Source organism: Giraffa tippelskirchi, chromosome 7, assembly GCF_054371585.1.
Source record: "Giraffa tippelskirchi isolate mGirTip1 chromosome 7, T2T-mGirTip1v1.2.pri, whole genome shotgun sequence".
NCBI lineage: Eukaryota > Metazoa > Chordata > Mammalia > Artiodactyla > Giraffidae > Giraffa > Giraffa tippelskirchi.
The window spans coordinates 124,556,654-124,700,832 of NC_137281.1; the positions used below are offsets into that span (position 1 = coordinate 124,556,654).

The window sequence follows — 144,179 nt, forward strand, 5'->3', positions numbered from 1 at the left end:
ACATGTATACATATAGTAGGATTTCTTTATACAGCAACATTTTAACAGGAAAAATTGCAAACGACTTGACCTTTTAATAACGAGATATATTTAATCAACCAAATATTACACTGAAATCAAAGTGATTTAACTAGCTCTACTGGGTTTTTCTCTGGGTGAGGCTAGACTGCAGAGCCTGTCTTGGTGTGGGAACTCTCGGAGGCTGTGTTCTGGGCAGAGCTCAGGGACAAACCACGCCCACCCAAGACTGCCCCTGCCCTTCCGCTCTTCCTGTTGCTCCTCAGCTGGTTGATAGCGTCTCCAGGTGCAACGGTCACTTGTGGTGCTCTCTGGACGCAGCTGTGACCGCTTCTCTGTGAGTGCCTGCCGTGTGAGCGTCCTGCCGCCATGACGACTTGGTCTTGGCGCCCGAAGTCCTGTGGTCCTTGGTCGGCGTCTACAAGTGTGACTCCCTATCTTCTGAGCTCTGGGTCAGGTATGTGGGACACGCAGGAGGGGGAATGGGAGGAGACGAGGTTTTCCACCCCGCGCCTTTGCCCAGGCAATACTTCTGGAGCCTCCCCACAATTCCTAGTCTGGATGCGTGAGTTCTGAGCCCTCAGATGTCTTCTCCTCAGGTTGTCCCCTCAGGTTGTCTTGTCAGGCTGACTGCTCAGCTTGGCTCCGGTAACCTAGCCAGACTCAGACGAGGTTTCTTGGTTTTCTGGTTTTTTTCAAATCTATGCAAATAAAACTCAAAAACCTGATACAGAGTGAATAAAGTTTTAAAAAAAGAGAAATGCCCTTTATGTAAATAGCCTCCCCTCATGTATTGTTTCAAGATGCCTACATACTTAATAGAATTATATAAACATGAGTTAAAATCATATTTCCTGGCTTTAGGATAGTAGTTCCTTTTGAGAAGAGAAGAGAAATGATCTGTTGTGGGTTTAGCTGTAGCTGTACATTTTTATTGCTATTAAATGAAGAGTATAATCTGAAATAAATACAGTGAACTATAAGCGTGGCTTAAATATGAATAGTTTTTGTTACATAATTTGTTATCTAATAAATAGTATTGTGCGCTTTAAAATGAAAGGTACATTAAATAAATAACCTGTAACTTAACATATCAATGTATTTGCATGTCCAGTTGGAAGTTTCCAGATACCTTTGTATTCCACTTATTTTGAGAGCACAACCCTTAGTGGTCTTACAGTACATTAAGTCAGTTTTTAAAATTCATTCATTCATTTTTGGCCATCCTGGGGCTTCATTGCTGTGTGCAGGCTTTCTCTAGTTGTGCCAAATGGGGGCTACTCTTCCTAGGGGTGAGTGGGCTTCTCCTTGCAGTGGCTTCTCTTGTTGCAGAACAAAAGGTGCATGACTTTCAGTAGTTGTGGGGCAGGAGCTTAGCTGCCCTGAGGCATGTGGGGTCTTCCCAGACCAGAAATACAGCACATGTCCCCACATTGGCAGGTGGATTCTTAACCGCTGGACCATGAGGGAAGTCCTCAATTTTTTTATTGTCGTAAAATACATGTACAATTTTATCTTAAGCATTTTTTTTAAGTGTGCAATTCAGTGGCATTAGTTAGGTAACATTCACATTTTTGTGCAACCTTTATCACTATCCTTCCCAGAACTCTTTTCCACTTTTCATCTTACAATACTGAAACTGTGCCATTAAACAATAACTCCCCACCCCCCCACCCCCACTTCCCTGAGTATTAATACTAGTTCATTTTCTATCTATATGATTTTGACATCATATAAATGGACTTACGTAGTATTTGTCTTTTTGTAACTGGCATATTTTACTTAGCATATGCCCTCAGTGTTTATTCATACTGTAGCATATTGCAGTATTTCCTTCCATTTCCTTCCTTCTTTTACTGCATTTGCTTATCTGTTCATCCACCAATGGAGACTTCAATTGCTTCCACTTGTTAGCTATTGTGAGCAATGTTGCTATGACCATGGATGTACAAATATCTCTCTGAGATTCTGCTTCAAATACTTTTCAGTATACATCCAGAAGTGAAATTGTTTCGATCATTTTTATGATAATTTTTAATTTTTTTGAGGAAACATCATACTGTTTTCCTCAATGGTTATATCATTTTACGTTCTCATTAACAGTGCACAAGTGTTTACAGTTTCTCCACATTCTCACCAATGTTTATTATTTTCTGTTTTTGTTTTGATAGCAACAGTCCTACTAGGTGTGTGGTAGTATTTCATTGTATTGAATAGTTTCGCTTTGCATATTCCTAATGATTGATGATGTTGAGCATCTTTTTATGTGTTTATTGGTAATTTGTATATCTTCTTTGGAGAAATGATTGTTCAAGTTCTTTCCCTATGTTTGAATTGGGTTGTTTTATGTTTGTTTTTGAGTGTTAGAAGTTATCTATATATTTTAAATATTAATTCCTTATCAGAAATGTGATTTGCAAATATTTTCTCCCATTCTCAAGGTTGTCTTTGTACTCTGTGCATAGTGTCTTTGGATATACAATTTTTTAAAAAAAATCATGAATATGTTTATTTTTCCTCTTGTTGTCTGTGCCTCTGGTGTCATACCCAAGAAATTGTTGCTAATCTGACATTGTAAAGCTTGGATTATGGATCTGTTTTGAAGTAGTTTTTGTATATGGTGTTAGGTGAAAATGCAACTTTTTTTGCATGTGAATATCCAGTATTCCTGCCACCATCTGTTGTAAAAACTGTCTTTTTTCTTAATGGTTTTAGCATCCTTATTGAAAATCATTTGACTATATTGACCAGTACTATAGTCTTCATATTACTGTAGTTTTGTTTTGCATTTAGCTTTAAAATCAGGAAATGTAAGCCCTCTAGCTTTCTTAATCTGTTTTAGGATTCTTTTAGCTATTCAGTGTCCCTTGAGATTTCATATGAATTTTAGCATGGGTTTTCCATTTCTGCAAAAAACTCAATGGGACTTTGATAAGTATTATATAAAATCTGTAAATCATTTCAGGTAATATTATCATTTTAAGAGTGCTAAGTATATTAAGTCTTTTAATCCACTAACATGAGCTTTATTTCTATTTTTAAGAATATCTTTAATTTCTTTCACCTGTTTTATAGTTTTCTTTGTATGTTTTTCAATTCTTTGGTTAAATTAATTCCTAAGTATTTTAATCTTTTTGATACTCATGAATGGAATCATTTTCCTAATTTCTTTTTAATTGTGTTCATTATTACTGTATAAAAATGGAACTGAGTTTTGGGTGTTCACTTTCTATACAGTTACTTTGCTGAATTTATTAGTTCTAACAGGGTTTTTTGTAAACCTTTTTTTTTTTTTAATATTTGAAGTTTTATATATGAAAGATCATATCATTTGTTAACAGGGATCATTGGACTTCTTCCTTCCTATCTGGACGCTTTTAATTTGTTTTTCTTGCCTTATTGCTCTGATCAAGCGTTTCAGTACTATGTTGAGTAGAAGTGGTAAAAGCAGGTTAACTGCTCTGGCTCATGACTTTGTAGGAAAAGCTTTCAGTCTTTTATAATGAGTATTATATTTTCTGTGAGTTTTTCATATATTGGTTTTGTTATGTTGAGGTAGTTTTCTTCTATTCCTAATATTTAGAGTGTTTTATTGTGAAAATGTGTTGAGTTTGGTCAGATGCTTTTTATTTTTATTTTTGGCATATATTGAGTTGATTGTGTTGTTTTAGTCTTCTGTTCTGTTAATATGGTCTATTTCATCAACTGGTTTTCATATGTTAACCATCTTTGCATTCCAGAAATAAATCACACTTGGTCATAGTGTATAATATTTTAATATGTGATCAAATTCCATTTGCTAGTACTTTATGAAGGTTTTGCCTCACAATATTCTTAAGGGATATTGATCTGTAGTTTTTTTCCCAGTGTCTTTGTCTGACTTTGCTATCAAGGTAATGCTGGCCTCACAGAACTAGTTGGGAAGATTTCTCTTCAATTTTTGGATAAGTTTGAGAAAGAATTTTAGTTCTTTAAATGTTTGATACATAGCTCGTTTCTAATTATATGTCTATTCAGATATTCTATATCTGGTTAGTCTTATAGATTTTCTGATAGGTTTTATGTTTCTAAGATTTTCATCTAGATTATATAACTTATTCTTGTATAATTGCTCTTAACACTTTCGTACAGTCCTTTTTATTTCTATAGAATTGTTAGTAATTATTTTGGGTTTCTGGATTCAATCCCAATGTTTATATGGGGATTTCCCACATAAAACATCAAGCAATTCTCAGGGATCAGCAGGTTATCACAGGTGTTTCTGCTCCATTTGCTATAGATTGGAGGTTCCAAAAATACCTTTCTTGAAGGTACCAGTGACAAGTCCAGGTTGTTGCCTGTATTTCTGAATGACTGAGTGTAATTCAGAAGTTTCCATGACTTTCTCTGTAGGTTTGACTAATTTGCTAGTGCATGTGTGTGTGTTCAGTCACTCAGTTATATTTGACTTTTTGTGACACCATGAACTGTGTCTCACCAGGCTCCTCTGTACATAGGATTTTTTAGGCAAGAATACTGGAGCAGGTAGCAGGTTCTCATTTCCTCCTCCAGGGGATCTTCCCCACCCAGGGATCGAACCCATGTCTCCTGCATCTCCTGCACTGGCAGGTGATTCTTTACCACTGAGCCACCTGAGAAGCCCTCAATTTGCTAGAGTAGCTCACAGAACTCAGAGAAACGTTTTACTTACTAGATCACTGGTTTATTATAAAAGGATATAACTTGGGGGTAGCCAGGTAGAAGAGATGTATGGTACAAGGTATGGGGGTAGTATGTGGCACTTTTATGCCCTCTTTAGCTGCACTGCTGTCCCCTAAATTGCAAGGTGTTTGCCAACCTGGAATCTCTCCAATCCCCATTATTTTGAGTTTTTATGGAGGCTTCATTACATAGATGGGGAAGGCAATGGCAACCCACGCCAGTACTCTTGCGTGAAAAATCCCATGGATGGAGGAGCTTGGTAGGCTGCAGTCCATGGGGTTGCTAAGAGTCAGACACGGCTGGGTGACTTCACTTTCACTTTCCACTTTCATGCATCGGAGGAGGAAATGGCAACCCACTCCAGTATTCTTGCCTGGAGAATCCCAGGGATGGGGGAGCCTGGTGGGCTGCAGTCTATGGGGTCGCACAGAGTCAGACACGACTGAAGTGACTTAGCAGCAGCAGCAGCATTACATAAGCAGGATTGATTATGTCCTTGGCCATTGGTGATTGATTAATCTCCAGTCCCTCTCCTCTCCCTGGAAGTTGGGAATGGGACTGACTAAAAGTTGGGAGTGGGAAGTTGGCTCCACTGACAACCAACCAATCCTGTTCCCAAAGTAACCTCATTAACATAACAAAGGACACATTTATTGCAAGAAATCTCAAGGATTTTAGGAATTCTGTGTCAGAAACTGGGCCAAAGATCAAATATGTATTTCTTATTATAGATCTCAATACCACAGTAATGGCCTCACTTTCATTTCTGGTTTTAATATTTTGAGTCTTTTGTCCTCTTTTCTTGGTACATCTAGCTAAAGGTTTGCTAATTTTGTTAATCTTTTCTGAGAACCAACTTTTGGTTTTGTTTATGTTTATATTGTCCATATTATTTCTCTTTGTACTAACCTTTCATCTTTATTATATTTTTTCTTCTGTTAGCTTTGGGTTTAGTTTGTTATTCTTTTTCTAGTCTTTTAAGTTGTAAAGTTAGGTTGCTGATTTGAGATCTTGTTTCTTTATATAGCATTTATAGCTATAAATTTCCTCCTTAGCACTCCTTTCACTGTGTCCCATCAATTTGATATATTGTATTTTTGTTTTCATTGGTCTATAAGTATTTTCTAATTTCTCTTTTGAATTCTTTGATTGATTTTTTAAAAATTTCTACTGATTTGTGAATTCTGCAGTTTTCTCTGTTATTGGCTTCTAACTTCAGATCATTGTGTTGGAGACTTTATTTGTGTCCTAACATTGTCCTGTATGGAAAAATGACCCATGTGCACTTGAGAAGAATATGTATTTGGTTGTTATTTGGTAAAGAATTCTGCATATACCTGTTATATCTGGTTGGCTTATTGTGCTGTTCAAGTCCTCTATTATCTTTTGTCTGTTTATTTTATCTATTATTGCAAGCTGCTAAGTCGCTTCAGTCGTGCCCAACTCTGTGTGACCCCATAGACGGCAGCCCACCAGGCTCCCCCGTCCCTGGGATTCTCCAGGCAAGAACACTGGAGTGGGTTGCCATTTCCTTCTCCAATGCATGAAAGTGAAAAGTGAAAGTGAAGTCGCTCAGTCGTGTCTGACCCTTAGCGACCCCATGGTCTGCAGCCTACCGGGCTCCTCCGACCATGGGATTTTCCAGGCAAGAGTACTGGAGTGGGGTGCCATTGCCTTCTCCGATTATTGCAAGAGGGATATTGAAATATCCAATTCCCCTTGTAGAACTGTTCATTTCTCTGTTCAGTTCTGCTAAAACTTCTTCCTTGCCTCCAAAACCTCACAGTTGTGAAATAATACTCAAAATTTGTGTAAAAAGTTGCCAATTTTTAATGCTTTTTTAAAGCTGTATTTTCGTAGTTTGGTTAAAGTTGATGGCTTCTGTATTAATTCGTTAATTCATTAGTGTTAAATTATATAAAAAGCTTCACTTTTTTGTGTATATATAGTATATAATAATAATTATTTTGGTAATTATCTAAATTTTTTAATCAATTAAGCTAGATTGATTTAATTTTATTTAAATATGCAAAACAATCATTTTTATTTTTAACAAATAAATAAAATAAGAGTTTAAAAAATAAAACTAGAAGAAATAGAAAATACCTCATTTTAAAGTTCATGTTTTCAATCTTTACTTTACAATTCGTTAGCTTCCAGACAATAGATATTCTTGTTGAGAAAAGAAATAATAACAATTTCATATATGTATATATATATATATATTTTCTTCATCAATGTTCGAAAATTTTGTCATCTTTCCATGACCCCTGACAGCTTTGCCAATTACTCTGGAGAAGCTTGCAAACAGGAAATACAGCAATCTCTGGTGTCAATCATGAAAATTAGGATTCAACTCCATGAGCAGCTCATGTGAGAACCTATAGACCAGGAGACACCGCAGTGAGATAGGAGACAGAAATTATTATTCCATTTTAATTATCCTCAGGAGACTGAAGGTATAAGAGAATAGTCCACTTGACTAATGCAGAGATAGGACGGTGAGAACCTAGTATAATTTTCCTAAGGCTGAGAAGAAATCTCCAATATGCTCTGGAAGGCCCTAGGGTAGCTCTGTTTAAAAGTAAAGCATTGTTCAACCTATCAACAAATTTTAAAGTGTGATCTAAGAGTTACCCCACTGAAGATCAAATTGTAGATTTGAGGACTTCATCCTCCTATATCTCCTGAATTAGTATCCCTGATATTGAGTTTTAATAATTTGCATTTCTAACTAGATAGCCAGTAGATTATTTTTTAAGTAGTACTTTATGGAGACATAACTGTATGTAGTAAATTATGTGTGGTGACCACCCAGAACAAGATGTAGAACAACTTTGTTATCCCAGAAAGTTCATCTTGCTCTTTTTAAGTTAATTCTCAGTACTCCAACTGTGTTAAACACAATTCTGACTTTTCTCAACATATGTTGGTTATATCTGTTCTTGAGCCTTATCAACATGGAACCTACCATAGATAATTGTTTCTGTTTTCCTGCTCTCAGCATACTATTTTTGAAGCAAAGTAATTTTTAGGTACACTAGAAGTTGAAAACCAAAGTTCTCTGAAACAGAAATTATCATAAGGAAGCCTGTTTTTGGAGCTCCTCTGTAATGGGATGGACTCTTTTCAATCTATTCCATTTTAAGGCTGTATTGCATCTGAAACAAAATCCATTACATGGTTGCTAAATAGTCTGTTGTGTTCCTCCTGCATTCATGATTTCACACACAGAAGCCAAATCAGCTTAAGAAATCAACCACTGATTTTTGTCATCCTGCTTTTCACATTTCTAAAGTTATTCTTGTCTACATCCTGAAATTCTTCAAGAAGTTTAATAATAGTACAATGGCAGCTTATCAAAATTTTAGTAATATTTGGCTTTAAATAAAATAATCACAAGTGGCTGAATAACTCAGCATTCACCATTTCTTCTCAGAGTCCTCTCAGCTTGATTTCTGCAAGATTTCACTCAAGAATTCTAAGTAGTTTCTCAGAATGGGAAGTATAACATAGCAGGAAAGCAAAGTTACAAGTATCAGAGAAGCATGAAAATTATGATGGACTATACCTATTAGACCACCTAGGCTTCAGCCCTACGGGGGAGATTTTGGTTATTGTGGTAGGTTGCCAGGTGTTTTGCTGAATTTAGTTATTTGAGCAATTTGGTTTCTGCTACTCTTTCGTCTAAATTTTCTGTAATTGATTAATTGTTCCAGGATCAAAGTTTTACCAGGTATGTAACTCATTTTTTTCTTCTAAGTTGGAAAAATATGCTGTATTTCTCCTCTATTCTCACACTACTACCTCCTTCACTTCTGACATCAGAAATGTGGGTTTTCCACACATCAAGCAGTTCTCCAACACCAGATGGATGTCCCATAATTCAATTCAGTTCTGACACTATCTGCCTCGATATATCAATAGCTTCATATCTCACAAGTAAAGGGCTCTGTCCCACAAGAATTCCCCTACTTCAGATGCCAATCATAAATTCAGGTTGTCACTGTACTTCTGTCAGGCTGTATACACCAAGATTCCTATAATCCCTTCCTTGAGTTTTATTATTTGTTAGAATGGCTCACAGAACTCAAGGGAAACTTACTTATGTTGACTGGTTTATTATAAAATATATAATTAATGATATAGATAAATAGCCAGATGAAGAGATATGTAGAGCAAGGCACAGGAGAGTTCTGAGTACACTAGCTTCTGTCTCCCTGTAGTTGGAGTGTGCCACCCTCCCAGCACCTGGATGTATTCATCAACCCAGAAGCTCTCCCAGCTCTGTATTTTGGGGTTTTTTTATGGAGGCTTCATCACATAGACTTCCCTTGTGCCTCAGCTGGCAAAGAATACCCCTGCAATGCAGAAGACCTGGGTTTGATCCCTGGTTTGGGAAGATCCCCTGGAGAAGGGAAAGGCTACCCACTCTAGTATTCTGGCCTGGAGAACTCCATAGACTGTATAGTCTGTGGGGTCTCAAAGAGTCGGACATGACTGAGCGACTTTCACTTCACTTCACTTCATCACATAGACATGATTAATGATTAACTCAGTCTCCAGTCCCTCTCCCCTTCCCAGAGTATAAAAGGTGAGGCCATGAGTTCCAAGCTTCTAATCATGGCTTGGTCTCTAGTGGTTAGCCCCCAACCTGAAGTTATTGATGGGCCCAGCAAGAGTTGTCTCATTAGAACTAAAGACGCTATTGTCATCCAGTGAATTCCAAGGAATTTGGGAGCTTCAGAAACCAAGGTCAAAGAGACCAAATATTAGAAAAAGAAAGATATTTCTACTTCTCTTCGCTGTGGTTTTTCTAGTAGTCATGAATGGATCTGTGAGTTGTACCATAAAGAAGACTGAGTACTGAAGAATCGATGCTTTTGAATTGTGGTGGAGAAGACTCTTGAGAGTCATTTGTACTGCAAGGAGATCAAACCAGTGAATCTTAAAAGAAATCAACCCTGAATGTTCATTGGAAGGACTGATGCTAAATCTGAAGCTCTAATACTTTGGCCACCTGCTATGAAGAATTGACTCATTGGAAAAGACCCTGATGCTGGGAAAGATTGAAGGCAAAAGGAGAAGGGGGCAGCAGAGGATGAGATGATTAGACAGCATCACTGATTCAGTGGACATGGATTTAAGCAAATTCCGTGAGATAGTGGATGACAGGGGTGACTGGTATGCTGCAGTCCATGAGGTCACAAATAGTTGGACACAATTTAGTGACTGAACAGCAACAACAAAACTTGTCTTAGGCCATCATAAAGAATTTAGGAGCAACGTGCCAAATACAGGGGGCAGAGACCAGACTATATATTTTTCATTATTTCACACCTTCTCATATATTTCCTTCTACATACTAAAATACTAAATACTACATAAAATACTAAATACTACATACTAAAATAATGTCAATTTGCTTTTCATTAAATAATCATCTCTTGGCCTCTGATGTCTGAAGACTTGATGATGGAAGTTGGAAGCGACCTGTCTCACTAGTGAGAGAGGGCCATTAAAGATAATATGAGCTAAAATTGACCCTATCAGGAAAATATGGGGTAATTTGGAACCTTAAATATTCCCTTTTTCACTTGCATCATTAGCACAAAGAGCCTTTTTTTTTTATAATAATCTTACCATAAATTTATATTTTATTTTATTTAGTTTCTTTGTTAAACTAGCTATCAGTGTTTTCAGAAGATATATAAACTATCATTCAATTTATAGATTTGTAAATTGTTCTTAACCTGAAGCAACTATTATCCACACTGGATCATTAACACTATCATGTTCTAAACATATTTCACCAAGAGATGTATCGACTTGTATATCTGGGACTTTTAAAATGGTCAATAAGAGGCTCACAGATTACCATCACAGTTCTACAGGATGCAATGGTGTCTGCTCTCATTTATTGTAGGTATAAAGGAATGAAAGCCACTATAATTCTGGGTCACTTGAATGTCCTAGTAGCCCCATTACCTTCTGCTTCAAAGAAGAATACCTCATTGAAATTGTTACTAATTCTAAGCTGAGGTCTTTTCCATCTCTTTGACCTTTGATGCTTTCCCATTGATTCAGCATGAATTCTATTTCATAGAGATGGAGATAAAATGCACATTTTCACTCTGTGTTCCATTTTGTACATTTCAGAGAAATGGACATTTTATAACTTTGAAGTTTGTGCTAAAAGATTAGGTATCAAAAAAAAAAAAGGAGAAATATTTGATTTCCAGAAATCTTAAAATGGGTAAACCCTCCAAAGTGATCTATAAAAACAGAACATTTGAATTAGGAACAAAAAATGTATGGGTCAGAATTGTGGCTTTGCTGTCTGAACCTCATTTTGTTCTTCTGTGAACTGGAAATAGTAATACTTGTTCTACCTGTTGCAGAGGTTTTGACTCTTTTTGTGTGTTTGGTGTGTGTGTGTGTGTGTGTATAAGAAGATCAAATGACGTAATCTATGTGAATGCACCTTGTGTACTAAGAAGTACTGTGGAAATGCTGCCTGTTGCTTTTACTGCTCCTGGTCCTGGTGCTGTTGATGATAGCAAGCCTTCTGCCATACTGAAAGTCAGACAGATTGGAATTAAAGCCCAAGTTGCTTTTGTACTTACTGCATGTCATATTTTTATGTCATAGTTTCCTCATCTATAAAACAGCATTAAAAATTAGTATCTATAACCAACTCACAAAAGTGTAACTATTTAAATAATATATAAAGCATATAGTTCTTAATAAATGCTAAAGAGATAAGAGATAAATGTTACTTTTCTTTCTCATTCCTTCCTCCACACCATGTACACATATGCACACATACTGTAAAAAATAAATTTGAAACTAGGGCAAGAGTTGGTCATTTATAGTCTGTGGCTAAATCTGGCCCACCATCTATCTTAGTAAACAAAGTTTTATTTGAATAACACTGCACTCATTTGCTTACATTCAGTTAAGTTCAGTCACTCAGTCGTGTCAGACTCTCTGCGACCCCATGAATCGCAGCACGGCAGGCCTCCCTGTCCATCACCAACTCCCGGAGTTTACCCAAACGCATGTCCATCGAGTCGGTGATGCCATCCAACCATCTCATCCTCTGCCGTCCCCTTCTCCTTTGCTTACATAGTTAGTATCTATAGATGCTTCAGCAGTATAATGACAGATTTGACTAGTTGCAACAGAAATTATACAGCCTACAAAGCCTCAAGTATATTTACAGGCCTGTATGGCCAACAGAGGCTTCCCAGCTGGAGCTGATGGTAAAGAATCTGTCTGCCAACACAAGAGATGCAAGAGATGCTAGTTCCATCTCTGAGTTGGGAAGATCCCTTGGAGGAGGAAATGGCAACCCACTCTGGTATTCTTGCCTGGAAAATCCCATGGTCAGAGGAGCCTGGCAGGCTAGAGTCCATGGGGCCACAAAGAGTTGAACACAACTGGCCAAGAGAAGAAATTTGCTTATTTCTGGTCTGGAAGAAGGTCTAGATCTAATATTAAAAACATAAGAAGTAAATAGTCCTGTCACCAAGTGGTTAATTAAACTTGACGGCATAGGTGTACTCAAACTTTTTGGTGTCAGGACGACTTTACAATTAAGAAATCTTTTATTTGTGTTGGTTCTGTATTAATCATATTTGAAATTAAAAGCAATTTTTAAATTACTTGTATATTAATTCATTTAAAATAGAAAATAAACTTATTATACACTAAAAAAATGACTTCTTTGAACAATACCTATTTTTCCAAAGAAAAAAAAAATCAGTAAAAAGATTAACATTGCTTTATGTTTTTGCAAATCTTTTCAAAACTTGGCTTAATGGCATATTCTGGGAATCTTATATTGTGTCTGGATTCAGTCTCTTCTAATATCACATGTATACATCCTCTGTGAAATCCCATTGCACATTTATAGCAGAGTGAGAGAGCAAAAGGAAAAGAATTTCCTAGCATTATTAAACTGTGGTGTTGGCAAAGACTCTTGAGAGTCCCTTGGACTGCAAGGAGATCCAATCACTCAATCCTAGGGGAAATCAGTCCTGAATGTTCATTGGAAGGACTGATGTTGAAACTCCAGTACTTTGGCCATCTGATGCGAAGAACTGACTGATTGGAAAAGACCCTGATGCTGGGAAAGATTGAAGGCAGGAGGAGAAGGAGACAACAGAGGATGAGATAGTTGGATGGCATCACCGACGAGATGCACATGAATTTGAGTGGGCTCAGGGAGTTGGCGATGGACAGGGAAGCCTGTTGTGCTGCAGTCCATGAAGTCGCAGAGTCGGACATGACTGAGCAACTAAAATGAACTGAGCATTATTATGAAAATAGTTTTGAATTTGGGGGCCCCCAGTTGTCCCAGGTTGCACTTTGAGAACCATTTTTATGTGGTTGCATGTATGGGGTTTCCCAGGTGACTCAGTGGTAAAGAATCTGCCTGCCAATGCAGGACACGCAAGAGATGTGAGTTCAATCCCTGGGTCAAGAAGATTCCCCTGGAGAAGGAAATGGCAACCCACTCCAGTATTCTTGCTTGGAGAATTCCATGGAGAGAGGAGCCTGGCGGGCTACATTCTATGGGGTTACAAAGAGTTGGACATGACTGAGCATGCACATACATGAAGTTATAGTGGTGTAAAATCCAAGCAGGGATAATAAATCTATAACTCCTCAAAAAATAAATTTAACTTATGCTTTGGATACTTGATTGATTTTACTCTGCTTCACAGCAAATAATTTTTTTCTGAATACAGATATATTTTGTTAAGCAAAAGAATGTCTAAAATGTAGTCCTTAATTTGAAATCCAACATATAAAACCATGTATTTTCTATTTATCTGCATTAAAAAAAATATGGATAGATACACATATGTTGCACTTAAAATAATTTTATAGCTATAATCCTGTGCTTTCATTACTGAGGAGGCACACTATACTAGCCCAGAATCAGGGTTTTATGAGGATCTATTTTTAAATATAGTTGGTTCTACTATTACAAAGTTTCTGCTGTAAAATGAAAGAAACATGTAAAGTCTGATGTAAATAAAATGATCTTTAAAAATTAAACTATAATAATGCCTGTTGCAGGTGACTTTGAAATATACATGAGCAAACCCCAAACAAAAATATATCTTAAACCACTAGAAACAACTACCTTTTGAATTTTTCTGGTATTATTTATTGTTTTAAATAGATACCTGTGGTTCTGTGTATCCAAAACTTAAAAACTGGTACTGCATTATTTTATCTTAAGATATTCACTTGATTGAAAACCTCCAATACTCTCTTAACAAAATCTCATAATAAATATTCATTTGAAAAAATTAAAATATTATCTTTTAAAATATTTTCCTTAAAAATTATTTTGTTTGGGATCTAGGAAGATTACTTAGGAAAACATTATTTTTGCATTTAAGGTTAAAGTAGTCAGTTCTTTTTTATTAGAGGATAGAAAAAGAAATGAAATTCTTAAGATTTAAATAAAGTAAAATAAACTGGTAAAATGCATGACTGCAGTAAGTTTGACATTATTTCAGTCAGGAAAGATTGGTAGTGAAATGAACAATGTTGGGATCCTGATCAGCTGAACTGTGAAAATTTAATTTTTCAAAAGTAGATTGAATAATGCTAAAAAATAGAAAAGAGAATTTGACTTATAGCCATTAAAATCCCCCAGTCATATTTAGGATAATTAAATTTAAAAATGACAGTGAACTCAAGAATTATATTAATAATAAGCTGCTGTGATGTATGATATGTATCACTGTACATTAGGTGGCTCAGAGGTTAAAGCGTCTGCCTCCAATGCAGGAGACCCGGGTTCGATCCCTGGGTCGGGAAGATCCCCTGGAGAAGGAAATGGCAACCCACTCCAGTATTCTTGCCTGGAGAATCCCATGGACGGAGGAGCCTGGTAGGCTACAGTCCATGGGATCGCAAAGAGTCAGACACGACTGAGCAACTTCACTCACTCACTCATATGTACATTTTCAGTTTTGAAAGTCTGCAGCTTCAAACTACCTCTCACTTCATCAGTATAGTCAACACATAGCAAAGTAATTGTAATAATAGCATACATTAATGAAAGCATATGTTTACTGAATATCTGTTTCATTAAAAATATACTTATTTCAATAAAGCATATAATTTATCTTCTAAAATATTTTCTTTTCTGACAGCCATGTATATCTTTTACAAAACAGATATAATAGCAGTAGTGAATTAATAGTTCATCCTCATAAATATCAATAAAATTAATTATCAAAGGAATGTGAATTAATATAAATTTCTCAGTGAAATGCAGAAGACTGTTTTGGCCTCAGAGACCATCCATTTTGTAACTGAACTAGATTTTGTGCTTCTACTGGATATTGCAGCTATAAACATGAAAAAGAGATTCACATTTCAGAAGAAGGAACCTTAAAGAATCAAGCACAAAGTACAGGGAGCACTAATTCTGCATAGATGGAGTAGGATAGTCTAACAAGTTGTGGCATGTGGAAGAGAATCTTTTCACACATGGGGGATCTACTGGTGTAAGCTAACTTCCATCAAAAAGTGGCTTCCTTCTAGGTATTTCATATGACATAAATATTATCATTTTTTTCCATTCACAAGTCATCTTTTCTTCCAGAGTTTTCTCCTTCTGGAGGAGGAAAGTCCAGGGTAGGAAATGTTTAATTGTTACAGTTGTAAAGTGTGTGTTCATTCACTAAGTCTGCACCAGAGTAAGAGAGACAGAGTCCTACCTTTAGCAATATGTCCATCAAATTCTCTTTTACACTGAAGAAATGATATAAGAGTGAAAGTAAGTGATGTTTTTCTGGGGGTAAACTTGAAAATCCTCTTTAACTCATTAAAACTAAATTGTTCATGATTATGAGACTTAATTAACAGCAGTACATCCTTGTGACACTTTGTGTGCCTCAATTCTGAAGGTTGAGAACATCTGTTAAAAATGATGCTATGTTATTCCCATTCACTTTGGTTCATTATTCTCATAGACTCTTTTACTTCCTAATTCTTCCATGCCTCGTGTAACTGTTTGTCAAGTCTAGCCAGTTCTTACTCCTTTGAAATATATTTAGTATCTATCCTTTTATTATCATTTCCATTGCCACATGTTACTACAAAATTTATTATTTGTTAACTGGAAAATCACAAAGTTTTCAAGCCGTGACACGTTGACAACTGAGAATATCTGTGTGGATATTTTGCGTTTTTAATGCAGTTGAATACCAGTGTATTGATATCTCACAGTGCGTACATGAGGTCATTCTTATTCTGTTACATAAAAGTGATGTTTCAATGGGGACATTGTGTTCAAGTAAAGTAATGTAAAAATTGGAATAAATATTATAGAGCTATTAAGCAAAACTCAAGATTGATTTCTAATTAAAAACAAGACAAAAAATTTCTTGAAAAGTAGAAATACCAGTATCCTTAAACATATATCAAGCATGCCAAAAAAATTTCTAAACAATATCATTTTATTAAATTCACTACTATTGAATGAGCAGGAATCTTAGAGTTAATAAATAGCATTTGATATTTCTGAGAATTCAGATCAAATATAAAACAAAAATAAGTAATTATAAAGAAGTGGTAGCTTTTATTACTTATAAATAATACAGATACCAGTTCAGTTCAGTAACTCATTCGTGTCTGACTCTTTGTGACCCCATGGGCTGCATCATGCCAGGCATCCCTGTCCATCACCAACTCCCAGAGCTTGCTTAAACTCATGTCCATTGAGTTGGTGATGCCATCCAACCATCTCATCCTCTGTCATTCCCTTTCTCTTCCTGCCTTCAATCTTTCCCAGCATCAGGGTCTTTTCTAATGAGTCTGTTCTTCACATCAGATGGCCAAAGTATTGGATCTTCAGCTTCAGCATCAGTCCTCCCAATGAATATTGAGGGTTGATTTCCTTTAGGATTGACTGGTTTGATCTCCTTGCTGTCCAAGGGACTCTTAAGAGTCTTCTCCAACACCACAGTTCAAAAGCATCAATTCTTTGGCACTCAGCTTTCTTTATCGTCCAACATTCACCTCCATATACGACTACTGGAAAAACCATAGCTTTGACTAGATGGACCATTTTCGGTAAATAATGTCTTTGCTCTTTAACATACTATCTAGGTTGGTCATAGCTTTTCTTCCAAGGAGCAAGCGTCTTTTAATTTCGTGGCTGCAGTCACCATCTGCAGTAATTTTGGAGCCCCAGAAAATAACGTTTGCCAATGTTTCCATTGTTTCCTCATCTATTTACCATGAAGTAGTGGGGCTGGATGCCATGATCTTAGTTTTTTGGATGATGAGTTTTAAGCCAACTTTTTCACTCTCCTCTTTTGCTTTCATTAAGAGGCTCTTTAGTTCCTCTTGCTTTCTTCTGTAAGGGTGGTGTCATCTGAGTATCTGAGGTTATTGATATTTCTCCCTGCAATCTTGATTCTAGCTTGTGCTTCATCCAGCCCAGCATTTTGCGTGATGTATAAGTTAAGTAAGCAGGGTGACAATATATGGCCTTGATGTACTCCTTTCGAATTTGGAGCCAGTCTGTTGTTCCCTGTCTGGTTCTAACTGTTGCTTCTTGAGCTGCATACAGATTGCTCAGGAGGCAGGTAAGGTGGTCTGATATACCCATCTCTAAGAATTTTCCTGTTTGTTGTGATCCACACAGTCAAAGGCTTTGGCGTAGTCAATAAAACAGATGCTTTTCTGGAACTCTTGCTTTTTCGATGATCCGACAGATGTTGGCAATTTGATCTCTGGTTCCTCTGCCTTTTCTAAATCCAGCTAAACATCTAGGAGTTCATGGTTTATATATTGTTGAAGCCTAGTTTGGAGAATTTTGAGCATTCTTTGCTAACGTGTGAGAAGAGTGCAACTGTGCGGTAGTGTGAACATTCTTTGGCATTGCCTTTCTTTGGGATTGAAATGAAAATTGACCTTTTCCAGTCCTGTGGCTACTGCTGAGTTTTCTAAATTTGCTGGCATATTGAGTGCAGCACTTTCATAGCATCATCGTTTAGGATTTGAAATAGCTCAACTGGAATTCCATCACCTCCACTAGCTTTGTTCATTTGGTATCTCTAATTTTCTTGAAGAGATCTCTAGTCTTTCCCATTCTATTGCTTTCCTCTATGTCTTTGCATTGATCACTGAGGAAGGTTTTCTTATCTCTCCTTGCTGTTCTTTGGAAGTCTGCATTCAGAGGGGTGTATCTTTCCTTTTCTATTTTGCCTTTAGCTTCTCTTCTTTTCTCAGCTATTTGTAAAGTCTCCTCAGAAAACCATTTTGCTTTTTGCATTTCTTTTTCTTGAGGATGGTCTTGATCACTGCCTCCTCTACAATGTTACAAACCTCTGTTCATAGTTCTTCAGGCACTCTGTCTATCAAACCTAATCCCTTGAATCTATTTGTCATTTCCATTGTATAATTGTAAGGGATTTGATTTAGGTCATACCTGAATGGTCTCGTGGTTTTCCCTACTTTCTTCAATTTAATTCTCAATTTTGCAATAAGGAGTTCATGATCTGAGCCACAGTCAGCTCCCAGTCTTGTTTTTGCTGACTGTATAGAGATATATGGAACCTTAAAATGATCATGACCTCTGATCATGAAGTCTACCTTAAAAATTAGTACTAGGGTAAAAAGGTATCAATAATGATGATTTTTAAAGTTATTTGTCTTATCAGAAAATTTGAAAAACCTAAATGTTCAGATGTAGGCAAATGATTTATGAATATGACACATTTTGAATGGCATTAGACTTTATTTTAATGAAGCATTTGTATCACTAAATGTCTGTATCTTGAGACCCTGCTGAAACATAAAGCATGTTATAATACTAAATATGTAATATTATGGTATCTATGTAAAAAGAAAAATCAGAGAACAAAATGGAAGGAAAATAATGGAATCTGAATAGTGATTATCTTTAGACAGTAGATTATTAATTTATTTCACATATTTTAAATTTGCAAACTTACTACCATGAGAATATATTATTTTTATAGTTAGAAAACATTAATTGAGTGCTAAATAAATAAATATAATTCAGCTTAGAATTCACTTCCTCCAAGGAACCTTTCTTGATTAATCTCACTGGCATTGATCATTGCTTTATACTGTGTCCCTATACTTATGCCTTCAGTTCATATTATATTAATTTGCATGTTTTAAAAATCAATTATGAGCATAATTATGTTATTTCCACACATATAGTGTAGTCTTGACACAGACTTATAAACTTGAGAATACAATGAGCCGCATGTGTATTTCTTACTATATTTCTACAATAATTCATGTGATAGTTTTCACAGATTGAATGTTAACTTACTGAACACTTGATGAAATATGGTACTATCTGACAAGAGGAATAAACATGAAATAAACATAAAATCCAATCCAACATTCTCTAAATTCTTTATTGCCATAAACCCTAGTTGTTGAATTTTAAAGAATACTTATTTAAAAGTTGAATATTATACTTTGTTAGCTGTATATTATCATTTTCAAATCAAAATTATACAAAGTTTATCCAACAATACTGTCCTTGTAAAAAATTTTAAGCTCTCACGCTTCCACTGCTACATTTCTTTTGTATTCATGTATTTCTTAGTTCTTTCTGAGTTTTCATCAAAATTCATCTAAAGTATTTTAATGTAAAATTAGATATTAAAGAAAAAGTGGATAACTGTTTCTAGTTGAGGTAGAAGTTATTACCACTGCATTGCCTATTAACATATATGCGCTGTTTCTTTTTGTCCCAGATGTTCAAGCATATGGGAATGAAAGAAATCAATGAATTGGAACCTCTTGATTCAGTTTTCTGGTGACAAGCAATCTGTATTGCTCATTGATGATTGTTTTACCCTTGACAAAGTGGCTGCAACAGTTGCTTGCAGATGTAGATACACTTAATTTCTTTTCTTCACTTCTCACCCCATTGTATTTGTTATTCTGGATCAGAGAAGAATTTAAGAAACATGGCATTAACTGCATGCACTCCCAACACTTATTGTTTAGCTGAGGAATGCTATTAGTATTTCCTATTGAATCCATATGAGAAAACATGACACATTAAATGCAATAATTTAGTGAAGATTTTTACTCATTTCAGGGAGCAGGAATTTGAACAATAATTGTGAATCACTCTTGAAAAAGGATAAGAAAACAGGCTCCAATGAAAGTATATATTCCCAGAAGCAAAGGAGAATTGTAGATGTATAAATTCAAATAATATTTTAAAGTTAGGTAATATAAGATATGAAATTATTGTGTCATATACAATTGATGTGAAGGTGAACAGTGATGCAGAAATTCAGAAAATAAGAAAGAAAATGAGATAGATGAATAGTGGTTGCAATGCTAATTCTTATGTGATTATTAGCTGTTTAGTTGCTAAGTCATGTCTGACTCTTTGCAACCCCATGGCCTGCAGCACACCAGGCTTCCCTGTCCTTCACCATCTTATGGAGTTTACTCAAACTCATGTCCATTGAGTCAGTGATGCCATCCAACCATCTCATTCTCTGTCATTCCCTTCTCCTCCTGCATTCAATCTTTCCCAGCATCAGAGTCTTTTCCAACAAGACAGCTGTTTGCATCAGGTGGCCAAGTATTAGAGCTTCAGCCATCAGTCCTTCCAAAGAATATTCAGGGTTGATTTCCTTTAGAATTGATTGGTTTGATCTCCTTGCTGTCCAAGGGACTGTCAAGAGTCTTCTCCTACACCACAGTTCTAAAGCATCATATCCTCAGTGCTGAGCCTTCTTTGTGGTCAAACTCTCACATCTGTACATGACTACTAGAAAAACCATAGCTTTGGCTAGACCAACCTTTGTCAGCAAAGTAATGTCTCTGCTTTTTAATATGCTGTCTAGGTTGGTCATAGCTTTTCTTTAAAGAAGCGAACATCTTTTAATTTCATGGCTGCAGTCTCTGTCTGCAATGGTTTTATAAAATCTGTCACGATTTCCATTGTTTCTCCATCTATTTGCCATGAAGTAACAGGACTAGATGCCGTCATCCTAGTTTTTGGAATGTTGAGTTTTAAGCCAGTTTTTTTCACTCTCCTATTTTACATTCATCAAGAGACTCTTTAGTTCCTCTTCATTTTCTGCCATTAGGTTGGTATGATCTGAGTATCTGAGGTTGTTATTCCTCCTGGAAATCTTGATTCCAGCCCAGCATTTCACATGATATACTCTGTATATAAGTTATATAAGCAGGGTGACAATATACAACCTTAATGTACCCCTTTCCAAATTTTGAACCAGTCCATTGTTCCATGTAATGTTCTAACTGTTGCTTCTTGACCTGCATACAGGTTTCTCAGGAGGCAGGTAAGGTGGCCTGGTATTCCCATCTCTTGAAGAAGTTTCCACAGTTTGTTGTGATCTGCACAGTCAAAAGCTATAGCACAGTCAATGAAGCAGAAGTAGATGTCTTCTGGAATTCTCTTGCTTTTTCTATGATCCAATTGATATTGGTAGTTTGATCTCTGGTTCCTCTGCCTTTTCTAAATCCAGCTTTTGCATCTGGAAGTTTTTCGTTCACATACTATTGAAGGCTAGCTTGAAGGATTTTGAGCGTTATCTTGCTAGCATTTGAAAATGAGCTGTGTGGTAGTTTGGACATTCTTTGGCATTGCCCTTCTTTGGGATTGGAATGAAAACTGACCTTTTCCAGGCCTGTGGCCACTGCTGAGTTTTTCAAATTTGCTGGCATATGAGTGCAGCACTTTAACAGCATCTTCTTTTAGGATTTGAAATAGCTCAGCTGGAATTCCATAATTTTCACTAGCTTTGTTTGTAGTGATGCTTCCTAAGGCCCACTTTACTTTGCGATCCAGGGTGTCTGGCTCTAGGTGAGTGACCATACCATTTTGGTTATCTAGGTCATTAAGACCTTTTTTATACATAGCTCAATCCAAATTTGAAAAAGTAGAGTGTTGATAACTACATTTAATGTATATGCGATATTATAAAGGTAAATATTGCAACATAGTTTAAAAAAGAAGTGAAAAACAAGTGAAAGTGGAAATGGAAGACAATTGAACTTGTTCTGCTTGTTTTCATGAAAATTTTCCTATATCCAGCATATATGCTCAAAAATAAAATATTGAGAATAGAGAGCATAGTTGGCCACTGTAAATGTCAATCAGCTATTAGCTGTTTCGGTTGAGGCTGTATTTCTATAGGCAAATTTTTGCTAAAATATGTGAGTCACTACAAATACTATTTGTTTTTCAAAAATGTTTCTAGCCCAAAGGTTGAAACTTTGAGATTCTTATCAAAAATACACATTCAAAAAGAGCAGACAGCTTAGAATATTAAATGGATCATAGTAGCAGAGGCAAATTCTAACAACAAAATGGAAAAGAATACAAACAAAGAATCACATGGAAGAACACTTAATTTTAACATTGAGGAAAAACTTTAAACATGAGTTCTATTCAATTACACTTTAGTTCAATAAGCATAGCAAAACACATTGTTTTTCAAGTGCGATAAGATCTTTCTCATTTGTATGCAATGTCAGGAGAAGGATTGAGGCATTGCGATAAACTAAAGCATTTTTTGGGTTCTGTTTGCACTTGCTACACATTGTTTTTAATATGTATTTTGGCAAGTTTTGATGTCTAATGTGAAGCTTGGGTATGATGTTTGAGCAATTGTTAGCAATATGTAACTGACATAAAAAGTTATCTTATGCTATTGTACATGAGCATAGATATGTGGTTTTTGTGTAGGTTAAGGAACTTGGAACAATTATATGTTCAGTTCAGTTTAATGAACATTTATTGACAATGTGCTAATCTTGGAGAGGAGTGAAGATAACGGTAGAGGATAGAGATAGATTTAACTTTGGAAAACCATATTGCTAACCACAAGGCCTGACAATACATACAAGTCAGAAACACAAATAACTTATTGAAATGCAAGGAAAATTTCTTAGAAAATTTGCATCAGTTTTGATTGGTTCTTAGAGATTGCAGGTTACGTTAGAAGAAAGTCATAGCAAGACATAGAATAATTTCCTTCTTGTGCAATATCATATTTCCTAGTTTCATCAACAGGAAGCTGCTTTTAGTTTCCTTGAACCCTTGAGATTGTCTGGGAGGGTGGTGGTAAGTAAGATTGCTATTGAATGAAGACTTTGGCAGAGAAAGGAATTATCCATCAGTTATTGGATAACAGCTTCTTATAATTATGCTACTTCCCCATTTGAAATGGGACTGATATTAACTCCAGGTCAGGTTTTCCAAGCATTAAATAGTGCTTCTCCTGGCCTCTTACAGCTCCAGGTAGACACCTGCACACTCAACTACCTTCAGTATTGAGCTAGTCCCTGCCAAAGGCTGAAAGCATTTGAGAAGATTGAACAAGAATTCAGGCAGATTTGGAAATAGGATTGCTGCTCTAAGTCCAGTATCAAGGTTCACAATGAATCATCACTTTCTTACTAACCAAGTTTAATGGATTTTTCCATTAGTTATAATTCATTTTGTCTTGATTACATATCAATACAATTCCCCTGCTGGATCTACATTGCTCTCCCAAATGTTTTGATTGATATACTGATAAGTCACCTAGTGCCTTTTGGTTACATGTTCCTGTAACTAGTGTGTCCGTGTATGCTTAGTCACTGCAGTCGTGTCTGACTCTTTGTGACCTCATGGACTGTAGCCTACCAGGCTCCTCTGTCCATGGGATCCTCCAGGCAAGAATACTAGAGTGGGTTGCCATGTCCTCCCCCAGGGGATCTTCCCAACCCAGGGATCAAACTCACACTGTGGGCAGGTTCTTTACTGCTGAGTGACCTGGGAAGCCCTCCAGTAGCTGAAGTCTCATTTAAAATAAAATCACTCACATGGCCATGCTTGTCTGATACTAAAGAGCCTCTTGATGAAAGTGAAAGAGAAGAGTGAAAAAGTTGGCTTAAAGCTCAACATTCAGAAAACTAAGATCATGGCATCTGGTCCCATCACTTCGTGGCAAATATATGGGGAAACAGTGGAAACAGTGGCTGAATTTATTTTTCTGGGCTCCAAAATCACTGTAGATGGTGATTGCAGCCATGAAATTAAAAGATGCTAACTCCTTGGAAGGAAGGTTATGACCAACCTAGACAGCATATTAAAAAGCAGAGACGTTACTTTGCCAACAAAGGTCCATCTAGTCAAGGTTATAGTTTTTCCAGTAGTCATGTATGGATGTGAGAGTTGGACTATAAAGAAAGCTGAATGCCGAAGAAATGATGCTTTTGAACTGTGGTGTTGGAGAAGACTCTTGAGAGTCCCTTGGACTGCAAGGAGATTCAACCAGTTCATCCTAAAGAAGATCAGTCCTGGGTGTTCATTGGAAGGACTGATGTTGAAGCTGAAACTCCAGTACTTTGGCCACCTCATGGGAAGGGCTGACTCATTTGAAAAGACCCTGATGCTGGGAAAGATTGAGGGTAGGCGGAGAAGGGGACAACGGAGGATGAGATGGTTGGATGGCATCACCGACTCGATGGACATGGGTTTGGGTAAACTCTGGCAGTTGGTGACGGACAGGGAGGCCTGGCGTGCTACGGTTCATGAGGTCGCAAAGAGTCGGACATGACTGAACAACTGAACTGAACTGAACTGATGTATCAAATGTTTCAGTATCAATAGCAGCTTCATTCAAGCTTGAATTTGTTTTGCTTTGGGTGACAGATCTGTAACTAAGTTGAATTCACCTTTCCCATCTGGCTCAATGTTATCTTCTTTCTCTTAGTTACCAAGATGCCGTGAGGCTACGTCTGTTAGTATCTGTATTGCTGTTGCTGCTGCTAAGTCACTTCAGTCATGTCCGACTCTGTGTGACCCCACAGACAGCAGCCTACTAGGCTCTTCTGTCCTTGAAATTCTCCAGGCAAGAATACTGGCGTGGGTTGCCATTTGCTTCTCCAATGCATGCATACATGCTAAGTCGCTACAGTCATGTCCGACTCTGTGCGACGCCATGGACAGCAGCCCACCAGGCTCCTCTGTCCACGGGATTCTCTAGGCAAAAATACTTGAGTGGGTTGCCATTTCCTTCTCCAAGTATCTGTATTGAGAACCTCTAAACTATATCTTAGTTGACTCTTTCATAATATTCATTATGAAAAAAATACATTCTAAACATTATTCCCATTCTAAGAACTTCAGCTGTTTCTTTGCAACAAAAATGAAGTGGAAACTTGCCAAGTGCTGTGGTAGATAAAGAAGGTAAAATCATTGTTCTGAATCATTCATAAAATCACAAAATTTAGGGGCAAACACTAAACAAGAAAGCATTACTCAATGACCTGAAACTGAGAGATTTTTCTAGTTTCTCATGTAATTTGAAATGTACTGCAATTCACATTCTTGCTATTATAAATGTATGGATGATTCTCTTTTAGTGAAAAGCACCCAATAGAATTATTAGACAAACAAGATGAGCTTTTCTCCTCTTCCCTTCTCTGAAAGCAATTTTCACACTGACATGTCTACAAATGTGTGTTTTAATAGACCCAGTCTCTCCATGATGTCATTTTCCCCCTGAATATCAGAATATATATTTATTTCTGTAGAATTACTTAGCTCTCAGGTGCTGAGTTACTATTTCCCTGGAGTTGCATTGCCCAAAGTAATGTGGACATTTTTCTCATTTTAACTCTCACCTCATTCTGCTTTCTATGGCTTCCCATTTTATCCAGCATAAAATTCAAAGTTCTTACCGAGCCTATAAATGCCTTTAGGGTTCTATCCCTCAGCTATGTCTCTGAAAAACTCACCAGCCTCCCCACTGATCATTCCTGTCAGTCACACCAGTGTCCTTGATGTTGTTTTGAGGTAAGCCAAGCATGATTTCCCTTCACGGTCTTTATCCTCACAGTTTTCTCTGTATGTCTTACTGGATGCCTTGGGCATTCCACATGGTTTACCTCCTCGCTCCCCAGTTCTTTGCTCATATCCTATTTTAATACAGAAATATTTACGAACTAAAATTGTACTCACACATTCTTGATTCCTCTTTTTTGATATGCTTACAGCATTTAAGACTACTATTTACTAGTTTATTTGTCCTTTCCCATAAAATGTCAGTTCAATAGAAATATTTTATAATGATAAGAAACACATAACATGAAATCTACCCTCTTAACAATTTTTAAGTGTACAGACAGTATTGTAAACTATATTGTCAACTATTTTAATCTTCTTATCTAAAACTCATTGAAAAGCCAACTCCTTATTTCTCTCTCCTGCATAATTTTACTTTATCTTGAGAGTCCCTTGGACTGCAAGGCAATCCAACCAGTCCATCCTAAAGGAGATCAGTCTTGGATGTTCATTGGAAGGACTGATGTTGAAGCTGAAATTCCAATACTTTGGACACCTGATGTGAAGAGCTGACTTATTTGAAAAGATTCTGATGCTGGGAAATATTGAGGGCAGGAGGAGAAGGGGACGACAGAGGATGAGGTGGTTGGATGGCATCACGTACTCAATGAACATGGGTTTGGGTGAACTCCAGGAGTTGGTGATGGACAGGAAGGCCTGGTGTGCTGTGGTTCACGGGGTTGCAAAGAGTTGGACACGAATGAGCAACTGGACTGACTGAACTCTGTAAGTTTGAATAACTTTGTTGTTGTTCAGTTGCTAAGTCGAGTCCTACTACTTGTGACCCCATGGACTGCAGCACACCAGGCCTCCCTGGCCATCTCTATCTCCCAGAGTTTGCCCAATTTCACGTCCATTGAATCAGTGATGCTGTCCAACCATCTCATCCTCTGCCACCCTCTTATCCGTTGATTCTTTTTTATATATTGCACAGATTTCTGCAGTGAAATCATCTGGTTCTGGGATTTTAACCAACATGTAATAAAGATTCATGTAAAAATCAGCTACTTAGAGAAAAGACAATCTCTTTAACAAGTGGTGCTGGGAAAACTGGTCAACCACTTGTAGAAGAATGAAACTAGAACACTTCCTAACACCATACACAAAAATAAACTCTAAATGGATTAAAGATCTAAACGTAAGACCAGAAACTATGAAACTCCTAGAGGAAAACATAGGCAAAACCCTCTCTGACATAAATCACAGCAGGATCCTCCATGACCCACCTCCCAGAATATCGGAAATAAAAGCAAAAATAAACAAATGGGACCTAATTAAAATTAAAAGCTTTTGCACAACAAAGGAAACAATAAGCAAGGTGAAAAGACAGCCTTCAGAATGGGAGAAAATAATAGCAAATGAAGCAACAGACAAACAATTAATCTCAAAAATATACAAGCAACTCTTGTAGCTGAATTCCAGAAAAATAAACGACCCAATCAAAAAATGGGCCAAAGAACTAAACAGACATTTCTCCAAAGAAGACATACAGATGGCTAACAAACACATGAAAAGATGCTCAACATCACTCATTATTAGAGAAATGCAAATCAAAACCACAATGAGGTACCATTTCACGCCAGTCAGAATGCTGCTGCTGCTGCTGCTAAGTCGCTTCAGTCGTGTCCGACTCTGTGCGACCCCATAGACGGCAGCCCACCAGGCTCCGCCGTCCCTGGGATTCTCTAGGCAAGAATACTAGAGTGGGTTGCCATTTCCTCCTCCAGTGCATGAAAGGGAAAAGTGAAAGTGAAGTTGCTCAGTCGTGTCTGACTCTTAGTGACCCCATGGACTGTAGCCTACCAGGTTCCTCTGTCCATGGGATTTTCCAGGAAAGGCCCCTATCCAAAAGTCTACAAGCAATAAATGCTGGAGAGGGTGTGGAGAGAAGGGAACCCTCTTGCATTGTTGGTGGGAATGCAAACTAGTACAGCCACTATGGAGAACAGTGTGGAGATTCCTTAAAAAACTGGAAATAGAACTGCCATATGACCCAGCAATCCCACTGCTGGGCATACACACCAAGGAAACCAGAATTGAAAGAGACGCATGTACCCCAATGTTCATTGCAGCACTGTTTACAATAGCCAGGACATGGAAGCAACCCAGATGTCCATCAGCAGACGAATGGATAAGGAGGCTGGGGTACATATACACAATGGAATATTACTCAGCCATTAAAAAAAATACATTTGAATCGGTTCTATTGAGATGGATGAAACTGGAGCCCATTATACAGAGTGAAGTAAGCCAGAAAGAAAAACACCAATACAGTATACTAATGCATATATATGGAATTTGAAAGATGGTAACCATAACCCTATATGCGAGACAGAATAAGAGACACAGATGCATAGAATAGTCTTATGGACTCTGAGGGAGAAGATGAGGGTGGGACGTTCTGGGAGAATAGCATTGAAACATGTATATTATCATATGTGAAACAGAACACCATTCCATGCTTGATGCATGAGACAAATGCTCAGGACTGGGGCAATGGGATGACCCAGAGGGATGGGATGGAGAGGGAGGTGGGAGGGGGGTCCAGGAAGGGGAACACATGTAAACCTGTGGCTGATTCATGTCAATGTATGGCAAAAACTACTACAATATTGTAAAGTAATTAGCCCCCAACTAAAATAAATAAATTTATTTTAAAAAAACAAAAACAAACAAACAAAAAAAATCAGCTACTTACTAATTGGTTGTGTGTTAATTTGGTGAAAGAATTTATAAATTCTGCTTTTTATGTAAGATCTTCCCTCATTGTCAGGGAAGATCTTATTTCAGATAAGCTCTGGTTCCATCTTTGAGTTTTGACTTTGAACATCTTTTCTTCATTTATCAGGACCTTGTCTATTTTTAATTTAAAATTCACTCAATGTCCATAGTCATTGAGTTAACAGAGAGAGCTGGTTTATCCATAAATACAACAATTTCTTGGGTGAATGTAAGCTATACTTTGCTTTTAAATCTCTAACATATAATTCTAAAAATAAAGTTTGGGCAGTTTGCTTGATTCCTGAACATATGTAGTGAATAATTTTACCAAAGTAAGCAGGCATTCTTAGAACACTTTAATATAATGAATAACTGGAGAAAGTTTTTAATATAATGTTAGCAATTCTATTTACACAAAGAGAATCTACCAAAATTTTCATTTTTTATAAGACTAAAGTTCACATTAAAAGTCATGTAGTACTCTTCATTTGCATTATTTTAGAAAATTTCTATTAGTTTCTGATTTTCTGTGTATATGATGTATAGAACACTAGTGTTATATAAACATGGTAATTCAATATCTGTTTTTCACATTTTATAACAATGAGCTTTTAAAATTCCTTTTTTAACTGTTATATGCCTCTTATCCTTATCCCTCAGAGGGCAGACAGAATGAAAACCACAATCACAGAAAACTAATCTGATCACATGGACCACAGCCTTGTCTAACTCAGTGAAACTATGAGCCATACTGTGTAGGGCCACTCAAGACGGATGGGTCATGGTGGAGAGTTCTGACAAAACATAGTCCACTAGAGAAGGAAATGGCAAACCACTTAGTATTCTTGCCTGGAGAACCCCATGAACAGTATGAAAAGGCAAAAAGATAGGACACTGAAAGATGAACTCCCTCTTGGTAGGTGCCCAATATGCTACTGGAGAAGAGTAGAAAAATAACTCCAGAAAGAATGAAGAGATGGAGCCAAAGCAAAAACAATGCCCAGTGGTGGATGTGACTGGTGATGGAAGTAAAGTCTGATGCTGTAAAGAACAATATTGCATAGGAACTTGGCCATGAATCAAGGTAAACTGGAAGTGGTCAAACAGAGAATGGGAAAGACTAGATAGAGATCTCTTCAAAAAATTAAAGATACCTAGGGAACGTTTCATGTAAAGATGGGCTCAATAAAGGACAGAAATGGTATGGACCTAACAGAAGCAGATGCTATTAAGAAGAGGTGGCAACAATACACAGGAGAACTATACAAAAAATACCTTCATGACCCAGATAATCACCATGGTGTGATCACTGATCTAGAGCTAGACAACCTGGATTGCGAAGTCAACTGGGCATTAGGAAGCATCACTTTGAACAAAGCTAGTGGAGGTGAGGGAATTCCAGTTGAATATTTCAAATCCTAAAAAAAGATGCTGTGAAAGTGCTGCACTCAATATGCCAGCAAATTTGGAAAACTCAGCAGTAGCCACAAGACTGGAAAAGGTCAGTTTTCATTCCAGTCCCAAAGAAGGGCAATGCCAAAGAATGCTCAAACTACCGCACAATTGCACTCATCTCACATGCTAGTAAAGTAATGCTCAAAATTCTCAAAGCCAGGCTTCAACTGTATGTGAACCGTGAGCTTCCAGATGTTCAAGCTGGATTTAGAAAAGGCAGAGGAACCAGAGATTAAATTGCCAACATCTGTTGGATCATCGAAAAAGCAAGAGAGTTCCAGAAAAACGTCTACTTCTGCATTACTGAATACACCAAAGCCTTTGACTGTGTGAATCACAACAAACTGTAGAAAATTCTTAAAGTTATGGGAATACCAGACCACCTGACCTGCCTCCTGAGAAACCTGTATGCAGGTCAAAAGCAACAGGTAGAACTGGATATGGAACAACAGACTGGTTCCAATACAGGAAAGGAATATGTCAAGGCTGTGTATTGTCACCCTGATGCTTTAACTTATATGCAGAGTTCATCATCCAAAATGTCAGGCTGGATGAAGCACAATCAGGAATCAAGACTGCAGGGAGAAGTGTCAATAACCTCAGATACACAGATGACATCACTCTTATGGCAGAAAGCGAAGAAGAACTAAAGGGACACTTGATGAAAGTGAAAGAGGAGAGTGAAAAGTTGGCTTAAAACTCAGCATTCAGAAAACGAGGATCATGGCATCCCGTCCTATCCCTCAATGGTAAATAGATATGGAAACAGTGAGAGACTTTATTTTTGGGGGCTCCCAAATCACTGCATATGGTGACGGCAGCCATAAAATTAAAAGTTGCTTGCTCCTTGGAAGAAAAGCTATGACCAACCTAGAAAGCATATTAAAAAGCAGAGACATTACTTTGCTGACAAAGGTCCATCTAGTCAAAGCTATGGTTTTTCCAGTAGTCATGTATGGATGTGAGAGTTGGACCGTAAAGAAAGCTGAGCGCTGAAGATTTTATGCTTTTAAACTGTGGTGTTGGAGAAGACTTTGAGATTCCTTTGGACTGCAAGGAGATCAAACCAGTCATTCCTAAAGAAAATCAGTCCTAAATATTCATTGGAAGGACTGATGCTAAAGCTGAAACTCCAATACTTTGGCCACCTGATGCAAATAACTAACTCATTGGCAAAGACCTGATGCTGGGAAAGATTGAAGGTGGGAGGAGAAGGGGATGACAGAGGATGAGATGGTTGGATGGCATCACCGACTCAATGGACATGAGTTTGAGTAAACTCCTGGAGTTGATGATTGACAGGGAAGCCTGGCATGCTGCAGTCCACGGGCTGCAAAGAGTCAGACATGACTGAGTGACTGAACTGAATTGAACTGAACTGTTATCAAACTACACATTGGAAAAGTTAAAACATCTCTATTTACATTTTTATGATGATATAGAGGTCTTTACTTTCTTCCCTCGAATGGCATGGGCAAGATCTGTAACTCATACATTGTGATTTTAATTACTTAAGGCTCTTTCCATTCTGTGACAAATTTTAATTTTCTCTTTTGCATTTCACGTCACTAAATTTTAAACATTCAATTTTCACCCAATTTTGTGCACTGTAGGACAAATATTAACCTTCCTGTCATAATAGTTTCTACCTTCTTTGAAGGACTAGCTCTATTATGAAAAGAAAATATTGCATATTCTTTAAAGAAGAATTTTAAAATAATTTCATTTTAGAGACTATAATGAAAATGTAAGTTAATTCTAAAGTAAAGATTCCAGTTAGAAGGGAACCATTTGAAGATGAATGTTTCAATACACAACTGTTGTGTTGAAGCTGAATTTGGCTATGAGCCACATTAATTATGCCCCTTTGGTTTAAATGACAGACCAACAGATAATATCTTTTTGAAAGGAAGTCAAATCTGAAACATGATAGTGAAGTCTAAGCCTTAACCAAGATACTTTTGAGGAAGACATGGGTTAATCTATAATGAACATTACTTGAAGTAATAACAATCCCCTATTTTACTTTTTCAGAAAACATTCAATTAAGAAGTTTTTTAAATGTATACATAGATACTTTTGTGTAAATCCTATACAGAAAATACCTGATTAATTTAGATATGTGAATTCTTTAAGTTCTAAAGCAGACTTATAGTCACTTAAAATAGAAACTTGTGATTAGTTTCTCTTTTATCCCTTTCAATCCATCGTTAATTCTGTAGATAGAATAATTTATAATGTGGCTTTAATCATTGCATATTTTGATCAGAAACCTACAGATATTCTCAATTTTCTTCTTTTTATATTTAAATTCTTCTTCATTGCTTTAATCTTTCTCCTTTCCTTAGCCCCATAGTACTTAAGTAAGTTTGTTTGTTTTTTTTTTTTTTTAGCTTTTTTAACTTTGCTCCTAAGCACATTGAGCATTGAGTATTCTTTTCCTTTCTTCCTATTTGTTATCCTTACGTCAAACTGATGACTTCTCTTTTGTGTTCTCCTGGCCAAGAATGTTCTTTCTTCTCCATCCTGCCATATAACTATTAGCCATCCTTCATTGACTGGATTGCATTTTTTTCCCATTTTTAACTATTCCCTCCTTGATCACTGTCCTTTTTGAATTTTTTCCATACTTATAAACAGTCCCCTAAAACATAGAGCTTAACTGTATACTCTTGGATGTTATTTTAGTATTTATTTTTGTTTAAATTTTAGAATAATAGTGAATAGGTGGGAATACTGCTGCTGCTGCTGCTAAGTCGCTTCAGTCTTGTCCAACTCTGTGTGACCCCATAGACGGCAGCCCACCAGGCTCCACCGTCCCTGGGATTCTCCAGGCAAGAATACTGGAGTGGGAACAAGCAGACCAGAAATCATTCTGAGACAAACTTAGCTTGTCTTATTGCTGTAATTACATGATCTCAAAAGAGACTGAAAATGTCACTGAACCACAGTTTTTCCTTAGCATAGTTAATGTACCTTTTTTTCTTACCTAACATGATGTTTTCACTACAAAGAAAATGTCCTTTGGCAAAAATAACATTTCACTAGTGTATATGGAAATTTGGACTATGTGGCTTCCCAGCTTGGTCAGGAACTGGTAAAGCCAGGGCACATAGATGGGTAATCCTCCTTTTGTTTATTCTTATATCCTCACTGCGTGCAACGTGGAATCTGTCTCTCTTTTTGGGTGAATATGTACCCATTACTATGACATGAAGGCAAGAAATAGTCATTTATGAATATAGAATGGCTGCAGTTGTTACCTGGTATTCCCTTTAAAAAAAAATTGAAATACCATTTTATAAATGATAATTGTAAATACTCTAACAGTCCAGAATGGACTAAGTGGATTAAGTATAAGTTAAAATATCATTTTCTCTGTAATTCCAAGTGGCATATCTTTTTTTCTATCTCTTCATAATTACTGGTAAAAATTTAGATTATATCATGTATATACATACATGTATATAAATACTATTTATGATATGTAGTTTCTGACATTTCATTAAAACATACATTGAACATCTTACCATTATTTGAAAATGTCTATAAAGTGCTATTTTTTAACCTATATTTATTTTGCTAAGTTTTTTCTGATTGGATCTTTTTTTTTAACAGTCTTTCTTGAATTTGTTGCAGCATTGCCTCTGTTTTATGTCTTGACTCTTTAGCCTTGAGGCATGTGGGATCCCAGCTCCCTGCCTGACTAGGGATCAAACCCATATCCCCTGCATTAGAAGGCAAAGTCCCAACCATTGGACCACCATGAAATTCCTTTTACCTGTATTTATATAAGTCATAATGTATGAAAATTTATGACATTTCCATTTTATCCATTTTGTAAACAATTGTATAATGAAAAACCTTTCATATATTGGTTTGCATATTTATTCCATTATTTGATTTGGTCTGAAATGAGAAGAGGAGTTGAGAATTTTCAAATGTTTCTCAGGACTACTCTCCTCACATGCTTTTGGAAATGTAGGTCATCTTAGGTTTAATCAGTGACAAGGAAATGACTAATATTTAGGTTTAATCAATGACAGGGACATGGCTTGCTTTTACCAAGTAGAGGTCAGAGATGGTGTGCCTCCTGCATTGGGCTAGATAGTCCTAGACAAGGAAGAATTGTTTAGTCTGAAGGTCCAATTGTGTAACCTTTGGAGAAACATGACAGCAGGGAGTATTTCACTATCTGCCTTAAGAAATGTTGCAGTAAATATTTATTACTCATAATCTGGAAAACAATATGCTTCCATTTAAAATATTAACCTTCCTCCATAACAACCAATAGAATTTTAACATAAATCAAAGGCTGTTTTTTTTAATACAAATGCATTAGACACCCCCTCACCCAAAAAGAGAAGAATATAAATAGATAAATCAAGAAGAAAGAGAAACTAGATGATTTAAATGGTTCTGAAGAATACAGTATGTAAATATTGGTCAACATATTTCAAGTGCATGTGAAAAGTTAAGTTTTAGAAAAAATGTAAAAGAAAAAGTCTGAATTAAGAGAAATTAAAATTTTTTGAATATTCCAACAACATAGAAGACATGGAAAAATTTGTAAGGTCATATCACCCAAATAGCTTAAGGCCCACATGAATATCTCAAGCAGGTCGTATTAAACTTAACGGAAAAGTTAATTCTTGTGCTGTTTAAAGGTTTTTTCTTGTCAGTGAGAGCACAGGAAATAAATATAGCTCTGCCTTTAAGTGTGTGTGTGTGTGTTTAAGATTGCTTTCTTTTTTATTTTCATTTCCATACCAATATGCATAGCTAATTAAATTGGGGGAAATATTTCCCTTTAACTTGATTACAGAATCCCACAAATTTATTTCCTTTTTTATTTTTAATTAAATTAAAAAATTAACACATTTCTGTTACCCTTTACCTCATGCCTCTGGTAACCAGCAATCTGTTACTGTTATCTGTATCTCTGGGTTTTTCACTTTTTTGTTTTTTTCTTTGATTCCACATAAGGAGAGCTCATATAGTCTTTGTCTTTCTCTTTCTGACTTATTTCATTTAGCATCATGCCCTCAAAGTCCATCTGTGTTGTCTATGTTAAAGATTTCATTGTTTTTTATGAATCAATAATATTCATATATTAAAAAGCAGAGACATTACTTTGCCAACAAAAGATCCATCTAGTCTAGGCTAAGGTTTTTCCAGTAGTCATGTATGGATGTGAGAGTTGGACTATAAAGAAAGCTGAGCGCTGAAGAATTGATGCTTTTGAACTGTGGTGTTGGAGAAGACTCTTGAGATTCCATTGGACAGCAAGGAGATCCAACCAGTCCATCCTAAAGGAGGTCAGTCCTGAGTGTTCATTGGAAGGACTGATGTTGAAGCTAAAACTCCAATACTTTGGCCACCCGATGTGAAGAGATGACTCATTAGAAAAGACTCTGATGTTGGGAAAGATTGAAGGCAGGAGGAGAAGGGGACAACTGAGGATGAGATAGTTGGATGGCATCACTGACTCAGTGGACATGAGTTTGGGTAAACTCAGCGAGTTGGTGATGCACAGGGAGGCCTTGCATGCTGTAGTCCATGGGGTCACAAAGAGTCAGACACAACTGAGTGACTGAACTGGACTGAACTGAATACTCGTATATATATGAACTTGAATAATACTCTTGAACAATATTATATATTGAATAATATTTCTGAATAGGCTGAAATGTATTTCAATTAGGTTATTTTCATATCTTGGCTATTGTAAGTAATACTCAGTGAGCAAGGGACATTGCTGGAACATACGGTAGTTCTATTTTTAACTCTTTGAGGGCCCTCCATACTGTTTTCCATAGTGCCTACACCAGTTTACATTCCCACCAGCAGAGCACAATGGTTCCCTTTTCTCCAGATTCTTGCCAACACTTGTTTCCTGTCTTTTTGATAATAGCCATTCGAAACAGGTGTGAAGTGATACCTCATTGTGGTTTCAATTTACATTTCCCTGACGATTAAAGATGTTTAGCCATCTGTATTTTTTTTTTTTTAGAAAAATGTCTACTCAGATTCTTTGCCCATCTTTTAAGGTGGATTGTTTGATTTTTGGTTATTGTGTTTTATGGATTCTTTATATATTTGGGTCGTTATCCCTTTATCAACTGTATGACTTTCAAATATTTTTTATGTTGTCTTTTTCCTTTGCTGGTTTTTTTTTTTTTTTTTGCTTTTATTGCTCTGGTTTTGTTTTGGTGTTAAATGAAAAAACCATCACCAAGACTTATGTCAAGGAGCTTACCACCTATGTTTTATTCTAGGAGATTTGTGTTTTCAGAAGGTCTTACATTCATGTCTTTAATCCAGTTTGAATTAATTTTGTGTATTGTGTAAGATAGTGGTCTTGTTTCATTCTTTTGCTATAACGATCCCATTTTCCCAACACTGCTTATTGAAAAGACTGTCCTTTTCCCATTGAATATTCCTGGCTCCTTTGTTATAAATTAATTGACAATATATGTGCGGGTTTATTTCTTTTCCACCTGTTTCACTGATCTGTGTTTTTATGCCAGTACATACTTTTATTAATAATTACTATACCTTTGAAATATACTTTGAAATCAGGGACCATGAGGCCTCCACTTTTGTTCTCTTCTCAAGATTCACTTGGCTGTTCTGAGTTGCTTGTGGCCCTTACCAGTTTTAGGATTATTGCTTTGAATCTATAGATTGCTTTGGGTAGTATGTTTATTTTAACAATATTGACTCTTTCAACCCATGAGCATGGAATATATTTTCATTTATTTGTGTTATATTCTTTTCTTTTTGTACGTGTCTTGTACTTGTCATGTCCTTTGTTAATTTATTTATAGATATTTTACTCTTTTTGGTGCAGTTATAAATGGGATTGTTTTCTAAATTTCTCTTTCTGATAATTCATTATTAGTGTGTAGACATGCAACTCATTTTGGCTGTTTATTTTATATACTATAAGTTTACTATAAGAGTGGTGGCTCAGACGGTAAAGCATCTGCCTAAAATGTGGGAGACCCGGGTTTGATCCCTGGGTCGGGAAGATCTTCTGGAGAAGGAAATGGCAACCCACTCCAATACTCTTGCCTGGAAAATCCTGTGGATGGAGGAGCCTGGTGGGCTACAGTCTGTGGGGTTGCAAAGAATTGGACACGACTGAGGGGCTTCACTTGTTCACTACTATAAAATTTATTTGAAAAAAAAAAAAGAGAAAAAATTTTTAAAAAAGATTCATTTGTTCTAACAGCTTTTTGATAAAGCCTTTAGATTTTTCCATATATAATATTATGTAATCTGTTAATAGTGACAAATTTACTTCTTACTTTCCAACGTGAATGTCTTTCATATATTTTTCTTGCCTAAATGCTCTTGCTTATACTTCCAACACTATTTTGTATAAAATCGGTGAGAGTAGCATCCTTATCTTGTTCTGATGTTAGAGGAAAAGCTTTTAGCCTTTGACCGTTTAGTGTGATGTTAGCTGTGGGCTTGCCATGTATGGTATTTATTATGTTGAGATATGTTCCCTCTACACCCACTTTATTTAAAGCTTTTAGTATATATGACTGTTGAATTTTGTCAAATCTTTTATCTCCATCTATTGAAAAGATCATGAGTTTTATCCTCTTATTGGATTGACCCTTTATCTTTATGTAACACCTACCTTGTCTCTTGTTACTCTGTTAAACTCTATTTTGTCTGATATGAGTATGTTACTGAAAGTGGGGTCTGCTACTCATCACTCAAAAGCCAATAAAGAGGCAAGTTTGGTGGAAAGGAAGATTTGGATTATTTCAGATGCAGGCAACCATGGGGGGTGACAGACTCCCGGTCAAAGGCCAACTTCTTCTCCTTTGACAATCAATGGGCAAGAGCTTTTATAGACTGAGGGAGGGGGCTACAGGCAGAAACAGCACAATCAACTCTAATAGTCATCTTGATATTAGTCATGCAATGGTCTGATCAGTGTCATCTTAATTGTTTTAAGAACATTTAGTTGTTAGTTCCAGGGTCAGTTTGTCTCCATCTCTTTGAGACAGGTCATTGGAATTGTGGCAGCTTATATCATAGCCAAAGTCTGGTCATCATAGTTAACTTCTTTTACCTGAAGGAATTTCAGTATCTATAAGATAACTCAAGAATATGGCTCAGAATATTATCTAAAAAGTAGCCTTTGCATAGGAGCTAAAGGTCCTTGACTAAATGACTAAACTATTATTATTTAGTCTTGTTGGACTGTTTTCCTTTGTTTCTGCATTTTCTCATTTCTCTGATTAAAGTTATTCTTTGGCTAATATTTTTCCCCAGACAAAAGTCAGGCTGTAGACATGATCAGGGGAGGACTATAGCTTCCTGGTCCATTTCATATAGCTACCCCAGGTTTTTTTTTTTTGCATGAAATATCTTTTTCCATTCCTTCACTTTCAGTTTGTGTGTATCCTTACATCTGAAGTGAATCTCTTGTAGGCATTATATAGATGGATCTTATTTTTTCACATATTCAGCCATTGTCTTTTTATTGGAGAATTTAGTCCATTTACATTTAAAGTAATTATTGATAGGTTATGTATTTATTGCCATTTTGTTGTTTCTTGACTCTTTTAGTAGTTCCTCTCTTCTGCTCTCTTCTTTTGTGCTTTAGTGACTTTCTTCAGTCGTATGTTTGCATTTCTTTATCTTATTTGTATTTATTACAGGTTTTTGCTTTATGATCACTGTGAATCATATGTATAACAACTTCTCAGAGAAGGAGTACAAAGAGAAAGGGATAGAAATTTTAAATTTGAAGAAATAATAGCTGAAAACTTTCCATATCTTGTGAAGGAAACAAGCATCATGATCCAGGAAACACGGAGAATTTAAAATAAAATGAACTTAAAGAGATTCACATGAAGACATACTAAAATTAAACGTCAAAACTTAAAGAAAAGGAAAGAATATTAAAAGCAGTAAGAGAAAAACAGTTTATTACGTACAAGAGACTAACAACAGGTTTTTCAGCAGAAGCTTTGTAAGCTAGTAGGCACTGGTACAATATATTTAAAGTGCTGAAAGGAGAAAAACAAAAAACAAAACTTTTAACCAGGAAAACCTGGAAAAGCTATAATTCAGAACTGAAGAAAATATAAAGCTTTTTCCAGAAAAGCAAAAGCCAGAGTTCGTCACCATCAAGCCAGTCTTATAAGAAATGTTAAAGGAACTTTTATAAGCTGCAAAGAAAAGGTGCTAGTTAGTAACAATACATTGAAGGAAAAAAAATCTCACTGGAAAAGCAAATACATGGTAAAAGTAGTGTATTCATCACTTATAAAGCTGGTATATTAAAGACAGTTCAGTCACTCAGTCATGTCTGAAGTTTTGCGACTCCATGGACTGCAGCACATCAGGCTTTCCTGTACTTCACCATCTCCTAGAGTTTGCTCAAACTCATGTCCATGGAGTTGGTGATACCATTCAACCATCTCGTCCTCTGTCATCCCCTTCACCTCCTGCCTTCAATACTTCCCTTTCCCAATTTTGAACCAGTATGTTGTTCCATATAAAGTTCTAACTGTTGCTTCTTGGCCCACATACATGTTTGTCAGGAGGCAGGTAAGGTAGTCTGGTATTCTCGTCTCTTGAAGAATTTTCCTCAGTTTGTTGTGATCCACACAGTCAAAGGTTTTAGTGTAGTCAGTGAAGCAGAAGTAGATATTTTCCTGGAACTCTCTTGCTTTTTCTATGATCCAACAGATGTTGGCAATTTGACATCTGGTTTCTCTGCCTTTTCTAAATCCTGCTTGTGCATCTGGAAGTTCTCGGTTCATGTACTACTGAAGCCTAGTTTGAAGGACTTTGAACATTACCTTGCTAGATTGTGAAATGAGTCTAATTTTGCAGTAGTTTGAACGTTCTTTGGCATATAAAAGGCAAAAGTAGTAAAAATAACTGTGATTATAATAGTTAAGGGATACATAAGATAAAAAGAGGTAAAATGTGACTTATAACAGTTTTTCGTCATTAAAACAACTGAAAAAATGAATATAAAAGAGAAAACACAAAACCCAGTTATGTTAAAAATAAACACCATGAAAAAATCCTTAACCTCTGAGAAATAGTTGCTCAATGCTATGACAATTTATTCTGTTCTTCAAAATAAGGCAAGAGTAGGTGCAGACATCTGAACAAATATGTCATATCAAATACATATAGATTAGTCTCTCTTGAAACTCCATAATTTGATGGTAAATAGTTTAATAAAATGATATAAACTGATAGGATCAAAGAGAAAACAGCAATATTTTTGAAGATAGGACATCTAAGTATTAAAGAGACTAAAGAGAATCAAATTTTACACTGACAATGGGGAGATCTGATCTCCCTAAAGTCTCTTGAATTAATGGTGTAAGATACCATTGGAAGTATAGAGAAAAGCAAAGATGAAAACTCAGGAAAATTGGTTAGAAGTATGTTTTTAATGCTCAGATTACCAAGTCTAGTGAATGCCTTTTGGCCCCTATGGCAGAAGAGTGGAGGTTTATCCTCTGAACAGGTAAAAGGGAATCTTGGGATGGGAGATATCAACTTTTTGGTGATACATGAAATAGGGGCTAAACAAACATTTAATACTAAAAGCTGAGATATCTCCAATCTTTAATCCTCTGTGGACTCACAACATCAAGATCTATTAGTCTTGTACCCTCAGAGCAGGAAACTGAATCTGCTTTGAGAATCTACTTTAGTCCAGTGAAATAGACTAAAGGATATGTTATAAGGGGCTGTCCCAAGGAAATAGTCCACTTAGATTAATCTGTAGTGAAGGCACAGTTGAAAAGTACTCCTCATGAACTTAGAGATTATTATCAACGTTTGTTGCACTATTCATAACAGTTATGAGAATCTAGGAATAGCCAGTAAGGTAAAAGAGAGAGACAAAACTAAATAAAATCTCTAGAAATAACACTAAGTTTATACAGGGAGGAATGAGACTTACCATTAATCTCCTCAGAGATAATATGCCTACACAACAAGAATAAGATGTGAATAAAATGATTCATAAAATGAATCACTAAAAATAAAATTATTGAAAATTAAAAATATTGCAATAATATAATTTAATAGTATTATAGATTTGGAAGATAAAGTTGACTGAATTTCCTGAGAAAGTGAGAAAAATATAAGAGATGAATATTGGGAGAGAACTGTTTGGTTAAGTAAAAGATCAGTCCAATAGGGCAGCAACTAAAATATATAGTGAAATGATTCTATAATGAAAGAGCAGATAATACAATTGAGTGTGGTATACATAAATTAAATAATTTTTAATGGATAACAATTAGAGTTCATAAGTTTTCAAACTGAATTTAAACACTGGGATTCAACCCAGTAGATGAAAATAGACCTACCAACACTAAGAATAATAATGAAAAAAATCATCTCACTGAGACAAAACAGAAGATAATTCCTGCTGTTTGAGAGGAAAAACAAAAATAGGTCACTAGAAGTCAATGAAGCAAAAGTTTATAAGTTGGAAAATTAATTCCAATGTAGTATAATATACTTAGCCAAACTATTAAACAGATACAAGAAAAATCACAAAGAGCATTTTCGACATTCAGATTTCCAAAATGATACTTCCAGTGCATAGTATGTTAGAAAGTTACTGAAGAATGTTCTACTAGGTTGAACAGTAAGTGAAGAAAGAGAAGGGCACAGTGTATAAGGAATCTCCAGGTTGTTAAAGAAGTAGAATATATTTAAGTGATAATTTGTGTGTATTAGAAGTAAAGAAAAAATCTTCAAAGAGATAAAATTTGTCTTTTGAATGTATTGATAGACTCATTAGACAATGGGATTGAGCCATTTTTTGATACATATATACAAAACTAAGCAAAACAAAAATAAGAGAATTATCAACTCAAGGAAGGAAAACATTGGAAAGAAATATGATCATTTATACTTAAATGGATCAGTTGTGAGTAGCATTGACATAGTCATAATAATATGAACACTAACTATTGACCAAACAACTTTAAGATATAATTATATTGAGAGGATGGGAAGAAGAATTAAATCTTTAGCTGTCACAGTAGTGATTGATAGAAAATACTTAATGATGAACAATAATGAAGTTTCAGTATTATTAGACTGTTATTTAGAGATACAAAAGCAAAATCCAAAAGCAATGCTAAAGTAATTGAAAGTAGTATTTTCTGAGGAGGGAGAAATGGGATGCAAGGGAAAAGATATTGCCATTTTCCATAATAAGATTCGAATAATTATTTGACTATTTAACCTGTGTGCTATATTAATATAACATTTTAAAATTAAAAATAAAAGAAGAAAGAATTGATGTGTGATCTTCAGATAATGGAGATTAAAATCCATACAGTGTCTGTAGCTAACAAGAGTTTTACAGTAGCTATCAGTGAGCATGTCGAGCTGTTTTTCACTGTGGTTTTTGAATATATAAAGGAGTCTTAACAGTAAGTACAATATTTTAAGTTAACATGCAGCATATTAAAATTTTTAAACACAATTTTATATTTTAAACTAGGAAGCTTTATTCTATATAAATCTAATAAATTTAAAAATAATTTTAAAGGGGGACTTTGATTAATGTTTGGTTCCATTTGCAACTTAATTAGACTCCCTTAAAGTTTTTAAACTGCATTTATAGATTTAGTGTGCTCAATTATCTTTGTGAACATTTTAATTACCTAGCAAACAAAACCTTCCAGAGTACTTAAATAGTCCTTATAAAAATAATAAATCAAACTAATAACATGGTGAATCTTAAGGTGTCTTAAATGTTAAAATACTACTGCCAACTTAGTAAAATTTCTTATATCTTTCAACTCAGAAAGCAATGCTTAAAATAATCACTCAGTTATGTACTTAAAGTGTGAATTTAAAGTGCTAATCTGTAGATATTTAAATTACTAACATCAGTTATTGATGTGTATAGCATCTTTAAAATATGAATATTATAGTTTTGATCTATTTAATTATTTCTCTACTTAAAAAAAATTCTTTTCCCAGGGGAAAAAATACCATGAAAACAATTAAGCTCTCTTAAGCAAATGGGGTTTTTCAACTCAAGTAAATTGTAGCTACCATCACAGGCTGCTTCATTAGTGGACATTTCACTTAGATATTGATTTCTAGAGTTGCAGATGTTCAGGGTGATTTCTTTTATAAATATGGTAAACACATTTGAACCTTTTATAAAGTTATGCTAATAAATAAAGATTCCAAATCTATGAACTCTGAAGAAGGATGACGTGATGGAGGGACACCTCACGTTCATTAGATTCACCATGCCAATGTCTTCTTCACATTATCTTATATCCAGTTTGATTTTAATTAATTTCCCTGCTCGGATTGTTTAAGGACTAAGTTGGGTTAAAAATCTATTTATTGTATGATTCTTGTCAGAGTACTTCTTATATTCTTATTGTCTTCCAAAGTCATAACTTTTCTAGATATTTAAATGACATTAAATGGATTTTTCATCTCATATCTATATTGAGCTCAGTGGTCATAGTTTCCAAGGCTAAATTAATGATATAGCCAGACCAGTTTACTGCTGGCCATGAAAAGAATGATTCCCACAGATTACTGAGTTGCTGAGAAAATGTTCAGGGAAAATAAAACTAAATTGAGGCTGCTTGTTGACATAATTTACTCTGCGAATCTCCTCCTTCACCATAGGTATATCAATAAATGTGATCCTCTCAATACCAAAGCAATTATATAGAGAGCAAAATCCAAACTATAAAATGTTCATCTTTTATAGCAAAATGCTCCCAAACTGGAAATTAGAATACAAAATTTACATAAGGAAATCTGAAACCATCAGTCAAGATTAAGAACTGAAATGATGCTGAATATCAGAAAATTGAGAGATAACAATTTTAAAGTTATAGGTAATCTAGAGGAAATCAAAAGTGAGAGCCCTAAGACTATTGACAAAATGAGACCTCCAAAGGGAAAGCTAAAAGAAAGAGCGTAACTAATGTAATTCAGGAAATTTCCAACACTGAGTTTTAGGATTTTGGTGGAGAGACCATAGCTCTACATAGAATTTTGGGTATAGCATTAAACAGCTGCCATGAGTGAAGAAGAAAATCAAAGCTAAACAGAAGAATTCATAACAGTAATTCAAAACAATCTCAATGACACTAAGAAAAGTAGAATAAAGATGATATTATTTAAAAACACTCTGATATAATACAAAACTGAAAAAATCAAAAATGAACAACTGATAAAACTAATCAGAATTTTTTTAATAACATGACACAAAACCTGAATTTCTCTTCAAACATCTGAACAACTTCTAATAAAGCATAAATCTCCCCAAAAATGTAAACTTAAAGCATAAAGAAATAGAAAGAATGGTAAATAGAGATTCACTTTATAGCTGGAGGAAACTGAAAAAATATATCCTAAGGAAATTATTAGAACTGTATTAAAAGTATATGCTAAAGTTCTCATCATAGCACTATTCATAAATCTAAAATGTTATTAGCAATAATTGGATATGGTTATATTGATTACGATGTTTGAATATCCTGGGACATAGTGCGGTAATTTTTAAAAGTTCATGAAGCATTTTAGTAAATTGGAAAAATATTTTTGATTTGTCAAGTTCAAAATTCTGAAGACTAACTTACATATAGTGTGTAATTTCAACTATTTTCTAAATTGTGTAGAATAAGCCTAAAAGTAAATGCAACAAACTACCAGTAGTGGAATTTTATAGTAAAAAATGAAACAAATCCTTTGAACTACTACTTATGTTCTTTTTTTTTGTATCATAATGCCAAAAGTTTAATCTTTTCACCCATTAGATAAATAACACAATGTTTATAATTTAATCATTTAAATTAGCATTCCACAAATATGCATGTACTTAGCATGTATACTAACATGTATACTTAGCAGCTGCTGCTGCTAAGTCGCTTCAGTCGTGTCTGACTCTGTGCGACCCCATAGATGGCAGCCCACCAGGCTCCGCCGTCCCTGGGATTCTTCAGGCAAGAATACTGGAGTGGGTTGCCGTTTCCTTCTCCAGTGCATGAAAGGGAAAAGTGAAAGTGAAGTTGCTCAGTCATGTCCGACTCTTAGTGACCCCATGGACTATAGCCTACCAGGCTCCGCCGTCCCTGGGATTCTTCAGGCGAGAATACTGGAGTGGGTTGCCATTTCCTTCTTCAGTGCATGAAAGGGAAAAGTGAAAGTGAAGTTGCTCAGTCATGTCCAACTCTTAGCGACCCCATGGACTATAGCCTACCAGGCTCCTCTGTCCATGGGATTTTCCAGGCAAGAGTACTGGAGTGGGGTGCCATTGGCTTCTCCGACAGTGGTCAGAGCAAACACCATCTTCCAACAACCCAAGAGAAGACTCTACACATGGACATCACCAGATGGTCAATGCCGAAATCAGATTGATTATATTCTTTGCAGCCAAAGATGGAGAAACTATACAATCAGCCAAAACAAGACCGGGAGCTGACTGTGGTTCAGATCGTAAACTCCTTATTTCCAAATTCAGACTTAAATTGAAGAAAGTAGGGAAAACCACAGGACCATTCAGATATGACCTAAATCAAATCCCTTACGATTATACACTGGGAGTGACAAATAGATTCAAGGGATTAGATCTGATAGACAGAGTGCTTGAAGAACTATGAGTGAAGGTCTGTGACATTGTACAGAAGGGTGATCAAGACCATCCCCAAGAAAAAGAAATGCAAAAAGGCAAAATGGTTGTCTGAGGAGGCCTTACAAAAGCTGAGAAAAGAAAAGACACAAAAGGCAAAGGAGAAAAGGAAAGATATACCCATTTGAATGCAGAGTTTCAAAGATAGCAAGGAGAGATAAGAAAGCCTTCCTCAGTGATCAGTGCAAAAAAATAGAGAGAAACAATAGAATGGGAAAGACTAGAGATCTCTTCAAGAAAATTAGAGATACCAAGGGAAATTTTCATGCAAAGATGGGCTCAATAAAGGAGAGAAATGGTATGGACCTAAGAGAAACAGAAGATATTAAGATGAGGTGGCAAGAATACACAGAAGAACTATACAAAAAAGATCTTCATAACCAAGATAACCACAATGGTGTGATCACTCACCTAGAGCCAGTTACACTGGAATGCTAAGTCAAGTGGGCCTTAGGAAGCATCAATACGAACAAAGCCAGTGGAGGTGATGGAATTCCTGTTGAGCTCTTTCAAATCCTAAAAGATGATACTGTAAAAGTGCTGCACTCAGTATGCCAGTAAGTTTGGAAAGCTCAACAGTGGCCACAGGATTGGAAAAGGTCAGTGTTCATTCCAATCCCAAAGAAAGACAATGCCAAAGAATGTTCAAACTACTGCACAACTGCACTCATCTCACATGCTAGCAAAGTAATGCTCAAAATTCTCCAACCCAGGGTTCAACAGTACATCAACCACTAAATTCTACATGTTCAAGATGGATTTAGAAAAGGCAGAGGAACCAGAGATAAAATTTCCAACATCCGTTGGATCATTGAAAAAGCAAGAGAATTCCAGTAAAACATCTACTTCTGCTTTATTGACTATGCCAAAGCCTTTGATTGTGTAGATCACAACAGACTGTGGAAAATTCTTCAAGATATGGGAATACCAGACCACCTGACCTGCCTCCTGAGAAATGTGTATTCAGGTCAAGAAGCAACAGTTAGAACCAGACATGGAACAACACACCTCTTCCAAATTGGGAAAGGAGTATGTCAAGGCTGTATATTGTCACCCTGCTTATTTAACTTTATGCAGAGTACATCATGAGAAATGCTGGGCTGGATGAAGCACACGCTGGAGTCAAGATTGTCAGGAGAGGGCTTTCCTGGTGGCTCAGTGGTAAAGAATCCGCCTGCCAATGCAAGAGACACAGGTTCAATCCCTGGTCGGGAAAGATCCCACATGCTACAAAGCAACTCAGCCCGTGCCACACAACTATAGACCCCGTGCTCTAGAGCCTAGGAGCCACAACTACTGAGGCCACACACTGCAACTACTGAAGCCTGCACACCCCAGAGCCTGTGCTCTGCAACAAGAGAAGCCACTGTGATGAGAAGCCCACTTACTACAAAGAAGAGGATCCCCTCCTTGCCACCAGAGAGAAGCCCACACAGCAACAAAGACCCAGCAAAGCCAAAAAACAAATAAAAATTATTAAAAAAAAAAAAAGATTGTCAGGAGAAATATCAATAACCTCAGATACACAGATGACACCACCCTTATGGCAGAATGCAAAGAGGAGCTAAAGAGCCTTTTGATGAAAATGAAAGAGGAGAGTGAAAAAGTTGGCTTAAAACTCAACATTCAGAAAACTAAGACCATGACATCTGGTCCCATCACTTCATGGCAAATAGATGGGAAAACAATGGAAGCAGTGACAGACTTTATATTTTTGGGCTCCAAAATCACTGCAGATAGTGACTGCAGCCATTAAATTAAAAGACACTTGCTCCTTGGAAGAAAAGCTATGACCAACCTAGACAGCATATTGAAAAGCAGAGACATTACTTTGCCAACAAAGGTCCGTCAAGTCAAAGCTATGGTTTTTCTAGTAGTCATGTATGAATATGAGAGTTGGACCATAAATTAAGCTGAGTGCTGAAGAATTGATGCTTCTGAACCGTGTTGTTGGAGAAGACTCTTGAGAGCCCCTTAGACTGCAAGGAGATCCAACCAGTCCATCCTAAAGGAAATCAATCCTGAATATTCATTGGAAGGACTGATGCTGAAGCAGAAACTCCAATACTTTGGCTGCCTGATGCGAAGAACAGACTCAATGGAAAAGACCCTGGTGCTGGGAAAATTGAAGATTGGAAGAGCAGGGGATGACAGAGTAAGAGATGGTTGGATGATATTGCCAACTCAATGGACATGAGTTTGAGTAGCCTCTGCGTGTTGGTAATAGACAGGGAAGCCTAGCCTGCTTCAGTCCATGGGGTCGCAAAGAATCAGACACGACTGAGCAACAGAACTGAACTGATATATATATATATAAGATTTTGGTCCCTATTATAAAACAGAAATAATCTCTGTACTGGTTAACGTCATAGGAATGTTGTAAGAATTGATGAAGATATACTTGGAAAAAAAACTTTGTGTTCCTCAAAGAAAAGTACTATGTCATTTTCACTATTACTTTTCTCTACTAGCTTGCTGAGTGAGAAATCAGAGGAAATCAAGATTTTGTGAGTATCAGCAGTGAAACCATCAATCACACATGTTCTGGCATCACATTTTATACAACTGCTTCAGAACCCAGGAAACCTAAAACTCCCCTAAATATATAAATTAATAGAATCATTTAGACTAAATTTTTACTCTAAATTGGCTGTTCAATTAAGAGTTATGAGTAAACGTATTGAACTTTCCTTTCTGAATGAAAATATTGTGCTCTATCAAGTGTGAACCATAAGGTGTGTTTGGAAGCTGAACAAAGACTGTTCATTAAGCTTGAAAGGGACAGATCTAAGCCTCCGGCACTTTGTAACCTGGCATCAGGCCTCTAAATCAAACTTATTATTTTAGGAGCCAATTAAATGCTTTTCAGTAACTCAGTAGAAAGGCAGCATCTTCACAAAATATTTCCAGCACCTTTTAAATTGGATACCTTGGTCTGGCACTAAAAGATCTTTCTTGAAATTCTTATAATTCAAAATCAAAATCAATAAATCAATCCAGTTCTGAGACAGCAAAGTAGATGAAAGGCAACAACAAAGTCGATTAAAGTTCTAGTGGTGATTTCCCAAGTGTAATGGGTGCTTAGTTTGATTAAGACTCAGGAAGCATCTGGAAGCAGTGCAGCCAAGTCTGGCTCTTGGTCGCTTTGTTCTCCCTAAAACTAACATCCCTTGAGTTAACTATCATACCATACCTGATACTTTGAAGTTGAAGCATAACACTTTATTTTTTCTGACAGTCAAGTGCATTACATATCACCAAGGTTTTTTTTTTTTTCTCTTTTCACAAGAGAAACTGTTCCCCTGTCTATCTAAAATTCATACCTTGACCTTACATGTTTGTCTTTGAGAACAAATCATCTTTCTTCCCACTGTCTGTCAATTTTGTCTCTTACTCTTTGCTGTTTACTGGAAGCAAGGATGGCGTATCTGTGTGTGATAAGTCGCTTCAGTCATGTCTGACTCTGTGAAACCCAATGGACTGTAATCTGCCAGGCTCCTCTGTCCATTGGATTCACCAGGCAAGAATACTGGAATGGATTGCCATGTCCTCCTCCAGGGTATCTTCCTGACTAAGCCATCAAACCTGCGTCTCTTAGGTCTTCTGCATTGACAGTCAGATTCTTTAGAACTAGCGCCAACTTGAAAGCCCTTATCTGTATCATTTGACTATTTGTCAAAAGGAAATGAAGGCTTTCTTGCTAGCTCAGCTGGTAAAGAATCCAACTGCGATGCAGGAGACCCCTGTTTGATTCCTCACTTGGGAAGATCCCCTGGAGAAGGTATAGACTACCCACTCTAGTATTCTTGGGCTTCCCTGGTGGATCAACTGGTAAAGAATCTGCCTGCATTGCGGAAACTGGGTTCGATCCCTGGGTTGGGAAGATACTCTGGAGGAGGGCATGGCAACCCACTCCAGTATTATTGCCTGGAGAATCCACATAGACAGAGGAGCCTGGCAGGCTGCAGTCCATGGGGTTGCAAAGAGTCGGATATGACTGAGCAACTAAGCACAGCACAGAGTGACAGTTGTTCTTGGAGAGTGTTGAGCAGTTATTTATGCAAAAATGAACTAGTTATTTACTATTACACTAGGTGCAAAAGAGACATAAATGCTGAAAACTGGCATTTCTTAAAATACTCATTTTCTTCCATTTTATTTTACTTGGAACACAGATAAAAGGTACATTTTAATTCAATTAGGAGTAATATTTAGTTATTAGTCTGTAAGAATGTTTATATCTTAGAATTCTTTTCACATTTCTAAGAAATTTAATTGAGAACATTATTTTTAGAGCTCAATATTTCTAAATAAGAATTACATGAATATATATAGAAATTAAAAAAAAAAATACAACAATGAGCGTTACCACACCTGGACTCAGGTCTGCTTGCCTGCTGGCAGTAAGTCAACCTACTGACACCAGGTTGTGGTAAAGGCAAGCACGGTGTTTACTGCAGGGTGCAGAGTGAGGAGAATGGACAGCTTATGTTCAAAAGACCCAGCATCCTAATGGCTTTCAGGGAACGGTTTGGAAAAACTCAGTGTGAGGGAGGGGCTTCAGGGCATGTCATCAACTCATGCTCAAGTCAACCAATTTTGTGTGATGTACTGGCATCAAGGTGAAGTTTCAAGAGTCATCAGTCTTCTCGTTTCATCCTATCATGGCCCTACGTGCTTTCAGTTAGCAGTTCTCACCTGGGATGGGGGAGTGGGTCTGCTTCATGTAAAAACAACTGAGGAAGTGTGTCAGTCCTTTATATCTTTCAGGGAACTGGGGATTTCAGTGACTCTGCTGTGTGGTTGGTTTATAGTCTAAATTTTAAACTCTTGAACCAGCTGTTTGAGACTCAGAAGAGGCTTGGGAAAATAAAGGAAAAGCCGCCTACTTCAAAGGAAAGGGACACAAGGTTTTGTATATGGTTTCAATCCCTCCTTTCCCTTGATACTTCTCAATCTTGAGGGGAACAGATTTGGGACAAGAAAGGGAATATTTTTGGATAGAGGGATTAATCATAAGCTCAGCAGACAAACTCAGTTTTAGGGGAAGTTGATTTTATGAGAAGATCATCTGAACTTGAGAAAACATTGCAAATGTGAAAGGAAATCATTTAGTGCATTCATTTTAGTGACTTTTATAAATAAATTTTGTAAATTCTTGCCTTTCAGTTCAGTTCAGTTCAATTGCTCAGTTGTGTCTGACTCTTTGTGACCTCATGGACAGCAGCATGCCAGGCTTCCCTGTCCATCACCAGCTCCTGGAGCTTGCTCAAACTCATGTCCATCAAGTTGGTGATGCCATCCAACCATCTTATCCTCTGTTGTCCCCTTCTCTTCCTGCCTTCAACCTTTCCCAGCATCAGGGTCTTTCCCAATAAGTCAGTTCTTTGTATGAGGTGGCAAAAGTATCAGAGCTTCAGCTTTAGCATTAGTCCCTCCAGTGAATATTCAGGACTGATTTCCTTTAGGATGGACTGGTTGGATCTCCTTGCTATCCAAGGGACTCTTAAGAGTCTTCTCCAACACCACAGTTCAAAAGCATCAGTTCATTGGTGCTCAGCCTTCTTTATGGTCCAATTCACACATCCATATGCGACTACTGGAAAAAACCATAGCTTTGACTAGACAGACCTTTGTTGGCAAACTAATGTATCTACTTTTCAGTATGCTGTCTAGATTGGTCATAGCTTTTCTTCCAAGTAACAAGTGTCTTTTATTTATTTATTTTTTTTTTATAAATTTATTTATTTTACTTGGGGGCTAATTACTTTACAATATTGTAATAGTTTTTGCCATACATTGACAAGAATCAGCCATGGGTTTACATGTGTTCCCCTTCCCGAACCCCCCCCCCACCTCCCTCCCCCTCCCATCCCTCTGGATCATCCCACTGCCCCGGCCCCGAGCCCTTGTCACATGCATCGAACATGGAATGGTGCTCTGTTTCACATATGACAATACACACCAAGTAACAAGTGTCTTTTAATTTAATGGCTGCAGTCACCATCTGTAGTGATTTTGGAGCCCAAAAATATAAAGTCTGTCACTGCTTCCATTGTTTCCCCATCTATTTGCCATGAAGTGATGGGACTGGATGCCATGATCTTTGTTTTTTGAATGTTGAGCTTTAAGCCAGCTTTTTCACTCTCCTCTTTCACCTTCCTCAAGAAGCTCTTTATTCCTCTTTGCTTTCTCCCATAAGGGTGGTGTCATCTGCATATCTGAGGTTATTGGTATTTCTCCAGGCAATCTTGATTCCAGCTTGTGCTTCATCCAGTCTGGCATTTTTCATGATGTACTCTGCATATAATTTAAACAAGTAAGGTGACAGTATATAGCCTTAACGTACTCCTTTCCCAATTTTGTATCAGTCCATTGTTCCTTGTTCTTTTCTAACGGTTGCTTCTTGACCTACATGCTGGTTTCTCAAGAGGCAGATAAGGTGGTCTGGTATTCCCATCTCTTTCAGAATTTTCCACAGTTTGTTGTGATAAGCATTCAAAGGTTTTAGCATAGTCAGTGAAGCAGAAGTAGATGTTTTTCTGGAATTCTCTTGCTTTTTCTATGATCCAGTGGATTTTGGCAATTTGATCTCTGGTTCCTCTGCCTTTTCTAAATCCAGCTTGAACATCTGGAAGTTCTCAGTTCACATAATGTTGAAGCCTAGCTTGGAGAATTCTTGCCTGTAGGGTGTTTTTGTTATTGAAAAGGGCTGCATGCTCTTTCATTGACTGTTACTTACATTGGGATAATTAGGAATATTAAATTTGAGTTCATTGTTTTTATGTTTTCTCATGCAGGTTGAACATTGTGTCTGTATCTGCTTTGCATTCATTTTGGCTTAATAAGTACTAGCTGGAATTCTGTGAAAATACAGACTTATGCACTTTCTCTGAAAAGAGACAGTTTTGGTTCCTGGTGGGTTTTTTTTTGCCTACATTTATATAACACTAATCTCATGAAGTCAAGCTTTAGACTAGCATGTTATTGATTTGCATATTAAACAAGCAATTACCTCTGAATTGCTTTCCTTTATGATATTCTCAGATGTAAATTCTTGAAAGAGAGAACGTGGTCAGAGTCGTATTTGATTTTGTTTGATAATCTTTCTGCCTCTCCTTGGTTTAAATTGACCTCACTTAATGGAAACTATGATAATAGTAGTGAGAGCTTTTATAGTGGCACTGTTGTAACCTCTGGATATTGCAGCTATGGACTTCATGGACTTTGTCTTTTTGTATAGGAAACAGGCAAAAGATTACTTGCCTACTACCCAAGCTCTGGTTTTGGTTCCAGTGCTTCTGCATGTACACACACACAGACACACACAGACACACACACACACACTCATTTGCTTCAGTCATATCTCTTTGTGACCCCATGGACCATAGCCTCCCAGGCTCTTCTGTTCATAGGGTTTTCCTGGCAAGTATACTTGCAGAAAATTCTTTACCCCTAAGCCACCAAGGAACTAATTGTTATTTGTGTGTATTTTGTGGGAGGGGTTAGGTAATGGAGGATGAAGAAGGAGTGCAAGATTTAGTGAGATCACAGAAATGTACATAATTCATGATGGGGTCACTGAACAACTATACCTATGCAATGCCAGCAACCTCATCTGATTCAGTCATAACTGAATCCAAATACTTGTAGGTGGAGCATATCAGAGTCTTTTCGGTTCATTCTGAAGCCAGATGACTCAAGTACCATATCCTAACATATCTGTTTTTTGGTCATGCCACTTTTACTTACAAAGCACTTCTGCTTCCTCACCTATAGCATAGATGAGACATTCTGTTTTACATGTCTCTATTATCAAATTATTTTCACGTTTAGAAAACAATTAAAATCACATAAAATAACTCATAATATACTTTAGGTGCTAAATAAGTTGCTGTGTAAATAGCAATCCCTCTTTTTGTTATTCTCACTGTTATAATCTATGAAAAAAGTGAAAGTGTTAGTCACTCAGTCATGTTTGACTCTTTGTGACTCCATGGACTATATAGTCTGCCAGGCTCCGCTGTCCATGGGATTTCCCAGGCAAGAATATTGGATTGGCTTGGCATTCCTTTCTCCAGGGTACCTTCCTGACACAGGGATCCAAATCCTGGCAGATATTTTTACCATCTGAGCCACCAGAGAAGCCAGTTTCACTTAAGTGATTTTTTTAGTAATAACTTTCCCTTTGAATACTACATGCTTATCATTTTAAAAATTTGAACAATATCCAAAAAGTGCAAAGAAGAAACAAACACATTATCCAAAATTGCCAGATATAATGTCATGTTAAATGTCAAAGTTCATTTTTGGTGATTTTTCTGTTTCCTGTTAGTAGCTTTTGGTATTGTTTGCATTTTAAAAATAATAAGCTTGTACTATTATTATAAGGCTTCTCTGATGGCTCAGTAGTAAAGAATCCGCCTGCCAATAGAGGAGACACGGATTCCCTGGGTCAGGAAGACCTCCTGGAGGAGGAAATGGCAACCCACTCCAGTATTCTTGCTGGGAAAATCCCAAGGATAGAGAAGCCTGGCAGGCTACAGTCCATAGGGTCACAAAGCACTGGACTTGACCGTGTACACATGTGTGCACGTGTGCGTACACATGCACACATACCCACACACACAACTATCATTATAAAAGCTATAAAATTGTATCTGGTTCAAATTTTATATATCATAAAAATTTGAATGGATTAATTGGAGTGTGTGTGTGTGTGTGTGTATGAAAGAGACATATACAGGTAACAAAAGATAAGAGATATTTCTGAGAATCTATTTTAGGTAAAAGTAGTATATTTATTTCCTTTAGTGCATTATTTCCTATAAAAAATCACATTTTCATTAAGAGAAGAAAAATCAGATGATTGAGTCATGATGGTTTGTTAAATTTTAATTATATTTGGTGGTGTTAGTGGTAATGAGGAGAAGGCAATGGCAACCCACTCCAGTGCTCTTGCCTGGAAAGTCCCATGGACGGAGGAGCCTGGTAGGCTTCAGTCCATGGGGTCGCAAAGAGTCAGACACGACTGAGTGACTTTACTTTCACTTTTCACTGTCATGCATTGGAGAAGGAAATGGCAACCCACTCCAGTGTTCTTGCCTGGAGAACCCCAGGGACGGGGGAGCCTGGTGGGCTGCCGTCTACGGGGTCGCACAGAGTCGGACACGACTGAAGCGACTTAGCAGCAGCAGTGGTAATGAACATGCTTACTGATGCAGTTCGATGTAAGAGACTCAGGTTTGATCCCTGGGTTGGGAAAAATCCCCTGGATCTTGCCTGGAGAATCTCATGGACAGAGGAGCCTGGTAGGCCACGGTCTATAGAGTCACAAAGAGTTGGACATAACTGAAGCAACTTAGCACACGCACGCACACACACACACACACACACACACACACACACACACATATAGCAAAAACTTAAAAGTGCACAAAATCTACACTATTAAAGGAACTATCACAAAACAAATACCTCAGAAACAAGTAACTATTAGAAACATTTTCTGCAAAATAGACCATTACTTCTTACTTTGTTTTCAAAGGTAACCACTGTTCAGAGTATTCTTTCCTTGGTGTTGTGGAATTTATATATCTACTATGTGGGAGGCTGACAATGGCTCCCAAAGATATGCCTACATCTTAATCCCTGTAAGGTTTATTTGATAAAAAAAGGGGTCTTTACAAATGTTATTAGTTAAGGATTTTGAGATGAGATTGTCCTGGGTTGTCTTGGTGGTCTTTAAATGTCATCACAAGTTTTTTTTAATAAAAGAAGGCAGGGGGCAATGTGACAGTGAAAGCAAAGATATTTGAAAGTGTGATGCTGTGGGTTTTGAAAATGTAATATAGGGCCACGCATCAAGGAATGTTACTTGATAGGCTGGAAGAGACAATGAGCAGATTATCTTCTAGAGTCTCCATAGGGAGTGCAGCTCTGTGAAAATGAGCTAAGGAAACTGACATTAGAATTCCAGCCTCATCTAGCCTGAGCTATGAAAGAATAAATTTCTGTATTTTAAGCTACTAAATTTGTTGTAATTTTTTAGAAGAAGCACAGTAAACTAGTATAGAGTCCTTTTTTTTTTATCAGTGAAGTTGCATGCTATTCTAATTTGTTGATTTTCATTGTTGTATAATATTCAATATAGAGTTTTAAAATTTTTTCTACCTTTTCTTTTTTAAGGCAAATAATGCTGCTGTGAATATCTGAATATATATCTGAATATATATGCGCATGTCTTATAGTGTAAATGTGTAAGTGGGTAGCTCACACATTTATTTTCTTCCCAACATTGTTTGAGAATTATTGTTGTATATCTTAATTAATAGTTATTATTGTTAGTATTTTAATACAAGTTAGTCTTGTATGTGTACAGTGTTATCTCTTTATAGTTTAAATTGAATTTCCCTAATGAATAGTAACAATTTTTGTGTTTATTGGATATATCAGGACCAATACCAGGATGAGTCAAGAGAAGCATGTAGGTACACAATGTAAGGATGGAATTATTTCTTCTCCTTTCTTTTCCCATTTTTGGTGCATTATTTCTAATTTGCAAGCAAAAAGCACATAACTTATAATACATAACATATTGTTTCTTTTCTCCTTTTTTCCCAACTTTGTTGTACCTTAGATGTACATTAAAGCTAAATCCATATCGGTATCTATGATAAAAGTGTTGAGTATTGGAGGAATAGGCACTTTAATGTTATTCAACCCTCTAATCCTTCAGTATTGTCCATTTTGTTTGTGGATCTTATTAATTTTTTTGAAGTGTTGAGTATTGGAGGAATAGGCACTTTAATGTTATTCAACCCTCTAATCCTTCAGTATTGTCCATTTTGTTTGTGGATCTTATTAATTTTTTCGGTACTCTTTTATAGTTTTCAGTGCAGAGGTCTTACACATCTTTTGTTGATATTGTGTATAAGTATATAATTTTGTTGTTCTTTTAAATGACATTTTAAAAATTTCATTTTCCAATTGCCTGTGTATAGGTAAGCAATTTTTACTTTTTGTGCTTTTGTCATAATTTCAGCTACCATTTTAAACTTACTTTTAATTCTGATTTTAGTTAATTTTGGATCTTCTTTGCACATAGCCAGTTCCTCTTAAAAATATTTACATTTTCTTTGTAGTATTTATAAATGTAAATTCTTTTTATTGTGTAAATTCTTTTTATTTTATTCTTTTATTTACATTCTTTAAGTGTAAATTCTTTTTTATTGCACTAACTGGGACCACTCGGAGAAGGCAATGGCAACCCACTCCAGTACTCTTGCCTGGAAAATCCCATGGACGGAGGAGCCTAGTGGGCCACAGTCCATGGGGTCACTAAGAGTCGGACACAACTGAGTGACTTCACTTTCACTTTTCACTTTCATACATTGGAGAAGGAAATGGCAACCCACTCCAGTGTTCTTGCCTGGAGAATCCCAGGGACGGGGGAGCCTGGTGGGCTGCCGTCTTTGGGGTCGCACAGAGTGAGACACGACTGAAGCAACTTAGCAGCAGCAGCAGCTGGGACCACTAGAATATCTTTGGCAAATTTTTTGCTTTCTATAGAATCTATATAATGTTCTCTCTCATTTGTTGGTAAACTGTGTTCTTTCTCTTTGTCTCCCCATCTTTTTTTCTCTCTCTTTCTGAAATAATTTAAATACACTATTATTCAAGAATTATAAAGGGTATTTATTGATTTTTCAAGGAGAAACTTTTTCTCTTGATTTTTTTTTTATTGTATGTCTTTTTTCTCCTAGTGATTTCTTTTCTTTCATATCTTCACATATGCCTATTTATTTCTACTTGTTTTGAGTACTAGGAACTTGAAAATAATTTGAAGTCAAGAAAAATGTTAACTTTCCTTAGAGTAATTAAATTTACAGGAAGCTAAGGGCACTAGCATTTCAGTGTTATTTTAATGCAACTATAAAAGTACATGATCTAGAAACTGATCTTGTGTACCTGTGTAGGCTGGTGTTTCTAGAATGTGGTTCTTGGCCCCAACTCAAAGCTTTGAGGGCCCTTTACTCTTTACCCCATGCTCACAAACACACAAAAATATATATATTTGGCTGTCAAGATACTCAGCAGTTTCACAGTCTATTTAATGATGCTGTAGAATTAGCAGAAATCTGAAACTGAAAAGAAGTTCTCAATGTCAAGCTCACTTTCTCTTGGATCTTACTTTTGTAATCCTTCATGTTTACACATATTGTCTTGAGGAAAATTTTCTTTTGCTGTCTGAGACAGCTGGTGTCAATGATGTCTCTTATTACTGGTAGTAAAGGTCCTTGTGGTTCCTCTTTTAACTTCAGATTTCACTTTTAGATAGTATAAACTTATATATTGTTATAAGAGATTATTTAGCACTCTTCCAGCTTTTTTTTTTTTCTTAAACTTTCTTTCTGTAACCTGTAGAATTTCGTGCCTTGCATTATTTTTATTTCCCTGATGCTGGGAAAGATTGAAGGCAGGAGGAGAAGGGGATGACAGAGGATAAGATGGTTGGATGGCATCACCAACTCAATGGACATGAATTTGAGTAGGCTCCAGGAGTTGGTGATGGACAGGGAAGCCTGGAGTGATGCAGTCCATGGGGTCACGAAGAGTCGGACATGACTGAGCGACTGAACTGAACTGAAACAGTGATTGCGATATAGGATCCTCTGAGAGACATTCTAATTTCAAATCTGTTAAAACGTAAAAGGGCATAGTTAGTTATTAAACATGGTAATTATCTGAGTTTATAATGTGCCTAATCTTCGACTCAGCCTTTTTGCCTATTATCTCTAGCAGATACTCTTAGTTATCTGACAGGATTGGTAATAGTACCTTGCCAAGCCATGTGGGAGCCTGAAGCAAAAGGAAAAGTCAGTAATATTGATTGTGGTTTTTTTTTTTTTTAAATTGCTATGTTGCTTATCATAGATTTTTTAAAAATGAACTTTGATTTAATAAAATATTACATTAAAATATTGGTTACCTTGAGTGCTTCGCTCTTTTGGTACCGTACCTGTGGCAAGGGCCTCACTGGCCCACCCTAGATCAGGTCCTGCACAAGACGTAGAGATTTTACACTTACATCCACTTAGGAGCATTTAACCAACAGATGAGACCTTGACCTTCTATGTTTCTCTGTAGCTTATTGCAAAGAAATGGTGTATTACAAAGACATGGTAAGAGATACTGGGAGAGGGCTATATTTTCATGTGTAGTAGTTCCAGAAAGATGCCTATATAATCCTGACTGAATTACAGAATTTAGAGATTCCTTACTTCACTGCTGTATTCTTTGTCCTCTCCAGTTTGTTCCCCTTCCAGAGAGCCGGATAATGGGCATTGGTATTAGACAAATATGGATAGAAATTCCACTTAGTATGACCTTGGATAAGTTACTTTACTTGTTTGAGTCTCAATTTTCTTATCATGAGAGTGATTTTCAGCTCATAAGGTTCTTGTGTGAATAAATAAAATGTAAAGAAAAATCCATCACAAGCCTAGTCCATAATGTAAGCAATAAATATCATTTATTTATTGCTTGTTTTATTATTATTATCAAATATCATTCTCTATTCTGCTCTTTTGCTTCCTACTTCTCAACTTGGTACAATATGGTACATGCAGGGTATTCAGTTCTATCATACAGAACTGAAAAAAAAATTCAAATGCTTCTGCTAGTGTCTTTTATTGCTGTGATCATAAAGTGTTATATAGACCTCAATGATAGAATTTCTTCATTTGGAGTTGGCTCAGTTATATATAACAACAGTCTGCTACTTCAAACATAGCAAAAGGAAGGAGTTGGTTTGTTACTGTTCTGTTCTAACAGAAGGAGAGAAATAATCAATAGGATTATTAAACCCACTCTAACTGCTGATATAAACTCCAATATTCAGTTAAATTATTATAGTGATGCACAAGTTTAGGGATTCATATTGCTGTTTCTAAAATCTCAATCTGTTTTTAGTTGTGGAAAGAGAAACAAAGGAAAAAGAGAAAACTTATTTATTTTACTCCCACTCTCTAAGCTTGTTCTCACTCTGTGAGGATATAAAAAGATATTTACATAGAATAACAAAACTATCAGGAATTTTATCTTAAATAAACTTCAGCAAACCATGTTCTAATATTTGTGTAACAAAATATAAACCTCACTTCTTAAATTATTTTGAAATTACATAAGCTTTTGTTTAAAATTTTAATGACAAGACTGACATATCAAATAACTGTAATTAATATCAAAAATATGAAAAATTGACACTGAGTCTCAGATACCCTGTGTAGAAACCCAGCCTCATAGTAAAAAAAAATTAACTGGCCATAATTATTTAAATTTGTTTACAAGTAAAACAACACTATCTGAAAAGGAATTACTAACAAATGTAATGAATGATATTTGAATTAAGAACTAAAAATCTGAAGGACAAATGTGTTAAAATCTTTGCTTTAAAGTAAAAAAAAAATATCAGAAATTTTGTAGTTTTCTTTATCTTATTCAGGTTTACTTGCAATAGAATATGAATATTCGTATGTAGACAGTTAAGTCAATACTAACATGCAAAGAATCTTTTCTGTGGATTGTATGTAAATTACATCAGTTTTGAATAAAAATATATAATTAAAACTAATCAATTGAGGTGTCTTTCTACAATTATCCTTTTAAAAAATGGTAAATAGCAAGCATGTTCATGAATAAACCATCATTTAATGTTTCATCAAGAAAATGTTTCTTCGTTAAAGAAGTTTGTGGCCTAAGCTTGTGATAGTGCTCAGTCATGTCCGACTCTGCAACCTCATAGACTGTTGCCCACTAGGCTCCACTGTCTATGGGATTTCCCAGGCGAGAATACTGGAATGAGTTGCCACTTCCTTCTCCAGGGAATCTTCCTGACCCAGGGATTGAGCCTACGTTTCTCACATCTCCTGCACTGGGACTGTCACCATGCATAGAGATACAAACTTGGGGGTACTGACATGCTTAAGGAGGCAAGAGATGTCCACACACATGCCAATCTTTGTGCCAGTGTGCTTGTATCCATTTATTCCTGTTCTCTGATACATCTATCATACATTTTATTTCTATATATGTTATATACCACACAATAAATGAATATTGTTTTTAATTGAACAGTCATGTTTTTAAATAAATTATGAAAATATATCTTTTTTTATATTATCCACATATCTCCCATTTCTGACACTCTTTATGTCTTTGGTATATTTGAGTTTACATTTTGTATCACTACTCTTCTTATACAAAGATATATTTTAAAATATTTCTTCTAGTGCTGTTCCATTGGTAACAAATTTTCTTACCTTTTATTTTAATCCAAAAATTTTTAATTTTGCCTTTGCTTTTGAAGGTTATTTTTTCTGGGTGTATAATTCTGGAATGATACTTCTTTTCAGTTCTTAAAATATTTTTTCAGTTGTTATCTGGCATAAATTTGTTCTGATGAGAAGTTAGTAGTATTCTTTGTCATTGTTCACTTTTATATTAAGTGTCTTTCCAGCTGGATATATTTACAATATAAAATTCTCATTTCTCTCCTGATATTCCTTATATCTTCTTTCTCTTTCACTTTTTACTTTAAATATTTGCCATATTTTTACTCCTTGGAAGGAAAGTTATGACCAACCTAGATAACATATTAAAAAGCAGAGACATTACTTTGCCAACAAAGGCCTGTCTAGTCAAGTCTATGGTTTTTCCAGTAGTCATGTATGGATGTGAGAGTTGGACTGTGAAGAAAGCTGAACACCAAAGAATTGATGCTTTTGAACTAGGTGTTGGAGAAGACTCTTGAGAGTCCCTCAGACTGCAAGGAGATTCAACCAGTTCATCCTAAAGGAGATCAGTCCTGGGTGTTGATTGGAAGGACTGATGTTGAAGCTGAAACTCCAATACTTTGGCCATCACATGCGAAAAGTTGACTCATTGGAAAAGACCTTGATGCTGGGAAGGATTGGGGGCAGGAGAAGAAGGGGGCGACAGAGGATGAGATGGCTGGATGACATCACCGACTTGATGGACATTAGTTTGGGTAGACGCTGGGAGTTGGTGATGGACAGGGAGGCCTAGCGTGCTGCGATTCATGGGGTTGCAAAGAGTTGGACACAACTGAGCGACTGAACTCAACTGAACTGAACTTTTAATATGAGCTTGTCTTCAACTGACAATATTCTGTTTATCTACAGGTCTACTTCTGTAGCTTATTTGTTCTGATTATGTCACAGTTTCCTCTTTTTTGTTTTTCTCTGTGTTTAATAACTTTTAAAATTTCCTGCTTGATATTTTTCTGGCTGTGTTATCAAATGTCTTGATTTTTGTTTTCTATGAAATTGTGTTGAATTTTTTTCTGAGCAGGTAGTTAGTTTACTATCAGGTAAACTTGATTCAGTTATACTTGATTTTAAGCTTTCTAAAACTTAGATTATTTCTTTTGATAGGGCTAAATAGTCCTTAATTATGCATTACTCTTCTGAATTCTTAAACAATTGAAGATATTTAGTGAGGTCTTTTCACTTTGGCTAGTTGAAACTCTAATATTTCTCAACATTGTACATCCTCTCAGTTAATTGGTGCTCAGTAAATGTTTTCTCTCTGGCCTTGTGAAATCTAACTCACTGTCCATACAATTTAGTATTCAGTCTAAAACTCAAGAAGATTCATATGTATGGTTTTGGATTTCCTCCTTGCTGTAGCTCCTTTCTCTCTGGGACCTTGCTCATATTCATAAATTCCAGTCATCTCAGCTTCATCCTATAATCTCTTTCCCTATCTAGAAAACTTACTTTTATCTATTTGGGCTTCTCCTTCCTTTATTGCAGTTTTAAAAGTAACTATATATAGAAACTCAGCCTTGAATATGGAGTTCACTTTAAGAATCACGACTCTGTATTGTTTGTTGTACAGTGCTTGAAAACTATTGCATCATATATTTTGTCTAGTGTTATAGTCGTTTACTGCAGAAGAATAGTCTGAAATCCATTATTTTGTTATGACTAGAACCAGAAATCAAACACTCTGGCTTTAAAAGAGCATGTATTATGTACCTGCTATCTGCTGTGCACCATACTAAATGTTTTCAAATACATAATCAAATCAGCCTTTACTATTTGCTACTCACCAGATAGAGTTTACATTTTATTATTTTGGGGGAGAGGGAGACCTTGAGCAGACTATTTTCACCACTTTGCGTTTTCTCATGCTGAATATTTTTGGTATGTTATTTGCATGCTGCCTAAATTCTGTTTATATTAAGGGATTTATGGCACCTTTTTTTTCTGCATTTTTCCCCAGTTCATTTCCCAAGCCCACCCTCCTTTCCCAATTTTATATTTTCATAAAATGCTTTTTGATTCACCTCTATTATAGCATTTACCCTGTTGAATTATAGCTATCTTTTATGTGCCATAAACCTTAGCAGAATTTTAGGCTGTAGTTGCATCTTGCTCATCTTTGAGTCTAAGCCTGTAAGGCTGTCTTGCACACATTAGGTCATCTTTAAGTGCTGCTAAATTGAATATGCTCTATTTGAATTAACTCACATAATAATCTTGTGAGACAGATAGTATAATAATCATCATTTTTAGCATAAGAACTAAGGCCCAGATTTGGTAGATATTTCAGTTCCAAGTTGCTAGAGTCAGTGCTATAATTTCATACTATTGCAGAACATCAGAATTGAAAGGGTCAATAAACTGAATTAATCTAACTTCCCAAATGCCCAAATTTCAGTGCCTGAATTTCTTCTACAGCACCTTTTAACAACAAAACTCTATTATGACCTTTCTATTTGTATTCCTAACCCCTTAAAGCAATCAATATCTGATTGTTACCATTAATTCCTTAGAGTAGTTCAAATTTACTACTCTAAAACTCCTATATATCATTCCTTTATCTACTCATTATTGCAATATAAAATTTGTCTCCAAGTTCATCTACTGTCAAGCCTTCAAATATTTGAAGACAGCTCTGATATCATCATAAAATCTTTTTTTCGAGCTAAACATCTCTAGTTGTTTATCTGCCATTGGTATGTATAACCTGGTTTCTACTCCTTACATCAAACATTCCACAGTTGTAGCTCAATTTTTTTAAGTAATCTTAAATTCCAAAACAGACTATTTTATATGATTACACTGATTACTATGAGACTGTTATCTTAGGTGTCATTCCAAAGTTCTTATTTTATCTTTCCAAGTTAAACAATGTACAACATAAATAAAAGAAAGTTTCCTTCTGGTAATTGGGACAATTGGTTATGATTTACAGATGGAAGTGTAGGACAGTCTTCCTGTAGGACAATAGACTACCTTTTCAAGAGATGGATCATACCTAAATTTTTTCTGTTATTTGCCCTCCTCCCCCAGTCCTGTTGCTCCCTGATGCTCCCTTGTCCAGTGAACAAAAGGAAATAAGAGAGGCAGTGAATGAGTTATATGTGAAACACACTCTGTCTTATTTCTAGGTGAATAAGCAGTGAAACAGAGGTGAATATGGATTTTATGAGCCTATAGAATTAGGGAATACATGTTCAAAAATTAATTCTACTATCTTAAAAAATAGCTTCCACTGTAAATTAACAGCTGATGGGTGGGAGTTGTACATAATGGAGAAAATATGGGCTTAAAGAGATTATGAATAGGTATTATAAAGAATTAACATTTTAAGTGGGTGAATTAAGTAAACTCTTGGCTAGATTGAAAGTTTAGATTCTGGTTGGCTGTAGTTTTCTCTTCAGTTCCAGAAATATGACAACTCCTAATTTAGAACAAAGACCCAAATTCACAAAAATTGGAAAAAGCACCCTTCCTCTTACCAGGTGGAGAATATTAACAGAGCCATCAAATCATCCATAATGCCATTATTTTGAGATTTTCCTTCCACTATAATAGGCAGTGAACTTTCAACAACACCTCATTTAATTATTTGATGTGTATTAGAAACTCAGAATCTTTCTCTGTGAGTTTGATTGAGCCCATGAACCAGTATCTCCCATGCATAAAGAAAACGTCAGTGTTCATGTATTCCTGTATAGGCTATCTCAGCCACTACTTTTCCAGGCCCTGGAGAGTTCCTTTCTTGTATAAGCACATGTAGACACTCACATGTATGCACAGTCGCATACAAACCCACACACACATGCTCACACACATAAAGAATGCACCAACATGGACTTCCCTTGGTGGTGCAGTGGTTAGGCATCTGCCTGCCAATGTGAGGGACATCCGTGGTCCAGGAGGATTCCATAAGCCTGGGAGCAACTGAGCCCATGTGCTGCACCTACTGAAGCCCAGGCCTAGAGCCTATGCTCCACAACAAGAGAAGCCACCACAACCAGAAGCCTGTACTCCACAATGAAGAGTACCCCTTTACGCTCCTGCACTGCTCAATGCAACTAGAGAAAGCCTGCACAAAGCAACAAAGACCTAGGGTAGCCAAATATAAATTAAAAGAAAGAAAAAGAAAAAAAAGTTACTGAGTTGGTTGTACCAGCTTTGCAGAAAAACTAAAAAATGTGCAGATTTACAGTTATCTTCCTTTTAAAAAAAAGAGAATGCAGCAACTTTTGGCTTTACACTCGGTGTTGGCTCAAATCTCCATTTGCTTTCAGATTTACCCTCGGACTTTGGGAGACCAAATTAGACAAAACTATTCTACCTTTGGTGTTGACCATCTGATGATGTCCATGTGTAGAGTCTTCTCTTGTTGGAAGAGGGTGTTTGCTATGACCAGTGTGTTCTCTTGGCAAAACCCTTTGCCCTACTTCATTCTGTACTCCAAGGCTAAATTTGCCTGTTACTTCAGGTGTTTCTTGACTTCCTACTTTTTCATTCCAGTCCCCTATAATGAAAAGGACATCTTTTTTGGGTGTTAGTTCTAAAAGGTCTTGTAGGTCTTCATAGAACCGTTCAACTTCAGCTTCTTCAGTGTTACTGCTTGGGGCATAGACTTGGATTACCGTGATATTGAATGGTTGCCTTGGAAACAAACAGAGTTCTTTCTGTTGTTTTTGGGATTGCATCCAAGTACTGCATTTCGGACTCTTTTGTTGACCATGATGGCTACTCCATTTCTTCAAAGGCATTCCTGCCCGCAGTAGTAGATATAATGGTAATCTGAGTTAAATTCACCCAATCCAGTCCATCTTAGTTTGCTGATTCCTAGAATGTCAACGTTCATTCTTGCCATCTCCTGTTTGACCACTTCCAATTTGCCTTGATTCATGGACCTACCATTCCAGGTTCCTATGCAATATTGCTCTTTACAGCATCGGACCTTGCTTATATCACCAGTCACATCCACGGCTGGGTATTGTTTTTGCTTTTGCTCCATCCCTTCATTCTTTCTGGAGTTATTTCTCCACTGATCTCCAGTAGCATATTGGGCACCTACTGACCTGGGGAGTTCATCTTTCAGTGTCCTATGTTTTTGCCTTTTCATACTGTTCATGGGGTTCTCAAGGGAAGAATACTGAAGTGGTTTGCCATTCCCTTCTCCAGTGGACCACATTCTGGCAGACCTCTCCACCATGACCCATCTTTGCAGCCAAATATGGAGAAGCTCTATACAGTCAGCAAAAACAAGACCGGGAGCTGACTGTGGCTCAGATCATGAACTCCTTATTGCCAAATTCAGACTTAAATTGAAGAAAGTAGGGAAAACCACTAGACCATTCAGGTATGACCTAAATCAAATCCCTTATGATTATACCGTGGAAGTGAGGAATAGATTTAAGGAACTAGATCTGTTAGACAGAGTGCCTGATGAACTATGGACGGAAGTTCATGACATTGTACAGGAGACAGGGATCAAGACCATCCCCATAGAAAAGAAATGCAAAAAAGCAAAACGGCTATCTGAGGAGGCCTTACAAATAGCTGTGAAAAGAAGAGAAGTGAAAAGCAAAGGAGAGAAGGAAAGATATTCTCATCTGAATGCAGAGTTCCAAAGAATAGCAAGGAGAGATAACAAAGCCTTCCTTAGCGATCAATGCAAAGAAATAGAGGAAAACAACAGAAAATTCAAGAAAATTTATCTCTAAATTTTCAAGAAAATTAGAGATACCAAGGGAACATTTCATGCAAAGATGGGCTCAATAAAGGACAGAAATGATATGGACGTAACAGAAGCAGAAGATATTAAGAAGAGGTGGCAAGAATACAGAAAAGATCTTCACAACCCAGATAATCACAATGATGTGATCACTCACTTAGAGCCAGACACCCTGTAATGTGGAGTCAAGTGGGCCTTAGAAAGCATCATGATGAACAAAGCTAGTGGAGGTGATGGAATTCCAGTAGAGCTATTTCAAATCCTGAAAGATGATGCTGTGAAAGTGTTGCACTCAATATGTCAGCAAATTTGGAAAACTCAGCAGTGGCCACAGGACTGGAAAATGTCAGTTTCCATTCTGATCCCAAAGAAAGATAATGCCAAAGAATCCTCAAACTACCGCACAGTTGCACTCATCTCACATGCTAGTAAAGTAATGCTCAAAATTCTCCAAAGCAGGCCTCAGCACTGCGTGAACCATGAACTTCCAGATGTTCAAGCTGGTTTTAGAAAAGGCAGAGGAACCAGAGATCAAATTGCCAACATCCGCTGGATCATGGAAAAAGGAAGAGAGTTCCAGAGAAATGTCTACTTCTGCTTTATTGACTATGCCAAAGCCTTTGACTGTGTGGATCACAATAAACTGTGGAAAATTCTGAAAGAGATGGGAATATCAGACCATCTGACCTGCCTCTTGAGAAACCTGTATGCAGGTCAGGAAGCAACAGTTAAAACTGGACATGGAACAACAGACTGGTTCCAAATAGGAAAAGGAGTACGTCAAGGCTGTATATTGTCACCCTGCTTATTTAACTTATATGCAGAGTACATCATGAGAAACGCTGGGCTGGAGGAAGCACAAGCTGGAATCAAGATTGCCAGGAGATTTATCAATAACCTCAGATATGCAGATGACACCACCCATAGGGCAGAACGTGAAGAGGCACTAAAAAGCCTCTTAATGAAAGTGAAAGAGGAGAGTGAAAATGCTGGCTTAAAACTCAACATTCAGAAAACTAAGATCATGGCATCTGTCCCATCACTTCATGGGAAATAGATGGGGAAACAGTGGAAACAGTGTCAGACTTTATATTTTTGGGCTCCAGAATCACTGCAGATGGTGACTGCAGCCATGAAATTAAAAGACACTCTCCTTGGAAGGAAAGTTATGACCAACCTGGATAGCATATTAAAAAGCAGAGACATTGCTTTGCCAACGAAGGCCCGTCTGGTCAAGGCTATGGTTTTTCCAGTAGTCATGTATGGATGTGAGAGTTGGACGGTGAAGAAACCTGAGTGCCGAAGAATTGATGCTTTTGAACTGTGGTGTTGGAGAAGACTCTTGACAGTCTCTTGGACTGCAAGGAGATCCAACCAGTCCATCGTAAAGGAGATCAGTCCTGGGTGTTCATTGGAAAGACTGATGTTGAAGCTGAAACTCCAATACTTTGGCCACCTCATGTGAAGAGTTGACTCATTGGAAAAGACCCTAATGCTGGGGAGGATTGGGGGCAGGAGGAGAAGGGGATGACAGAGGATGAGATGGCTGGATGGCATCACTGACTCGATGGACATGAGTTTGGGTAAACTCCAGGTGTTTATGATGGACAAGGAGGCCTGGCGTGTTGCAATTCATGGGGTTACAAAGAGTCGGACACTACTGAGCGACTGAACTGAACTGAACTGATTCTACCTTCATTTCTGGCATCCTTGAATTTGCCTGGGAACAATGATCTTACCATTCTTCAGATTTACTATAAATATTTGAATATTTACTTTCAAAGGTTGATTTGTCTAGGTGGAACCTTACAATTTTCAGATATACTAAGTGATATGCATACAGTCTCAGAACTGGTTTATCACGAGGCTGTGTAATATGAATCAGCAACAATTACACATTACAATGTCTGCTGGACCATACCTTAATAGCAATACTTTGCATAGAAGGACTTGTTGACATCCAGTGCCTATTTGCAGAGAAGTTAATTATTTGCTGGAATTTGTTGAGAAAATATCCAATGCAATATGCCAATAGAATGTACATGTTTCTTATAAAATACCTGCTGTGAAGACCATCTTGTTATCCTAACCGGGGTAAATTAGTGTGCATGATGAAAGTTTCAGTGTGGCTGAAAACTCAGGGACAAGTGTTTTATCTTGAAAGTCAATTTCATTCTTCCATTGCCACATTTTAAAAACTAAGACTTGTAGACAATTATTCTGAAGTGATTTCATGGAGCAACTAGTCCAGGCAAATATAGAAATAAGATGTAAGTCGGGGTAACAATCCTAGTTCTGCTTCTGAAATTATTGTCATTGTGCAAAGCTTTGGTCGGTGGGACTGTTACCAGAAGGAGGACCCCTTCCAGGGCCCAAAAGTGGGCTCTTGTCTAACGCTTTGAAATTAATTGTCTGAGGAGATACACACACTGACAAAGCAAAAGACTTTATTGTGAAATGGCACCCAGGCAGAGAGCAGCAGGGTAAGGGAACCCAGGAGAACTGCTCTGCCACGTGGCTCATAGTTTCCAGTTACGGTGGTGGTTTGCTTTCTAGGTTGTTTCTGGCCAGTCTTCTTGCTTGTGTCCATATTTGGTCTGACTCAGGTTCCTTCCTGGGGACTCATGCATCTCTCAGCCAAGATGGATTCTAGTGTGAGATGTTCTGGGGGTTGGCAGGACATATTATGGGCTGGCATCTCCTCCGTGCTTGTAGCCCCTCCCAAATTCTGCCAGTTAGTTTTCTGAGGCAGCACCATGTTTCTTATCAGGTCATTCTGTTGTGAGACAACTCATGCAAGTGATTATTATTGTGCCTGGCCAAGGTGGGCGGTTTCAGTCAACAGTTCCCTAACATGATTGCACCAATAAAACTGTATCAGTACCATCAACCACATTTGAGGATCCAGAATGTTCATACCTGTACCCTAGTTCTTTAATATCAAAAAGGGAGAAAATGTAATAATTTGTTGGCAGTGTCATCATAAGTATAATAATGGAAAATGTAGTCATTATGTACGATTACATAAGATGACAAAACTCAAACTAAACATATCTTTACTAGTATATGTAAATGAAATAAAAATGAAAGAAAAAAATACTCATATTGGACAAGAAAAAATGTGTTGGTTTTCCCATTTCTTCCACCAGATCCCTTCTCCAACTTTTGCTGCTCCTTTGTGTACTCTGGGAGGCAAACTTCAAACTCTATCACTTGGTTCTCCTGCCAGCTGGCTTCTAGTCAAATTGGGTTAATTCAAGGTACTAGCAAGAGATTAGAGAGCATGAAGAGAGAGAAAAATCATAGCATTTCTTCTCTATTTCCCTGATGATTCTGCATGACTATACTTTCTACCAAATAACCCTTCTTAACATGACCAGCTCTTCCTGAGCTTAAATAATGCTATCTATACCCTTTGTCTCTTCAGGTCTAAGTTAAAAATATTTCACTATTTTTAGTCTCTGAGTACTGTAGCATCCTTTGCTGAGTCCCTAAATTCTGCTCACACTGAGGAAAATAGACCCTTCACTTAAGTCTGTAAGGTGGACCACTGAAGCAGAAATTGGTTTCTTGCAAGGTTACTGACTGATATAGTGACTGTTACAAAGTGAAGTATGGAAGAATATCTCTTTTACAGAGAACACCAAGAAACAGCATTTTGTGCTGCCCAACATGCAGAAATAGCACTTTGCAGCAGGTCAGTTGGTCCTGTAAGCTCCCCTGCCATGTAGGCATTATGACTCATGATCTAATGGTGCAGAGAGTCTCTGAGACTGAGAGTGATGCTGTTTGAAGTTTCCAGCTAGCTTCTAGAGGAGTATTGCAGTTCATTTGGCTAAGATTTTGAAGCAATGCCGTACCTGCTTTTCAAATATTCTCTATATGAAAAGCAGTTTCTGACTTTCTAATGGGCCCAGGAATAAATAAAATGCTTGAGAATGGGATACTGGGTAACTATGTGATTTGAAGTGTTTATACCAACTGGGTGTTATTGCTGTCTGAGTTATCAAATCCTAAAGTCCAGGTACATTAGCATTATAAGTTATAGAATGGAAATTATTTATATGAAATGGCCTGAACAGGTATGAGAATCACAAATCCATTAAATAAGCAGGTAATTCAGTCTCCTACAGTGTACGCTTACTTATTTGCTGAATCTCCCTCAAACCACATTTGTATTAGAATAATCATCTGAAGAGAAGGTAGGTGTTCAGTAAGCGGGTGAGTCAGATGTATGAGCTCTCCCATGGATGGCTATCTGTAAACTTCTTTTCCCAGTGACTCTGGTGATTACTTATTGGGTCCATGTGGTGATACTGGTAGCACGGATGGTGATTATGCATGAACTGAACAAAATGGACTATGCTTTAGTAAGTCTGATCTGGCAACTATCATCAGTGTCCAACCAACCACTACCAGAGGCAATGTTGAGCTCCTAATATGCTACCATTCCTTAGGAACCACCAGTCTGGTGGCAGGGTGATTACATTGATGGATTACTCTTTTCCTGCCCTCAATGCTTCTACCAGTATCACCATACATAGCCTTATAGAATGCCTTATTCATTGCCATAATATCCAACATTATATTGCCTTTGATCAGGAAACTCATTTTACAGCAAAAGAACTGTTACAACAGATTCATAGCCATAAAATTCAAGTTTCCCCACATGTCCAATCACCACTAAGCTGCTGGCCTGATAGAATGATGGAGTGGCTTCCTGGAGGTTCAGTTGCAGTGCCAGCTGGGAGACAATATTGTTTGAAATTGTAGTACTGCCTAATGGATTATACCATCAGCCAATTCATGTTTCCATATGTCCCAAAGCCAGAACATGAAGGTCCTGGAACTAAGAGGTATAATTGAGAGGAATCTTTCTCATTATTTTACCTAATATCCTAGTTATAAAATTTTGTTTCTCTTCCCTGAAACCTTGTACATACTAGGTGACTTTGGGGGTTTCTTTTTCCAAGGAAGGAAGACTTCTGCCTATGTGTCTATTAAATTGGGTTTTAAAACTGTGCTCTTATGATGTTTCACTTCTAATGCCAGTGACCTAACTGGCAATAATGAAGTTTACTCTATGATTAATTCTGTAACAAGAGAAAATTGAGCTAGAAGGACTAGTCTGGAGTCCAGGGAATTCACTATAGAGCCTTTTATCACTTACATGTCCCATAAAAATAGTCAGTGAAACAACCTGGCCACCAAATACAGACAGACTTGCCAAAGACTGTGAAAGACTATGAGACGAAGATTTGGGTCATCTCATGAGACAAATATTCCTGTCCTTCAGAGGTTTAGCAGAGTGTATTTTGAACATGAAGTGGATAACAGAAAAAAAATTCCAATGACAAAATTGGCTTCATGATCAAAGGCAAGAACAGTAGCATCTAATTAGCTTATTTTATGTTAATTGAGCATTTCTTTCCTCTTACCATACTCTTTGCTATCTTATATGAAGATTACTGATGGTGGGTAACATTAAATTTGAAATTTCAACTGGAATATGGCTGAATTTCTGATACCCTCTCACAGTTTAAGTCATGGAACTGTAGTTTTCCCTGCACTGGGGAGGCAATTTTCTTAATCTCAGTAAAAGCCAAAAATGGATACTGAGTGGGCACAGAGATCTGGTACTTTTCTGTTTGCTTCCTAGATCTATTTTCTTTCCTTCTCCAGCTTTCTTTTAGGTCATGGATGCAGAACTGGTCATCCAGGTCCATTTGTGGTCTGAATTCTAGCAGAATACTCTCAGTGGGTGACTTCAGTAGGGTTCAAGTTAGAAGGAGGGAGAAGAGGATATTTCTTCCCTGTTTACTCCCTGCTTTGTACCTGTGCCTCTGGCAGCACATCTCCATGTATGGCTTCTGCCCTGGGCCTTTCCTCATAACTCCAGCAATCACTTGTCTTTGGTAACACTTTCCATCCCTTTGTCCCTTTATAGCTTACTGCAGTTGCTGTGTCTCTGTTCCCAAGCATCGCTTGTTTTCTCTCATGAATTTTTTAAATCCTAGCTATAATTCTGTAAACAAGCTCTTTATTTAGTTCTCTACAGTTGAACCTCAGAGAGGAATCATGATTTCTTTCAAAATTATCTCTAGTATCAATGCCACTGATTTATTGTGTATAAGAAACATAATAAAAATTAACTCAAAAAGCTTGAAAGGGAAGGTTCAGGCAAAGACATGGCAGGCAAATGAAACTAAGAGAAAAGCATGGATCATAATCTTAATATCAAGTTAAATTGATTCATGGTTGGTAAAAAAATATTAATAGGCTAAATTGTTGTTGTTGTGTAGTCACTAAGTCCTGTCTGACTATTTTGTGATCCCTTGGAGTGTAGCCCACCAGGTTCCTTTGCCCGTGGGGTTTCCCAGGCAAAGATACTGGAGTGAGTTGCCATTTCCTTCTCCAGGGGATCTTCTGGACCCAGGGATCAAACTCACATCTTCTGCACTTTCAGGAAGGTTCTTCACCACTGAGCCTCAAGGGAGGCTAAAATGGACAAATGCAGACATATTTTAATATGAAGATAATATACACAAATAACTATTATCAATATTAATTTACTAAATACTGTGTCTACAAAATTTATAAAGTAAAAACTTCAGTAAGTAGAAACATATTTTTAAAAGAAAACTTACAGTGCTCTTTTCTCAGCTAATGAATGATCAAGTGGGCAAAACAGTGAGATTAAGGAGGGTAAAAATAACTGTTGGGGGAAAACTAATAGGTGGACATTCATTTGTATGTTCATGGACTACGCTAAAGTCAACAAAGTATTGGGCCTCAAAAAAGACCTCAGGATATTCAAAAAAGGAGAAGCAATGCAGAGCTTAATCCATGATGACAATGTAATATGACTGCATATTAATAACAACAATTGTAAGCAAACTATCTATACCAGTTGGTATAGAAGATTCTGTCATCTCATTGGATCAAAGAACAAATCAAAATTATAACTGAAATCTAAATAGAAAATAATAATGAAACACCATGCTTTAAAACATTTAGCATAGCTGTAGCAGCATTCAGAGGCTATTTACTATAAATAATTTAACATAAAAAAGAATAACTTAAATTAACAAAGTATTCAAGTAAAGAATTAAAAATGGAACAATGAAATGGATCAAAAGAAAAGATACATGAGGATTGAAAATGGAAATGGAAAGGAATGAATTAGAAAATAGAAAACGAAATAACTATTGAATAAATCCAAAAGCCAATATTTAATTGAAAATGAATTTAATCCAAAATTTAAAAATTAATATATATAAACTAATATTTATGCTCATTATAGCAACATAAAAGTAAACATACAAAATTATAGGGGAAGTTACCGTAGGTTATACATAAAGGTACAGTTCCATTTCTATCTATCTATCTATTATCTTAAAATGTAGTTTTTTACTGGAAGGGCAACGTGAGTACTTAAATTTTCATCTTTTGTTATCAATTTTCAAAGTAAGGAGTTGTTTTAATAGCTGCCTCAAAGGTTAAAGGGTTACAAATGAATTTTTTTAGCTTTTCTTTTTTAAAAATCATTATGGACTCTTGGATTTTCATTGATCCAGTGTGTTCCAACCCACTCAAATCATTTTTCTTTTTGAGGCTAAAGTTGTCACACAGTTGACCTGCAGGAAACCTTTCTATCTTTGTGACATAATCTTGTTTCTCCACTAAATACAATGATACCATTTTATCATGTTTCTCTTTTTGAAACTTTTCGTTGGAATATAGTATACATGCATTAAATTTTACAAATCATAAGCATACAGTTCAGTGAAGCAGGGCAGAGTGAATAGACTGTTGAATCTACACACTAGGTTAAGAAGTGGAAGACTAGCAGGACCTCATAGCTTCCTTCTGCCTCATCCTAATCACTATCCTAGCCCTTCTGCCACAATGTAGCCCCTGTCCTGATTTCTAATGGGACAGAACAACTTAAACCTAAAAAGTTGATATGTGTATTAATGCAGAATGTGCTTGTTTTTATTTACTCCTCTTGCTCAATATTATGACTAAGAATCACATACATGATTGTATCTTTATCATATTTATTTTGCTAGATGTATAGTAGTTCAGTATATGTATATAATACTATTTTTTCTTTCCTATCTATCTTGTTAGACATTGTTTTTAGTTTGAGGCTATTATAAATAATTTTTGTGAACATTTATAAATATTTCTAGTAGTGCATATATACACATATTTCTATTGATAAGATACCTAGAAATGAAATTCCTGAGTCATACAGTAAGTGTAAAATGTAGTGGATAACATGAAACCCTTTCCCAAAGTAGTTGCATCCCCTAAAGCATTGTGAGAGATTTCCAATTGCTCCAAAACTTCATCAACACTTTACATTTTCTTTTAAACTTTTGATTTTGTATTTGAGTATAGCCAAATAATATATGTTGTGGTAGTTTCAGGGGAACAGCGAAGGGATTCAGTCATACATGTATCCATTTTTAAAAGGTATTCTGGTGGGTGTGTAGTGGTTTCTCATGGTAGATTTAATTATCATTTAGTTGGGGATTAGTGAACTTGAGTATTTATTCAAGTATTTATTGGATATTTGTAGATCCTCTTTTGAAAATGTTTCTTCAAAATTTTTACCATTTTTCTGGTAAGTTGCCTTATTGTTGGAGACTTGTGTATTCTGCATGTAAACCATTTGTCACCTGTATGAGTTGCAAATAATATTCTAATTGGGTTTCTTTTGAACTCTTACTGGCACCTTTTGCAGGATTGCAATATTTAATTTTAATGTAGTTCAAATTATTAATGTTTTATTACCTATTAAAAATCTTTGCCTGTTAATGCCCTGGAGATGTTCTACTATGTTATCTTCTAAAATTATAATTGCTTTACCTTTCCCATTTAGATCTACAATAAATGAAAGTGATCCTGAGGATTGATGTGGGGTAAAAAATCTACTTTTGTTTTTTCTTATGGATAGTCAATTGCGAAGAATTGTTTATTGAAAAGATCATCTCTCCTACACGACATTGCCCCTTTTGTCAAAGAACCAGGTTGTTCTCTTTTCAGGACTCTATTCTGTCATATTGATTTATCTACCCTTGCAATAATCCTCCCTCTCTTCATTAAATAGTTTATATGATAGGTCTTTATATCTTGTACTATGAATACTTAGGTCTTCATATTTAAGATGTTAGCTACTCTTAGCTTTTGTATTTTCATATAAATTTTAGAGTTAATGTGTCAGTTTTGAAGATAAATAAGTCTTCTAGAACTATGATTGCCACAGTAATCAATTGATTAGGAGAATGAGCACATTTATACATTTGGGCTTTAAATATGTGAACATATTTTAGCTCTTCATTTATTTAGGTTTGACTAAATTTTATTCAATAATGCTCTATAGTTCTGTTGGAATTTTACATAAATTTGAAGGTATTTGATGTTTTGATGCTATACTAAATAGTATCGTTTTTTATTTTCATATTCTCTCTGTTGTATAAAGAAATAAAAGTTTAAATATTGATCTTACTGCTTAACTATGTTATTTATAATAATTTAGTAGAAAGTTCTCTTGTATATGAACACAAACATATAGACTGCAATCATTGAAGCATGTAAATTATCATATGTGAAACAAATCGCCAGTCCAGGTTCAGTGCATGATACAGGGTGCTCGGAGCTGGTGCACTGGGATGACCTGGAGGGATGGGATGGGGAGGGAGATGGAAGGGGGGTTCTGGAAGGGGAAAACATGTACACCCATGGTGGATTCATGTCAATGTATGGCAAAACATACAATATTGTAAAGTTAAAAAATAGAAAATAAACTAATTAAAAAAAAAAAGTGAAAATTTTCCCTTTCTTATCATTACTCTTTTACTCTTTGTCTTTGCATTGGCTTTGGATAAAATAGAATGAAATGGGATGAAAATGATGATAGTAACTAATGTTGCCTCACTTTTTATCTTGCGGGGAAAACTTTTAACATTTCAGATTTTTTTGTCATATTTTTTGAAGATGATGTTTATCAAATTAAAAATCTACTATAGTTTTCTGAGCTTTTTTATAAATTGGTTATGACTTCTAATTGGTTTTTATTTCTAACCTATGCCAGTCTTCATAGATACACCTCTTCATTCACTAGTGAATTATACTGATTGATTTTTAAATGTAAATTGGCAAATTTTGGGAAAGGGGATAATATTTCAAACTAATAGAAAAGTTGCAAGAAAAATATAAAAAAACTCTCATACATTCAGATTCTCCTAATGCATAAATTTTACCCATTATGATTTTCCCTCTTTTTCTTTCTGAAGCAGAGTAATTGGCAATATTGTTCCCTTTATCCATGAACTATTAATAATTAGCCTGTTTTCCTAAGAACAAAGACATCTCCTCAACTGTCAAAATCAAAATTACAACTATTAATGTCAAAGTTTACTTATTTATATTTAAGAATTAAAAAAAATTTGTATTTAAACACCAATACCATATATTAAAACGCATACATATGGAATTTAGAAAGATGGTAATGACAATCTTACGGCAGCAAAAGAGACGCAGATGTAAAGAACAGACTTTTGGACTCTGTGGGAGAAGGCAAGGGTGGAGTGATCTGAGAGAATTGCGTTGAAACATGTATATTACCATATGTATGATAGATAACCAGTGCAAGTTCAATGCGTGAAGCACAGCACTCAAAGTGGATGCTCTGGGACAACCCAGAGGGATAAGATGGAGAGGGAGGTGGGAGGGAGGATCAGGATGGGAGGACACATGTGCACCCATGGCTAATTCATGTCAGTGTGTGGCCAAAACCATCACAACAATATAAAGTAATTATCCTCCAATTAGAATGATAAATTAATTTTTTAAAAAAGAAATATTTTAGGCTGTTTTCCATTTTTATACGTTACTGGAATTTTTCTGTAAAATTTTTTGTGCAGGAGTTTTGCATTGCATCAATTTTTATGATAAGGCTAGATTGTACTTTTCTTTCATGTGGTACCTTGTCAGATTTTCTATCAAGATTCTGTTGGCTTCATAAAATGTTCTGAAAAGGGTTTTCACAGTTTCTATTTTCTGTAAGTGTTAGTCTACAATTATAATTATTTTCTTAAATCTTTAAAAAATTTATAAATGAATTCAGGCATTAGTGTTCCAAAATTAAAAATAGTAAACATTTAATTTCATAATATAGATCTCTTGGCTCAGATTTTGTTTTTCTTGTATCTGTTTTAGTAAGTAGTACGTTTCTTGGTATTTATCTGTTTGTTATGTGTTTAAATTATTGCCATAAAATTAGTCATAAGTCATCTTAATAAAGCAATTTTAATTAGTCATTAGTCATCTTAACAAAATTTTAAGTGCATATTTATTAATGCATAATCTACACTTATTAAAATTCACCCTTTTTAGATATATGGTTCTTCTGTTAGTTCCTTATCTTTTCTTTCCTTTATCGTGCCCATCCTTGTATGAAATATTCCCTTGATCTCTCAATTTTCTTGAAGATATCTCTAGTCTTGCCCATTCTATTTTTATCCTCTATTTCTTTTCATTTTTTCATTTAAATGTACATCAGTCAGCTAGAGATAAACAAATTATAATACATATATACAATAGATTGTTAGCAATTATAAAAGGACAACGTTCAAATCAATGCAAGAACATGGATGAATCTTACAAAAGACCTGAAGAAAGACAAACAATTTCATTCCATTTATATGATAGTCTGGAGAAGGGAAAATTAAAGAAACAGATCAGATCTGTGATTACCAGGGCCTACAGATAAAAGTTGGGGATTTAGTACATAAAGGCACTTATTGGGATGATGGAAATATTCTGTATTTTGATTTTGAGGGTGGTTACATGATTGATCACTGCCTCCTGTACAGTGTCACAAACCTCTGTCCGTAGTTCTTCAGGCACTCTATCAGATCTAATCCCTTGAATCTATTTGTCACTTCCACTGTATAATTGTAAGGGATTTGATTTAGGTCCCTCCTGAATGGTCTAGTGATTTTCCCTACTTTCTTCAATTTAAGTCTGAATTTTGCAGTAAGGAGTTCATGATCTGAGCCACAGTCAGCTCCCGGTCTTGTTTTTGCTGATTGTATAGAGCTTCTCCATCTTTGGCTGCAAAGAATATAATCAGTTTGATTTTGGTATTGGCCATCTGGTGATGTCCATGTGTAGAATCATCTCTTGTGTTGCTGGAAGAGGGTGTTTGCTATGACCAGTGTGTTCTCTTGGCAAAACTCGAATAGCATTGAAACATGTATATTATCATATGTGAAACAGAACACCATTCCATGTTCGATGCATGAGACAAATGCTCAGGGCCGGGGCAATGGGATGACCCAGAGGGATGGGATGGGGAGGGAGGTGGGTGGGGGGTCCAGGAAGGGGAACACATGTAAACCCATGGCTGATTCATGTCAATGTATGGCAAAAACTATTACAATATTGTAAAGTAATTAGCCCCCAACTAAAATAAATAAATTTATTAAAAAAAAAAACAAAACTCGCTTAGCCTTTGCCCAGCTTTGTTTTGTACTCCAAGGCCAAATTTGCCTGTTACTCCAGGTATCTCTTGATTTCCTACTTTTGCATTCCAGTTCCCTATAAGGAAAATGACATTTTTGAGGGGTGTTAATTCTAGAAGGTCCTGTATGTCTTCATAAAACCATTCAACTTTGGTTTTAGTTTGCATTTTTGTAATAAATAATAATACTAATCGTCTTTTCATGTGTTTACTGGCTATTTGTAAATCTGTTTTGCTCAAATGTTTGTTCAGATCTTTTTCTCCTTTTAATTTAAAAGATGATTTTTTCATATTCTGCTAATGTTTTACATCTTTACTTTTCAAATAACTTAAAAGATTAATTCAAACATATTGGCATAATGTATATATAGTATTTTATAATCTATATATTTCCAATAAGATGTGTAAAGTTGTGATTACTGATTAAAAGTCTGAAGAAGAACAAGTAACAAGAGCTTTTGAGCTGTTAGAGAATTTACCATCTTTCTGAACTGGATATAAAAACCAAAACTGATCTTTAGCTACTTGGTTTTGGTCATGCTGAAAGAACATCTTCGGGAGGTAATTCCAAACATGATAAAAAATGTTATTTTTACTTTCAGTCTATTTTGGTCCCTTTATAATTATTTATCCAAGTCTCCATACACTTATTCCAGTCAGTTACTTTATGTTTCTCTAATTCATTTTCAAGTAGGATTTTAAGCTCTGTTTTCCCCCCTGGATTTCTTGAACTGATGATATCTGTGAGAGTTATGCTTTAAAAAGCAAAACAGAAAGTTAACCAAAAGTCAAAAATTTGATGAGCAGTGAACACTATCAGAGCAAATATTAGAACTCCATACTGTCAATATGATTCTATAGTTTGTTTGCAGATCTAATGAAATAACATATGACTCTCAGAAAATAAAAAATTTAAGATTGACTTCTTAAATATGTCATGTCTTAGACTTAAGACTTTTTTTTGGTTCCAGGTAGGCGGCTGTATCCATTTGCTTCTTAACTCTTTCTCCAGTAAGATTTTATCTTTATCAGGAGGCAAGTTTTTCTTTTTCTTTCTTTCTTTCTTTTTTTTTTTTGATAAATGGTAGTTAAAAACATGTAAGAAATGAGCAGCCCTCTTGTACTGCACCAGTTATATATAACTCCGTTGTAAGTCACAGCAGTGCTAATCGTCCGGAAAGGACCAAGGGAGGGCCTCATCATTGTGCTACAGGGCACTCTATAGTGTGTAACATGCATTTCACTCTTTGGACATAATCTGAATTAAAATGTTACTATTTAATTAATAAATATGATATTTAAATCAGCAAATTAAAAATCACCACTTTGTATTAGAACTCCCCCAGATGACACTTCACTATGCAGAACAAGGTAATTATTTTGAAAAATCAGCTATTCCAAGGTAACTGGGCAGTTAACAATATTTTATAAGGTAAATTACCAGTTACCATCAACATTCATCAGGGACTTATTTGGATTTTATTACAGGTTGACATTTACTTATTTGCCCAATTTTTAAAATTACAGCTGTTGCATGACTGCCCCAGGGCACAACTGTAGAAAATTAACACACTAATCACATTAATTATCATAAATAAAAGGTTACAACAGTAATAGCATACAATTTTTTAAAAGCAACTTAGGACATCCCTAATAATACCTTAAATTTATATAGCACATTGAAATTGTCAAGTCTCTTTTATCTCTATAGTTTTGAAGTTTAGAAACTCTGGCCTAGGGATGCTATTATTGATACCATTTCAGAAGTGAGGAAGCAGAAAACCTAAAACAGCTGTTTAGCTGACCTAGGATTAAACAGCTAGATAGATTCACAGTTAAGTCAAGAATTAAGTCTCCTGAACTCCCAACACTCTCATTTTTTTCCTCTCTATTTCTCTTTCAGTGAAGAGTAGAATATCATTTACCCTCTGTGCTCCAATCTATCAACACATTTAGTGAACTGAAGATCACGAATATATCCTGATCTACCTCCAGAGCTGCCAGTCTTGTCTAAGCAAACATTGTCTCTTGTCTGGATTACTTATTGTGATAATGCCCCTCCTTCTCGCCCCCATAGTATGCATATTCTACAGAGTACTCATTTAAAAAAAATATAAATGAGTTTTACCATTTTAATTTCTATAGTGATCTATGGATTCATGTAATGTGACTCCCTCTTCAATGTTATCTCTTATCACTCTCGACCTCCCCAACTCTGCTTCCTCTTTTCTGATTGTTGAGCATGCCAAGATTGATCCTACCTCTGAGTTTTTGTTGTTCTTATATTTTGCTCTGTTTGGAATGTTCTAGTCCCTGATTTTTTGCAGAACTTATTTCAAATTCCTCTTTCTCAGAGACTTCCTTTGGTAACTGAACCTAATCTGGCTTCTCCTCTTCCCTTTTTCTTTCCCTCATCCTGTCCTCCAGTCATTCTTTGTCACATGATTCTGTTTTATGTGTATAGTATATGTCTTTTGTTATCAGGAATTATCTCACCCATGTATTTATTTACTTGTTTATTGTACATCAATTCCTATGAATTATAAAATCCACCAAACCAGTGATTTTGTACATCTTGGTCACTTCCTATAACAGATGCTGTTCATCTTCTACTCCTCTACTCCTGTCTCTTGAGGCCATCCTAGAAATCACCTGCACCTCCAGTTGACCCTTCTTTTAAATTCCAAAAGCTTTCTATTTCCACACCTTCCTGCCTGAGGGCATTCTTTGGTCATTCTTCCTGGAAGACAAGAAATGCTGGAAAGTTCATGCTTCCAGGTACAACACTTAGTCAGTAAATAAAATCAGGAAATCATAAGTAAAATACACAGTTTTCTCATTACTTGGGTGGACAGTTATAAGGTCAAAATTATAGGCATGTTTTGTATCTTTCAGAGTCTCCAGCATAACCACACACAGTAGTAAATAACTTATTCATGTACATTTCATTGACTCTTATTTATTTCTCTTTTCTTTGTCATTCTTAGTAAAATGAAGATATTTATACATTTCCATATCTCCAGTGCTTGATTAGATTTGTCCTTCATTGTACTGTCACCTCTCCCTGCTCTTTGTTTCTATCTTCCTTTTTTCTACCCTAGCCTGTCTTGCCAATGCTAAGGATTTTTCTTTGTGATTTCCTTCTCTGGTTTGTAGTAATTTATCTTTCACCTATATGATGTTTAAGAGCAATTTATGTGAGTATACAGTGAGCACTGAATATTTTGGTGCTTGGTCAACAATTCTTGTAGGGTATATTTAGGTAAAAATGAGAATGAATCCCTTGTGACATTCCTTTCCTATACAAAGGAACTAATTTTCATGGCAAGTGCCTGGTAAGTCACTCCAAATGACTTTGGCTCCTTTTTAATATCCATGCTTTCTTCTTCTGTAGTTGAATTTGTGGCCAACCCCTAGACTATATTTCCTTGCCTCTTTCAAAAAGATGTGGCCCTATGAATAAGTTTTGGACAAAAGGATGAGACAGTGAAAGGAGATATGGGCAATTCCACATTTATGCCTTTGAAAGGAACAAATGTGTCTTTTCCTTTCCATATTCCCCTACTTTCTGGCTATAATAAAGATGTGGCGGTGCAACGTTCTTGGGCAACACAGAAAAAAATGTTGGATCCTTGCAGCATGGATGGAACTCCATATCCGTACCTGGTTTCTTATGACCCTGTGAAGCAGGCTGCCATACCAGTGTAGGCTTAATGTGAAGCAGATACAAACTACCTTGTTTCAGCTAGCCACGTTTTGCCTCTTTGTTCCGTGGAGCTGACCCATGGATGGTCCTAATGATTAGAGATGTCCAGCAGATCACATTGTTATAGTTTCTCACTTTTCTTCCCTTCTCTTCATTCTCTCTTTCTTTATCTATCCCTCCCTCTCTCTCTCTCTCTCTCTCTCTCTATATATATATATATATATATAAAACATACATTTATTTCTATAGTAAATTGGCACACACCCATAAAAATCAAACACATAAGTAGAACATGTGATGTATAAAAAGAACACATTTCTTAAAAAGGATGGATTATTTGGAGTGTTTTCTCCTCAAAATAATATGATATGTATTTATTCTCTTTGGGGTTATCAGTGAGGTCTATGTATGGGTATGATAGTATGCAGGAATAATAGCAAGGACATACTCGGTAGTGTTCTCCCATCATAGTCTAGGGATCCCTAGCTTGATTCTTCTGAAAGATGTTAATATAGAATTTGAATTATAAGTAATCTAACCATGGGTGAAAGATAGTAGTGTTTGACATAGCTGTTTCAAAGTATCACTGGAGAAATTGTAACACATGAAAATTAAAATTAATTTTGCCTCTTTTGGCAAAATACAACCTCTGAGCTAGTTGTATTATTCAGCCAATTACACTCTCAGGTATTCTAATTCTGTTTTTAAAATTATAATAGAGAAACTCTACATGTTTGTGTGAATTGTATATACACTAAGTAGACCACCCCACAATTCTATAGCCCTCTTCCACTTTCAAACCATGTCTTGAATGGCTCAAAACAAAGCAGGTGGAGTGTGTGAAGATGCTTGATTCTTTCTCATGTACTCCTGTGGCTTGGGAATCTGTTGATACGGAGCACATCAATGTGCTCACTTGTCTTCTGACTTCTAGTTGGGCACTGTCAGTGATCATCAAGGAAGGAGATAAAAGATCTGTCTTCTTCTGGGTGATCACAGCATGAACCTTCCTCAAAAGAAAAATCACTGTGCTTCAAGGTGGCTCTCTTCACAAAGACATTTTGTTTCCAGGTTGTGATGAGTCTGTTATTCTCTGCCCCTTTAGGCCTAGAGACAGTACCAGCTGCAGAGTATATACAGCATTATTCTTTTTGGTGTATCTATTAACAACTTGTAAATAGCTCATTTTTTTATCTCTATTCGGATATCCCCATTTAAGTGTATCATGTATTTCTTCCCAGAACCTGACTGCTGTAGTTTGAAAAATCAACATTTAGTGAATATTTCAAGGGAGATTTCTTCTTTCCTTCTTCTTATGCTATTTTTCACATATTCTTACACTTGTTTAAATGTTATAGTAGAGTCAGTAGTTAAAGCGGAAAAGATTTAGGACTGAAAATCATTATACCAAATTGGAAAAGCACATCATGTTGAGTTCTGTGAATAGATTAATATTACTTTGCTATACACTATATTCATAAGGATCACAATCATTTTTACCTATTTCTGCTTGTTTGATTCCCAGAAAACCCACTTTTTTCCCCTTGATATATATTTTTTCCTTGGGCTTCCTGGTGGCTCAGCAGTAAAGAATCTGCCTGCAATGCAGGAGCCACAGGAGATGCGGGTTCAATCCCTGTGTTGAGAAGTACCCTTAGAGGAGGGCATGGCAACCCACTCCAGTATTCTTGCCTGGAGAAACCCATGGACAGAGGGGCCTGTGGGCTACAGTCCATGGAGTCATGAAGAGTCAGACATGACTGAAGTGACTGAGCACACATGTGCATTCTTTCCTTGGAAGCCTGGTTTTTGTTCTACCTTAAATCAAATTTCTCTCAGACTTCTCTTTCTGGAGGCAAACCTCCTATTTAGATTAGCATGGAAGCTTTTTTTTCTTTTATTTACCTCTCTTCAATGCTTGTAATGAGTATCATATTTTCATGAAGACTTAAAAAATAATACTTTTTAAGAAATTCCTAAAATGTTTATGGAAGACAGTAATTTCAAAGCTTTGGGCAGCTTTCTGTATTAAAGAGGTTGTGACATGAATTTACCTTTGAGGTTTCTCATTTTAATGAAAAAATTGCAAAACTGTGATCTTTAATTATGCAAATATAAAGCAAGTATTGAACAATTACTCCTGAGAAAGGCATGAGTTAAAAAAGAATCCTTTTCTTTTTAACAAGTTTTTCTTGGTGTTACTGAATGTCAAAAGTTTTAATGTAGATTATTAAGAAATGTTACAGATTATCCCTGAAATTCAAAAGAAATATAAACTTTCCTCCTAAAAATCAGTGATAAAAGAAATCAGTGAATAGACATTTTAAGACTAGAAAGCCAAGTATTCTGGTTCGTACATGTGAATGGGAGTCTGACTATGCAGATATTCTGCTTTGTGGTCAAGTAATGGTTTCTTTTTTTATGTAACAATTTAGACTTCATCATCCCTGAAAATTTTCACTTACTCTTGGGAGGAATGCTTGTATTTTATCTTGTCCAACAAGTCATTTTATTAGATTGGCAACAGGTGTCACAGAGATAGTAAGAAAAGATATGCAAGCCCGATTTTCACCCCAGAGCAGTGGAAAAATAGTAAAAAGGAGACTGGGATGGGCAACAGAAACTCAACCTGTACCAGAACTGGTGTCCCAGACCTGGATCAGTACTTAGCTTTAGGATACAATATCCTGCAATTTTATGTGCCAGAATCATTCCATGGATATTCATCAAGTAGGTTCACCTTAAGATGTGGAGATTGGTATCCTCTGAGAGCTTTGGAAATACTGAGTATAAATCTTTCTTGCGAGAGGAGACAAGAAATGAGGACTGGATAGATGAACTGGGGTTTTGGCCATGAGGCGTTTTCCACTCTGAACTCTGTGATTATTGCCCTTGGAATAAGGGCAGTAGGAAAGAATATGTCATTGTGCAATAGGTAGTTCACCTTGTGCTTCAGGGGAAGTGAAATATATATGCCTACTCTGAGGAGTCTAGAAACTATTTGGGGGAAGTAAGACTAATGAACAAATTGCTGCAGAATACTGGGATGCAATTTTGAGTTACTGTAATTTCAGGACTAACTAATAATATGACCTTGTTTTGTAACTGGAGAAAGAAGTGGCAACTCACTCCAGTATTCTTCCCTGGTGAATCCCATCGATAGAGCTACCTGGCAGGCTACAGTCCACTGTGTCTCAAAGAGTTGGAAATGACTGAAGCGACTTAGCACATTTTGTAATTACAAGCTTGCCATGTATAAGTATTTTCATTTGATTTTGTACAAGGTAACCAATGAGGTTTGGTTTCTCCATTCTTGACCAGGCTTGATTAGAATAAAGGTGATGTTTTCTGCATAAGCTTCCTATCTTTTCTAGATATCAACCAGAGTGGGGGTTGGCATTAGCGGTAGAAGTACAAGTTTCTAGAAATTCAAATTACTTTATTTTCTACTTTCATTCATTTATACATAAGTGAAATTCAGTTAAACATAAAGGGCAGCCTCCCAAGAGAAAATAATCTCAAGGGCTCTCAAAATTGGGCAATTTGTAGCAAGGGGTAATCATCATATTATCAGTTTATAAGAATAGCTACCATTTATGAAGTACTTACTGTTTTGCTAATATGCTTTGCATATTTTATCTGTAGTCCTTTTTAAAACAATGCAGATGAAGTATTATTATTCTTATTGATGGCAAAGCTGGAGACTCAGAGATGTTAAGTGACTTACTATAGATAGCATGACTAATAAGTGGCTGTGTAAAGATTCAAATTGAATTTGGGTTGGATCCCATGCCAGTGAGTTCAGCCAGTCAGGGTATTGCCAGAAAGTTTTGTTCAGATGATGTATCTATGAGTTCTTTGGTCTTTTTTTTTCCTTCCTTTTCTTTTCATTTTTACTTCATAAGCTAACCAAGCTATCTTCTTACCACAATACTGTCTATGACTTGGTCATCCAAATGATAAATCTGTTTTGTCATTACCTATGGATATAACTCTTGAATACCACTTAAGTTAGTTCATGGCTTCTAGTGAGTAGCCAGTCTCTTTTCACAGAGTAAGAGGCTACAGGTTCTTTGACTGACATAACATCACTTGCTACATCAGTTCCTAAATTATTTGAATTGTTTGCCTTATGCATCTCCACTCACAGCTAATCCAAAATTGACTAGAGTTGGGATCAATGAGATTCAAATTAAATCTTATACCTTTATTTAAATCATTAGTCAGATAGATTTGATTTACATCTTTCTTTTCTCTACTCCACCAGAAGTGTTTACTTGATACAGATTAAGCCGTATTACATAATTTTCACAACTCAGACAAGAATGTCAATTTAAGTTTTAGAAACTACACAGTGTACATTTGCAGTGATTTATAATGTTATCTTATTAGATTAATTCTACAGTTGCATCAGAAAACTGCATATCTACACAGTTTTACATTTATCATCTTCAGTTTCTTCCAGAAAGATGCATTTTTCACAAGGTTTGAGCTGTTTCTTAGATGAGCTGCTTGAATTTTGCATAAATGAAGTCTCTCAAATATGGTGGGAAACTTTACTAAAATATTCTGAAACAGAAAGATCACTTTTGGGTTATATTGCAACTGTTGGTTTTTTTTGTTTCATGCCATCTTGTCATTAAGTCTCAAATGAATGAAGGCTAGTACATAAAAATACAAATAGTTATTTGCTAGGTACTATGCCAAATGCTTCACCTCCATGATTTTATTTAATTCTTATAGCCACATTCAGAGGCAGATTTTATTATCCGTATTTTATTTAACAAAACAAAACCACGCAGAAAGAGGTAAGTGATAATGTGTCAAAAGCCACAACGTCTAAATGACTCTAAAATCCTTTCTTTAGCCACCACAATGTGTGCTTTTCTGGGCCACACTTGACATCTAACTCATTATTTCTGGACTGTTTTATTTTAGTGATTGCCCTGCCCCTTCTTTGCACCTTGATTTGATCCACATCATTCTTGAAAATTATTTTACTCTTTTGAAATTTAGCAATGTTTAAAACTGCTCAAATTTGACAAGAAAGGAGGGAAAAATAGCTCAATCTAGCCTACTTATTTACCAAGGTAAAACAAAAAGGATATGCCCATGTTATGTGTGAGATAAGTTAATGCAAAGGAAGCTGAGGTCTCTCTTTTCATTTTAATTCTTGGGAAAGTATATGTTGTCTTTGTCCTTGTGAGAGTGAACAGTTAAATTATGTTCTTTAACAATAGTTGTTGTTGTTGTTTAGTCACTAAGTTGTGTCTGACTCTTTTGTGATCCCATGGACTGTAGCCCTCAAGGCTCCTCTGTCCATCCATAGGATTTCCCAGGCAAGAATAGTGGAGTGGTTTGCCATTTCCTTCACCAGGGGATTTTCCTGACTCAGGGACTGAAACTGTGTCTCCTGCTTTGGCAGGCAGATTATTTAACCCTGAGCCACCTGGGTAGATGTCACTTAAAACTTGCTATTAGGCCCTCTGGTTGGAGATATGTGTAACACTGACTTACTGTGACTTAGGAAAGGCTGCCAAGGATGTCTTCCACAAAGGATATGGGTTTGACATGGTCAAATAGATCTGAGAACCAAGTTATGTAGTGGAGTGGAATTTTCTACTTCTGGTCATGCTTATACCAATATAGAGAGGGCAAGCTAGAGGTCAAATACAAAATCTGTAACTGTGGACTGACCCTCACCCAGAAGTGGTACACAGACAGTACTCTTGGAAGAGAAATCTCTTTGGAGAATAAGTTGGCTAAAGGGTTGAAACTGACTCTTGATACCATTTTTTTTTTTTTTTTTTACTAAAAATGGTATCAAGAAAAGAAAAGAAGAGTGGGAAATTAAAGGTCTCCTATAAACAGCATTGTTTCAGTCTTGACAGTAACGTTGATACAGATTTTTCTAGGCCAACCATCTATGGTTGGGCTATTCTGTCCTTTGAAGGTTGGTTTGCAGGCTATCAGATGAATTTTTAACACAGCCAGATCCAAACTGTCACAGAATAATTTTCCCCTGGGTTATGAGGCTGCAGACTTCCAGCTGCACACTCACATGAACAATGGCACTGAATTTGGAGGGTCCATCTACAGATGAATGAGATGATTGAAACATCAATAAACCTAATGTGGATGACGGTCAGTGATAACAGCCATTTCGGCATCCCTGCTAAGTACAACCTGGATATAGAACTTCTCTGATAAAGTAAATAATAATCTGATATTATTATAATAAAGTAGATAATAAAGTAAATAATCTGATAAAGTAAATAATACCAGTCTGATTGGATTGGGTTATACTCAGACCCTTTGACCCAGAGTGAAACTCACCCTGTCAGCTCTAATTGATGAAAAGAACTTCAATGCAGGAGGCCACAAGTTTGGCCTGGGATTTGAACTAGGTTTTGAGTAAAGCATCAGCTTTGTCCCTAGAGATGAAGAGAAATGAACCCACTATCTTTTGACCTTAAAATTCTTCTGTGAAATTTTAATAGTGTGAACTTTTTATTATTCTGAAGAATTATAATCCTCTCCACCCTGAAGCCTACCTATCAAGTCCATCCTTAGGGAGGTACCTGAAGGAATGTCTAGAAGTTGTCATGTTCCTGCCACATTTCAGTTCAGTTCTGCAGTGTTATTTTAAATGTCTTCCTCAGCAATAGTGTAGTATCATGTTAGAAAGAAGTTGACCCAACCCTCCAGTTGTCCATCACGTCCTACATGTCATATGCCACTTTTTTATGACCTTGTAATATATTTGCCTCTGTACAATAGTGGAATCTTTGGTTTTGCATCGGAATAAAATAAACCCATCATATTTGGAACATAAAAAAATAAAAACAAAAATATATTGTGTAAAAGGATAAAGTTTAGAGGTCACCATTTCTAAAAAGGAAGGATAAAGTTTGATTTCCTAAGGTTAGGATCCAAAATGCAGTTTGTGTCATAGTATATGAAGCTAGGTTGATAATGAAAATGAAACAGAATGGAAGCAAGTATTCCCTTTATTCATAGTCAGATGTCACAGATAAAAGAATTTATAATGCATTAATAGAACAAATATTAAATACAATTGAAGGATATAAGGAGATTTTCTGAGAAAAATTAACATAATGTGATACCTTCAAAGATTTCAACAAGTCATTAAATCTATTTAAAAGTAGCTGTATAATTGTATCATCAGAAAAATTTTAATTATCCATAAGAGTTCATGGTAACTGAAGCACTGAATGAAAATGCAAGCTTTTTTTTAAGATTTCTTACAATTAGATAACAAATGAAAACCAATGTGCAGTTAGCATATTTTAAAAATTTTTTAATTTTATTATTAAAAAATTTAAAATTTTAAAAATTTTAAAAATGTTTAGCTAGTATAGTCAAGAAATTCTGCACTCATCTGAATAGGAAAAAAATTCATTCAAATAAAGAAGAATGAAAAAAAATTAAGTAATGTTACTAAATAGACAAGTTTTTAGAAAATATCAAATCACTAATGATGACATAGCACTCATTAAAGGGAATTGAAACCATTTTAACACCTTGAAAAATGAGGAACAAATTTAATTTCATGATAATAAATCTTAGTTGTTTTAAAGTGTGAAATAACATTATTGTATTTTCTAGTATTTTAGTTTCTTCTTACATCATAAATAATCCACACAAGAAATATGACAACTCTCAAAAATGACACATTATCATTCTCTTATTATATTAGTGGTAGCAGAAGTCTATTAGGCACAGCTAATTTGTCCCTAATCACTTTTGTGTGCTTAGTCGCTTGAGATGTGTCCAACTCTGTGCGACCCTGTGGACTATAGCCAGCCGAGCTCCTCTGTCCATGAGGATTTTCTGGGTAAGAATACCAGAGTGGGTTGCCATGCCCCCCTCCAGAGGTAGGGTTCGGACTGTCATCTTTATGTCTCCTGCATTGGCAGGCAGGTTCTTTAACCACTAGCGCCACCTGGAAAGCCCTGCTAAATCACTTTTTACCTTCCCCCATTTGTATTCAGCTTTAGAATGAAAAACCCGTTATTCCCCATCTGTGGCTAACCTTGACTGCTTTCTCTGACCATTTTATTTCAGCAGTTTGGGCAACCCAACTAACTAAAAACTTCTGTGTAGTGCATAGAAAGATGACAAAAATGAATTTCTCAATTCTATACAAAGTTAGAGATGGAAAAATACTCAATTTTTGTACTGCTATATAGTTTTACAAAGATGGACAACCAGTTTCAAGTTTTATATGCTACTAGAAGTATCTCACTTTATTTATTCATGGTTATTGCATTTTTAATCCCTTAAAGATGGAACTGGAAAATATAATATATATGTAATATAATAATGTATTATTATATAATACATTTTTGTATTTATATAAAATGTATATTTATAAATTATATGTGCTTAGTCACTTCAGTCGTGTCTGACCATAGCCCACGAGGCTCCTCTGTCCATGGGATTTTTCTGGCAAGAATATTGGAGTGGGTAGCCATGTTCTCCTCCAGGGGATCTTCCCGACCCAGGGATCAAACCTGTGTCTCCTTCTTTGCAGGCTGGTTCTTTACCTTCTAAGCCATTGGAGAAGGCCAATAAATCATATATATTATAGTATATTATTATGTAATATATTTTTGTATTTATATAAAATTTATATTTATAAATCATATATACATTTAAGAAAAAACTCATGTAGCCTCATCTGTCTTTAGATTTATCTCAATTCAAAGGTAAACTATAGAATTTAAAAATGTGTAGAAGTTTAAGGCTATTCAATTAAAGAATGGTTTTAATAGAGATAAGTATTATTTCAGTTATGTGTCTATAAGGTTCTTTTGCAATTATTTTAATTCAGTGACCTTTATATTTCCATCTGAGTCAAAGAATTCTGCAGTGCTGGTAAGAAACTTTGTAACATTTTATAAGTAGAAGCTGAGTGATAAATAGAAGAATAGAAGAGCTAAGTGTGTCTACAGATAAATATTCTTCAAAATAGTGATTGGTCTTGGAAGACAAAGCTTTGCTTTTGTGATAAAAAGCTTGCTAACAGTGTTTTAATCGAAACTTTTAATCTGAATGTTGTCTGAATCCTGTTAAATGTTACTTTCCTGCCTTAATTCAGATTTTCTTAATCTTCATTTTCACACTGAGTATTGTTACACTGTCTGCCTCATTACGCTAAAGAAAGATGAAGTAAGCTATTAACATTCTGAACAGCCGATGAGATGTTATGATATAGAGTGTCATTCATTTTTATGAGTTGGCTGTCAGTGTGGGCTGCAATAAAGTTAAAATTCCTTCCTGGCATTATGTGATGGCTGATATTGCTGCAAAATCCTTATTAAAATTTCAATAATTGTAAATTAAAACAAAAGTAAATGGTGCTTTTATGAAATAGTTGTTTCTGAAAGTCAGGTGATACAGAACAGGGCTCTCCAAGATTGACATTATTTGCTTTGTAGCTTTAAAACATCATAATTCCACTGTTATTTTCTTTACTAAAAAATTAGAATCATTCCAAACTTTTAGCAAAAGAACCTGGTTTGCTTATACTGAGAGAAGTGAGATGATGAAGTTATATTATTACTTCACCAAATCTACCCTTAAATTGCTGCATGATGTCATTTGACAGAAAACTTGGAAGTTGCAATTTGAATATTTTTTTCTATTTAAATATTTGGAAGAGAAGGGACAGTCAGTGTTTTACATGTCATCTCATGGTCTCATTAAATGAATATGTTAATGTAGCATTCAGCTTGCAAATTTCCTCATGCAAAATAGAAAAAAACTACAAGAGAGAACCTCTAGGACAGTTAATGCTGTATTATTTAAGCAAAAGTTACCAAAACATGCAAATTGTCATTCAAAACAAAGGAATTTATACTCAGAGTTCTCTCATATATATTATTTATGAAAAGTATGTATCGCAAAGAAGGGAAATATTTTATTTATTATTTATTTTAATTTTTTCACTGAAGTATAGGAACTATTTTAAGTTAAGTAAGTGATAAATGTCATTGTAATGAATGTGATTGGAAAAGAGTATAGAAAGGAAGAATAATCATTTTATGTCATATGTTTCATAGCGTTTATTCTCATCTCTATCATCTTCATAAATTACTGAAACTTGAGGATAGAAATTTGGTGCTTTTAAAGATCTGTCTAACTTTGTTTAGTAAGATACCACTAGTAAGATACCATGGGCTCCCCCAGTGACTCAGCAGTAAAGAATCTGCTGCTGCAATGCCTGTTCAATCCCTGGGTCTGGAAGATACCCTGAAGAAGGAAAGGGCAATCTACTTCAGTGTTCTTGCCTGGAAAGTCCCATGGACAGAGAAGCCTGGTGGGCTACAGTCAATGGAGTCGCAAGAGTCAGACACAACTTAGCAACTAAACAAGTAATATATCCAGAGTGAACTTGACAAATTTGGATAGGCTGATGAAATAAGATTAGTGTGCCAGTATAAAGGCAGTCTACCTAAAAATAGATTCACCCACTGAACTGTCATAGCACCTTAATTCTATCACTTAATAAAGTATCTTTATTATGAATCTTTATCTTTATTTTGAATCTTTACTCATAAGTCTTTGTTATTCACTAATACTGTATATTGTTTTTGTTATTGTTTTATTTTGTTTTATGCTCCATTGGAGGTGAGACTTTCCACTACACTCCAGAATATTCCTATCTTCTGGCCACCAGGGTTAACATTTCCATTGCTTCTATCAACTGAACCTAGTTGCACCTGGTGATGGTATGGATAATTGAGAAAGTAAAATATTACGGAGTTAGCAAAAGATACGCCAATCCTATGAACCATCAGTAGAGTAATAGCCTAGTTGTATCTCTAAGTGTAATCCATGGATCTTGTGCATCAGCATCATCTGGAATGCCTATTAAAATATTGATTCAGGATCCTACCTCAGAGCTACTGAGGTAGAATCTGTGTGCAATTTGCTTGATGATCAGCATGTTACAAACTCCAACATAATTTCAATGGACGTGGAAGTTTTTGTAAGTGGTGTAAATAATTGTCAGTGATGATGCCTATGCTGCTAAAAGCTTTGAATCCAATAGTAATGTTTGAAAAATACACGGGTAAAGAGGCACAGTGGTTTTCAAATCATTCCAGAATAGACAGGTAATTTTGTCATGAAAATCAACTTGGCAAATGCTGCTTTTTTTTCTTATTATTTTATTTAAAAATGTGTTGCTTCTAGATTGAGTCTCTTAGCCTTGACCCCATGGTCATCGTTTGGCAGGGCCATTTAGTTTACTATTTCTGAGCATTTTAGGAGGCAGGATAGATCAGTAGATCATGGTTAGAACATGTACTGGTCAGTGGCTCAGCAGAAAACAGATGGAATACTAGATAGTGCGTGACCAGGGATGGAGGTAGAGACTGAAGGCACACAATTTAAGAAGACACTCAATCTGAAGTGTGTGTAAGCACTCTAGGTGCATTATCTTTTAAAGAATAAGTGTTATACCTAGAAATTCCAGAGTGATGAGGTCAGGGCAATAGTTACCAGAACTCAGAAAGGATATGTCACCTAATAGAAGTAACCTTAGATGGAGGAAAGCCTGATGCCAGCAGCCACCTTACAAGGAGGACGCCAGAGAAATAAATATGCAGATATCCCTCTCCTCCATTCATTTTATTGGTTGAACATAACCAGAAGCTGGAGGGAAAGAGAAGCCTTCACTGGAGTCCATACTCCCAAGTCAGCTTTCCAGGGTCCCAGCAGGGTGGGAAAGACTGGGAAGTGCATCTGTGGTGAGGGAGACAGAAGGCACTGGGATAAGACAGAGTGCCTAGGCCTCCAGTTCACCATCATCTGTCTTAATGTCTTAGGGCCTTGCTCATGTCTTCTACATGCAGGAGTAATAGCATCTGCCTCATAGAACTATTTTTAGGAAGAAATCAAATAATATCTATAAATACTTTATTTACATTTTTATTGGAGTATAGTTGATTTACAGTGTTGTATTAGCTTCAGGTGTATAGAAAAGTGAATCAGTTATACATATTTCCACTCTTTTTTAGATTCTTCTCCCTTATAGACCATTAGAGTATTGAGTAGAGTGACCTGTAGGTCCTTATTAGTTATCTATTTTCTTTTTTTAGTTATCTATTTTGTATATATTAGTTTGTGTATCTTAATCCCGATCTCTCAGTTTCTCTCTTCCCTTCTCCCCTTACCGCCTGGTAACCCTAAGTTTGTTTTCTATATTTGTGACTCTACTTCTGTTTTGTAGATAAGTCCATTTGTACCCTTTTCTAGATTCAGCATAGATATCATATGATATCTGTCTTTGTCATATATTACTCACTATGACAATCTCTAGGATCATCCATGTTACTGCAAATGGCAGTATTTTATTTATTTTATGGCTGAGTAATATGCCATTGTATATATGTACCACTTCTTCATCCATTCCTCTGTTTCCTATGGATATATGCCCAGGTATAGGATTGCAGGATCATATGGTAGCTCTATTTTTAGTTTTTTTAAGAAACTGCCATTCTATTCTCCACAGTGCCTGTACCAGTTTATATTCTGACCAACAGTGTAGGAGAGTAGACCTCTGCTTTTTGAGGTAAAAAGTAATTCAGAGATTCCCTATAACCTTCCAAATAAAGTCAAACTTTAAAGCAAGATATGGAGTCACTGACATGAGCTTACTTTCTGATTCAATGTCCCACTGAACCCAATAAATTTTCTCAGCAATTGCTTATCTAAAAAAGAGAAAGTCCTTTATCATACCCTTTTTAAACATGTTTTTGCTATGTATAGGATTCTAATTTGACATTTTCTTTTAGAACTTTAAAGATATTTTATTGTTCTATGACTTGGAAAGTATATGATGAGAGGTGTGCTATAATTTTAATTTTGTTCCTCTGACTGAACTGTTTCACCCTATGTCATTCTTCAATATTTTCCATTTATCTTTGGAACTTCACCTTTTAGCTATTAAATGCCTAGGAGTGTTTTTTATTTTATGTTAATTTATTCTTTCTAGGATCCATTGTGCTTCTTCAATTTGTATATTATTGTCATATGAAAATATTGGAAAATTATTGGCCATGGTCTCTTTCTCTTGAAATAATTTTTTATGCCCTGTTGTGTCTGTCTATCTCTCTCTTCAGTTCTCTAGGATGCCAGTTATAGGTATTTTGTTTTATTTTGTCTCACAGATTTTGAACGCATTTTTCTCTTTGTTATTGTTAGCTAACTTTTTTTAAAAATTGTTTTCCCTCTGTTTCATAGGGATCATTTCTATTAAACTATCTTAAAGTACAATTTTTTTTTCTTTGCTGCATCCAATCTTCTAATAAAACCCGCATAGGAATTCTTCAGGTCAGATATATTTTTAAAATTTTCTAACATGTACGTTTGATCTTTTTTTATAGTTTCTTAACTCCATTTAAAATTTCTGATTATGTTTATTGTCCAGTTTTCCCACTAGATTAGTTTACATATTAGTTAGTGTTAGTTGCTCCGTCATGTCCAACTCTTTGACTCCATGGATTGTAGCCCACCAGGCTCCTCTGTCTGTGAAATTCTCTAGGCAAGAATACTGGAGTGGGGTTGCTATTTCCTCCTCCAGGAGATCTTCCCAACCCAGGATTTTAACCTGGGTCTCCTGTATTGCAGTTGGATTCTTTACCATCTGAGACACCAGTGAAGCCATTTTACATATTAATCATGCTTATTTCAATATTGTCTCTATATCTGGGCATATGCAGACCTGGTTCTGTTAACTCTTTTATCTCTTGACATTTGGTTCATTTTTCTTGACTTTTTTCTTTTGTCTGTTTATGTCTTATAATTCTTGAAAAATGATGTACATTGTGATAACAGAACAATAGAAACCAAAATATATATTACTTATGCCCAGTAATGGGCATAAATAACACTTCTGTTAAGCCATTTGTGTGTAGCTAAAGTCAATCTAGTTAGTAATTGTACTGGGTTTACAGTTTTTGTTTCTATGATTACCTTCAGTGAACCAAAGGCTTCAAATTTCTTTTGTAGTGAACTGTCTTGGCTTGCCCATGTCTGTGGGCTGGAGTTCCAGAGGATTTTCCCAGTATTTCTTCTCTACCCTAAGCTTTCAGCAGGCCCTGTGTGCTGTCCTATATGCTTTCATAACAAAGTCACTCTCTCTGCTTTAGTTCCTTCTTTTGTCACAGGCTGCTATTCCTTATGATTTGGTAAAGGATCATGGTGGGTATAGGGAGATATCTCTGTTCTAATACAGCATCAGTCTGAAGCAGATATTATGTGTGTGAGGCAGACAAAATTGCAGGGGTAGATTTTTTTCAATTTTTCCCATCCTCTAATGGTAGACAACTTGTGACTTTTACAAGGATGGGTTATCTTTCCCTTTGCCTCCATTCCCATGGCAGTCTAACTTTGTCTTTTATTGGTGATGAGGGACACGTTGAGTGCGAGTGAGATTCCCTCAGTACCATCAGTGGCAGTAGCGTTCTACTTTATATGAATATCATAGCAGCATCTGGAGAACAAAAGGATTTTTTTCTCCTCCCTCAGTGGCAGCCAACTTTTTTGTGGTGTTAGGGTAGTAACATCTGGAGAAGGAAATGACAACCCACTCTAGTATTCTTGCTGGGATAATCCCAATGGACAGAGGAACCTGGCGGGCTACAGTCCATGGGTTTGCAAAGAATTGGGCACGACTGAGCAACTGAGCACACAGGTAGTGACGAGATATGAAAGTGTTTCCTTTCTCTCTCTCATTGACAGATGGCTTGTGCCTTATGTTAGAGCTGGTCTGCTGTATGGGTGAATCTCCTGCTTCTCACTTAATGTAAGCCAACATTTGCTTTACAGCACAGAAAAGTCTAGCATGTGGGATAGTATATAGCCTTTTCTCTAGGGACTGCTGATCCTCACTTTATTTTCATACAGGGTCCAGAGATCAGGAAGGCTTCTACAGATTCGCCTGTTCCACTATAAAACCTAGGCAGACGTTTTGTGTGTCTTTTGAGGGGAGTTCTTTTGGGTCTCCTGCCCTGTTACCAATTCTTTATGAGCACCAATTACAGAGGCCCTTGGAAAAAACCTGACAAGTTGATGTAGCTTATACGTCTGACACTTCTAGAGATTTTAAACTGTCATACTAAAGCAAAAACAGATTTAAGAGTTTGTTAAAATATTTAGCTGTTTTGTTATCAGCTACTTTTTCCTATGCTTTGGCAATAATAAGAGTTGAGTGTTTTCATCTCTCACTGGAAGAGACTCTCATTCTTTGAAATCCACATCATCTGGTTGGTTTGTAATCTCAATTTTCTGAAGGATTTAAATTATGATTTTATACATTACCTAAAGGTTTTTCATTATTAGGAAGAGTATGATGTTTTATTCAAGCTTTTTGCATCTTATGTGGCTGCAGAACTTTCCTCAAGTTACATTATTTTCCCCTCTAATTACTTTTAACTAGGGTTTGTACATGTATCTAGGTGGAACAAAGTTCAGGTCCCCCATGCTGGGAATACTAAAGTGGAGTTCAGACCCCTTCCTCTTCAGGGGACCCTCTTGCAGTTGTGATATTCCTCTTGCTTATGGGTGGCTGTGACAGGTGTGTGGGCTCTGCCTAGAATGCATCTTGACTTCTCCTGTCTATCTCGGTGTGGCCTTTTCTTTACATCCTTAACTGTACAAAATCTATTCTGTCAGTCTTAAGGTAATTCTCAGAGATAGTTGTGCAATATGTATTTGTAGTTTTGGTGTATCCATTAGAGAGGTCAGCTCAGAATCTTCCTATTTCACAGTCTTGATCTTGAACCAAATTATTGTGCTTTGAAGGCCCAGAGATAAGATGTACTTGAAGGAATCCTGGAGAAATGAAATCAGTACTGGACATACCTTTTGTAATAAATATATTTTATCTAGATGTTGCCAGAAGCATTGAGACACTTTTTATGTAAACTCTTGGCATTGCTTATAGCATTGACTTAAGTATATGAAGGGGCTTCCCAGGTGGTGCCAGTGGTAAAGAACCTGTCTGCCAATGCAGGAGACATAAGAACTGTGGATTCAACCCCTGGGTGATGAAGATCACAGAAAGAGGGCACAGCAACTCACTCCAGTGTTCTTGCCTGGAGAATCTCATGGACAGAGGAGCCTGGAGAGCTGCAGTCCATGGGGTCGCAAAGAATTGGACATGGCTGAAGTGACTGAGCACGCACACATGCAAGTATAGGAAGAGTCAGATAAAACTGAGCTGCTCTGACCACTTCTTCTCTTAGCTCTCAGTCCCCATGGTTGATCCTATCCCAGGACTTATATCTTTTGGCCTCTTATGTCCAGTTGAGAGAATATTGTTTTTCAATTATTTGTTAACTTTAAGAAATTGAAAACCAAGGAGTTTTCTCCAAGTAAATAGTGTTTTCTAAAGATAGTCTTTAAGATTTCATTTTATAGGTAAGTTTATCTTTTAAGTTATGAATTTGGCTTTCAATTTTGATATGATTTTGGTTGACTTAAATTATTTAAAGTTGTTAGCATATCTATTGATGTTTGGAAATATCTCTTGTCAACCACAAAGGCACCATTAATTTAATAAATAAATTAGAAAGAGAGAATAATCATGGATTTTGCAGATGAATTTCCTCACAAGTTGTGTAATGTTGGTCTAGCTGGCTCATTTCCTTCATCTTTAATTTTACTCACCTCTAAAACAAAGATAAGAAAATGGTGAAAAAGTGATTAGCATTTTAAGTTGTCTAACACAGTGCATAACAGTTAGGTGATACTCAGTAAATGCCAGTTCTGTCCATTTGTCTTACCCAACTCAAACTCCTGTCCTTTCCATCATTAATGTTTTCCTCTCTTGAATACATGAATTAAAAAAAAAACAAAAACACATTTTATTAAATAGCCAGGTGATTTTTTTTAGCAGATATTAGGGTAAGATCACAAACACTAGTCTTTCTTCTTATCAGCCCTTTTTCACAGTAGTCTGGCATTGTGTTTGTCTTCTATCTGTGAAATTTCTGCTCTGTGATAGCTTGCCAATAACTTTCTTTCTCATTGTTATGGTACCATGGAGCTCAGAATCACCAGTCCCCTTGGCCACGAGGGCCAGGAAGTCAAGGAGTATTCCTTGTGTGGATTGCATATACCCATTTTCTTTAGCTAGGAAATTTGAAAATGTAGGGGGAAGACTTGCTCTCTTGCTCTAGGAAATCACTGGGAAAATGATGTGCCTGTGGGCTTCAGCACTGCACTATGATAGTGCCTTGTCTGTGTCTGTTGTGTCAGCTTTTTAATTGTAGCAGGAGGATGCCATGACTGCTTGCTTTCATTGGCCCCAACCAGAAGACTGAAGAGTGTTGAATTGACTTTTGGCAGGAAGAGGATAATGCTGAGACTCCTCATACTTGCTAGCCCCAGCCAGAGGGTGAGAGAATGTCACGGTGGCCCACACTTGCAGATTTTAACTAGGAAGCAAGAGAATGCCACAGCCATTCATGCCGGGCCATCCCAACCAGGGAGGAAGGGAGTGCTGCAACTAGCAGAGCTCTCTGGTCTCAGCAACACATCAGGATTGTACCTCAGCCACTTGTTCTCGTGTCCGAGATTTTCTGCTTTGTCTACCAGATTAAGCGAGGAGCACAATGTTATCTTCATTGCCTCCATCACCAGGAAGTGTTTCCACCATCTCCTGCCAATCCAACCGGTGCTTTTAGATTCATAAACAACTCTTTTTAACATATAGAATTGGAAATTTTCAGACTGGTGGTTATTGGGATGAGTAAGAACACAAACAATCCCTTTTAGAATATCCCTATACTTTGTATGTTAACTTGACAAATTAGCCTAAATCCTATAAAAACACAGATTACCATAACTCACCATTATGAAATATACAATTTAAATTGCCTAATTTAAACTCCTCTTTAAGGAATTTAACTTGTAGTTTGAAAACTACCAAAAAAGAAATCTTCAAGTCCATATGGTTTCACTACTGAAATCTACCAAATGTTTAAAAAGAAGTGAAACAGATTCTATGTAATGTCTTTCAGAAAATAGAAGAGAGAAGTCTTCCCAGTTAATTTTTAGAAGCTAGTACTAGATTAATATCAAAATCAGACAAAAACCATACAAAAAATAAAAACTACAAATTGATATTCCTCATACATATAGTAGTAAAAGTCCTTGACAAAATATTAGCAAACAGAATCTAGCAGTAGTAAAGATTGTATATGGTATCTATGGTATGTTTATTCCAGGCATGAAAGGCTGATTTCACCTTGGAAAATAGTTTGTTAGATTAAAAACACAAAAACAAAAAACTAAACATGCAATTTCCATATGACCCAGCATTTATATTTCCAGGTATGCATCCCAGAGAAACAGACTTTTATTTACAGAAAAATCTGTACATGTAGGTTTTTAAAAGCTTTATTTATAACTGCTAAAAATTGGGACACATGTAGATATCTTTCAATGGGTGAATGTTTAAATGGACTATGATATATCTACAATGTGAAATACTATTTTAGAATAAAAACAGGCAGACTATCGATACATGCAACAGCCTGGTTGAATCTTCCAAGAATTATACTGAGTGAAAAAGCTAATCCCAAAGAGTTGCATACTGCATGTTATATAACATTATTTAAATGACAAAGTTATTGAAATGGAGAACGCATTAATGTTTGGCACAGTTTAAGGAGAAGGTGGCTGAGGGAAGAAGGTGAGGGTGGCTATAAAAGGCGACTGGAGGGTTCCATGGTGATGAAAATCTTCTATGTCTTGACTGTATCACTATCAATATCCTAGTTGTGATAATGTATTATGGTTTTGCAAGATGCTTTTTGAGTTGGTGGGGCATTAGTAAAGTATACATTGGATCTCTGTGATATTTTTTACAATTATATGTGCATCAGCAGGTATCACAAAATAAAATGTTAATTTTTTTAAAAAAAGCATAGATCTTAGTTAAGTCTGATTGGATTTTGTAATTTAAAAAAGACCCCCAAATTATGCCTACTTTCATCTTCTGAATAGAGAAGAATATAGAACCAAAAGAGTACAACAGATATATAGTAGGTTTGAGTCCTATGATTAGATGAGTGAATGTCTTAATTATTCACAACTACAAGAAGTAAACTTTGATTTTCAGAGTTTCCAGTGTTTAAGGATGTGAAAAACATTTGTATACTTCTATGCATTAAACAGTATAAGAGAGCTTTTCATTGCTATATACCTCTTTGGCACCTAACACAGATATTAGCAATAAAAGTTTATATTTTCTTTCTTTAATTGACATCTTATTAGGAATTGCTATAACAGATGTGTGTGGTTATGCTCACATTTGTGTAACAAGATAAGTATTTTACACTTTAACAATGAGAATAAAACAAGACTGTGAAGTGAAGTGAAGTGAAGTCGCTCAGTTTTGTCTGATTCTTTGCAACCCCGTGGACTGTAGCCTACCAGGCTCCTCCGTCCATGAGATTCTCCAAGCAAGAATACTGGGGTGGGTTGCCATTTTATTCTCCAATAACAATTAAGATATTTAAAAATAAGACTGGCTATTATAAGTTGGGACAAATTAAAAATGATGAGTCTTTTTTAAAAGAATATATTTATTTATCTTAGTGTTTTAGAGGGATAACTTTTTTCCTTTTCAACATCTGACTGTGCTTTTAAATTAAAAATAGTACCCATCTGTGTTTTGGCCTTGCAAAATGCTAATAGACTTTGGTGTGAAAGCCTAGAATGGATTTGCTACCTCATTTGCAACTGGCAGCAGTAAAGGAAGAGGTGATAAAAATATACCTGTGTAGCAGCTCTGGTGGATATGAGTTTGAGTAAGAAACAGGAATGTGGCACACTGTGCTATGTGTGTGTGTGTGTGTGCGCTCAGACATGTGAAGATATATAAAAAGGAACATTTGTGCAGTAGACTGACGGGTGTGACAGAGTCAGAGATCTGTGTGCATATGTGTGTGTGCAAACCAACAATGCACCTTGTAATATTCCAAATGCTTCCAAAGAAAAGCACAGAACCAATTTTTATGTCTGTTCTTAGCTTCTCCATGCATTTACTTACAGCGTCCAACCACACTAATACAATAGGGGAATAGTCAGAAATGTCACCAGAAGTAAATAAGAACTCTACCAATACTTTCAGCATTCACTGAGAGGTAGTGGAATGGCAAAGTTGGATTACTCTATTGAAAGAAAACTTTCCCTCCACCAGCACCCAGCAGCACACATACAGTATAATCACACATATACTTCTATGTATTAATGCACCAAAATTTATGAAATATTATTAAACAATGGCATGAAGTATTAATTATTTTAAGATGTGATTATTTTATTTCAACTGCCCAGTGTTTGACTTTGCAGTCTTTTCTTGACCTCTAGCTTAATTTCACAAAAGCTTTGTGAATTACTGATGTAAATTAAGAATTATCCATGGGTCCATTAAATCTTTGAAAGCTATATTGATCAGATTTCAGCTGAAATACCACTGCATTGAAACAATTAAAATTCCATGGTTCACCATGAAAAGCATCTATTTCTTTCTCACAGTGTACAAGCAGGCTGTATACTTCTGCTAGCTTTGGTTGGGATTGACTGATGTCTGCTCCTGACTGATATTTTGGTTCAAGACTGTCTTTTTGTTCTCTTTGGATCAGAGATACCCAGAACATGATCTTCTCATGACTTGTGGCAGAAACATGAGGGACTAAATTAAACCATACTGCATATGAAAAGCTTATATTGATTAGAGCTCCTTAACATTGCAGTGATCAAAGCAGTCACATGAGCAAACCAAATAAAATGGGACAGGACAATATACTGTACCCTCAATAACTGGAGGTGCTTCAAATACTGATGGTACTCGTAATTCAAATATAGGGAATGAATGATTGGATAAAGTAACCTAAAACAGCAAGAAAATAAATAGGGACAATTTGGTCATTCACAATACAAGACAGAAATGGTATGGACCTAACAGAAGCAGAAGATATTAAGAAGAGGTGACAAGACTACATAGAAGAACTATACAAAAAAGATCTTCATGACCCAGATAATCACAATGGTGTGATCACTCACCTAGAGCCAGACATTCTGGAATGAGAAGTCAAGTAGGCATTAGGAAGCATCACTATGAACAAAGCTAGTGGAGGTGATGGAATTCCAGTTAATCTATTTCAAATCCTAAAAGATGATGCTGTGAAAGTGCTGCACTCAATATGCCAGCAAATTTGGAAAGCTCAGCAGTGGCCACAGGACTGGAAAATGTCAGTTTTCATTCCAATCCCAATGCCAAAGAATGCTCAAACTACCGCACAGTTGTACTCATCTCACATGCTAGAAAAGTAATGTTCAAAATTCTCCAAGCCAGATTTCAACAGTACGTGAACCGTGAACTTCCAGATGTTGAAGCTGGGTTTAGAAAAGGCAGAGGAACCAGAGAGCAAATTGCCAACATCCGCCAGGTCATCGAAAAAGCAAGAGAGTTCCAGAAAAACATCTACTTCTGCTCTATTGACTATGCCAAGGTCTTTGACTGTGTGGATCATGACAAACTGTGGAAAATTCTGAAAGAGATGGGAATACCAGACCTCCTGACCTGCCTCCTGAGAAATCTGTATGTAGGTCAGGAAGCAACAGAACTGTACATGGAACAACAGACTGGTTCCAAATCAGGAAAGGAGTACATCAAAGATGTATATTGTCACCCTGCTTATTTAACTTATATGCAGAGTACATCATGTGAAATGCTGGGTTGGATGAAGCACAAGCTGAAATCAAGATTGCCGGGAGAAATATCAATAATCTCAGATATGCAGATGACACCACCCTTATGGCAGAAAGTGAAGAAGAACTAAAGAGCCTCTTGATGAAAGGGAAAGAGGAGAGTGAAGAAATTGGCTTAAAACTCAACATTCAGAAAACTAAGATTGTGGCATCCAGTCCCATCACTTCCTGACAAATAGTTTGTCAAGCAATGGTAACAGTGACAAACTTTATATTTTTGGGCTCCAGAATCACTGAAGATGGTGACTGTAGCCATAAAATGAAAAGACACTTGCTCCTTGGAAGAAAAGTTATGACCAACCTAGAGAGCATATTAAAAAGCAGACACATTGCCAACAAAGGTCCATCTAGTCCAAGCTATGGTTTTTCCAGTTGTCATATATGGATGTGAGAGTTGGACTATAAAAAAAGCCGAGTGTCAAAGAATTGATGCTTTTGAACTGTGGTGTTGGAGAAGACTCTTGAGAGTCCCTTGGACTGCAAGGAGATCCAGCCAGTCCATCCTAAAGGAGCTCAGTCCTGAATATTCACTGGAAGGTCTGATGCCAAAGCTGAAACTCCAATACTCGGGCCACCTGATGTAAAGAACTAATGGACTCATTGGAAAATACTCTGATGCTGGGAAAGATTGAAGGTGGGAGAAGAAGGGGATGACAGAGGAAGAGATGGTTGGAAAACATCACCAACTTGATGGACATGAGTTTGAGCAAGCTCCAGGAGCTGGTGATGGATAGGGAAGCCTGGTGTGCTGCAGTCCATTAAGTTGCAAAGAGTCAGACACAACTGAGTAACTGAACTGAACTAATATTCAAATGTATTCATCTGTTTATTTAGAATATAAACTTAACCAGTGAAAATTAGCATCTATACAAAAATGTTCACAAGCCATAAGTGTATAGCTCAATGACTTTTTTTACCTAGTTTGCTATGAGTTTCTATCACAAATAACTAAATTGATGAAAAACTTTACTGCATGTTAAAATGATTTCATATTTTTTCTTTTTTTATTTTAGCACAGTGAATTACATTTATTATTGTTATTATTTTTAAGTGTTGAATCAAGCTAATACTCAAGGAATAACTTAAACTGTTTGTATTTTATATAAATTATAAAATTCAGTTAACTATTACTTGGAATAGAATTCATGACTGGTAATGAGAACATTAGTTTTGCATTTTTATTTCTTGTTGTGGTCTTTTCAGTTTTTTTGAGTTCATTTTGGCCACCTAAAATGAAGTCGGAGTATTTCTGCTGTTTTTTATATTCTAACTTTTTAGAAGATTGAGATTATTTCATTATTAAAACTTTGAAAGAACCTGAAAGGAAGCATCTAGGCTTTAGGCTTTATTTGTAGGAACACTTTAAATGCTATTTTTATTTATTTAATAAAATAGACTATTCAGGTATTTACTAGCTGAATTTCTCCAGAGTCTGTTTTTATTATCTTTTTAATATCTGTAGAATCTGCAGTAATGTCCCATTTTTAATTTATGTGATTTTTTCTTCATTATTCTTGTTGGAGGCTTATCAATTGTATTTCTCTACTCAAAGACCAATATTTATCACTATTTATTTTCCCTATTGTACCTTTGTTTTCTTTTTCATTAATAGCTGCTGTTATTTTGTCATTTCCATTTAGCAATTTTCTTTGAATTTCAATTTCTGGCATTCAATAACTTTTCTAAATGAAAACTTATATTAATTTCTAGGCCTTATTTCCTTTATATGAATTTTAATCTGTTTTTTCTAAGATGATTTAACTGTATATATCAAGGATTTTTTTCATGCAATACTTCAGTTATTATTCAATTTTTAATGCCCTCATAGTATCTGCTTTAGCCATATTGTTGCTGCTGCTGCTGCTGCTGCTAAGTCGCTTCAGTCGTGTCCGACTCTGTGCGACCCCATAGACGGCAGCCCACCAAGGTCCTCTGTCCCTGGGATTCTCCAGACAAGAACATTGGAGTGGATTGCAATTTCCTTCTCCAATGCATGCAAGTGAAAAGTGAAAGTGAAGTCGCTCAGTCGTGTCTGGCTCTTCGCGACCCCATGGACTGCAGCCTACCAGGCTCCTCTGTCCATGGGATTTTCCAGGCAAGAGTACTGGAGTGGGTTGCCATTGCCTTCTCCAGCCATATTGTTATGTAGAAGTAAAAGACTTACTTTCTAAACATCTAAGGGTTTTCCAGACATCATTTTGTTATAGATTTCTAGTTTATTTCTACTTTTATTAAAGAGCATCTTTGAGGATTTCTTTATGTTTCAGCATATGGTTATATTTGGGTAAATAACCTATGTGCATGGATGTGTACTCTTGACTTTTTATGAGTCCAGTATTCTTTCCCTATTGCAGGTTTGATCCTTGGGTTGGGAAGATCCCTGGGAGAAGGAAATGGAAACCTGCTCTGGTATTCTTACTTGAAAAAAATCCCATGGACAGAGGAGCCTGGTGGACTCTAGTCTATGGGGTCGCGAAGAGTCAGACAGGACTGAATGACTGAGCACTTTCTTTCCCTATGATTTTATATCTCCCTATAACTTCTGACTTTAAATTATCCAGTGCATACAGATTTAGAATATCTTTCTGAAAGATTGATCCTTTATTATTTTGACAATAATTTGCATATCCAATAATGTTTATGTCTCGGTGTCTCCTGTGTCTAATAGTACAACTGTACTAGCATTTACTTGGTTAGTGTTTTCATGCAATACATTTTTGCATTATTTTAACTTTTTGATGTTCTTACATTTATGTTATATGCAATGCAATGTTTTCAAACCTAATTTGAACATTTAATTCATTCACATATAATTGTACATATATTTGGAATTAAATGTTTCATACAATTTCTTCTGTGCTACTTCTATATTGTTTTGCTGTATTTTGACTTGTGGAATAATCAATTATTCTGTAAAATTCTGTGTTTCTCTATTGGCTTTGTAGTTGTATATTTTTTTTATAATTCTTTCAATGGTTACCCATTAGATTACAATATATATCTTTGATTTATTAAAACTTCAATTAGAATGTTTACAACTTTACTGACAAAACAAGAACCTTTACAACAGGTCTACTTATTTGCCTAAAGCTTTTGTACTTTAGGGTCATGGATTCTAATTCTTCATAAACTTTTAACCCACAAAATTAATATTATTGTTTGATGTAGTCAATAATTACTTGTATTTAACCACATGTATACCATTAAAATCTGCCTTCATTTTTTTGGATTTCCATTGAGCATCCATTGTACTTCCATCTGCTACCCAAAGAATTCACTTTGTGCCTTTATTACATCTTTTACTAAGATTCACCAGGTGAAGAATTCTTTCAGTTTTTCTTTTTTCTGAATAGGATCTTCCTATGGCTTTTTTTTTTTTTGCCCCCCCTCCTTGTGGCTTCTAGGATTGATATTGTAATTCCCCTAGGAGGGATCAAACCTGAGCTCTTGGCAGTGAAAGTGTGGAGTTCTAACCAGTGGGCTGCCAGAGAATTCCCATGTGGCCTTTTTATGAAGAACATTCTCACTGCATATAGAATTCTAGTTTAGCAGTTCTTTTTTTTCAGCATTTTAAAGAAACTATTTCTTGTTTGTCTGCCTTCCATCATTTTTGTTAGAAAGTAAGCTGTGAGTTTCTTGTTACTCTATTAAGGCAGAGTGCCTGTTTTTTTCTTTTCAGTTGCTTGTAAAATTTTCTTGTCTTTAGCTTTAAGTAGTTTGACTCTGGAGAAGGCAATGGCAACCCACTCCAGTACTCTTGCCTGGAAAATCCCATGGACGGAGGAGCCTGGTAGGCCGCAGTCCATGGGGTCGCTAGGAGTCAGACACGACTGAGCGACTTCACTTTTACTTTTCACTTTCATGCATTGGAGAAGGAAATGGCAACCCACTCCAGTATTCTTGCCTGGAGAATCCCGGGGACGGGGGAGCCTGGTGGGCTGCCATCTATGGAGTTGCGCAGAGTCTGACACGACGGAAGCGACTTAGCAGTAGCAGCAGCAGTTTGACTCTGCTTTGTCTAGGCATGCTTTTCTTTGTATTTTTCTTTGTTATGATTCCTTGGGCTACTTAAACCTCTAAGTGTATTTTTTCTTTTATTTTGGAAGATTTTTGCCCAGTATTGTTTCAACTATTGTTTTTATCCCATCCATTATTTTATTTTCCTTTAGAACTTCTTTTATAGGTATTTTAGAACTTCTCTTCTCTCACATGGTCCACAAATCTATTACCTTCTTTTTGTTAATTGGTCATACCCTTCTATCTCTGTGTTTCAGTGTGGATATAATCTATTGAATTATTATTAATCAATTGACTTTTTCATCTGCTACATGTCAATTTTTTAAAATCTGTATACTACATTTTCATCTTCAGTTATAGTAATTTAAGTTCTAAAATTCACATTTGATATTCTTGTTATGAGTCCTCTGGCACAGTTTTCTACCTTGTAAGTTATTTCATTTAACATATTAATCATAACTATTTTAAAGTCCAATTTTGCAACTTTTAATATTTAAGTTACTTTTGAGGCTTAATTTTATAGTGTCCCAACTTCCACTCACTCCATGTTATTTGGTCACGTATTTCTAACAGCTTGTATGTGCATGATGTTATTAGTGTCAGATTTTTAAAATGTTAGTGGTAGAAGTTTTTTGTGGCCTCTGGATTTATTTTTAGGTTATTTGCTATGTTGTTGAATGCTGTTTATCAATTTAAGTAGGGCATTCTATTATTAGTTTATTGATAATTTTAAAAATTATTACTGTATTAAATTTCATCAAATATTTATTCCTCATCAGTTGAAATAACTTGTAATTTTCCTTTAATCTGTACTGATTCACATTAATAAATTCTTACCCTTTTTTGAAATATAAATTACAAAATTCAGCCTTTTAAAGTATACAATTGAGTGGTTTCCAGTTTATTCACAATAATTTACAACCATCATCACTGAATTCAAGAACATTTTTCTCAGCTCAGAGCTTTCCCTCCCTGACAACCCTCTCCCAACCTTCATCATGACTGATCTGCTTTCCGTTTGTATGGATTTGTTATTCTGGACATTTAAGTAGTAGAATCACGCAATTGTGGCCTTTGGTGACTGGCTTCCTTCATTTAACATAATGTTTTCAAGATATATTCATGTTGTATCAATACTTCATTCCCTTTTTCTTTGTTTAATCTTTTTCTTATTATTTTCCATTATGGTTTATTACAGAATATTGAATATAGTTTTCTGAACTATACAGTAGGACCTGTTGTTTATTCTTTATATGTATAATATTTTGCATCTGCTAATCCCAAATTCCCAATCCATCCTTCTCCTTCCCTCTTCCCCCTTGGAAACCAATAATCTGTTCTCTTTGTGAGTTTCTTGCTATTTTTAAGTAGATAACTTAATTTTTTATCTAATTTTTATCTAATTAAGTAGATAACAATTTTTGTCATATTATGTATTCCACATATAAGTGATATCATATGGCATTTGTCTTTCTGAATTCACTTAGTATGGTATTAATTTTGATTACTGAATAATAGTTCATTCTATGGAAGTACCATATTTCATTTTTCCATTTATTATTTGAAGGACATTTGAATTATTTCCATGTTTAGGTTACTATGAATAATATTGCCATAGTATTCGTAAATGCAAATATTTTAAAATTAGGGCTTTGCTTTTTTAAAACAGTTTGTTTTACAACAAAATTGGGTTGAAGATACAGATATTTCACATATAATCCCTGTCCCCCATACATTCATGTCCTCCCCCATTGTCAATATCACTCACCAGAATGGTAATATTTTACCAAGAGTGACTTATAATGACACATCATAATCACCCAAAGTCCCGTAGTTTCCCTAGGGTTCCCTCTTTTTTTTGCCTTTCATGTACTTTATTTTATTTTTTTAAAATAAATTTATTTATTTTAGTTGGGAGCTAATTACTTTACAATATTATAGTGGGTTTTGCCATACATTGACATGAATCAGCCATGGGTTTACACGTGTTCCCCTCTTGTACATTCTTTGGGTTTGGAAACTGTACAATGACATTTTGTGTGTAAGTTTTTGTGTGGAGATGCATATATACATATTTTTTTTTTCTTATTATGTACTGAGGAGTGAAATTGATGAGTCACATAACTCTTCATTTAACTTTTTGAGTTACTTACTACTGCCCTACACTTTTCTAAAGTGGCTGCATTATGTCACATTTTCAACAGCAATATATGAAACTTCTAATATCTTCACAATCTTATCAGTACTTGTTATTGCTTGTCTTTTGATTACAGCCATTCTAGTGGGTGTGAAGTGATACCATGTTGTGGTTTCGAATTATATTTCCCTGATAACTGATGATTTTGAGAACCGTTTCATGTGTTTATTGGCCATTTGTTTATCTTTGGAGAAATTACTGTTCAAATTCTTATAATATTTTAAGTTGGATTATTTGTGGTTTATTGTTGAGTTGTGAGAGTCCTCTGTTGTCTTTGTTCTAGATATAAGCCCCTGATTAGATTTATGATTTACAAATATTTTCTCTTTCTGTGACTTCCCTGGTGGCTCAGACAGTAAAGCATCTGCCTACAATGAGGGAGACCCGGGATCAATATCTGGGTCGGGAAGATCTCCTGGAGAAGGAAATGGCAACCCACTCGAGCTTGCCTGGAAAATCCCATGGACGGAGGAGCCTGGTAGGCTACTGTCCATGGCATCACAAAGAGCTGGACACGACTGAGCGATTTCACTTTCTTTCTTTCTTGTCTTTTCTCTTTCTATGGGTTACCTGTTCAATTTTCTGATAGTGTACTTTGAAGCACAAAGGATTTTAATTTTGGTAACATCCAACTTATTTTCGTTTCTTCGGTTTCTTGTGCTTTGGTATCATATCTTAGAAACAATTACTTATTCCAGGCCACAAATATTTGCCATGATGTTTTATTATAAAAAATTTATACTTGTAACTTCTATATTAAGGTCTTTGATTCATTTTAATCTTGATTTCTGTGTATAGTGTGGGTTAGGGATCCAATTTAATTCTTTTGCTTGTGGAAGTCTTGCTGTTCTATCATCATTTATTCAAAGGACCATTTTTCCATATTGAACGATCTTAGCACACTACTAAAATATCAAGTGACTGTAACATCTGGGGTCATTTCTGAACTTTAAGTTCTGCTCCACTGATCTATGTCAGTGTTTGACCAGAGCCATTCATCCTCATCGCCACAGGTTTTTGTAACTTTTGAAATCAGAAGTGTGATTCCTTCTACAATTTTTTTTTTTAAGATTGTTATGTCTATTCTGGGTCCTTTGAAATTTCATATAAATGCTAAAATAAGCTGGTCAATTTCTATAAAGAAATGAGTTAATATTGTGTGAAGGAGTGCATTAAAGTTGTAGACCACTTTGGGGAGTATTGGCGCATTAACTGTATTAAGTCATTCTCATTCAACACAGGATGTCTTTTGATTTATCTAGGTATTTAATTTCTTCCAATGGTATTTTGTAGATTTCAGAATATGTCTTACTTTTCTTTTAAAAATTTATTTCTAAGTAATGTATTATTTGCAGTTCTATTTTAAATGGATTTTTCATTAATTTTACTTTCAAATTAGCCATTTCAAGTGTATAAAAATGCAAGTGATTTTTTCTTGTTTATTTATCTTGTATCCTACAATTTTATTGAACTCATTTATTAGCTCTAATACTTTTCTTTTTACTAGACTTATTAGGATTTTCTATATTATAGGTCATATAATCCAAAAATAGAAACAGTTTTATTTAGTCCTTTTTAATCTGAATGCTTTTAAAATTATTTTTCTTGCCAATTGTCTTGCCCAGGGACTGCAGTACAATGCTGAATAAAAGTGGTGAGAGTGGATCCTCATCTTTTCTTAATCATAGTGGAAATACTTGGATCTTTTACCACTAAGCACGATGTTAGTTTTGGAATTATTTTTTTTTAGATGTCCATTATCTGGTTGAGGAATTTCCCTTGGTTCCTAGTTTCTTGAGTATCTATTTCTCTTTTAATTATATAAGTATGTTTGATATTATCAAATGGTTTTTCTATGTCTCTTTACTCATCTGGCGTGCTGCAATTCATGGGGTCGCAGAGAGTCGGACACGACTGAGTGACTGAACTGAACTGAACTGAACTTACTCATCTTACAGAATGAGTTGGGAAATATTTCCTCTCTTTTTACTTTTTATAAGAGTTTGTGAAGGATTGATATTCTCTGCAATAATTTTCATTTCTAGTAATGCCCATTTTTTTTATTCCTGATTTTAATAATTTGATTCTTTGCTCTTTTTCTCTTGTATAATCTAGCTATAGCTTCATCACTTTTGTTGGCTTTTTATCGAACCATCTTTTGGGTTTGTCTATTTCACTTGTTTCTACTCTAATCTTTATTATTTCTTTCCTCTTGCATACTATGGGCATAATTTCCTTCTCTTTTTCTAATTTCTTAAAGTAGAAGATTGTTTCTTATCTTTCTTTTTTTCTTTTTTAATATAGGTGTTTACAGCTATAAATTTTCCTCTAATCTTTCATTTACTGCATCTTGTAAGTTTTTATGCAGTGATTTTGTTTTATTAATCTCAAGGTTATTTTTTCATGTCCTTTGTGATTTCTCATCAGCTCACTGATCTTTTATCAGTGTGTGTTTAATTTAAACTTATTTGTGAATCCCAAATTTCTGTTATTTATTTTTAATATCATTTTTGGTGGTTGGAAACTATATTTTGTATGATTTCAATCCTTTTAAATTTATTAAGATGTTTTATGAGTTAATATGTAGTCTATACTAGAGAATGTTCTCTGGTACTTAAGGATGTGTTTTTTGCTCTTGCTATGTGGAGTGTTGTATATATGTGTGCTTGGTTTAATTAATTTATAGTGTGGTCATGTGCTCTTTATCCTTTTGAAACTTCTCTGTAGTTGTTCTGTCCCTTATTGAGAGTGAATCATTGAATTGTTCTACTATCCCAGTTGTTTTGCCTGTTTTTTTCCTTAAATTCTGTGAATTAATGTTTTGTGTATTCTTTCTTAAAGATTTATTTATTTGTATACTTATTTTTTATTTTTGGTTTTGCTAGGTCTTCTTTGCTGTGTGTGTGGGCTTTCTCCATGGGCAGTGAGCAGGGTCCACTCTCTAGTTGCGGTATGCTGGTCCCTCATAGTGGTGGCCTCTCCCTTGGTGGAGCATAGGCTTCAGGGCACGAGGGCGCAGCAACTGCTGCTTATGGGATCTAGAACACAGGCTCAGTAATTGTGGTGCACAGCTGCAGCTGCCCCACGGCCTGAGGGATCCTCCAGGACCAGGGATCAGATCTGTGTACCCTGCATTGGCAGGTAGCTTCCTGAAAACTGTACCACCAGGGAAGCCCGAATGTTTTATATATTTTGAGGGCTCTATTTTAGGTGCACATTTGTTTATAATTGTTCTGTCTTCTTGATGAGTTTACCCTTATAATTATAAATTAATAATTTATAATATTTTTTAGTAAATTTTTTTGTCCTAAAGTCAATTCTATCTGATATTATTTTAGCCATTCCAGCTCTCTATTGCTTACTGTTTGCATAATATATCTTTTTTTCATCCTTTTACTGTCAAAGTTTTCCTTTACATTTATGTTGAAAGTAAACTTGTATTTTCCTTTAATCCATTGTGCCATTGTTCATCTTTTTTGAGGAGGATTAATCCATTTATATTTCATGTAATTACTGATAAGATTTGATTTAGGTCTTGCCTGAATGGTCTAGTCCTTTTCCCTACTTCAATTTAAGTCTGAATTTTGCAAGAAGGATTAGATTAAGGGATTAGATCTGATTGGATTAGATTCAAGGGATTATATCTGATAGAGTGCCTGAAGAACTATGGACTGAGGTTTGTGACACTGTACAGGAGGCAGTGATCAAGACCATCCCCAAGAAAAAGAAAGACAAAACGGTTGTCTGAGGAGGCCTTACAAATAGCTGAGAAAAGAAGAGAAGCTAAAGGCAAAGGAGAAAAAGAAAGATACACCCATTTGAATGCAGAGTTCCAAAGAATAGCAAGGAGAGAAAAGAAAGCCTTCCTCAGTGAACAATGCAAAGAAATAGAGGAAAAAAATAGAATGGGAAAGACTAGAGATCTCTTCAAGAAAATTATGTATACCAAGGGAACATTTCATGCAAAGATGGGCACAATAAAGGAGAGAAACAACATGGACCTAACCGAAGCAGAAGATATTAAGAAGAGGTGGCAAGAATACACAGAAGTATACAAAAAAGATCTTCACGACTCAGGTAATCATGATGGTGTGATCACAAAGTTCTGTGATGTGAAGTTCTTCTTTGCTTTCTGCCATAAGGGTTGTGTTCTGCATATCTGAGGTTATTGATATTTCTCCCTGCAATCTTGATTCCAGCTTGTGCTTCATCCAGCTCAGCATTTCACATGATATATTCTGCATATAAGTTAAATAAGCAGGGTGACAATATACTCCTTCCTTGATTTGGAACCAGTCTGTTGTTCCATGTCTAGTTCTAACTTGCTTCTTGACATGCATACATATTTCTCAGGAGACAGGGATAGTAGTCTGGCATTCCCATCTCTTTAAGAATTTTCCACAGTTTGTTGGAAAGAATGTTCAAACTACCACACTCATATCACATGCTGGCAAATTAATGCTCAAAATTCTCCAAGCCAGGCTTCAACAATATGTGAACTGTGAAATTCCAGATGTTCAAGCTGGATTTAGAAAAGGCAGAGGAACCAGAGATCAAATTGCCAACATCTGTTGGATCAACGAAACAGCAAGAGAGTTCCAGAAAAACATCAACTTCTGCTTTATTGGCTACACCAAAGCCTTTGACTTTGTGGATCACAACAAACTGTGGAAAATTCTTCAAGAGATGGGATGCCAGACTACCTGACCTGCCTCCTGAGAGACCTGTATGCAGGTCAAGAAGCAACAGTTGGAACCGGACATGGAACAACAGACTGGTTCCAAATCAGGGAAGGAGTATATTGTCACCCTGCTTATTTAACTTCTATGCAGAGTACATCATGTGAAATGCCGAGCTGGATGAAGCACTATCTGGAATCAAGATTGCCGGGAGAAATATCAATAACCTCAGATATGGAGATGACACTACTCTTATGGCAGACAGTGAAGAAGAACTAAAGAGCCTCTTGAGGAAAGTGAAAGAGGAGAGTGAAAAAGTTGGCTTAAAGCTCAACATTCAGAAAACTAAGATCATGGCATTTGGTCCTATCACTTCATGGCAAATAGATGTGAAAACAATGGAAACAGTGAGAAGCTTTATTTTTTTGGACTCCAACATCACTACAGATGGTGACTGCAGCCATAAAATTTAAAGTCTCTTGCACCTTGTAAGAAAAGCTATGAGCAACCTAGACCATATATTAAAAAGCAGAGACATTACTTTGCCAGCAAAGGTCTGTCTAGTCCATGCTGTGGTTTTTCCAGTAGTCATGTATGGATATGAGAGTTGGACTGTAAGGAAAGCTGAGCACCGAATAATTGATGCTTTTGAACTGTGGTGTTGGAGAAGACTCTTGAGAGTCCCTTGGGCTGCAAGGAGATCCAACCAGTCAATCCTAAAGGAAATAAATCCTGAATATTCATTGGAAGGACTGATACTGAAGGTGAAACTCTAATACTTTGGCTACGTGATGCAAAGAACTGACTCATTGGAAAAGACCCTGATGCTGTAAAAGAATGAAGGCGGGAGGAGAAGGGGACGACTGAGGATGAGATGGTGGATGGCATCACCAACTGGATGGATATGGGTTTGAGCAAGCTCCGGGAGTTGATGATAGACAGGGAGGCCTGGCATGCTGCAGTCCATGGGGTTGCAAAGAGTCAGACATGACTAAGAGACTGAACTGAACTGATATGATAGGATTTATATCTGTCATATTCCTATATTTAATATCTTAAACATTTTTCTTCTATTCCTTCATTACTAGTTTCCTTTGTGTTAAATAGACATTTTGTGTTGAACCATTTTTATCCTCTTGTCATTTTTTTCCACTATTTTTTAACTGTTTTACAAAGCTGAAGAAAAAAATCATTTTTTTTTGGAATTTGCAAATAATATTTTGATGTTTAGAAATCTGATTTAGATTGATATCAACTCAAATTTAATAGTATACAAAACCTTTTGTGAAATAATAGGAAATATATATATTTGTGTCTATCTCTAGTTCCTGGCATAAATCTCCTAAAACCTTTATAATTACCTAAGTGATAAGAACACTAGGAACATCTCTTTTTCTAATATTTGCTCTTTGACACTGGTTGCTGACATTGAGCTCCTAAATTCCTTGGAATTTCCTAGATTTTAGGAATGTCCTTTGTTCTTTTGTTAGGAGTGGGCTCCTGAATGGTTCCTGTATAGACTGGTCACCACAAAGACAAAGCCATGCTTACAAGATTGGAATTTTTAGTCCCTCACCCCATTCTCCAGAGAGAAGAAGGGGCTGGAATTAGAATTAGTAGTTGATCATTGTTTTAATCAAACTTTGGACATTCATTAGTTATTTCTTCAATATTCATTTGTCCTCTTCCTCTCTCTTCTTCTAGAGCTTCCATTATGTGTATCCTGATATGCTTGGTGGTTTCCTGTGAGTCTCTAAGGCTCTGTTGATTTTTTTTTTTTTACTATATTTTCTTTTAACCTTTGATTGGATAATAAATTAAGCTATCTCCCAGTTAACTGATCCTTTCCTGTACCTGCTGAAATTTGGTGTTGAGTTTCTCTAGTGAACTTTTCATTTCTGTCATTTCGTTTCATCTCTTTGTTGATATCCTCTATCATTCTCATATATTCCTATATTTCTTAAGATATGGGCTCCAGTTTTTTAAACATAATTTGAAAAGCTGATCTAAAGCCTTTGTCAAATAATTCCAACTTCTGGGCTTTCTCAGAGACAGATTCTGATTGCTGGTTTTATTTCCTGCAACACAGGCCATATATTCTTGCTTCTTTCCATGCCACATAGTTTTTTTTTGTTTGTTTGCTTTTGTTTTTTTCTTAAGTTGAAAAGAGGAAACTCTGAAAATAACATTGTTTTTCTTATCAGGGTTTTGCTTTTGCTTTTTGTTGTAGTTTGTTTAGTGACTTTTCTGAACTAATTCTGTGAAGTTTGTATTATTTGTCAGGTGTGGTTACTAAGGCTTCTGCTCAGTTAGCTTAGTGGTCAGATAATCATTGCACAGAGATTTTTTAGATGCCTGGAACCAAGAATTCTTTCAATGTCCGTCAAAGTGCTCTATATACATGTTGTTGTTCAGTCACTCAGTCATGTCTGACTCTTCATGACCCCATGGACTGCAGCAGGTCAGGTTTCCCTGTCCTTCACAATCTCCTGGAATTTGCCCAAACTCGTGTCCATTGAATCAGTGATGTTATCCAACCATCTCTTCCTGTGTCATCCCCTTCTCCTCCTGCCTTTAATCTTTCCCAGCATCAGGGTCTTTTCTAATGAGTCGGCTCCTTGCATCATGTGGCCAAAGTATTGGAGTTTCAGCTTCAGCATCAGTCCTTCCAATGAATATTCAGAGTTCATTTCCTTTGAAGTGAAGTGAAGTGAAGTCAAAGTCTCTCAGTCCTGTCTGACTCTTTGCTACCCCATGGCCTATACAGTCCATAGAATTCTACAGGCCAGAATACTGGAGTAGGTAACCTTTCCCTTCTCTGGGGGATCTTCCCAACCCAGATATCGAACCTGGGTCTCCCACATTGCAGGTGGTTTCTTTACCAGTTGAACCACAAGGGATGCATTTCCTTTAGGATTAACTGATTGATCTCCTTACTGTCCAAGGGACTCCCAAGAGTCCTAGCACCGCAATTGAAAGCATCAGTTCTTCAGCACTCAGCCTTCTTTATGGTCCAACTCTCACATCCGTATATGACTGTTGGCAAGATCAGAATAGTGGAAAGGGTTGCTATTTCCTTCTCCAGAGGATCTTCCCAAACGAGGAATAGAACTTGTCTCCTGCATTGGCAGGCAAATCCTTTATTGCTGAATCACCAGGGAAGCCCCCACCCTCATTTGGGGGCATGGAAATTCACTATATTGCTGTGAATTCTAACCCAAACCGAATATGTTATATCTTTATGGAATAAAAACAAAGCAGAATAATCATTCTAACAAACCTTGATGTCCTACTTTTGCTTATACATGTTAGTGAAGCCTTTGACACTCAGCCAGGAAGTTTAAACCTGCCTTAGCCTTCATTTCTTGCATGTGCAGAGCTTCAGGTCTAACTAGTAGTGAAGAGTGTAGGGAACTTTTCACATCTGTCCTGAACTAATTCATAGCCCTGGGAATATGTAACATCCTACATGCATGGCATTCTATATTACCAGAAGTATATCAGGGATTTGCCGAACTCCCTATTAACATCTTATGCTTTACTCTTTTAAGCTTTTTGGTGAGCCTCTTGTGTATAATCTTTAGGTCACTTTAAGTAAAGAAAACTTGCAGGTGAGATATTCCAAGGAAATACCAGACCAGTCAATAATAAAAATTCTCTGCAAATGGGCCTTTGAAATAGCCCCAACCCGTTATGGCCCCCTTTAATGATTACTAAATTATTCATTTTTACTGTGATGATGGGCTTTTGGTGTTCAAAGATACTACAAAGCTTAGGAGGAAGGGAAGATAGGATTAGGGCAAGTTAAATATTGTAAACTGTTTTTCTTGAATAAATGATCTTGTTTTTCTGCTAGTCTTTGGTTAATTTGTGGAGTGCTGAAGTTTATTCTGATTTTTTTTTTGGGGGGGCTGGTGTCATTATTGTTTTTTGTGGAGTAAAGAAATTCATTGAGGTCCTTGCTCCCCCATTTTCATTGATGTCACTCATAATAAATTCTTAATATTATGTCAACAAATCCTAGACTAATCTCAACATGTAGTCTATGAGTGTTGGAGAAGGAAATGGCAACCCACTCCAGTATTCTTGCCTAGAGAATCCTGTGAACAGAGGAGCCTGGTGAGCTGCTGTCCATAGGGTCTCACAGAGTCGGGCACGACTGAAGCGACTTAGCATGCATACATGCATTGGAGAAGGAAATGGCAACCCACTCTAGTATTCTTGCCTGGAGAATTCCAGGGACAGAGGAGCGTGGTGGGCTGCCGTCTATGGGGTCTTACAGAGTCGGACACGACTAAAGCAACTTAGCAGCAGCAGCAGCAATCTATGAGTATTGCTGCATTTAGGTTTTAAAATATTTCATTTAGAATTCTTTTATTCTCTTTTATGCTGTGCTTATCTGATATCATTATCAAGGATTTCTAATTTTATGTGGTGATAGTAACCAAATAAAACTAAATGTAGGCATTTTCTTATGTCAGCATGTATTCAGCTTAGTTGTCTATCTACAATTATGTGCAATTAAAATGGTTGTTCTGAACAATGACCTTTAGTTCTGAAACAACCAAGTCTTCATGAATACCTTTATTAAGGGTAGTATGAAGAACAGACTTCTAGATTTCTGAATAGTTTTTGTTAGGTGTTGACATAAATATTTTCCAGCTAATGTTATCACTACATTTTCTAGTATTTCACTTGATCAGCTAACTGGGCCCAGTAAAGATTACTGCATCAGTACCCACAGCTAGATAGCATATTAAAAAGCAGAGACATTACTTTGCCAACAAAGGTCCACCTAGTCAAGGCTGTGGTTTTTCCAGTAGTCATGTATGGATGTGAGAGTTGGACTGTGAAGAAAGCTGAACACCGAAGATTTGATGCTTTTGAACTGTGGTGTTGGAGAAGACTCTTGAGAGTCCCTTGGACTACAAGGAGATCCAGCCAGTCCATCTAAAGGAGATCAGTCCTGGGTGTTCATTGGAAGGACTGATGTTGAAGCTGAAACTCCAATACTTTGGCCACCTCATGTGAAGAGTTGACAAATTGGAAAAGACCCTGATGCTGGGAAGGATTGGGGGCGGGAGCAGAAGGGGACGACAGAGGATGAGATGGCTAGATGGCATCACCAACTCAATGGACATGAGTTTGGGTGGACTCCAGGAGTTGGTGATGGACAGGGAGGCATGGCGTGCTGCAGTTCATGGAGTCGCAAAGATTTGGACACTACTGAGCGACTGAACTGACTGAACCCATGGCTAAGCTACTAAGAATGTTTAAAAGTACTGAGTAGTACTTCTTATTGAGTATGTTTTCTAAATCTGAACATTTCAAACTCCAAGCTCAACCCTTTGAATTACCACAAAACCATCTTTTTGGTATATATATACCTTTATTGTATGTATGAAATAAAATTAGTTTGACCTAACATAATTTGAAAATATACTGGGAAAGCATATTAGTAGTAAGATTAAGTTTCCCTGGTGTTTATCCATCTATACACACATTAATTCATACATTTTTTTTCTTTCTCTCAACAAAATATTCCATTTTGACCATGTACTAGACATTACATGAGTTAGTGATGATATTATAGTGAATTACACACAATTGTCTTTCTCTTCAAGGAATCTACATATTAGTGAGGAAAGGTACATAAACAAAATCTTGTAATGCTTTGGAATCTGTGACATATATAAGTTGATTTTCCCAGAGCAGTCCTAAATTATATTTGTTTTCCTTATATAATTATTAATAGCAACTTCTCTGAATTTAATAAAAGATCCAGTTTCGATCATAAAATATTCTACATATCTATAATATACAAAATGTGATGAAAGCAAAATTGAGGGGAAGACGGATATCATTTTTGGAAAAAATATAACTTTTATTTTCTAGTTTTTTCCCTCTATTTCTCTGCAGACTTATTAAATGTTGTTCCTTTTGCTACAACATCTTAGACCCAGGCTGATTCAGTAATTTCTTATTAACCAACTGTCTTTGGACTTTATTTTCTCTTCCCTGAAGGTCTGGGATTCATCAAAGTCAGAATTTAATCACACAGGCTCAGGCCAGACATACTGTGAGAACATGTTTCGTTTGTTACTTGGCTTTGCCAATGCACATAAATCTATCCTGTCTTAAGACTGCTTTGTATCAGAGGCAACCATCCACAAAGGAGTCTCAGATCATTCTAATAGGACCTTGGCTGAGATCATCAGATACATCTGCCAGTGGGTACTTGGTTTCCATCCAGACCCAGGTTCCTGAAATAAAATTCTCAGCATCAAAATCTCTGTGCTTATGGAAAGTTTAATATAGTCTATGAAATATATTAACTTTTCTTTGTATTTTTTCATTTTAAATTGCAGTAATTCAAAGAAGATAAAAAACATTTGTAAACTGCTTTTTTTTTTTCATCTTTCAATAAAATCAGATGTCCTTAAAATATAGGGGCTGAATAGGACATTATAAACCAGGATTCTTCTTAGGCTAAAATCTGTAGTCAGAGGAAGCAGAAAGAAGACAGGAAAGTAATTTTAGGTGTTGGAACACCTCCCAAAAGATGCATGAAATATTTATGTCAGTGATTTGGATTATTATCTGGGATTAAGAATTACTTTCATCCAGTTTGTGCAGTTTATTTTATTTTTGTCTAAATTGTGTATATTATAATTTTGAAAAGGTAATACATATACTTGATAGAAAATCCAAACATTACATAAAAGTATTTAGCAAAGCATCTTCAATTCTTCTTTGATTCCAGCCAAGTAATTCTCCCTGCTATAGGCAAACAGTGTTTCTGCCGTTTAAATATTTTTCTAAAAATATGTTAAGCATACACAATCAAATACATACATATATAATTTTGTAATTCTTCTATGGTTTCTTCAAATAATACTATGGTTTTATTTAATTATTATTTACATGTTTAGCTATAAATGTTTGCTTTATTTGGATCTTAACCTGGATAAAATTATTGTTTTTATATAGATTTTTAACATACTTTGTTAAATGATTCAGTTTTCTTTTTTTAATTTTGATACCCACTTTATCATATTCCTATCTGGTTTTGGATCTGTTTCTATTGATATAATTTTCCATTCCTTTGATGTATATATTCTACATGAATAAAATCAGTATTCTTTTGTTATTTAATATTTATAATATCATTATATAGCTGCTTAAGCTAATTATTTCTCAATATTCTTCTTTTTCTTATGTTCTCTGACTATCATTGCTCGTTTCCATATGACCTTGACATCACCTTGTATGTGCTCTTGACATTTTAATTGTGATTGTGTTAAATTTCAGGGCTTCCCAGGTGATGCTAGTGGTAAAGAACCTGATAGAGTCAATTCCTAGGCAGGTTGATAAGAAGTCTGGAGTCCCTAAAGATGAGGAGAAAGGGGTCTGGGGCTCTTGAGGAGGTTTGGATAAGGGTCTCAATTCTCAAGGAGGAGGAAAGGACAAATGTCTTTTTTCCTCTACATTCCTTAGTCTTAGTCACATAAAAGCTTTTTCTTTAAGCCCAGAATTGATGATTACACAACAAACAATTCAGTTTAAACTCTGTACTAAGGATTCGGTTCAGTTCAGTTCAATTGCTCAGTCACTTCCAACTCTTTGCAACCCCATGGACTGCAGCAGGCCAGGCCTCCCTGTCCATCATCAACTCCCGGAGTTTACCCAAACTCATGTCCATTGGGTCAGTGATGCCATCCAACCATCTCATCCTCTGCTGTCCCCTTCTCCTCCTGCCTTCAATCTTTCCCAGCATCAGGGTCTTTTCTAGTGAGTCAGTTCTTTACATCAGGTGGCCAAAGTATTGGAGTTTCAGGTTCAACATCAGTCCTTCCAATGAACACCCAGGACTGATGTCCTTTAGGATGGACTGGTTGGCTCTCCTTTCAGTCCAAGGGAATCTCAAGAGTCTTCTCCAACACCACAGTTCAAAAACATTAATTCTTGGGTGCTCAGCTTTCTTTATAGTCCAACTCTCACATCCATACATGACTACTGGAAAAACCATAGCCTTGACTAGACAGACCTTTGTTGGTAAAGTAATGTCTCTGCTTTTTGACATGTTGTCTAGGTTGGTCATAACTTTTCTTCAAAGGAGTAAGTTTCTTCTTATTTGATGGCTGCAATCACCATCGGCAGTGATTTTGGAGCCCAAGAAAATAAAGTCAGCCACTGTTTCTCCATCTATTTACCATGAAGTGATGGGACCGGATGCTATGATCTTAGTTTTCTGAATGTTGAGCTTTGAGCCAACTTTTCCACTCTCCTCTTTCACTTTCCTCAAGAGGCTCTTTAGTTCTTCACTTTCTGCCATAAGGGTGGTATCATCTGCATATCTGAGGTTATTGATATTTCTCCTGGCAATCTTGATTCCAGCTTGTGCTTCTTCCAGCCCAGCGTTTCTCATGATGTTATAAGTTAAATAAGCAGGATAAGTTAAATAAGCAGGATAACAATATACAGCCTTGATGTACTCCTTGTCCTACTTGGAACCAGTCTGTTGTTCCATGTCCAGTTCTAACTGTTGCTTCCTGACCTGCATACAGATTTCTCAAGAGGCAGGTCAGGTGATCTGGTATTCCCATCTCTTGAGGAATTTTCCACAGTTTATTGTGATCCACACAGTTGAAGGCTTTGGCATAGTCAATAAAGCAGAAATAGATGTTTTTCTGGAACTCTCTTGCTTTTTTGATGATCCACCGGATGTTGGCAATTTGATCTCTGGTTCCTCTGCCTTTTCTAAAACCAGCTTGAACATCTGGAAGTTCATGGATTATATAACAAGATTATATAACAAGTACTAAGGATTATATAACAAGGATGTATCCTGCTTGAGGAAGGCTTTGTCCTTCTTAAAAACCTGACTAATCCTGTTATCTTAAAATGTATATTATGGGAGTGGGTCTAGTAAGATCTTTCTATTGTTAGTTCTAATCCTGTCAACTTAAAATGTAAATTGTGGGAGTGTGTCTGGTAAAATTTTTACAACTTTGACATATTCTTTTGATTTATTGTAATAAGTAATTTAAAAAGTATATAGTTCCCTTGCCAAAGAGTAGCAAGGGGGGCACTCTCTGTCCTCCTTCTGATGTCTATGTCAGAAACTTACTCTGTCCCTTTTTCCACTATACTAAAACTCTGCTACACAAAAGCTTTTGAGTGATCAAGCCTGGTCCCTGGTCCCAAAGCTAAATCTTCTTTGATGATCATCATTCATGCAAGCTGTCAAACCTGCCTGTCAATGCAGGAGATATAAGAGATGTGGATTTGATCTCTGGATCAGGAAGATTCCCTGGAGGAGGTCATGGCAACTCACTCCAGTATTCTTGCCTGGAGAATCCCCATGGACAGAAGAGCCTGAGGGGCTGTAGTCCATAGGGTTGCAGAGTCAGACATGACTGAAGTGACTTGGCATGCACGTACGCTTTAAATTTAAAGATTATCTTAAAAAAAGCTTTTATTTTTTATGATGTTGAGTTTTTCCATTTAAGAAAAAATGTATTATTTCCATTAGCCTTATTTGCAATCTCTCAGGAAAAATTTCGAGCTCAATCCATATAGATCTTAAATATTTCTTAATCAATTATGCCTAATATACTTCAACCTTTTTTGTCTACCCAAAGTGAACATTTACTTTATCTTTTAAATTCTTGCTCTCTTAATACATGGCTGTTAAAGGTTTCTGTGCATGAAGTTATCATCTACTCACCTTATGGAATTATATTTGTTACTGATTTTCAGTAATAGTTTCCCTTTCTGGATATAGAATTTGGTGACTGAATGTAGAGATAATTCCACACCATTCTCCTTTCCTAACTTTGTAATTTCAATAATAGTATGCTAAATAATAATAGTAACAATGGACATCTTACTTTGCTTCTAAGTTTTGGGGGAATGATTACTCATTATGCATATGCTATCTTTGGAGTTAACTGTATAAGTCATGTTAATAGCATCATCCTATTTTATTAAAATTTTGAAATCAGGGATGGATGATTACTACTACTGATATCTGTTAATGATCTGTAGGAATTACTTAATTTTCCTGTTTGCACTATTAATGCATTTAATTAAATTGTATAAATAGTAAACTATTATTTAATTATATAAATAGATTTCCTTTTTCTTTCTATCCACTTTTGAGCTTCTAGGAAAAAAATCCCACTTCGTGTTAGTGTTTCTTTTGTGTGTGTGTGCTGCTTGTTTCTGTTTTTTAATAATTTATTTAGAATTTATTACTAATTATCATGGTGATATCTGTTTACATTATCTTGTCTTGTGATATTTGTAGCTGTTGTTTTTAAATTATCCTCATTTCACACAGAGAATTTGGAAGCTTTTCTGTGCTTTGGAAAAATTTAAATAGCATTAATTTGTCTAGTCTTGAGAAATGTAGATCTCTTCTTAAAATTGTCTTAGCTTTGTGCTTTTTGAGGAATAGCTCTATGGCACCTTTTCTTTTGTTATGGTTGTCTTTCCTGATTTTCTATTTCTTTAGAGTAAGTTTTGATAGATATAAATATTTCTCTAAGGCCACACAGCTTTGCTTATAAATTCTATCAAATATTTAAGGATGAAAAATAACAGTAATAGACCATCTCAGAAAGTAGGAATGGTGGGGACACTTCCCAACTAATTTTATATAGATATACAACTTATTGTGCATTCAGGTCACCTGCTTTCTTAGTTTTCTTTTTTTTAATATTCATTTGCTCTGCTATAGACTGACATTAGTGAAGTAAAATATTTTGCTAAATGATTTTTTGTTATAACTTATTTTTGACTCCTATAGTCTTTGCTTTAAGGTTGTCAGTGCTCTGTTATGGTAACCATGTCTGCTACTTCATCATACATTTAGCTTTAAATTTTTGCAAGTGCCTTTCTATGATTACTTAATGCCTTTAAATGAATGCATCTTTATCTGATATGCAGATCATACCCGCTGTTCTTTTTCGTTTGTTTGCACTTTACTAACATTTCTTTGCAAATCCTTTTACTTACTTTTCCAAATCACTTTGCTTTCAGTTGTGTCTTAAAAACTGATGGAAACAGTATTTTTTATTTGTAAGGTAATGTGAATGTCTTTTTCTTTTATTAAATGAATATAAGCCATTTTTGTTTATTGACATTCATATGTGTTTAGGTTATCTTAAATTACTTTAAAATAACTGTTTTGGTAGCTTGTAAAAATCTTTGATTTGGCTCTTTCTCTGTTTTGTTTTTTAATTCAGATTTCTTTTTATATATTTATTTTTCCCATAATAGTATTTTTATAACTACAATGTTATATTATCCTCTATATGGTCTATTTCTTCAGCATTATTTATTATCTATGATACCACATACCTTGTTTGCCCCTCCAGATTCACTTTCCGTATTTTTACTTGCTCTCTTTGGTCCAGAAGTCTGACTGAATGGATTATATCAGTAAATTGCATGACATCTGTCTTTTAGTTGTGCTCAGCCATTGATGACCCCTGGCAGGAAATAACATGGATGAAGGAGAGAATAGCTATGTCTCTTGACCTACCATCAGTCTCTCTTATGATGACTGATGCTAAACAAATACTCTGTACTGCTTCGCTCATTCTTTCTAGGCTACGGGTAGGAACCCTGGTTCTTGCTCTCTTCCTTGTTATTTCATTAAACCTACACTTTTTAAATTGTTCCTTTGAAAATAAACCTACATCAAACTTTTCTGTTTTTAGTATGCCATCTATTTCCTGCTGGGCCCCTTGACTGATATGCCTATTATAAGCAATGATACAATTAGCTTAATTACTTTTCTCTTCTCTCTCTCAGTTCAGTTCAGTTGCTCAGTCGTGTCCGACTCTTTGCGACCCCATGAATTGCAGCACGCCAGGCCTCTCTGTCCATCACCAACTCCCGGAGTCTACCCAAACCCATGTCCATCGAGTTGGTGATGCCATCCTGCCATCTCATCCTCTGTCGTCCCCTTCTCCTCCCGCCCCCAATCCTACCCAGCATTAGGGTCTTTTCCAATGAGTCAACCCTTCGTATGAGGTGCCCAAAGTATTGGAGTTTCAGCTTCAACATCAGACCTTCCAATGAACACCCAGGATTGATCTCTTTTAGGATGGATTGATTGGATCTCCTTGCAGTACAAGGGACTCTCAAGAGTCTTCTCCAACACCACAGTTCAAAAGCATCAATTATTCAGCGCTCAGCTTTCTCTCTCTCACTCTCCTACAATGCCAGGTTTTAAGTAATTATGAGATTTTTCTCGCTGTCTGTTGTTGTGCTATTAACTGTGGTTACAGCTCTGTTGCTTGAATGCTCATGCTCAAGCTCAGTCACTCACTCACGTCTGACTCTTTGGGACCCCATGGACGATAGCCTGCCAGGCTCCTCTGTGCATGAGGTCTTTCCAGGAAAGAATAGTAGAGTGGGTTACAGTTCCTTTCTCCAGAGATTCTTCCTGACCCAGGGATTGAAACTAAGTCTCTTGTGTCTCCTGCATTAGCAGGCAGATTGTTTATCACTGAGCCATCGAGGAAGCCCTGTCACTTGAATACTCACCTCTAACTTATAAATTCTGATTCCTGGTATAGAAAATGAAGAATTCTGCACATTTATGCTACCACTCACTTTCACACCCCTTTGTGAGTTATGTTTTCTACATAGTCAGGGAATATACTGTTTTAGTAAACTGTATCAGTATATATATATACATATATATATATATATATATATATATACATATATATATATATATATATATGTATATGTATATACATGTATCACTATATTTTATTATTTTGCCATTCTCTTGCATACATTTAATGCTTATTGCCAGATGTTTTACCTACTTTTTAAAAAAATAATATTTATTTATTTATGGCTGTGCTGGGTTTTTTTTTGCTACATGGGCTTTTCTCTAGTTGTAGCAAACTGGGGCTACTTTCTAGCTGCCATGCATGGGCTCCTCTTGTTGAGCATGGGCTCCAGGACACGTGGGCTTCAGTAGTTGCAGCACATGGGCTTAATAGTTGTGGTGCACCAGATTATTTACTCCACAGCATATGAGATCTTCCTGGACCAGGAATTGAACCCATGTCTCCTGCATTGATTGGCAAGTGGATTCTTTATCACTGAGGCACCAGAGAAATCCTATCCTAGTTTTATGATTATTTTTCAGTTGGCTAGAGTTCCACCTATAGTACATAGCTTAAATTACTGCTCAGAAAGTGTGCCACATAAAATAAAAAATGTCTAGTTAAATTTTGAAATTCAGATAAACAAGAAATATTTTTCAGTGTAAGTATGCCTCAAGCATTGCATGAGACATTTTTATTTGCTAAATCTGGCAACTTTATGTCTGGCATATAGCTACTAAGTAATAATCTTAGTAAGTGATAGCTTATTTGTATAATTTGGAGTCTGAAAATTATAAGCTGATATTTTAATGGCAATTATTTAGGTTCTGTTTTTCCTAGAACACAGGTTATACTTTCAGTATATTAAATAACATTAATTTTTCAGTATTATTTTCCTGAATTATGTTCTTATAGCATAGTAGATTGAAGATGGCTTATAGGTCTTTGCCATACTCCGCCAAAACTGAGTGATGACAGTATCATCCTTCCCTTTGAATGTGGCTCTGTGTCTGTCTTTGACTAACAGAACTGATGGGACTGATACTGTACAGCTTCTGAGGCCAGTCTTCAAGAAACTTGCAACTTCTGCTTTTATCCACCTTAGAAATGTTGAAAGTCATCACTAAGCCAGCCACCTGGAATAGGTCAGACTACTTTGGGATGAAGCCTGCATTAGCCATGTAGAAAGACAGGCCAAGAATAAGAGTCAGATGTATTTGGAACTTCTTACCCAGCTCAGACACTAGTCAACCACAGTTGACAGGACAGAGAGCTAAAGAACTGTCCAGTACAGTCCCTCCTCTCTCACGAATCTAAGCAAATAAAATGTTTTTTTTTTTATTCTTTTCTGTTCTTACAATGATAGATTTTTATGGTTTAAGCCTTAGGATGGACCTTTCAACTGCGGGAAGTATAGGCTGCTGATTTTTCTGTTATGATTAGTTTCAGTGTTTGCTCTCCTCATTCTCCCAAGAACATGTCTGCCTGTTTCTATTGCATATGGCAACACTTCCTCCTCTGTGATGCTTTGAATATTCTTTATCTGTGTCCCTTACACATAGCCAATGCACTGTGTAATTAAAAAAAAAATTATTGTAACACTTGGATAAATTCAAACTAGAGATTGTGAAGTTTTTATCATTATCTTCAAATGGGAATCTCCATAGGAATGTTAAAAGTTGTCATTTCATATTTGTTTTTATTTAGTGACATTTAGTTTTCATCCAAGATGTAAAATGGATGAATAATCTAAAATATAATCAAAGTTAACACCATCAGACATCAGCATGAGAAAGACAAGAATGTGACTAGTATGGAAGTTCCATGCGGCTCCTTCCATGAACAGATCCCTCTCCATTCTCCCATTGCTTTTCTTCATTGGTTTGCCATCTACATCATGTCTAAGACAAGAATTTTGAAATTTTGTCTGTTCTTTTTTTCATTTTATATGAATGAATATATGGGACATCCTATTTTGTGGCTTGTATTTTTTATGCCTTGCTATGCCTTTGAGAATCACCATGTACATCAGTGAATCATTCTTTCTATTGCTGCATTGCATTTCTTTGTATGAACGTATAACAATGTACATATTGTACTCTTGATAGGCATTGAATTTTCCCCATGTTAGCTATTAAAGATAATGCAGATAGGAACATGTTTCCTGTAGCACATAAACATATTTGTCCAAGGAATGTGCATAGGTGTGGAATTTTTAAATTATGATTAAACTCATCTTTATATTTATAAGATATTTCAAAATAATTTTCTAAGTGTATCACACCAATTTATATTATTATAAATAGTGAATGATAGCTCCTGTTGTCCTACAACTTGATCAGCCTGTATTCTTATCACATTATTTACTTATTGCCAATATATTAGCTATCATTGTGATTTTAATTCACATTTATTCAATTCTTAATGAAGTTGATCACTGCTTTCATATATGCATATATATATGAAGCACAGGTAACATATAAACTATACATGTAACATATATATTATGGAATTTGAAGTGAAAGTCGCTCAGTTATGACTGACTCTTTGTGAACCCACGGACTATACAGTCCATGGAATTCTCCAGGCCAGAATACTAGAGTGGGTATCCTTTCCTTCTCCAGGGGATCTTTCCAACCCAGGGATTGAATTTAGGTCTCCTGCATTGCAGGCAGATTCTTTACCAACTGAGCCATCAAGGAAGTCCCTAAAGCTTAAAGATATCTTATGATTTTCTAGTCCTTATTGTTTTTCATTCCATTATTATCTCAACCATCTGGAATTGATCTATTTTATGGCTTGAGATGGAGACTTGATTAATTAATTTTTTTCTACAAAGATAACTAATTTTCTTGGTAATTAAGGTAAATGCCATTCTGACTTTTAACAGTATAATTAATTTTTCTCCTTTCTGTACTTTATGCAAATGCAATAATGCATATATACTCTTCTGGATCTTTTGCTTAATATTATGTGTATGCTAATGGTTCATATTGCTACATGTTAGAAGTAATTTATTTTTGTTACTGTACAATATTTTATAGTGTGAATATACCACACTTATTTTATCCATTCTCTGCTTTATACATATTTGTGCAGTTTATAATTTGAAAGTATTGTTAAAATGTAAGCTATGAACATTCTAGTCCATGGGTTTAATTTAAAAAGCTGCAGTTTTATGATTTGTGTATGTCTGCTCTGATGTAAGAATGAATTTAAAAGGTCTTAAGGTTTATATATTTCCAGATTTAGTCTGCATTCTAAGCTATCAAGTGGTTGTATCAATTTGTACCCCACATCATCAGTGTAAGACAGTTCTGACTTCTTCACACCTTCGTTGTATCTACCCTTGGCCTCTCTCTCATTTTGGCTAATTTGCCTCTTAAATATTTGTTTCACAATATGATTTTAACTAACATTTTTCTAATAATATGTGAAGGCAATGGAAGTCAAAGGTCATAAGGACACTGTTTATATATGCCAAACACATGAAATACATTAGCTTCTCAGGATAGAGACTAGAGTAGAGAGGGTTGAAAAGTGAGTCTGGAGGGGCAAGTAGAAAATATCTGGCACAAGAGTTCCAGTAAGTAACTGGGATATTATTCTGGAGCTTAGAGAAATGGTCAGGACCAAAAATACAAATTTGCTAAGTATACTGATTATATTTGAATCCATAGAACTCAATGCAGTATTAGTTTATGATTATAGACAGAGGAAAAAAAGAGATCAAGGAGGACATTCTTCTGCTACTGTTAATGTGCAGAGGTCTGGGACAAGAGACATTGATAAAGAAAAAAAACAAAACAGATGTTGAGGTATGGGTAAAATCAGAATATCGAGTCCTAGAATCCAAGTAAAGAAATTGTTTCAAGGAAGAAGTGACCAAATGTGTCAAATGATTTTGATAAAGGACATAGATCAAAGTCTAAAAATTTGCTGTTGTATATGGTAAGATAGAGTCATTTTGAGTATGACAAGAATTGTTTCAGTGGAATAGTAACAAAGAAAAACTAAATGAAGCATGAATTAATTTAAGAGTAAACATATTGACAGGTTGGAGATGTTTTAAAATAAATAGTAACAGAAACATGAGCATACATAATTCTGTGCATTTTCTCCTCTAAACATAAGGAACTTCTTCATGTTTTAATGTGTTGAATTTTATGACTTTGATTATACTTTTTTTATGACTTTTGGGTATACTTTTCTAATGAAAATTATTGACATGTTTGTCTTCATGAAAGATTAGAAAAATTGTATTAAATATTAAATATTTCTTGAGACAAAACACAAATAATTCCCACACAAAATTAATAATTCAACTCAGCTCTTCTTGGTTTTTTAAAAGTGTCAACAATATGTAATACAAAATCTATTATTGAGTGAATGCTACATGAATTTTGAATCAAAATAATTTATAGGAATTGTCACTATACAATGTTCACCATAAATATACCAACGAAGTTCTCTTAGCATTGTCTTCCATATATACATCCTTTCATTATGACATGGTGAGATATTGTCAGAATTTATTTGACACAGTATTTAGAATTCCTTGGTAATTTTTATGGATTGTGATGTGACAGTATATGTGCTTGAAATTAACACCATTTACTATTTACTTGATAGATTAATAACCCCTCTGTGACATCTGTGCTCCATTTTATGCTGAAAATTCATGAAGCGTCTATGACAAAGATATTAATACTGATAGGACAATATTGAAAATATTTTGACAGAAGTGAAAAATAATTATGTTGCCTTCATTTTTAAAAAGAATTATAGTTGCATTTGTGCAATTTTGTGGATAGTTTAAGAAGTTAATGTTGTGTACCTGACATACAAACATTTTGCTTCTGAGTCATAGTATGGTTAATTGATTGAGCTCTGTATTGTTTACTGGAGATCACAGATACTTCATAAGTGAAGGTAAATGAACTGAAGATCACACATTTTAGGGTTTGCAAAGTATCCTCTAAAAACTATTTTCTTTGGGTACCTTATATATGCTGTGTGCTACTACTTAAGCCATAACCTGGTTCTCACTCTGTTCCTCGTGCTTTTAAAAATTTTTATCTTTATTATATTTTTATTTTTCCTTGCTTGACTCGGCAGAAGTGAAAATAAATGTTGATGGTGGTAGCTGACAATGAAGCTCTTATTTTTCACTGTGAAGACTTTCAAAATAGGAGAAATCTTATGCTGAAATGAAAGGAATGTTTTGTTATAGTACTTGAATACTCTCAGAAGATTTTTATAAAAAGGACAAACATCTCTAATTATCTGTATCTATGCAGAACTGTTTTTCTGAGGAATTATATATGGACCCTTCTGAAAGAATTTTTTTATGGAATTTGTCCTTAAAATGCCTTCAGTTATTGTAAGACATGTTTGTCTGGCTTCCTTCCAGGGATAAGTTTTCTTTTAAAGTGAATGTAAATCTGATTGTAAACCTATACTTTCAAAGAAACCACAGTAACCTGTTTCTGCCATTTAGCTTTGGTGCTCTTCCTGTAAATGTTCAGTATTTTGAAGTAAAAAGCATATCAAAAAAATATCTTCAGGAACTTCTTACATTATTTTAAAATCTCTTTCATTGATCTTTTAGTGATCACTTAAAGGTTCATTATCTAATAAATTTTTAAAATCTTGTTATGGATATTTATATGTCAACTTTTTCTCATTCAAAAAGCTTTGTTGTCATCCCTTGGTGCATTATTATCAAATTGAATCCCTAGAAAAGCATTCATTTTTCAGTTATTCACTTGTGAATTAAACATGTGTTAACACAGTATTTTGTGTATTGTGTTTACTCATCTCCTGTGTTTTCACAGGTTTTGCATGACTGTCATAAAAGTTTTTGCATAAGAGTTGAATGTGTATATTGTATTTATTTTATTCTCTGTAATCAAGCCCATACAGCACTTTGCATTATAATATTACAGTACACTTAGGCAACGATAGTGTCAGTACACTGTAGTAACCACATAAAGTTGCTTCAAGCAGACAGGCTAGGGGCTTTAGCCACCCAGAGTCTAGCATAGCAGTTATCACTATCTTGGGCCAGGCACTGCTGTGCATACTGGAAACATGGTGGTGAACAATGCATAATACGTCTATAGAAGGCAAATAGGGAAAAGAGATAAGGAGTTGATGAAATAATAAGATAAGGGAGTACCATTTTAGATAGAGTTATCTGAAAAGTTTCTCTGTGAAGGTGGCTTTTTTTTGTTGTTGCCCAGCTTTTCTCTAGTTACAGAGTGTGGGGGCTACTCTCTGGTTGTGGGGTGGGGGCTTCTCATTGCGGTGGCTTCTCTTGTTGCAGAGCGTGGGTTCTAGGGTGCACCAGCTTCAGTAGTTGTGGCTTGTGGGCTCAGAAGTTGTACTTTCCAGGGTCTAGAATGTAAGTTTAGTATTTGTGGCACACGAGCTTAGTTGCTCTGTGGCATGTGGAATGAACTTTGGGGAAATGTGAGAGAAGAACATTCTAGTCAGAAAGAACATGAATACAAAAGTTAGAGTGTTAACAGAGAATTTTGAGAAATGTAGAGATCAGAGAAGCTAAAGTGGATTGGATGAGGCAAGAGTGGGAAAAGTAGGACTTAGAGCAGGAGGCAATGACATGAACATGTGGCACCTTCTAAGACATGGCCAGAAGTTAGGATTTTATTTTGAGTGACATGGAAAATGATTATTACAAGGTTTTGAGCAGAGGAGGTACATGATTTGATTTATACTCTAAAGGAACCATTTTAGCTTTTATAGGATGAATAGAGGCAAGGAGATGAGAAATTTGAGAGATTAGTTAGGAAGTTACAGCAATAGTTGAAAGAAGAGATCATGGTGACTTGTTCTGGGAGTCTAGGGTTTAAGTGGTAGAGATAGCAAAATGTGATCAGATTCTGGATATATGTTGAAGACTGAACCAATGAGATTTTATGATAAATATGTTGATAAATTTTTATATATGAGAAAACAAATGCTTATAAAAGTTAACCAGAAGCAAAGGAATGAAATGTACAAAATTAAAAATGATGGCCATATTCTACTTTTTTCTTTGTATAAAAGGCTCATGTTTTAACCTTGTGGTCTAATGGTTAGAATTCAGTGCTTTCGCTTCCATGGCCTGGGTTCAATCCCTGATCAGGAAACCAAGATCCCTCAAGCTGTGTTGTGCAGCCAAAAAAAAAAAAAAAAAAAATTAAAAAATGAAATTAAGCTTTAAAACAGGTAAATATTATTTCTTTATGTCTTAAAACTTATGTAAATATTATGTCTTTATATGTATAAAATAACACATTGCATTTGATATTTTAAAGTTGAATACCTTTCCCATGGTTTTTCAAGTTAGTATGTAGTGCTAGTAAGATTGAGAAAAGTAGAAAGTGGATATGGAGGGCAAAAGGCAATTATCTAGCATATCTCACCCCTATTCCTTTCATTATACACTCATCCTGAACTTACTCTGATAAAAAATTTACATACCCAACACAGGGAGCATATAAAGTCACATCAGTTACCATATCATCATGTAGTGATATCAGTTTAGTCATACTTCTGTCTAAAACTGAAAAGCTTAGCTGCCACATTTATATAATGGAAAAACCAAGGATCATAAAACAATCACCATAAACTATAGCTGCTGCTACACAGACCATTGCTACCGTTTCTGCAGCTAGTGAGAGGTACTCCTCCTCAACAATAATACCTATACTCTTCCAACACTCATTCCATATTGCCCATCCCCATGCGCATCCCAGCATATCAGTTGAACAGTGATACTTACCTGTTAGGTGATACAGTGGTTCATTCCTGCAGGACCTGAGTTCTTGATGCCCTTATCTTTACGAGGTTGCTGCAGTTTCCCATTTATTTTGAGCTGTTGAGAAAGGGAATACTATCAATTCCCTGGGATCCAAACAGTATTCCTTATGTTCATTACACAGCATCAATATAGTTGGACCTAGTAATCTTGATCAACCACTCTGATCAGTCAAATGACCCCCTTCTCTGAATCTTGGTTTACATTATGAACTGAAATGGCCAATAATGGCTGCAGCATCCAAATCCCTTGAACCTTGATAGTGTTTGGTAAAAACATTCTTCCCTTGGGCTTTAGGATCTGTAAATCCATTGAGCTCAAAGTTGTAGAGACAGGAATCAGATTCTTCAACTGGGTTAACAGGAATAATAAGAAGAAAAAATCAGTTCTTCTTGGTACCTAGGCTTCTAAGGAGAAAATAGAACCATATTATGGTTCCTATCCTAAATGGTACATTGTATCCTACAAAACAGTACCACGAACCCGTAGAGTTATCTATGAAGTGAAGTCGCTCAGTCGTGTCCGACTCTTTGCGATCCCATGAACTGTAGCCTGTCAGGCTCCTCTGTCCATGGGATTTTCCAGGCAAGAATACTGGAGTGGGTTGCCATTTCCTTCTCCAGGGGATCTTCCCAACCCAGGGATTGAACCCGGGTCTCCTGCATTGCAGGCAGACTCCTTACTGGCTGAGCCACAAGGGAAGTCGAATTATCTATATGCTGGTGCTATAAGTGAACTTTCAATAGTACACCATTTCCCTCTTTTATCAAACCAAAAACTCAAACAATGGAATATGCTTTAAAAACAATGAATTCTGTGGCTATTAACTTGTTGCTTTTTTTTTTTCTCCTTAAAATCCATCCGTTAGCTAATATATCATTAGTGAGAGTCAAAGCATACCCAATTTCCAATCAACCTTTGTATATCCAACTTCTAAAATTAAATGTGCTATGCTATTTGCCACAAGATGTGTTTTTACCACTCTAATTAATAGTGCGCATGGTCTGTGTAACTAGCAATGACATATAACAAGAGTGAATTTGTCTTTGGTCTGTCGCTTTACAACTTAAATCATTTGGCCCAAGTACATTAGCATGAAAGTCACTAAAAGTCACTAAAGGAGGGAACTTTTAGTCAATTGCTATAAAATCTTTAGTTATTAACTAACTAAGGGAGCTAAGGGAGGTTTTATTTTTTCTTTGAGGAAAGTTAAGAAACAAAATTGGAGCATACGTCTAATTCTGCACAGGAATAGAATATGAATGTTCTAGAACACATCAATTAGGCTTATGCTCAGTTTCACTGTATCTTAGAAGTTGAGTTCTTCTAACTTCCTTTGATTTATTTTCTTTTATAGTCTGAGAAGACCCTAGTATTATTAATGCAGGTTTTGACTACAAAGACAATAATGAGACCCTTTCCTGTCCATGATGGAATTATCTGAATGACATTCTTTATACTCATCTATAAATTTTTTGTTGTTGTTGATATGGGCATTAAAAAATGACAGTATTTTCCTGGAGTGATTTGCAGAATCTTACTATAAGCATCAAACATATCAAGAAATGCCAGTGAAAAGTTTAGGAAACTAAACCACACAAAGCTAGACTTCTGTATGAATTGAAGTAGTTCTATCTTAAATAATTTATATCACAACATACTGGAATGAATAAGGTGTTAGTTGTATCTTTGTGTTTTATAGGTTTCACAAGGACAAAAATATAGTGTAAATATATTTACAAATCCCCCCTAAGTTGCAGTTAAGGTAAAAAGCATCAGTTAAACTTTAATTCCATATAAAAATGTATTTTTAATATAAATATTTTCAAAATATCTCTTTGGGGCATACTTATACTAAAAATAATTGTTTTTTTTGAAATTGCACATTTAACTGATCTCCTGTATTTTTATTTGCAAAACCTGGCAAGTCTCTGTCCCTTCTACCAAATTTTCCTAAGAAAATTCTATTTATGATCTACTGAACCCTTGGATTTTATTGTTCTGATTGGGGTTTTGCATTGAAGAGACTAAATAATTAGTAAAAGAGGATACATTCACTATAGAATAGAAAGAATGTGAGAGTCATTTCTGAAGGGCCGAATAGATGTGAGGAGGTGTTAGAATAAGAGGAGTGGGGTAGAAATAGAGAGTAATGTTGAGAAGAAGAGAGTGTAGGGAGTAGATACCAGGTTATGAGAGCAATTTAGACTAGACTTAGATATGATTTTTGGAAAGTTTTTCTATTTTTAATATAACATAATTTTTCTTTTGGTTTCTTGTCAGTAGGCTTCAAGAACTACATTGCGTTATTACGTTGTTGTTTTCTGTTTGATTTATTTTCTGGTGTGAGGGTAAGGTGTTGATATTAGTTTCTTTAAGTTTTGGTATCTGGCTGGCATTGGCCAACCAATGGCCTAGTTTAAATTAGGTCACATCAAAGTTCAGTGCACATTAATCATTCTCAAATCATGGGGACTGTCTTGTCAAAAGGCAAAAATTCTTCTATGGAGGTTTCAAAAAAATTGGAAAATAGCAATTTAATATTGACCAAATGGTTTAGAGTGGTTTGTGAAGTAAGGAAAATTCTTTTTCATAACTGAAGCCATAAGGTAGACAAGTGTCAATTTCCAAATTAAGGAAGTCATTTCAGTGAAAGAGCCTTGTTGCGGTGTGTTTTGTCTAGTTCTTACAGACATACTTGTCAGTTCAGTAGTTCTGCTTCAGGGATTCCCATTAAATTCTTGAGTTATAGGCCCATGTCTGGCTGCCCCTAATTATAACTGCAAAATAAGCTGTAGTTAACAGTGTCATTCAGTTCCCATTAGCATTTATATCGTTACAGAAGAGTTTTGAATTCCTGACTTGTGAGCACCCTTGAAGTTTCAAAGCAGATTGTAAACTAAGAAATAGTAGTAGCCATTTCTCAGGCTGGCTGAATAAAGCAACATGCCTTTGTGGCTTAAACAATAGTGAAATTTGTGAAGATGAAGAATATATGGACTTAGCGCGCGCACACACACACACACACACACACACACACACATATATACACTAAGAATATATGGACTTAGCAAGAGGCCCAGTTTTAAAAGAGAGAGGAAAAAATATCAAGGATAGACTTCCCCAGTGGTCCAGTGGTTAAGAATCCACTTGCCAATGCAGGAAACACAGGTTCGATCCCATGCAGAAGATTCCACATGCTGCAGGGCAAGAAAGACTGTGTGCCACAGCTACTAAAGACCATATTCTAGAGCCTGTGCTCCAAGTGCAACAATAGAAACCACCACAATGAGAAGCCCGTGCATCTCAACTAGAGAGCAGCCTCTGTTCACTGCAATTAGAGAAAGCTCATGTGTAGCAATGAAGACCCAGAAAAGCCAAAAATAAATTTAAAAAAAATCAAGAATAATAAAATAAATATTCATAGACCACACATCCACAATTCTTTTAAAAGTTTAGCATTGCTGTTTTATATCTAAGATTTTTGATAAACGATATAAAGTAGGTAGGGAAGATCCTGGTACAGTGGTAAAGAAACTGCCTGCAATGCAGGAGACATAAAAGATGTGGGTTCAGTCCCTGGGTCAGGAAGATCCCCTGGAGTAGGAAATGAAAACCCACTCCAGTATTCTTGCCTGGAAAATTCCCTGGACAGAGAAAAGTGAACAAAATACTGTGAGTGTTTACTCTTCCCAAGTAATAGGCAAAATTGAGTGGTCTGTGACATCTCTAACTGCCCTTGGCTAATCAAGAATCACGTGGTTGTTTAGAGGCATGAAATACTATCTCAATTTGGTAATTACATTTTCAGGTCTTCTTGGATCATTAGAGTTTCATGTAATAGTCAAAACTCTAAATTTGATTTAATGCTGAAAATTCTTTCCACCTCTGTTTTGGACCAAGTGCATGAATAAAGTCTAAGGTTGAGATGGAGCACATATGGTCTGCTTCTTCTATCCCTCTGCCTTGAATTTCTATGGGGCTTTCTGTGGCTTTTTAATCTTGTGTTTGAGGCCGCCAGAGTTGCTTACTGTGTCAAAGTCCTGGCAAGGAACAGGAGACACATACAAAAGGAGCCATTACCAACAATTTAATGAAGAGAGTGTTTTAAAAGGAAAGGTGGAACACCTCATGGCTAGGAAGAGTGAAGAGCCACCACCATACTTGGTCACCTATTAACAGCTTAGGCCTGAGGTGGAGAAATACACACACTGCCAAGCCACAGTGAAAGTAGAGAAGAAACTAAGAGAATAACTAAACCAAGTTTTGTTTCATCCCACTCTCCCCAAACCCCCAAATATCCTGTGGGTTTTTCCCTCTGACTGAAATCAATCAACAGCTAAAGGCTTGAAGTAACTCTTATGGGTGAACCTTTAGGAGTATAAAGCAGGAGCAAATCTGTAATGCTAAATCTCTCACTTTGAGTACTTTGATGGGTCTCCAAATATTTTCTCTTTTCTTTCCTTCAGCCCCACCTAATTTGTGGAAGACTCCCATCTGCATTTTGTAAATTAGGGAGAATGTCTTCTGATTAGAGCTTATTGCTCTTTCTTTCTTAAATGCCTGTCTATCTAGCTATATGTCAGCTTTCCAATTCTAAATATGTTTATTCCTCCAGGAATGTTCTCTCTTCTGCATGACTGACATCCAGTACAAAGGGGTCACTCATGCATTCGTGGTCCTGAAAGACATTGAGAATCTATATTGAAATGGCATAGCACTTTACCTTCAGCATGACCTTCACATCAGGAGGTCCACTAGTCTCCATTCCTTTATGATTTTTCAGACTAGATTTAGAAACTGATCCCCATCTTTAGGGGCACATGTTAGTCTTTTCTGAATGTTTAACTTGAAGACTTACTCTGTTATCTCGTACTATCTTTACAGTTCCATTTCATTTTTTAAATTGCCTGTGAACATTTAGAGATCCTTGGTCTCAATGTCACTTTTAAATAATCTAGTAGTTCTGGTATAGAATTATCTAGTATTTCATAAATGATGGATTGTGATTTTTTTTATTATTAAATTAGTTTATTTATCTATTTTATAACTTTACAATGTTGTATTGGTTTTGCCATACATTGACATGAATCCACCATGGGTGTACATGTGTTCTCCTTTCAGAACCCCCCTCCCACGTCCCTCCCCATCCCATCCCTCTGGATCATTCTGGTGCACCAGCCCCGATCACCCTGTATCATGCATCAAACCTGGACTGGCGATTCGTTTCACATATGATAATTTACATGCTTCAATGGCACTCTGCCATATCATCCCGCCCTCGCCCTCTCCCATAGAGTCCAAAAGACTGTTCTATATATCTGTGTCTCTTTTGCTGTCTCGCATACAGGGTTATCTTTACCTATTTACTAAATTCCATATATATGTGTTAGTATACTGTATTGGTGTTTTTCTTTCTGGCTTACTTCACTGTGTATAATAGGCTCTAGTATCATCCACCTCATTAGAACTGATTAGAATGTATTCTTTTGAATGGCTGAGTAATATTCCATTGTGTATATGTACCACAGCTTCCTTATCCATTCGTCTGCTGATGGGCATCTAGGCTGCTTCCCTGTCCTGGCTATTATAAACAGTGCTGCGATGAACATTGGGGTACACGTGTCTCTTTCAATTCTGGTTTCCTCAGTGTGTATGCCCAGCAGTGGGATTGCTGGGTCATATGGCAGTTCTATTTCCAGTTTTTTGAGGAATCTCCACACTATTCTACATAGTGGCTGTGCTAGTTTGCATTCCCACCAACAGTGTAAGAGGGTTCCCTTTTCTCCACACCCTCTCCAGCATTTATTGCTTGTAGACTTTTGGATAGCAGCCATTCTGACTGGCGTGAAATGGTACCTCATTGTGGTTTTGATTTGCATTGCTCTGATAATGAGTGATGTTGAGCATCTTTTCATGTGTTTGTTAGCCATCTGTATGTCTTCTTTGGAGAAATGTCTGTTTAGTTCTTTGGCTCACTTTTTGATTGGGTCATTTATTTTTCTGGAATTAAGCTGCAGGAGTTGCTTGTATATTTTTGAGATTAATTCTTTGTCCGTTGCTTCGTTTGCTATTATTTTCTCCCATTCTGAAGCTGTCTTTTCACCTTGCTTATAGTTTCCTTTGTTGTGCAAAAGCTTTTAATTTTAATTAGGTCCCATTTGTTTATTTTTGCTTTTATTTCCAATATTTTGGGAGACCTATATATAGAAAACTATGAAACACTGGTGAAAGAAATCAAAGAGGACACAAATAGATGGAGAAATATACCGTGTTGGTGGATCAGAAGAATCAATATAGTGAAAATGAGTATACTACCCAAAGCAATCTATAGATTCAATGCAATCCCTATCAAGCTACCAACGGTATGTTTCAGAGAACTAGAACAAATAATTTCACAATTTGTATGGAAATACAAAAAACCTTGAATATCCAAAGCAATCTTGAGAAAGAAGAATGGAACTGGAGGAATCAACCTGCCTGACTTCAGGCTCTACTAGCTACAAAGCCACAGTCATCAAGACAGTATGGTACTGGCACAAGGACAGAAATATAGATCAATGGAACAAAATAGAAAGCCTAGAGATAAATCCACGCATCTGTGGACACCTTATCTTCGACAAAGGAGGCAAGAATATACAATGGAGAAAAGACAATCTCTTTAACAACTGGTGCTGGGAAAACTGGTCAACCACTTGTAAAAGAATGAAACTAGAACACTTTCTAACACCATACACAAAAATAAACTCAAAATGGATTAAAGATCTAAATATAATACCAAAACCTATAAAACTCCTAGAGGAAAACACAGGCAAAACACTCTCCAACATAAACCACAGCAGGATCCTCTGTGATACTTATTTTCTATGTAATTTGCAAGTTATAAAAGTGACTTTAAGAGATGATTTCATATTTGCTGCTGTTGGGCCTAATATATTTTATTGATTAGGCTATTTTATGTTAAATGTTTGTCTTGAGATTCCACACCACAAGGATTGTGTGTTTTGGCTCACTCATGGATGTGGCACAGGAAGGAACTTCAGTGTTCTTGCTATGTACTTTATTTCTACCTATGGCCCCAGAAGGATGGCAAACCTCCTTGCTCCCTTTATAGATCAGTAGGTAGATAGTCTTCTTATTCTTTATTTTTGTGTAGAGAAATGCTTTGGGATATCCTGGCTTTAATCATATAAAGCAGGTACTTAGCTTAGACTCCTCTCTTGTATGGAATGGATTCTCTTATAAATCATTGGTAAAACATTTTTGGTACCTAGATATTTTTCTTCTTAGTTTCAAGCTTAGTTCTATTATGTAAATAGTTTTCTATATTTTATCTGACATTTCTATATATTGATATACATGTATGTTTGTGACATATCAGCTTAGTCTTACTGACTGGACATAAATTTGGTTTAAAAAGGAATTTTTATGAAAAATGGGCTTTTTCATTTCTATGTAATTTTAGCACCTGTAATTTCAGTAATGCAATACAGGATGCATAGCATAATTTCTAACTTAGTTTAATCCATTACATAATAGCTCTAAAATTTATAAAGATAATACAACTATATATCAAGGGAGGAATTTTTTTATTTGCATGTAAAGTCAATCACAAAATGTAATATTTCTAGATTTATTATAGATTACAAGTACATTTAGATCCTACTGTAAGTAGTGATTGAAAAGATTAATTATTTCCATTACCTATAACAAAAATTAAAGATAAGGTAGCATGACAGTTCATATTTTGTTTTGATGTAAAATAATTATTTAGTTCTTTCAAAAACTGAGAAAATATAGTGAAACTTTTATGTACATTATTTGTTTTTTTCACCTATCAATATTTGGTTATGTGATTTCAAACACATGAGGCATCAAGTCTTGGAAGTGGATAAGCAGTGAAGTTTGCCAAGAATTTATTAAGAGCCTAATATGATACATTTGAAAACTACTTGTGGTTTATCATTTAATATCTCAAAATTCACATTAGACAGGAAAATATAAAAGTAAGAACTGTATCATAACTATAGAAGCATATTGAAAAGAGAATTTATTCATTAAGGTTATAAATCCCATTACTGGTTTAAATGCTTTTTTTAAAAATATCTCTAACATTACTGACAGATAAGGACTGGATTACTATGCATTAGACCAGAAAATGCATGATAATGCTCATTCTGGTCTTTGCCTGTGG

At 35.9% G+C, this 144,179-nt stretch overlaps 1 pseudogene; it reads left to right on the top strand.

Annotated features, from left to right (window-relative positions):
* The first annotated feature begins 387 nt into the window (after positions 1-387).
* Positions 388-89,228, top strand: LOC145513847 (non-selective voltage-gated ion channel VDAC3-like; annotated as a pseudogene).
* Positions 89,229-144,179: the final 54,951 nt, after the last annotated feature.